At 42.8% G+C, this 140,387-nt stretch overlaps 1 protein-coding gene and 2 non-coding genes across 3 annotated transcripts; all 3 read right to left on the reverse strand.

The window, feature by feature from the left end:
- Positions 1–19,354: 19,354 nt before the first annotated feature.
- Positions 19,355–19,440, reverse strand: trnay-gua (transfer RNA tyrosine (anticodon GUA)). The gene is given in 2 exon segments: positions 19,355–19,390; positions 19,404–19,440. It is a non-coding gene; the product is annotated as a tRNA-Tyr (tRNA).
- A 4,123-nt stretch (positions 19,441–23,563) lies between these two features.
- Positions 23,564–23,636, reverse strand: trnaa-agc (transfer RNA alanine (anticodon AGC)). The gene has a single exon. It is a non-coding gene; the product is annotated as a tRNA-Ala (tRNA).
- Positions 23,637–61,038: 37,402 nt separating this feature from the next.
- LOC138752777 (uncharacterized) lies at positions 61,039–121,440 on the reverse strand. The gene is made up of 5 exons (XM_069915442.1): positions 121,222–121,440; positions 111,007–112,261; positions 96,974–97,162; positions 67,516–67,591; positions 61,039–61,572 (listed from the first exon to the last, which is right to left on the reverse strand). The coding sequence occupies exons 1-5, from the start codon at positions 121,400–121,402 to the stop codon at positions 61,417–61,419; spliced, it is 1,857 nt and encodes a 618-aa protein (XP_069771543.1). The 5' UTR covers positions 121,403–121,440; the 3' UTR covers positions 61,039–61,416.
- Between the last annotated feature and the right edge of the window lie 18,947 nt (positions 121,441–140,387).

Raw genomic sequence — 140,387 nt, forward strand, 5'->3', positions numbered from 1 at the left:
TCCTTGCATAACATAAACCACTCACCATCTTACTATCTGCTCCAACCCTGTTTCTCCTCCCACTGCAAATCTAGTTTAAACTCCCTGAAGCAACACTAGCAAAGCTACCCACAAGGATATTAGTCCCCCTCCAGTTCAGGTACAAAGCTTGCTGCCAGAATAGGTCCCACCTTTCCTGGACAAGAGCCCAATGACCCAGAAACCTGAAGCCCTCGCTCCGGCACCATCTCTTTAGCCATGTGTCAAGGTGGATTATCTTTGAGTTTCTTGCCTCACTAGCACGTGGCATGGATAACATTCCTGAGATTGCAACCCTGGAGGTCCTTTCCTTCAACTTTGCTCCTAACTCCCTGAATTTTCCTATCAAGACCTCTTCACCCTTCCAGCCCACATCATTAGTTCCTACATGGACTATGACATGAGGCTTCTTACCATCCCTTCTGAGGATCAGGAGCATGCGATCCAAGATATCATGGCACCAGGGAGGCAACAAACCATCCGGGATAATTGATCTCTCCCACAGAACCTCTTGTCTGTCCCCCTTACTATCAAATCCCCTATCACGACTGCATTTCTCTCTTCCCTTCTGAGAAGGGGGTTCAATCCCAGAGACTCGACCATTACAGCTTGTCCCTGGTAGGTCATCCCCGCCAACAGTATCCAAAATGGTATATCTATTGTTAATAGGAATGGCCACAGGGCTACCCTGCTCTCTCTGGTTCTTCCCCTTACCTCTCCCGACAATCACCCAACTGTCTTCCTCCCTATACTCAAGGATGACTGCCTCCCGAAGCTCCTATCTATCACAACCTCTGCTTCCCAAATGATGCCAAATATTCATCCAGCTCCAATTCCCTAATTCAGTATCCCAGGAGCTGCAGTAGGATGCACCTCTTGCAGGTGTAGACAGAGACATTTGTGCTGCCCCAGACTTCCCACATCCTGTAATCAGAATATTGGACTGCCATAACTTCTGGTTTCATTAACTAATTGTAATTATTGCAAGAATTAAGTTTAAGAACTTACCATCCTTACTTTAAGAGGACAATGCTCTTCCCAGTCACTGTAACTCAATTGTTTTCTAGCCCTAATCAATTATCTCAAATGAACACATCCCTCATCAACTAATCTCTCACTACCTCCTCACACACCAATTAAAGTAAGTGAAAAGGAACTTATCTTTTTAAGCCTGGCATCTGAACCCTGTTGATGTTACCTGCCCAGTTTGGCCTTCTCTTTTGACTTATTGCCTGACTTGTTTCATCAGCCACAGTTGCCATTTCCTAATATCTTTTCCTTGTCTCATTTCAAATCTTCTAATTAGCTACCAGTATGTTTTGTCCCCTGTCCTTCTACCCAAATCTCTGCACTCACATTCTGATTCCCACCCCACTGGCAAACTAGTTTAAACCCTCCTCAATAGCTCTAGCAAACCTGCCCACCACAATATTGGCTCCCCCTCCAGTTCAGGTGCAGCCTCTACTTTTTGTACAGGTCAGACCTTCCCCAGAAGAGATCCCAATGATCCAGAATTCTGAACCCTTGTCCCAGGCACCATCTCTTCAGCCATACATTCATCTGCCACAACTTCCTGTTCCGACCCTCTCTAGCACATGGCACAGGCAGCAATCTTGAGAGTACTACTTCTGAGGTCTTGCTTTTTAATTTATTTCCCAACTCCCTATACTCTTCCTTCACAACATACAGCTGCTTGCTCTCCCCCTCCAGAATGCAATGAACTCAATCAAAGACATCCCTGACCCTAGCACCTGGGAGGCAACATACCACCCAAGAGCCTCAATCTTGTCCACAGAATCTCCTATCCATTTGTCTCACCAACAAGTCCCCAATCACCATTGCTCTCCTCCTCCTTCCCTTCTGAGCTGGGAGCCAGCCTCTGTGCCAGAGATGTGACCACCTCAACTTGTCCCTGGTAGGTCATTCCCATCAATAGTACCAAAAAAGTATACCTCTTGAGGGAAACAGCCACAGAGATGCTTTGCTCTGTCTGTCTCTTCCCCTTCCTTCTCCTGACAGTCACTCAATTACCTGTCTCCTAACTTTTAGGGGTGAATGCCTCTCTGAAACTCCTGTCTATCACTACCTCTGCCTCCCTCAAGATTCACAGTACATCTAACTTCCACTCCAGGTCCTTAACTCAGTTTGTCAGGAGCTGCAACTGGATGCACCTTTTGCAGATGTAGTCATCAGAAACAAACATGCACATCCTACATCCATTCATGGATCCAAAGTTAATTAAATTTATGAAAGAAACTTACCAGCCTTGCATCTCTAGGAGTAAGCTCTTCCTCAGCTCTCCAAAGCCTACACTACACCACTCCTTTAGCTTCCCCTCCATTTATTCATCCTTGTCAATTATCTCAATTACCCACTCCCACAAATCAACACACTGCTTAACCCTTTGCCATCCACACCTTTTATTAAACTCTAACACTCACCAACAAGACATTCACCCCTCCTCCAATTCCAACTCTCCCTCGATATATGTTCAAACAATAACTTCACAAGGTCGGGGTTAGATTATTAGCATAATATTTACATGTTAGGTCTTTTTTCTTTTATGTATTTTTAATGTATCATAGGTTATTTGTAGCCATATGTAATAGTATATCTACTTTGTTGGATACTTATTCTTAATGCCTAAGAACAATTTACTTATAAACTCAATAAAAATATTGAAAAATGGAAACATAGGGGGCTGAAATGGAAGGGTAGAAGCAGAAGGGGTCAAAAATAGAAGGGTAGAAACAGAAGGGTTGAAACAGAGGGTCTAGGACATTTTGGCGCTGTAAATAATTATTTATCACTCTAGTAGCACTTAAACAGTAATGATTATGTGATAAATCACATGAGCCTTTGTGATTAATTGAATTATTTCTATGATTATTTCATGTAAAACAATAAATCCCAAAATGTTTGTCAGGGGATCAGTTTCCTGGGGGGAGGAAGTTTCTGAGATACCACAACCACTGTGGGGAGCCGAGCCAGCACCAAACTGGGTGCTAAAATGTCTGAATGGCTACACAAGTCCTTCTTTTTGCCAAAATGTGAGCACCAAGATGTCAGGCAAAAAAATGTGGGCGCCAAAATGTCTGATTCCGGGACTGGAGAATCCTGTTTTGTTGGGGTATACTTGTACAATCAAATGACAATAAACGTTTCTTGTTTAAGAAGTGGAGCAGACTAAAGTTTGTCTCAGGAAATTGATGACAGCCAAGTACAATAACATCTCTGATTGGCAGGGGGAGGGGAAGAGATGACTGCTAGCCTGATGCAAAATGCATTTATCTTCAAAAACTGCCTGCAAAAGCAAACTGCTGTTTTAATGTTTGTGTCCCCCTGCTGGAATGGAGATGCAACTGCTGAAAGTTCAGGGCCTTCCAGGGTGAAAATATGCTTTTTACACAGCCACTTCGTTCCAGGACATTTTCTCCTTTTTCCTGGAATGCCTGCTGTGTCAAAAGGAGATGGAATGGGGGAATCATTCCAGTCCTGTCTTTTTACTGCAAAGGGACCTAATAAAATTACCGGAATGGCTGCAGTGTAAATGGCACTTCTGGCATTCCAGGCCCAACTTGGGTAAGTAATATGATGTTCTGATGACGTATAATGTGTGCGGCATTTCAGCGCAAAATATGAAACCAACAGCCCACAGTCAATTCACAACATCCAATGACCATGATACCTGCCAAATGGAGTGATTTAGAGATCTGCGAACTCCTCCCCATTCACATGGAGAATGAAATAAACCACCACATAATGGGCGCAGTGAGGGACGGACCAATATTAGATTTGGTACCTCAAAAAATGAGAGACAGGTGCTTTACTTAGGTCATCCCAGGTCATTAGCAAGCTTAAATGCCTGCATAGGAAGGACCATAATGGCCAGAGTGGCCATATTTTGAACTGTGCTATGCCATCTGGGGCTCAAGCCACTCAGCACATCCAGTAGCTCAACAGACCAACATGGAGGATCCATCATCCCCTGATATGGTTCTAGCTGCATCTCCCTCCTCTAGTAGCAGTCCTGATGCCAGGGTCCCGATTGGCTTGGAAACAGCCCAGCAATATAGAACGTGCGCCTCAAGAGCCACCAAGAATAAAATAAAATAAAAAATAAAAACTTGTTTCTTCTCGTGATTGTGACAGAGTATATAGATATGTTTTTGTGAGATAAATTAGGAAAGGTTTATTAGTGTAGGTTACATACAAACACTTTAAAACAGATCCTATTTAAAAATACTGGAGCTCTAGACATATTGGGGCCTCAGAGTTTTTGCAAGAGCTCTGAAGAGTGCTTATGAGACTTCACTAATGGATTGTTGTTTACTAAAGGCAACAGATGAAAGAGCTTGTTGGAGCCTCATATTGTCTGGAGGAGAGCTTACTGTTGTAAGAGGGTCATGTGGTTTTGCAAGCAGAAAGAGTCAAACAGGCTTTTTCTCAGAGAGTGAGAGGCAGACAGACAGATCAGTTCTGCAGTGTTACAGCCAGCAGAAAGCAGCTAGGACTGGAACAGGACAAGCTCACAAACTTGTAGAATGCCCCATTTGGAAGACAGCCTGGTCAAATCCCTTGTGGTTCATGCAAGAGGAGAGGACTGGCTGTCTAATGTTTCACTTGGAATAAGAAAAACAAGAAAGAACTCTGTGGTGACCTGAAAGAAAGTGAGTGGGTAAAAAAAGTTTGAACATCACTGTTTTGATCGTACCTAATTGTCTCGTTATGTGCATGGTTTCATATCTCCAAAGGAAATAGGCCAATGACAATTTTCCTCAAGCAAAATATTTTCATAATCATTGGGTCTAGATCAAAGATTCTCAACCTTCGCTTCACACCCACATAACACCTTTAGCAATTCCTTACTAATTACAGAGCATTTATAGCATAGAGATTACTTAAGATGGAATTTAGGGGGGCAGTTTGAAAACTACTGCTTGACAGCATCAACCTCCCATTGCACTGCCAGAAACTCCTGTATGACAGTATCACATCAACCCCATAGCCAGTATTTCTATCAGATGCCACAGCAGAATGATATTATGCAACACTCAGGTGAGGCAAATTAGTTATTTGAATCACCCTTGTCCTCCTCCTTTCTCCAGCTACTGGAGCGATGTTAATTATAACTTAGGGCATGATCCTTACCAGTAGTTGTGGTCCACAACAGCCTGAAGAAGAATGAAGTGTCAGCCTTGCTGATTGTAGTAAGCTAGTGGGTCCTCATGGGGGGTTCTGATACGAATATGTGTGCCAACAATGGAACTAGCACACATTGGATACCCCCAATCTGCAAATTTGTCCATTGTCTCCTGGAGTCATGCACCATTCGGCAGGTCACTAAACATTTAAATAGGGCCCTCTTCAATGCTCCAGTAATTTGGCGTACAAACACATGCACAGAAGCCACACCGACACCAAAAATACAACTTACGGATTGATATTCACATGAGGTAGCACACAGCAATGGCGTGTCTAAGCCAAGGTTCGAGAGGTTATCGTCCGTTTGTTGTCTTACTCTTCAGATGTGGCTCAACAAGTTACAATACAAAGTCAAAAGTGTCCCGAGACATAAGGATATGAGCCCTCCACTCATTTAATCAAAATGGTTTAGAACATTAGACCAGAACACGGGCTCATATGGTTTCTCTCTCTCTTTTACATTTTTCTATCCAATAGCAGCATGAATTGACTCTCAGGAAGGAAACGTCTACGATATCTAAAATCTGGGCACATTTCTGCTCAATCTACTCCCCGCTTCTCTTCAAATTCTCCTCCAATGTATTTCTGATCGCACGAATACATTGCTCACATGGATTCTGCACCCATCTACACATCAAGAACTCACGTATGATGCACAGGAAAGTAGCCTGCACTCGAAGAGTGCTCTACATGTTCACGGCTAGTACCGTAAACACATCAAGATCAATTGTTATTTTGTTTTGTTTGAAGGATATATCCAACGTGTATGTTATACATCACAGTAGATGTCAACGCAGTGGATTTACACATCCCACCTCTTTTGCTCCCACAATGCCAGCTTGCTGTATAAAAAGCCACACTAACCCAGCAAATTGCAGGATTTGCTCATTTCAGTGTGAACGACCAAAGCTGGCATATAGGCGGGTCATCATAATAGAAATATCGTGGGATTTCTGTGTAAAAAAAATGTAAATGGCTGTAGGTCCCCGGCTTCTTAGCTTCTTGGACGTTTCTTTCGCAAACCTTTCTACTGTCCAAACAACTGACTACTAGGCAAGTATGTCTCTTCATCACATTGTTGTCTTTCACTCATCTCTTTGCAAATCCTGAGACCACTAAATGAATGCTGCTGCAAAACCTGACGGCAGCTGTTGACTCTCAGCAAGTCTACGTGTCCATCAAGAGAATGGTTGAAACAATGGCATCTGGATGGCACCCCTTTCAGATGTGCTTTTATAATAAAATGTTGAATGTGGACATCAGTCCCACTACCTCTCACATGCTGAGTGAATGCTCTACCATTTGAGCTCATTTCTCCACACACTTGACTTTCATTCTCTTTTTAACTCAGCACCACACCCCACCTACATGCCTGCAACCAACCTCATCAATATGCAGACATTAGCCCCACACTCCTCCCCTTCAATACATCAGACACATTCACCAATATAAACTCTCACCCTCCCTCCACAGATTTTCCTCAAATGCAGCACAGTGCAGTATCTCCACTTGATTTTACATCAAACCAGTAAATAATTTACCATTCAATCCTATTTCTCAACATCACGTTCCAGCAACATCTTCAGGATTTGCTTCGGTCATCTCCATTCACATCCAACTCTCACATTTCGCATTTCTGCCATGCAGAAAGAAATGGGACTGGCTACAAGATTGTCCAAAAAAAACCAGGTGACAGCCAAGTACCATCTCTGATCAGCAGGAGAGAGTGGAATCGATAACTGCTAGCCTGATGCAAAATGCATTTATCTTCAAAAACAGCCTGCAAATGCAACCTGATTTTGCACTCAACGTTGGAGTAGTAATGTTAAAAGTTCTGGGCCTTGCAGGGTGCGTACCTCGAAACACAGAGAGCTGCCCTGTGCTTTCCTCCTCACCAAATATATTGTCTACCTTCTACTGAAACAAGAATGCTGGTGCTCTGTTTTTACTGCTTCAACAGTGCTGATGCCAGGACAACTGTTCCAAGAACTTGGATGAGGACATTTCCCAGCTATGCATTCTGGAAAAGAGGCCAGCATTTGCCTACTCTGGGTATTCTTTCACCACATTCTTCTGCATTCCTTTTGATAACTGGCCCAGACCCCTGACATCAATTGCCCTTTTCCTCCTCCTTGCTGAGAATCAGGGCAAATTGTGCATCATCTAAAAAAAGAGCCACTCCTTCAAGTCAGAGACAAACCAGCAACCTAAGGATGATAATGTTTCCACTACCAGCTGATCTATCAACAGAAATGCACTGGCTCTATTCTGTGTGTTGCTTCTTGACTGTGAACAGTTTTGACCTCAACTGCCTGTTGTCTTTATAATTACCTCTGCTCAATAGCACTTACATCTGCTCATATCCCCTCAGTTCTGGGGCACAATGACTGTAGGCTCCACTCCCACCTAGCTTCTTAACTTCTTGAACCATTTTTTTTTTGCAAACCTTGACATCTGCTCCATCCTTTCTACCAGCCAAGCAACTGACTACTATGTAACTATGTCTCTCCATCACTCATCACTAGCTGTCTTTCACTTACCTCTTCTTTGCCAACTCTGAGAAGTTGACTCCTGCAGTAAAAAAGTGTTAGGTGTCGCTCCTCTTGAGAGCATTTCAGCAAGGGTACGTGTCTGTTAAGGGAATGATTGATACAATGGCATCCTGAATGGCCCCCTTTCATATCTTCTTTCCAAAACATAATGGAAAATGCAGCCATTGATCTCACTAACTCACACATGCTAAGCAAGCACTCTACCATTTGACCTAATTCCCCCACACACTTTTTCCTAATCCCCTTTTTTGCTCTGTACCACTGCCACACTCCATGCCTCAAGCAACCTTATCAATATGTAAATATTAGCTCCAAAACCCCCTAAATACTTCAGTCACATTCACAAATATAGTCTCACCCTCTCTCCATAGATTTTCCTTGAATACTGCACACTGCAGTATCTCTAATTGATATCACACCAGCCCAGCAAACCCGCGTCTCAATATCACATTCCAGCAACATGCTCTTGTCATCTCCATCCACATCCAACTTTCACATTTTATAATGCAGTTTGCAGGTCCCATGCAGAAAGAAGTTGGGCTGATTACAAGCTTGTCCAAGGAAACTGATGACAGCCGAGTAACATCTCTGATCAGCAGGAAGGAGTGGATGAGAGAACTGCTAGCCTGATGCAAAATGCATTTATCTTCAAACATGGCCTGCAAATGCAATTGATATTTTAAGATTATGCCCTCTGTTGAAATGCAACTATTCCATTTCAGGGAAAGTGCCAAGAAATAAAGAGAAATGCACTCTGCTTTCCTGGTCACCTGCTATATTGTCCACCTAGTACTTAGCCAAAAAATATTTGTACTCTCTACTTATTGCTTCAGCAAAGCTGATGCCAGAACAACTGTTCCAAAAGCTTGGAGGAGGAAATTTCCCAGAAATGCACTCTGGAAAATACACTGCATTTCCCTACTCTGGGTATTCTGTGACCTCATTCTCATGCATTTACTTCCTGAAGCCCTGATGCGAATGGCCCTTTTCCTTCTCATTGCTGAGCATCATGGCAAATGGTGCATCATCTCTAAAAAAGAGCCACTCCTTTGAGCTGCAGTCAATATAGCGAATGAAGGATGACAATGTTTCCACCATAACTGTGAATGTTGATTTTAGAATATAATGAAAATATAAGTTTTAAATGGAAAATATGACTTAAATTGGTAACTGGAAGTGGAAAGGGATGGGCTATGGCCTTAGAATTTCTTTCTGATAAGAAGCTCCTTGTTTGGATGTTTGTGATGTGAGATGAAATTACAAATTATAAGAGTCAGCCCCTTTGAATGTTCCAGAAAATAGAGATAAGAATTTATTAAAACAAATGATTTTGTGAGCCACAAGGCAGGCAGTAGTTTCCTATGGGTTAAGGTACATGCTTAAGTTCTTTGCTATGATGGAACACACTTTGCAAAATGAATAAAGTTGGTGTTTGTAATTGTATTCATGTTTACTTTGGAGCACCTTGTGATAGTCAGCCCGTGCTGTAACAGAACACACACAGCAGAACCACAGAGCATACAACCAACTGTATTATATTACACTAGCAAGAATAAGGGATGCGAAGAAGAAAAGATAGTGTCATTCGTTCCCTGCACTGAACCTTACTCAAAGTATACAGCATTTTGCACACCCTATTTGGTTCTTTTTGGCAGTGCATTTTTCATAAGTTTCTTACACAGATTGTTTTGAGATGGATTGTTCCTGTTTCTCATTAGCATCTGTCTTTGTGGTTTTTTTCTTAGGAATGTAAATTACTTATGTCCAACAGTTATTCATGTTAACAGTTAATCTCATTTAAGTTTCAGTCCTTACATATTTAAGGTGATGTCTCGAAGTTTTGTTTCTAAGATATATAAGGCCTTTGTGTTTATGTGGCTTTATTGCCAAATGCTAATTCTTATCTGCAAGGTTAATCAAATCTTTGTCACACATAAAGCAAAGGAAGCATTCCAGTGTGGAATTTCCGCATACTTTTATATTAATGGTAATTGTCTATCTGCAAGGCTAACAAATATTTTATCAGTCTGCACAGGCAGTGGATCTGTTCCTTAATGTTTGTGGTTCCTGTGTAACTTTTTCTAAATTCTTTACAACCTTAGGTCCACTTTAACATAGTCCTCAGCTATACTACCTGAGCTATTGAAGGAAATTCATCAGTCATGTTCATTGTGTTGATTCCACACAGTGAAGATTTTTGCCTTCCCGAACTGCGGCTGATCAATGACATTTCCAGCTGCTCATTGCCTTGAACAACTGGGGCCAGTGGCACAATGGACAAGGTGTCTGATTAAGGATCAGAAGACTGTAGATTTGATTCCAATCTGGCTTATTTTCTTCTGTGACATTTTCTTTTACAATCCTTCACAACCCTCCTTTCCTCTGGCCAAGCAGTTGACTTCTAAGAATATAATTCACCTGATCGCACAGTTGTCAGCTCAATCCACACACTTCATATCATGATTATATGTCAACTATACTTCACCTATCTCTATAAAAACTCTCAGACCTGGAGTTGAATACTGCTGCAAAACAGGATCGCATTTCCTGTCTCTTCTGCTTAACATGGTGCAGTATACACTTGTGTTCATCAATGGGCACATCAACACAATGTCATCCCTTAGAATCCTGCTTCCAAAATACAAATGGAGAATACAGGCTTCAAACCCTCTACCTCTGGCATGCTGAACAAGTGCTCTACCATTGAGCTAATTCCTTGCACATTAGCCCTTCTTGCTCTTCTTCACTATGGGCCATATTCCTGCCTGCAAACAACCTCATCAATATGAAGATCAACCTTATCCCCCACCAGCCACCACCTTCCCTACCCCACCCTGAACCTCAAAGCTTCAGGCACAAGCACAAAGATAAAATGCAACCTTCCTCTTCAGGTTTTCCTCAAATGCTGCAGAGTATAGTTTTGCCCTCTGATTTTCTTCCGAACCAGCTGATCAAATCACTTTCCCTTCATAACCGCTTCAACCCACATCCAAAGGTCAGATTTTGCAGCGCAATTTGCAGCTCTCGTGCAGAAACAAGGAGACCTGAACCAATTCCTGAGGAAATTGATAACACATGAGTTGCACCTTCGATAGCAGAGGGGAATGGATGAGAGAACTCCAACCCTGATTCAAAATATGTTTCTATTCAAACACGTCCTACAGATGTGTTCTAACATTTTGAGGTTTTTACACGCTCTGATGCTGTGAAAATGCACCTGCTGTAACTTCAGGACCCTGTGCAGCTTTGCTCACCTTCCCTGCTTAACTTCATTGCTGTCCATCAACTACTGAGGTAAAAAAGCTTCTGCTCTATTTTTACTGCTTCATAAAAGCACACATCAGCGCTACTATTCCAAAAGCACATTTTTAGAAATGTCACCCTGCAATAGAGCCCTATAACTGCCAGCCCTTCTATTTGTTTACCAGAGCCCTGATGCCAATCACTCTTTTCCTCCTCGTTGCTCACGAACAGGGAAAATTATGTTTCACCTCAAAATAAAGCACCACTCCTTCGAGCCGGAGCAAACCAGTAACCTAAGATTGACGATGTTTCCACTAGAATCCTCCACTCTACCAGCTGAGCCACTGAAGGAAATGCATCAGTCAAGTTCTCGATAGTAAATACTTTTGGTGCCCCTAGGTTCGACTCCTATCTGGCTTGCATTCTTCTTTGATACCTTTCACAAGCCTTTGATTCACCTCTTCTTTGCAAACCCTGAGACCAGCAAGTGAATCCTGCTGCAAAACCTGACAACAAATGTTGTCATCCTTCCTTACAGCATCTTAGCAAGACCACATGTCCATCAAGGGAATGGTTGACACAATGGGATCTGATGATCCTCTTTCATAGATGCTTGCAAAATACATTGGAGAATGCAGGTATCGATCCCACTACCTCTCGCATGCTTGCAAACCCTGAGACCAGCAAGTGAATCCTGCTGCAAAACCTGACAACAAATGTTGTCATCCTTCCTTACAGCATCTTAGCAAGACCACATGTCCATCAAGGGAATGGTTGACACAATGGGATCTGATGATCCTCCAAAATACATTGGAGAATGCAGGTATCGATCCCACTACCTCTCGCATGCTTGCAAACCCTGAGACCAGCAAGTGAATCCTGCTGCAAAACCTGACAACAAATGTTGTCATCCTTCCTTACAGCATCTTAGCAAGACCACATGTCCATCAAGGGAATGGTTGACACAATGGGATCTGATGATCCTCCAAAATACATTGGAGAATGCAGGTATCGATCCCACTACCTCTCGCATGCTTGCAAACCCTGAGACCAGCAAGTGAATCCTGCTGCAAAACCTGACAACAAATGTTGTCATCCTTCCTTACAGCATCTTAGCAAGACCACATGTCCATCAAGGGAATGGTTGACACAATGGGATCTGATGATCCTCCAAAATACATTGGAGAATGCAGGTATCGATCCCACTACCTCTCGCATGCTTGCAAACCCTGAGACCAGCAAGTGAATCCTGCTGCAAAACCTGACAACAAATGTTGTCATCCTTCCTTACAGCATCTTAGCAAGACCACATGTCCATCAAGGGAATGGTTGACACAATGGGATCTGATGATCCTCTTTCATAGATGCTTGCAAAATACATTGGAGAATGCAGGCATCGATCCCACTACCTCTCGCATGCTAAGCGAGCGCTCTACCATTTGAGCTAATTCCCCTTCACACTTTTCCTTCATGCTTCTTTTTCACTCTGCACAGTGCCAAGCTGCATACCTGCAAGCTATTACATCACACAACTCCTACCCCCCCCCCATACATCAGGCACATCCACAAATATAAACTCTTACCCTCCCTCTACAGATTTTCCACAAATGCTGCACAGTACAGTATATCTGCCTGATATTACACCAACCCAGCAAACCATTTACCACTCAAACCTGCTTGTCAACATCACGTTCCAGCAACATCTTCGAGCTTTGCTCTAGTCATCTCCATCGACATCCATCTCTCACATTGCAGTTTACAGCTCTCATGCAGAAAGAAGTGGGGCTGACTACAAGCATGTCCAAGGAAACTGATGATAGCTGAGTAAAATCTCTGATCACCAGGAGGGGGTGGATAAGAGAACTGCTAGCCTGATGCAAAATTATTTATCTTCAAAAACTGCCTGCAAAAGCAATCTGCTATTTTAATGTTTGTGCCCTCACTGCCGGTATGGAGATGCAACTGTTTAAAGCTCAGCACCGTGCAGGGTGCGTACTGTTAGGTCTGCTTTGTTCATGAATGAGTGAGACAAACACCAGACTGAGTCGAAATCAGGGTTCTTTGTTCTTTATTACCGGATTGTAACACTTGCGACTAACAATGTTAGTCGGAGAATGCATTCTGCCGTTATCAGCAAAATGGTGATTTTTTTATACCCTTGGATACGTGCTTAGAACATCATCATATCATTACTTGTCCAATGACTAAAACTGTTGCTATCCTTTCCCTGCTAGCTTCCTGCCTCTCAATCCATCAATGTCTCTCTTATCTTGTAAGTACAAGGATGCATTCACATCTTGTTACAGCCCTGTACAGGGTAACTCCTTACACATTCCCATCTCATGATGTTTTACCTTACAGTACCTAGAAATAAAGAGAGCTTCCTTGCACTGTCCTTTTCACCTTCCATCTTGTCCAATTTCTTGCTGAGGATCAGGGCTAATGGAGCAACCTAAGTAAAGATCTGGACTCACTGCAATTCGCCTATTGTCATGATCGCTCCACAGCAGATACAATATCACTGGCTCTCCACTCAGCTCTGGATCACCTCAAAAGCAGTGATTCATTGTCGACAGCTCAGCCTTCAATACCATTATTCCCTCAGTGCTAGTCAAGAAGCTACAAACTCTGGGCCTCTGTATCCTGTTCTGCAAATGGATCTTTCACTTTCTCATCAGAAGGTCACAGTCAGTACGAATTGCAAACCACTATAGATGACACTCTCTATTTTCTGTTATTTCCCAATTTCAAAACATCATCTTCTAAGAAACATAAGCTTCGATATTCTGAATTACAATCTTATCACTCCAATAAACCAAACTTTGTATTTTCAGCTTTATGGAGCCTTTACTTAGTGGATATAAACATTTTTCATAACTTTGCATCAAGACTTTCATAACTTGAGTAAATAAAGCATTCTCTACAATAATAATGATATTCTTCTTTAAACAGTTAAACAAAAATTAAGATGATTAAAATGATAAGATGATAATAAGATGAATTCAAAGAAAAGTATTTCGATGCTTACACCTCCTCCGTGGTTCTTCGAAGACTAAACACAAGCTCCCTGTTCACCCAGATATTACAACATATGATGTCATGGTAACACTACAAAAAGGGCAATTCGCATTAGGGCTCTGGGAAGTGAATGCATGGGAATGAGGTCACAGAATACCCAGAGTAGGCAAATACAGGAGTATTTTCCAGAGTACATTTCTGGGAAATTTCCTCCTCCAAGCTTTTGGAATAGTTGTGCTGGCATCAGCTCTGCTGAAGCAATAAGAAGAGAGTTTAAACATTCTTGGCTAAATACTCTAGGTGGACAGTAGTAGGTGAGCAAGAAAGCGTTGGGTCTTTGTTTCTTGGCACTTTCCCTGCAAGGCCCTGAACTTTCAACAGTTGTACCTCCACACCAGCAGAGTGCAAAACCCTAAAATATCCAGATTGGAATTGCAGGCAGTTTTTCAAGATAAATGCATTTTACATCAGGCGAGAAGTTCTCTCATCCACTCCCTGCTGCTGACCAGAAATATTACTCGACTGTCATCAATTTCCTTGGACGAGCTTGTAGTCAGCTCCATTTCTGTGCAATTAAGAGAAAAGGGGATCAGCTGAATACTGCTACAAAACAGGATCATATTTGCTGTTGTTTCAGCTTACCGCAGCGCAGTGTGCACTTGTGTCCATCAAGAGACACAGTGACATGATGTCACCCAGATGATACTCATTTGATACCTGCTTCCAATACACGAATGGAGAATATGGGCTTCAATCCCACTACCTCTCACATACTGAACAAGTGTTCCACCCATTTGATCTAATTCCACCACACCTTAACCCTTCTTCCCTATGGATCACATTCCCACTGCATGTCTGCAAGCAACCACATCAATATGAAGACAAATCTTGCCTTCCCCCTAGTTCGAACATCGATGCTTCAGACACAACCACAAAAATAAAATGCAACCCTTTCTGCACCGATTTTCCTAAAATCAAGTCAAGTTTATTGTCACCTGTTTGGACAAGTGCAGCTCAGTGAAACAGCATTCTCGCATGTTGTTCAGATGAAAGACGAACATTTGCTGAAATAAATCGTCTACTCCCATCTTAAAGAAGGCGAATGTAAAAGAGGCAGACAACAGAAAATATTTAAGGATGTCTTAAAAGCCATCATGAAGAAATATAATATCAACATCAACAATTGAGAAACCAATGCCAAGGACAGAAAATTCTGGCAAAAGAGAAGAAAATGGAAAGAAAGGCAGCAAACAACCAAATTCCGATCTGCCATCTGGAACTACCTGCCCTGAATGCAGAAGAACCTTCAAAGCCAAGATTGGACTCATAAGCCACACGAGAGCCCATAAATAGATCAACAGGACAAAGGCCATCATCCTTGACCAAGAGGGATAGCCCTAATGATGACAAGTACAACCCAACTAAACATCGTTCTCTGGTCCTTGGTGCAAAACATGCAGACACACAACCAGACATAACACACATACAGACAAACTATGGATATGCAGGACAAGTATTTCATCTAAGCACTTAAATAAATAAATAAATAAATGGATTTTGCTTCCTGATTACGAGTCTCAAATGGTTAGGTCTTATGGTCGTTCAGCATTTTCACTCCCAGTGGGAAGAAGCTGTTCCTCTTCTTACTTTTCTTCTTGTTTCTTGAGGGGAGGTGGGAGGGTTCCCCTTATTTTGTTCTTTCTCTCTTTTATCTTTTTTTCCCTTTGGCTCAACATGGAAAATGAATTTGCACTTTTGTAGTATTATTGTCATTTTTTTAATAATAATTGAATCACATAGCCATATAACCATTTACAGCACGGAAACAGGCCATGTCGGCCCTTCAAGTCTGTACCGGTTCATGCTGACTCTTTTATCTCACTTTCTTTAATATCGACGTGCAGATCGATATTCGTATTATTTTGTTAATATTATTGATTTGATGTTTTTCTTTTTGATTATTCCTTGTTTTGACTGCATGTTGATTGAAAATTCTCAAAATAAAATATTCAAAAAAGCAGCTGTTCCTCAGCCTGGGTCAGTTGGCCCCTAATGTTCCTGCATCTCTTCCCCATCAGGACAGCTGAAAGATGCTGTGTGCAGAGTGGAAGGGGCCTTAATGTTCCTGACCCCCCCTTTTCAGACAACAATTACATTAGATCATGTTGATGGGGTGGGGTGAGGTGGGGGGAGGGAGGGAGGAAGGGAGATTCCAGTGATCCACTCTGCCACTACAATGCTCCTGTGGATTGACCTCCAAATCATTTCTCTGCAGAAAATGTACAACACCATGATGCAGCCAGCCAGGACATCCTTGATAAAACTCTGTTTTGTTGAGAAAGTGTCAGGTTTGGTGGTTTCAAAGAGAGATGAGTCTAGATACAAAGGTTTGCAATCAAATGTAACTTTATTAACACAACAATTAATAAGAGAGAGAGTGGGAATATACGTACACAATTTATAATGAAGTGTGGGAAAAAAATTATAATGGAAACAAACAGTGAAGAACGTTAAACAGTGTACGACTATTAATTCACACAAGCGTTGCAGACTTTTACACACTATAAGCAGGGGTTATACACACCCTCCTGGACACCTGATTAAGAAGAGGTGGATCTGGTACCACTGTACCTGCAGGGGTGTACGCACGATCTTGGACCCCTGATCAGTTGAGAGTAGAAGCTCTACTGCCAGTATTAATCTATAGCAATACCACGGCTTAGCTTCAGTGCAATGTGCACCTTACCTGCAACCCTTCCAAGCAACGACTAGTAGCGATCTGACATGGAGTGGTGTCCGGGACTATCACCACAAGGAAGAGAGAAAGAATGTCCTCTGTGCTGGGATTAAATACAGGCCTCTGGCCAATAAGGATGCTAGATGATTTGAACTAGACAATGACAAGATGTGCACTGACCAGTGGCTGGAGCCCAATCTTAACTGACACTCCACCTGCAGACCATAACTTTGTCTACAACTTGTAACTTTAAGTGAAATAAAAAGAACACCACATACTGAAAGGTGATGTAATTTCTGAATGAGTTTCAGGCAAGGAGGTCATGCCTCCTCCACACACAATAAGCTCCTATAGAAGTTCACATGATAGTGGCCGGTAGCGTTGCCCACTTCAGTCTTCTCAGGAAATGCAGTCACTGTTGCCCCTTCCTGACAAGTGAGGAGATCTTGAGTGTCCATGATAGGCCACTAGTTAAGTGAACTCCAAGGAACTTGGTGTTCTCCACTCTCTTCCTACTACAGAGTTGTTGATGTGTGGTGGAGGGTGATCGTTCCTGGTCCTCCTGAAATCCACGATCGTATCCTTCATCTTGTCCACATTGAAACTCAGGTTGTTAATCTCACACTATTTCACAAGATTTTCCACCTCTTCTCTGTAGTGTGACTCATTGTTGTTGCTGATGAGGTCAATGACTGTTGTGTCATCTGCAAACTTGAGATAACACTGTGGGAGCTGAATCTCCCTAGTAGAGTACCTCTCCCTGATTTTCTACCAAACCAGCAAACTCAATCATTTCCCTTTCAAAACAGCCTCAATCCACATCCAAAGGTCACATGTTGCAGCAAAATTTGCAGCTCTCGTGCTGAAACAAGGAGAGCTGAATCAAATCCTGACTGAGGAAACTGATGACACAGGAGTTGCACCTTTATTACGCAGGGAGGAATAGTTGAGAGAGCTGCCACTCTGACGCAAAATGCATTTCTATTAAAACATGTTCTACCAAGGTGTTCTGACATTTTGAGGTTTTTACACTCTCTTTGAGAGTGTGGGACCTTTGAGCCCTGTGCAGGCTGGGTACTAAAAAACAGAGAGCAGCTCTGACCATTCCTTCTTAACTACAATGTTGTCCATCTGCTACTGTGGCAAGAATGACTTTGCTCTCTTTTCACTGCTTCAACAAAGCTGACGGCAGCCCAACTATTCCAAAAACATGGATGAGGAAATTCCATCCTGCAATAGTGCCCTATAAATTTCCGTCCTTTTATTTGTGTGCCAATTGGTCTTTTCCTCCTCTTCGCTCAGGAATAGGGGAAATGATGTTTCACCTCAAAATGAAGCACCTCTCCTTCCAGCTGGAGCCAAACCAGCGACCTAAGATTAACAATATATCCACTACAGTCCTCCGCTCTCCCAGCGGAGCTATTAAAGGAAGTGCACCAGTCATGTTCTCTGCATTGATTCTTCCCAGTGAAGACTTCTGACTTTCCTTGGTTCGACTCCTACCTTGGCTTGCATTCTTCTTTTGACCCTTTCTTTTACAAGCCTTTCATTCACATCTTTTTAAAACCTGAACCAGTAAGTGAAGTGAATCCTGCTGCAGACACTGACAGCAGTTGTTTCTCCTCCCACATCTAACTAAGCACACAAGGGGAATGGTCGACACACTGACATCCGGATGGCCTTTTTCATATTTGCTTTTAAAATCCAATGGAAAATGCAGGCATTGATCCTCTCACATGCTAAGCAAACACTCTACCATTTGAGCTAATTCATCTACACACTTTCCCTTCATGCTTTTTTTCAGTCTGCACCACTGCCCGACTCTATGCCTGCAAGCTACCTTATTACTATACAGACATTGGCCCCCAAAACCCCTTCGCAATACATCAGGCACATCCCCAAATATAAGCTCTCACCTCCCTTCACAGATCTTCGTTGAATGCTGCACAGTACAGTATATCCACCTGATATTACTCCAACCCAGCAAACCATTTACCATATAACCCACTTCTCACTATCGCGTTCCAGCCACATTTTCATGCTTTGCTCTTGTCATCTCTATCCACCTCTAACTCTCACATTTCACATTGCAGTTTGCAGCTCTCTTGCAGAAAGAAGTGGATCTGATTAATCCTGATGTAAAATGCATTTATCTTCAAAACCAGCCTGCAAATGCAACCTGATATTTGAAGGTTTTGCTCTCCCTACTGGTTTGCCAATGTAACTGTTGAAAGTTCATGGCCTTGCAGGGTGTATACCTAGAAACAAAGAGAGTTGCCTGCATTTTCCTATTCACAAAGTAAGTTGTCCACCTTCCACTAAGGCAATAATGCTTGTGTTCTCTTCTTACTGCTTCAACAGAGCTGATGTCTACATAACTGTTCCAAAAGCATGGATGAGGAAATTTCCCAGACGTGCACTCTGGAAAAGAGCCCTGTACTTGGCTACTCTGTGTATTCCTTCCGCTCATTCTCATTCATTCCTTTTGGTCACTTCCCAGAGCCCTGATGTAAAATCACCTATTTCCTCTTCCTTGTTGAGCATCGGGGAAAATATCGCATCATCTGAAAAAAAAAGCCACTCCTTCGAGCCAGAATTGAACCAGCGACCTAAGGATGACAATGTTTCCACTACAGTCCTCCGCTCTACCAGCTGAGCTATTGAAGGAAATGCAAAGGTCTTGATCTGTATATTGCTCCTTCACTACAACTAATTTTGGCTTTAACTACCTGTTGTTTTAATTATTGTCTCTGCTCGATGGCACTTAAATCTGCACACTCCTTCTCAGGAACTCACGGCACATTTGAAATTTCAACTGACAATTAACTTCTTTACTTCATGAACCATTTCTTTTGCAAACTTTGACAGATGCTCCATCTTTTTTGCTGGCCATGCAACTGACTACTGAGCGAACTAAGTCTCTTCATCTCTTCATCAATTAGAGGAACAACACCCCATCTTCCAACTGGGCAACCTCCAACCAGATGGCATTAATATCGTCTTCTCTGTCGTTAAATCCCTCTCCCCCCTTCCACTTGCTTCCCCCCGTCCCCCCTCTCTCTATTGCCTGCCTCATTTCACACAGACATGATAAATTACTCTTAGACCCTTATCACATCCAATTAATGCCTTTTATTGCTTTGGATTCCTCCCCCATTGTTTGAATTCTGAGACTTTTTGTCATATCCTGCTTCTACCTCTCTAATTTTTCCTTGAAGAAGGGGTCAGGCCTAAAACATCAGCATTATATGTTTCTCCAGCATTTCAGTGTTTTCACTATCTTCTTCACCTCACTGACTTTACTCATCTCTTCTTTGCATATCCTGAGAAGAGTAGTTGAATTCTGCTCCTCTTCTGAGCATCTCAGCAAGCTTATGTGTCTTGTCAATGGTCGATATAACCTTGCACTCAATGTCACCAAAACTAAGGAGCTGATTGATGACTTCAGGAAAGGAAAGCCAGAGGTATACAATGCAGTGATCATTAGGCAATCCGAGGTGGAGAAGATGAGCAAATTTAGGTTCTTGGGAGTCAATATCTCGGAGGATCTTTCCTGGACCCAATACACCAATGGCATTGTGAAGAAAGCACCTCAGCGCCACTACCTCCTCAGGAGTTTGCGGAGGTTTGGTGTGACATCAGAAACCTTGGCAAATTTCGACAGAGGTGTGGTAGAAAGTGGGCTGACCGGCTGCATCACGGTCTGGTATGGAGACACCAATACCCCTGAGCATAAAGCCCTCCAAAAGGTAGTGGACACAGCCCAGGACATCACAGGCAAAACCCTCCCCACTATTGAGCATCTACAGAGAGTGCTGCTACAGAGAACAGCAGCAATCTTTGCTCATCGTCTCTGTCCACTTCCAACCCTCACATTACACATTGCAGTTTGCAACTCTCCTGCAGAAAGAAGTGGAGCTTACTACAGTCCAGGAAACTGATGACAGCTGAGTATCATCTCTAACCACCCAGCACACGGTCTGTTCTCACTGCAGCCATCAGGAAAGAGGTATAGGTGCCACAAGACTCACACCATGAGAGCACTGCTGTGCAAAGAATTCAGACACAAAGTCCACAGACTAGAACAACAGGCTTTAATCAGCTTAAACTTGTACACACCAAGTCTCGGTGCCCTCCTGGCTCCATGTGCCCAACTGCTCCCAAAGGGGCCGGCTCGAGTCTTTATATGGGCCGGTGATTGACAGCAGGCAGGTGGGGCCAGCCTCCCAGGTTGCCTATCTGCAGATACAGTGATTTCCCCCTGCAGTAGGCTGGTAGGAGTGCGGCCAGTGTAGTGGTTGTATCACCACACACCACCAGGTTCAGGAACAGCTGCTATCCCTCCACCATCAGACTCCTCAAGGACAAACTCACTCAGAGACACATTTAAAGATTCTTACTTGTACACTTTATTGGTTTTCTTTTTGTTCTCTCTGTATTGCACAGTCTGTTTGTTTACAGTTCCTTGTTTGTTTATATGTTTTAGCTGAGTACAGTTTATTTTTTGCACCACCAAATGGTAGTAATTCTGCCGCGCCTGCAGGAAAATGAATCTCAGGGTTGAATGTGATGTCATGTACGTACTTTGACAATAAATCTGAAATCTAATGGCACCTGGAATGGCCCCTTTCCATGTCTGCTTGCAAAATACATCGGCATTGATCCTACTACCTCTCACATGCTAAGCAAGCACTCTACCATTTGAGATAATTCCCCCACACACTTTCTCTTCATGCTCTATTCATCATGCACCGCAGCCCAACCACGTGTCTGAAAATTACTTCATCAATATGCAGACATTATCCCCCGCATGCCTCCCCATCAATACATCAGGCACATCCACCCTCCTCTAATGCTGCACAGTACAGTGTTATACAATGGAAACTTAGGACTATTTTATGCTGGAGCAGGAGCACTGCAAGACTGCAAGAGCCACATCACACTTGAGTGGTGAACATGCTCAGTGCAACAATGTATTCATACATGACCGGTAGCCTGAGATATGAGTAAAATCTGTGCTGTAAACTTACAAGCTTCTCTGAGTGTTTATTAAAACCTTCGATGGTACAACCGAGGACATAACATACAGTATCTCCACCTGATATTACACCAGTTTTACAAATCATTTACCTCTCAAACTCACTTCTCAATATCATGTCCCAGCAACATCTTCATGTTTTGCTCATCTCTATCCACTTCCAACCCTCACTACAATCCAAAGAAACTGCAGACAGCCGAGTGACATCTCTGATCAGCAGGAGGGAGTGAATGAGAAAACTGCCACCCTGATGTAAAATGCATTTATCTTCAAAAACAGCCTGTAAATACAACCTGATATATTAAGATTTTATATTCCCTACTGGTGTGCCGATGTAACTGTTCATGGCCTTGCAGTGTGTGTACTTAGACAAAAAGAGAGTTTCCCTGTGCTTACTAGAATCTACTGCTACTAGAATCTTTGCAAAGGCTGAGGACCCTGAGATATCTGTCTCAGAAGATGACGTCAGAACTTCATTTAAGAGGGTGAACCCTCACAAGGTGTCAGGTACTGACGGCTACCTGGCAGCTTACTGAATATCTGCGCCAACCAACTAGATGGAGTGTTCACGGACATTTTCAACCTCTCTTTGCTACAGTCAGAGGTTCCCACCTGCTTCAAAATGGCATCAATCATCCCGGTGCTCAAGAAGAGTAGAGTGAGCTGTCTCAATTACTTCTAACTTCTACTGTGATGAAATGCTTTGAGAGGCTGGTCATGGCCTGAATTAACAAATACCTAAGCAAAGGTCTGGACCCACTGAAATTCACCTATCGTCATAATCACTCCACAGCAGATGCAATATCACTGGCTCTCTACTCAGCTCTGGATCACCTCAAATACAGCAACTCATACATATGACCTGCTCTTCATCGGATACAGCTCAGCCTTCAAGATCATCAGTGAAGAAGCTACAAACTCTGGGCTTCTGCATCCCCCTCTGGAACTGGATCCTTGACTTCTTCATTGGAAGACCACAGTCACTGCGAATTAGAAACAACATCTCCTCCTCACTGATTATCAATACAGGCACACATCAAGGATGCGTGCTTAGCCCACTGCTCAACTCATTATACACCCATGACTGTGTGGCCAGGCACAGTTCCAATGCTATCTACAAATTTGCCGAGGACACCACAGTTGTCGGCAGAATCACAAATGGCAATGAGGAAGCTTACAGGAGGGAGATAGATCAGATTGTTGAGAGGTGTCGCACCAACAATCTTGCTTCTTCACTGTGACCAATTTTGGCCTTAACTGCCTGTTGTTTCAGTAATTGTCTATGCTCAATCGCACTTACTGTACATCTGCTCACTCCTCCTTGGTTCTGCAACAAGTGGCACGTTTGTAGTTTTGGCTCCCACTGACAAAAGGCAAAGGAGGAAAAACCCAACACCCAACCCCAACCAACCAATTTTCCCCTGCAGCCGCTGCAACCGTGTCTGCCTGTCCCGCATCGGACTTGTCAGCCACAAACGAGCCTGCAGCTGACGTGGACTTTTTACCCCCTCCATAAATCTTCGTCCGCGAAGCCAAGCCAAAGAAGAAGAATGTCTTTGCAAACCTTGACAACTGCCCCATATTTTCTACTAATCTCATCATCACATAGTTGACTTTCACTCATCTTTTCTTTGCAAATCTTGCTGCAAAACATGACAGTGTCCACTCAACAAGTGTACTAGTCCATTGAGGGAATGATTGATACAGTGGCATCTGGATCAGCCCCCTTTCACGTCAGCTTGCAAAATACATTGGAGAATGTGGGCATCGATCCCACTACCTCTCGCATGCTAAGCGAGCGCTCTACCATTTGAGCTAATTCCCCTACATATTTTTCCTTCTTACTCTTTTTCATTTGGTACCACAGACGAACTGCAAGTAATCTCATCATTATGCAAATAATGGCGCCCACACAACCTTCATAATACATCAGGCACATCCACAAATATAAATTCTCACCCCCCTCCACAGATTTTCCTCAAATGCTCTATCTCAACCTGATATAACACCAACACAGCAAAACCATTTACCACTCAAACCCTCTTCTCAATAACACGTTCCAGCAACATCTTCATGTTTTTCTCATCTTCTCTATCCACTTCCAACCATCACATTTCACGTTGCAGTTAGTAGCTGTCATGCTGAAAGTTTTTTTTTTCTTCTTTGGCTTGGCTTCGCCAACGAAGATTTATGGAGGGGGTAAAAAGTCCACGTCAGCTGCAGGCTCGTTTGTGGCTGACAAGTCCGATGCGGGACAGGCAGACACGGTTGCAGCGGTTGCAGGGGAAAATTGGTTGGTTGGGGTTGACTACAAGTTTGTCCAAGGAAACTGATGACAGCCGATTAACATCTCTGATCTGATCAGCAGGAGGGAATGGATGAGAGAACTGCTAGCCTGATGCAAAATTAATTTATCTTCAACAATGGCCTGCAGATGCAATCTGATATTTTAAGGTTTTGCACTCTCTGCTGGTGTGGAGATGCAACTGTCAAAAGTTCAGTTTGCATACCTATCAACGGCAAGAGCTGCCCTGAACTTTCTTGAACACCTATTGCATTGTCCACCTAGTACTTAGGCAAGAGTGCTTGTACTCTCTGTTTGCTGCTTCAACAGACCTGATGCCAGCACAACCATTGGATGAGGTAACTGCATAGAAATGCACTCTGGAAAAGTGCCCTGCGGTTGCCTACTCTAGGTTTTCTGTGAGCTCATTCTCGTGTATTCACCTCCCAGATTCCTAATGTGAATCACCCTTTTCCTCCTCCTTGCTGAGCATCAGGGCTATTGGTGCATCATCTAAAAAAGAGCCTCTCTTTCAAGCTGCAGTCAGTCCAGCAAACTAAGGATGACAATGTTTCCATTACATTCCTCTGGACTATGATCTGAGCTATCAAGAGAAATGCATCAGTCATGTTCATTGTGTTGACTCTGTACATGAACACTTTCGTCTTGCTAATCAATGACATTTCCAGCTGCTCATTTCTTTCAACCGCTGGGGCCAGTGGTGCAATAGATACCACGTATGATTACAGATCAGAAGATCGTAGGTTTGACTCCTACCTGGCTTGCTTTCTTTACCATTTTCTTTCACAGCAGATCCTTCTTTTACTGGCCAAGCGATTGACACCTAAGCATACAAGCCATCTTTTTGTAGGGTTGTCATCTCAATTCACACACTTTATATCATGGATTTGTGACAATGATCCTTCACTTATCTCTACTTTGTAAAAACCCTCAGACCAGGAGATGAATCTTGCTGCAAAAGAGAATCATATTTGGAGTCGATTCTGCTTACCACACCACAGTACATGCTTGTGTCCATCAAGGGACACGTCGCTTTGATACCTGCTTCCAAAATAGAAATGGAAAATATGGGCTTCAACCCCACTACTTCTCGCATGCTGAGCAAGTGCTCTACCATTGGCATGTTAGCCCTTCTTGCTCTTTTTCACTGCATGACTGCAAGAAAACTCATCAATATCCAGACAAATCATATTACCCGACCACCGGCATCAATACTTCAGGCACAGCCACACAGATAATCTCTCACCCTTCCTCAAAAGATGGTCCTCAAGTGTCGCTTCGTACAGTATCTTCCACCTGATTTTCCACCAACCCCTGCAAACTCAATCATTTCCCCTTCAAATCCACTTCTCAATATCACATTCCAGCAAAATCTTCATGCATTCCTGCTGTTTTTAACACATTTAAAGGTTACATTTTGCAGTAAAATGAGCTGCTCTCATACAGAAAGAAGTAGAGCTGAATCAAATCCTGACTGAGGAAACTGATGATTCGCGAGTTGCACCTCTGATCAGCATTAGTTGGGGGGGTGGGGGTGGAATGAGACAAATGTCATTCTGATGAAAAATATGTTTTTATTCACTTACTTCCTCCAAATGTGTTCTGACATTTTGAGGTTTTTACACTCTAAGCTCCTGTGGAAATGTTGCAGTTGTAATGTTGGGCTCTGTGTAACCAGAAACAAAGACAACTATCCTACCATTTCCTTCTCAACTATGATGCTGTCCATCTGCTATGGAGACAAGAATGCTTCTACTCTCTTCTTACTGTTTCGACAATGCTGAAGTCAGTCAGCACTAGTGTTCCAAAAGCATGGATGTGGAAATGTCACCTTGCAATGGAGCCTTGTATTCTGTGGACCTTGCATTCATTTGCCAAGGCCTGATGCCAATCGCTCTTTTCTTCCTCGTTGATCATCAATAGAGGAAATATAGCTTCACCTCAAAAATAGGAATCACTCCTTCAGGGCGGAGCAAAACCAACGACCTAAGGATGACAATGTTTCGACTTCGACACTACTAGCTGAGCTTTCGAAGGAAATGCATGAGTTCACTCTTTATAGTGAACATTTTTGGCATCCTTAACTGCTGCTACTAAATGCCATCACTGGCTGCACACTTCTCAAAACCACCTGGCCAGTGGTGCAATGGATAATAAGGCTGACTATGGATCAAAAGATTGTAGGTTCGACGCCTACCTGGCTTGTTTTCTTCTTTGAACCTTTCTCTTACGAGCCTTGACATCAGCTCCTTCCTTTCAACTGGCCAAGCAATTGACATTGAAGCATCGGTGTCTCCTTATCACATGGTTGTCAGCTCAATCCTCAAAACACTTGATATCAGGATCACCTTCACTCATTTCATCTTTGAAAACCCAGTGATTCAATCCTGTTGAAAATCAAATTGTCATTTCTTCTTATCCCGCCTTAGAGCACAAGGGACTCATCGAGACAATGGCACGCAGATGACAACTCCTTTCTTATCTAATTCCAAATAAAAATTGGAGAATGTGGGCATTGACCTCTCGGATGCTGAGCGAGCTCTCTACCATTTGAACTAATTCCCTAACACCTTTGTCTTTCGTCTGCTGATCATTGTGTTGTTCTTCACCATAACCACTGTTCTTCACCATAACCACTGTTGTCTGCCTGTTGTCTCAGAAACAGCTGCTGTTCAGTAGCAGTTATATCTGCTCACTTATCCTTGACACTGGAGCCAGTGCCACAGCGGATAACCCGTCCAACTGCAGATCAGTAGATTGTAGGTTGAAATCCTACTTTTCTCCTTTGACATTTCTTTTGCAAACCTGACAAGTAACTGACTAAGCAATTAAGTCTCTTCATCACATCCTTGTCTTTCACTCACCTCTTCTTTCCAAACCTAACACCAGTAAATGAATCCTGCTGCAAAACCTGAATCTAGATGTTGTCACTCCTTACAACATCTCAGCAAGTGTACATGTCCATCAAGGAAATGATTGACACAATGGGATCTGGATGGCGTCATTTTCATATCTACTCACAAAATACACTGGAGAATGCAGGCGTCAATCCCATTACCTCTTGCATACAAAGTGAGAGCTCTAACATTTGAGTTAATTCCCCCACTCTTTTGCCCTTCATGCTCTTCTTCACTGAGCATGACAAGCTGAATGTATAACTTCAAACAACCTCATCCATACGCAGACATCTCACCCCCCCCTCCCCCCCCCCACCCTCCACCCCAGTACTTCAGGCACTTATCCACAAATACAAACTTTCACACTTCCACCTGATATTTCACCAAGTCAGCAAACCATCTACCATTCAAACCCATGACTCAATATCACATTCCAACCACATATTCGCGCTTTGCTCTTGTCATCTCCATCCACATCCAACTCCCACATTTCACATTGCAGTTTGCACCTCTCATGTGGAAAGTAGTGGAGCTGATGACTAGCTTGTCCAAGGAAACTGATCACAGCCGAATAACATCTCTAATCAGCAGGAGGGAGTGGATGAGAGAACTGCTCGCCTGATGAAAAATGCATTTATCTCGAAAAACTGCCTGCAAATCATATCTGATTTGCACTCCCTGCTGGTCTGGAGATGCAACTGTTGAAAGTTCATAGCCTTGCAGGATGCGTACCTAGAAACTAAAGGAGCTGCCCTGCGCTTTCCTGTTCACTTACTATGTCGACCACCTTCTACTGATGCAAGAATGCTTGTGTTCTCTTCTTGCTGCTTCAATGGACCTGATGCCAGTGCAAGTGTTCCAAAAGTTTGCAGGAGGAAATTTTGCAGAAATGCACTCTGGAAAAGAGTGCTGTATTTGCCTACTCTGGGATTTCTGTGGCCTCCCTTCCCAGAGCCATGATATGAATTGCTCTTTTCCTCCTTCCTGCCGAGTCAAGTTTATTGTCATCTGATTGTTCAAGTACAACCTAACAAAACAATGTTCTCTGATCCTCAGTGCAAAACATGCAGACACTGAATTCACAGCCTTTTCATTGTCAGAATAAACTAATATGCCTTAAAATTTAAAAAAAACAATTGTATAACAATATGCTGAGAGGAACCAATAGCTTTGAAATGAACTTTTCAAACATACTGTGATCTGAAAGGAAATCCTGAGGTTCTTCATACAAAGACAAATAAGAGGCTATTGGAATTAAAGCAAATACAGTATGTTCTTCTCTGAATTCCTGTCAACAATGACACATACTGGGGGGGTTGTAGGTTAATTGGGTATAATTGGGCAGCATGGGCTCGTGGGCCAAAATGGCCTGTTACTGTGCTGTATGTCTAAAACTAAAACACAACCACACACACACACACACACACACACACACACACACACACACACACACACACACACACACACACACACACACACACACACACACACACACACACACCCAGACATGCACCGACACATAGCACGCACAACAAGCATGCTCACACACACATGCACCAGGGCAAATGGTGTATCATCTAAAAAGAGAGCCAGTCCTTTGAGCTGGAGTCAAACCAGCAAACTAAAGGAGACAATGATTCCATTACAGACCTCCGCTCTACCCACTGATCTTTCGAAGGAAATGCATTGGTCCTCTTCTGTGTTTTGGTTCTTCACTGTGATCAGTTTTGGCCTCAGCTGCCTGTTGTCTCAGTAACTTTTGCTGCTCATTGGCATTTACATCTCCTCACTCCTCCTCATTTCTGGGGCTAGTGCCGCAATGGGCTATGTGTCCAAGTGCAGATCACAGGAGGCTGGTGCAATGGGGACACTTAAAAAACTCTCAGACAAGCACATGGATGAAAGAAAAATAGAGGGTTATGAGGTAGGGAAGGTTTGATTTTTTGAGTAAGTTTATATACTGTAGGTTGGCACAACATCATGGCCAAAGGGCCTCTACCTTGCTGTAATGTTCTATATTCTAAAGCTGACACCAGCACTACTGTTCCCTAAGCATGGATGAAGAAATGCTACCCTGGGATAGATCCCTGTAACTGGTAAAACTGGTTATTCTGTGACCACACTCTCATGCAGTTTTTGTGATAATTTGCCAGAGATCTGATGTCAATCCCTCTTTTATTCTTCATTGCTCAGCATTAGGGGAAATGGTGCTTCACCTCAAAAACTCCTTTGAGTTGCAATCACACTAGCAGTCTGTTGATGAAAATGTTTCCATAGAGTCCTCTGCTCTACCAGCTGAGCTATTGAAGGAAATGCCCCAGCCTTGTTCTCAGCGCTGACTCTTCACAGTAAACACTTTTGCTTTCTCTAACTACTGCTGATCATTGGGCATCTTTAGCTGCTCACTTTTCAAAACCACTGGGGCCATTGGATAACAAGGCTGACTATGGATCAGAAGATTGTAGCTTCAACTCCTACCTGGCTCATTTTCTTCTTTGTCCCTTTCTTTCACAAACCAATACAGCAGCTATTTCCTTTTGACTGGCCAAGCAATTGATTTCCAAGCATCCAAGTCTCCTTATCACATGGTTGTCGGCTCACGCTTGATATCAGGATCAGCGGACAGTTGTCCTTCAGTCATCTATTCTTTGCAAATCCTTGAACCAGTAGTTGAATCCCGCTGCAAGACAGGATCGTATTTGCTGTCACTTCTTATCCTACCTCAGTGCATGAAGATATCGTCAAGGGACTCGTTGAGACAATGGCACCTGGACGATGCCCTGTTCACATCTAATTCCAAAACACAAATTGGAGAAGGCAGGCATTGATCCTCCTACCTCATGCATGCGAAGCAAGTGCTCTACCACTTGAGCTAATTCCTCCTACATTTCTGTCCTTTCTGCCCTTCTTCACTGTGCAACCAAGTCCCACAGCATGCCTGTAATAACCTTCCTCAATATGGAGACAATGCCCATCCAATCCCACTACCCTTCCCACAAATGTTTCAGGCACTTATCCACAAATATAAACTCTCACCCTTTCACATAGATTGTTCTCAAATGCACAGTACAGTATTGCCACCTGATCGTACATCAAGCCAGCAGACCCAATCATTTGGAGTGAAACACAAAAGTCTGTAGATGTTATGATTTTAGAAAAAAACAGAAATGCTGGAGAAACTCAGCAGGTCTCATAGTGTCCCTTCATCAAAGTATGGCATAAACCATGCAGGGACTTCAATAAAAAAGCTGGAGGAGGAAGAGCACAGGCCAACAGACTAAAGGCGATAATTGGACATGGATAGGAGGACAGCAGAGGAAAAGTGAGAAGGGGTGTGGCTCTGTGAATACAGAGCTAGAAGAAAGAAGACAGAGGAAATATGAAAGAGAGAGAGAGTGAGAGTAAGAGAGAGAGAGAGCGAGCGCTAAAGGAAAGGAGACATAGGGATAGGAAATGAGTGAAACTGGTGGAGGGGGAGTTAATGGAAACCAGAGGTTGATATTAATGCCATCTGGTTGGAGGGAGCTCACATGGAATGTGCATTGTTCCTCCAATTTGCATGAGGACTCAGTCTGGCAGTGTATGAGACCAATGTTCCCTCTAATTCTTAGTCAGTGTGGGCAAAAATCTTATGAGGTGCAAAATATTTTCCTATGACAAAGGAATGTGCGCACTGAAAGCTTGTGCAAACGTAAGCTTGAAATTGTTTCAAGATAATTTGGCACAACCTATCTTTCATGGCTAATAAAACTATACTGGCATGTTTTAATATAATATAGTATGATTGTATTCTCCAAAGTAATGTATTTAGTTAAGATTTTATTTTATACTTAGTTCAGTTTGTTGTTCCATTAAATAAAACATCAATGAGCATTTCTTATTTTTATGTGATGCAATGTCCAAATAAATTAATAACAATAACACCCATCAATTATTAATTATTATTATTAAAGTTGCTGGAAATGGTTAAATCAAAACTCATTCAATTACAAAGATAGTTGACAAACTATCCAGAAGCATAATGTGAAAATCTTCACACATAGTTTTTGAAAAACCGGCTAACTAGTTAACAGAAACAGTTAGCTAAGAGATTATTTTCAATAAGTATAATTATTAATTACTATATTATTTTAGGTAACTAACCTTTTGTATGCACATTAATTTCCTTTGTGCGCTGGTTTCAAAATGTGTGTGTGCGTGCATACGCACGCAGCTTAAAAGGAACAGTGCATGTGACCATGGACAGAGATGGCAACAGGGGAATGAGGCCGACCAAGCAAAGGTGCTCAGCTAAGCAATCACAGCTTTGTCTGCATCCAGTTTCTCTAATGAAGAGACTACATCGATGCAGTAAATGACCCTTAAAATTCACAAGTGAAGTGTTGCTTCACTCGGAAAGACTGTTTAGGGCCCCAAATAGAGATGAAGGAGGAGGTGTGATGCATGTAGCATTTCTTGAGGAGACGGGGCTAGTGGCCAATGGGGCGATTTATGGGAAGAGAGGAGTGGATGAAGGAATCACGGAAGGAGCAGTCCCTGCAAAAGGCAGAGAAGAGAGGAGAGGGGAAGATGTGTCTACTATAGGATCACCTAGTAGGTGTTGGAAATGGCAGAGGATGATATGTTGGATGTGGAGGCTGGTGGGGTGCTTGGTGGTGATAAGAGGAACCCTGTCCTTGCTGCAGAGGGGGCTGGGACAGATGCACAGGTAATGGAGGACATCTGGGTAAGGGCTGATGGTAGTAGAGGGGGAAGCCACATTTTTTGAAGAAGGAGAACATCTCAGATAATCTCACATGAAAGACCTTGCCCTGGGAGCAGATACAATGGAGATGGAGGAATTGTGAGAAAGGAATGGAATCCTTACAGAGACAGGGCGTGGAGGTGTAGTTGAGGTGGCTGTGGGAGCTGATGGGCTTATAGAAAATGTCTGTCAATAATTTGTTTCTACAATGGAGACAGAGATCGAGAAAAGAGAGAGTGTTACGAGAGATGGATGAAATGAATTTGAAGTCAGGGTGGAAGTTGGCAGCAAAGTGGACAAATTCAAAGAGCTCATCAAAGGTGCATGAGACAATACCAATGTAGTCCTCAATGAAGAAGAGGAAGAGTTGAGGAGCTTTGCCTGATTAGGCTAGTAGCATGGATTGCTAGCATAGCCAGCAAAAGGCAGACATAGCTGGGGCCCATGGCTACCCCTTTGACTTAGAGAAAGTGGGATGCCAAAGGAGAAGTTATTGATGGCGAGGACAAATCTTGGCAGCCCGAGGAGGATGGTGGTGGAGGGGGACCGGTTGGGTCTATTGTCAAAGAAAAAACAAAGGGCTTTGAGGCCCTCAGAACAGGGGATGGAGGTGCATAGCGACTGCATGTCCATGATGAAGATGAATTGATCAAGTTCAGGGAACAGGAAGTTGTTGAAGTGATAGACAGACTGGACCAGGGGTACAAAATGGAATTGAGTAAGTAGATACCATTTCGGTGGTGCAGAAGCACACGGACACAATGGGTCTACCAGGACAATTGGGTTTTTGATCTTGGATACAAGGTAAACCAGGCAGTGCGAGGTGGGAAATAATTAAGATTGGAGGCCATGGAAGGCAGATGAGTAGAAGCCTTGAGTTCAGAAATAGTGCATGAGACATTGATTGGATGAGTTTTGATGGGGGCCTGTTGAAGGGAGAAGTAAGGAGAAGTGTCTGAGAGTTATCATTTGGCTTTGGCCAGATAGAAGTTAGAGCACCAGGCAACAACAGCACCACCCTTGCCCGCGGGTCTGATAGAAGTCAGAGCATTCTCATGGGGTGAGATTAGAATAAGTGAGGGAAGTAGTGAAATCAAGATGGTTAGTTTCTTGTCAGCAGTTGGTAAAGATCCAGAGTGGGCAGAAGGCCAGAGTGAAGAGTCCAGAAAGAGGAACAAGGTTTAAGGTGGGAGAAGAGGTGAGAGGGGTGGAGAATCCTGATGGAAAATATGGGCACAGAGACAGAGCCGATGGAAGAAGAGTTTGGCACCATGGAATGCGCAGAACTTAAGGTGTGGGTGAAGGGGACGAAAGTTTGATCTCTACTGAGGCCAGAAGATTCCATCTCTGGGAGGGGAAGGTTGGAAGGGATGGTAATGACTAGGCAGGGGGTTGGAGTGGGAGGCAGAGGGGTGGAGGGCGATGGGGAGGAGGATGGGAGGATCAGGAGGTGGCGGATCGGAGGGATCTAAGGGAGGAAAGGGAGGGTTGAGAAAGTCAGAGGATGGAGGAGAAGGGTGAAAGAGGCAAGGGTGCGAGTTCACAACAGAGGCTAGGCCCTGTAGGCTCCACAGCCAGTGAAAGTTCACGTTGGAAGCTCAGTCTTGTGGGCTGCTGGAACCAGGGTGAGAGTTTGCAAAGGAGGCTTGATCCTGTGCCAGGGTGAGAGTTGGAAATGAAGCCTTGGTCCTATAGGCCGCCGGGCCCGAGGTGGAGACTTGCGTTGGAGTTCACAGAGGCAGCATCTCTAGGAAAGCAAGATTCCGATCCTTGATAGACATCAGATGAGCTTAGAACCGTCAAATGAATGCGAGGATCTGGACAGAGGATGAGGTGCAGGAGAGGTACATGCAGGTCGTGGCGAATGAGGTACGGAGTGTCCACTAGTATCTATACATGGAGGTGCGGGTTGTCTGTAGGATACAGCGAGCGAACCAAAGAGAGTGACAGCCAATGTAGTGCAGATGCCTGAGATCTTTGTCAGGGCCAAATTGGGAGGTTTGAAAATAGAACTGGAATCCACAAGGTGGCAGCAGAGGCAAGTAGCTGGGAAGGACATGGCTGTGGAAGCAAGTCTGGGAGATAGAGCTTGAGACCTGAAGGGAGTACAGAGGAGAAGAAGTGAGAGAGGCTCTCACTGAACTTCCTTTGAAGAAAGGAGGAGAACTTCTTCAGGGAAGGCCTCATCCACTCCCTTCCCACAAATCGTCCCATTGGCACCTCCCCCTGTGACCGCAGAAATAATACAAGTACCCACACCTCCTCCCTCACCACCATTTGGGGTCCCAAACAGTACTTTCAAGTGAAGCAATATTGGTCTGGTGTTCTCCCATTGTGATCTCTGCTACATTGAACAGATTGGACACAGAATGGAAGATCACTTCGCTGAGCACCTTTGCTCAGTCCACCGAAATTGCAGGGATCTCCCAGTGGCAACCCATTTCGATGCCCGACCTCAATCCCATGTTGGCATCTCATACATGATCTCAAGCACTGCCAAACTGAGACCATACACAAATTGGAGGAACACCATCTCATATTCCATCTGGGCATTGTCCAACCAGATGGCATTAAAATTGAATTCTCCGGTTTCCATTTGTTCCCACCCCACCTCCCATATATTATCTTTCTCTCTCTCTCTCTCTCTCTCTCTCTCTCTCTCTCTCTCTCTCTCTCTCTCTCTCTCACACACACACACACACACACACACACACACACTCTGTCTCTCTCCCCACCCCCCCACCCCCACTCTATCTCCTTTCCTGACCTCCTATCTATCTCAATTATTGCCTTTTGCCTAATGGCCTGTGCTCCTCCTCCCCCAGCCTTTTTTTAAATCTTTATTTAAATGTAGACATGCAGCACAATAACTGGACCCATGACCTGCAACCTATATTTTGAAAGGTTGGAGGAAACAGGAGCACCCGGAAGAAGCCTACACAGACATGGGGAGAATGTACAAACGCCTTACAGTGTGGGATTCGAACCCTGGTTCCAACTATGCTGCCCATGGTTTATTCAGGTGCCTACCTGCTTATTGTCCATACCTTGACAAAGGGCTCAAGCCTGAAATGTTGGTTATATATCTCTACCCCTTCTGGAATCTTTGAGGCCTCCTCCACCAATCATTCCTCATTTAAGACAGCTTCTCAATCTCACTTCAGCATGGTTAACGCAACACTGTTACAGCACCTGCATCTGGATTTCGAATCAGGTGCTTGTCTGCAAGGAGCTTGTACGTCCTCCCCATGTCTGCTTGGGGTTCCTCTGGGTGCTCCAGTTTTCTCCCCATCCTTCTAACCGTACTGGATGTTGCAGATCAATTGGGCAGCACAGGATTGTGAGCCCGACTGGGCCCGTTACCGTGAGATAGGTCTAGGTTTAAATTTAAAAATCACATTCCAGCAACATCTTCAAGCTTTGCTCTTGTCACCTCCATCCACATCCATCTCCCACATTTCACATTTGTAGTTTGCTGCTCATTCAGAAAGAAGTAGAGCTGACTCCGAGCTTGTCCAAGGAAACTAATGGCAGATGAATTATACCTCAGATCAGCAGGAGGGACTAGCTGAGAGAACTGCCACCCTAATGCGAAATGTGTTAAATTTAAATGTGTTCTGACAGCTTGAGCTTTTGGCACTCCCTGCTCGTGTGGAGATGCACATTTCTATTCGTCCACAAACTTAAGAGAGCTATCCTGCGCTTTCTTGCTCAGTTACTACGCCGTCTACTTTCTACGGAGGCAAGAACACATGTGCTCTCTTCTCACTGCTTCAACAAAGCTGATGCCAAAAGAATGGAGGAAGAAACTTCACAGAAATTTACTCGAGAGAAGAACCCTGCACTTTGCTTTCTCTGACCACTTTCCAGACCCTTGATGGCAAGCGCACAGTTTCTCCTCATTGCTGAGCATCAGGACAAATGGTGCATCATCTAAAAAAAAGCCAGAATAAAACAAGTGACCTGAGAATGACAATGTTTCAATGACCACAGAGGTGGCCTGACTTTTTTAGTTGTGGGCCACATACAGAAAAATATAAGGAGTCACAGGCCAAACAATATTAAGCCCAGCAGTTACCCTGCAAGAAAAAACAATGATTTATGACCAGAAAAATCCTGTGCCATCAAAAAGTCATTTTCTAGCAAAATAACAGTTTAACTGTTGACATTACAGTAGTTTATTGATGTGCTCACATATTACAGTGGGCATTCCTGTGTCTGTTTAAATTTAATTTAAATAAATACAATAAAACTATTTAAAACTCGCATTCAAAAAGCAGTGGAAAATAAAAAGCTGGGTGGAAAATAAGGAGAAAAGATCAAACGACAAAGTTGTCTGCAACATTCCTCGCAACTCTTAGTGAATACAATTCATGGCCCACGTCCACCTTAATGATTATGATCCAATATGTAAATATGTAGATAGGCTATTAAAGTTAACAGTTTCCTTGCCAATCAAACAAACACACTTCCCCTTACCTTCTGTGGAAAAAGTATTAATTTTCCTACTGTGTTTGAAATTTTTGGCACTCCATTGTTATTTTCTGTCTTTTCAGTTCCACCATGTTTAATCAATTGAGGTCAATGGTTTTTTTTTTAACTGAGGTAAATGTTTTTATCTATGCAATGGTCAGTCTGGTAGTTGTTCAAAATGGCAGTGACATCTAGGGCTGAAACTAAGACGTGCAATGTACAGTGCAATTCATTGTTAAAGACTGTTCTAACAGGCCACAAAAATGGGCTACAGGCTACAGCTGGCCTGGGGGCCATAGTTTGGCAACCCCTGCACTAGTCTGCCACTCTACCAGCTGAGCTATATCACAGGAGATATGGCAGTCATGTTTTCAGTGTTGCTTCATCACCATGGCCTTAAGTGTCTGTGGTCTCAGTAACTTCTGCTACTCAATGGCATTAACACTGATTCACTTCTCCTTGGCACTGCAGATACCTTAATGAAGGACTCAAGCCTTAACCACTAGTTACATATCTTTATCTTTGCTATATAAAGTACATTGTTTCTCCAGCATTGTGTTTTACTTTAACCACATTGTCTGCAGACTTTTGTGTTTTACTTCTGCAGAGCACAAAATTGGGGATTCAGCTCCCACTTGGCTTCTACTGGCCAAGCAACTGACTTCCAAGCATCTAGTCTTCTCATCACATGATTGTCAGCTTAATTTTCACACTTGTTATTAGGATCAAAATTTGCCAACAATAACAATTTGCTATATAAAAAGTGGTGATGAATCAGCACACTGGAGGGAGATTGAAAACTTGGCTGCATGGTACAGTAACAACAACCTCACACTCAATGTCACTGACATTCAATGTCTCTGAAGAGTCCCTCTTTTGCTTCTCTTTTTCCTGTTGGTAGGGGAGCTGGCCAATGGTCATGGCAACCCTTAGTTTGCCTTATGGCAGACAAAAGTTGATATATATCATGTATAGTGCATGATGTCTACTGTATTATTATATGACATGAAAGGGAACCTTTGAACCAATAGTTGAATCCTGCTGCAAAATTTGACAGTATTTGCTGTCCCTCCTCCTTGCAGCACCTCAGCAAGTGTCCTTGTCCATCACCTGGATCATGCCCTTTTCATATCTGTTTCCAAAATACAAATGGAGAATGTGGGCATTGTTTTATTTTGTATTCGTATGTGTGAGTTCTTAGGCAACACATGAATGAAGGAAAAGGTTCTTTACTTTAAAATTGATGTAAACAGCACATGAGGCATGCCATGAGGCTACAAGCCTCCATTACAGATCAACCATACTGTGTGTCAGCCCCTTACTTGCAGCCAAGTCTAATCAAACGGTAACTATAATCAAGGACTTGCTAGTGGCCATGCAAATATGATCACTATCATTACAGGCATCAATCTCACTACCTCTCACATACTCAGCGAGAGCTTTACCACTTAAGCCAAATCCCCAGCACCCTTACACATCAGATTTTCCTCAAATGCTGCACATACAGTTTCACTCCCAGATTTTAAACATACTCAGCAAATCTACTAAATTCCCATTCAAATTTGCTTGTTAACACCACGCTCCAGCAACAACTTTGCTTCTGTCTTCTCAACCCACATTCATCTCTTACGTTTCACAGTAGAGTTTGCCATGAAAAAGAAAGTAGAGCTGATTCCAAGCTTGTCCTGGGAAACTGGAGACAGATGAATCGCAGCTCAGCTAAGCAGGAAGGAGTGGTGGAGAGAGCTGCTACGCTGATGCTAAATGTTTTTAACTTACAAATTGCCAACCCAGGCTGTAATGCAATCAGTCAGTGTTCATTCCATCATTCCCCTCTGGAAATAATTGATGACTCAGGAGATAACATTAACGATAATCTCATTTTATTTTATTTAGCACATAAAGGAAAAAAGGAATTAATACAGTCAACTCTGTGTGGAGCCACAGGAGATGGACAAGGTCCTCAGCAAGTACAGCTCCTCTGTTTTTCTATAGAGAGAGGCAGGAGTACTGGGGAACTTAGGACAGTCAATGGTTGTGTCTTGAGAACAGTCAGTCTTACAGATGAGGAGGTGTTGAAGGTCCTGATGTATATGAAAGTAGACAAATCTACTGGGCATGATTAGATATATTGAAGGACACCATGGGAAGCTAGAGAGAAGGTTACAGCTGCATTAGGTGAGAATTTTAAGTGATCATTAAGTACAGGTAAAATGCCAGAGGGCTGGAGGGTGGCAAATGTTGTACCTCTATTCAAGGCTCCAGGCAAATGCCTGGGAACTGCAGGCTAGTGAGCCTACATCTATGGTTGGTAAGTTACTAGAGTATTCTGAAGGAGAAGATATGCATGCATTTGGATGGACAATGGCTGATTGATGATAATCAGCACTGTTTTGCAATTGGAGGCTATGCCTCACAAATTGAATTGAGTTTTTTGAAGACATGACCAAAAACACTGATGAAGGAAGAGCTGTGAATGTTGAACATACAAATTTCAGCAAGGCATTAAATGTGGTTCTGCATAGTGGGCTACTCTGAAAGGTTAGCTTGCAAGGGATCCAATGTAAAACTGCTAATTAAAAGGAAAATTGGCTTCATGAAACAAAGCGGAGTGCAATGTTGGAAGCTTGTTTTTTAGACTGGAGACCTGTTACTTGTGATGACCCATGGTTTGGTGCAGGGCTGTAATGGAGGATTTAGACCATGCTTTTGCTTATGCAAGGCTGAGTATCAGTAACCTACTTTGAGAATAATGTGGGAATCTGTAGGCAGAAGCTAAATTCCACCATGGGGCCCAGAGATGCAGTTATCTGACAAAAAGACATCTCGTTCCAAGAACGTTTAATCTTCCTGCTTGTTAGCCGGTTGCTGTTTGAGATTGATGGGATTGTTGGTCGCAGACTGTCAGGCGAGACCTTGAAGCTAAGTAAATCATTGTATTCAAAGTGATAAGCTAGAAATTTATGGTATTTGATAGAAGCCTAGGCGTCCTCGGTTATCTTTTTTTTGCGCAGGGAATAGGTGCTTGGGTAAGCAATTTTTAGGTAATATAAGCTGTGGTCCCGCTGCTGAAGTTTCAGGTTCTCTGAGGGGTGGAAACGTCTCTCAGCAAGAAGTAGAACTTCTAGAGTCTAACCAACATCCTGGTCGGGAGAGATGGAGAAGCTGCAACCGGCGCCCCGACAACCTACTCCAAGTGTGCGGTCGTTGCCTCACTTCGGCAGTTGGGACCAGTCCAGGCATTGATAAGTATAATTGGGAAGGGCTTGCATATTGTAGTTTAAAATCAGCTTTAGATTTATTAATAAAGATTTATATAAACTGAAGTGCTCTTGGCATGTGTCTGTTTTCTTTCGGTAGCTCAAACACTGTGACCAATCTAAAACGAACAAAGTGAGAGGTACAAGTTTACCCAGGACATGGGCCCATTGCTGTTTATCATCAAAAAGTACATGGTATGATTAGCATCTTTGTTGCTGACTCTCAAGTGTCTGGTATTGCAGATAGTGAACATGGTTGCCAAAGGTTGCAGCAGGATTGATCTTGGTCGGTTGGGCAGGTGGACAGAGGAACGGTCGAAGGAATTTAAAACAGAGAAATGTGAGGTGTTGTATTTTGTGAGCTTTAACATGAGTAGGACCTACACAGTGATCTGGGGAGAATTATGGAGCAGAGGAATCCAGGAGTACAGGTACATGGTACCTTGAAAATGGTGTCACAGGGAGATATGGTAGTCTGCATTGGTCTTCATCAATTGGAGTATTGACCATAGAAGTTGGGAGGTGATGTTGATAATGATAATGAGTTTATTGTCATTGTACATATGCCCAAAATTCTTACTTTTGTAGTCGAAAAATTATGATAGCAAACTAATTGAATTAAATTAAAAGGGAAGCTAAATACGCGAGAGATAATAAATATTCACATTAATCCTTGTGCAAAAAAATGACTTGCAATAATGCAGACAGTCCATAATTAGTCAATCTCTTTCCCCTCGCACAGCATGGCATTATGAGAAATTCTACTGACCAAAAGAAAGGACAAACAATCCAATAGCCGAAGGATAAATTTACTTTCAACTTCAATTGTCCTCTCCAGCAGCTTCGGAAGTTAGGGGAACTTGATCCAGTCCTCATCGAGGGCTCAGTAGTGGAGAGGGTCACAAACTTCCTGGGTGAACTTAAAATCTCCAAGGATCTGTCCTGAAGCCTCCACATTGATGCAATCACAAAGAAGGCTCACTAGCAGCTATACTTTGTGAGGTGTGTCACACCTTGTATTATATTTTATATTGTTTGCTTTTGAAAGATAAATTATATGGAGTTTTTAGTTAGTTTACAAACACTTCAAAACAGATCTCATTTAAAATGCCAGAGCTCTGCTCAAGCCAGACAGTCCAGGCACCGGGTGCCTTTGCAAATACTTTGAAGAATGCCTATAGAAACTTCACAAGTAGGTATTAATTGGACATGATGCAGATTAATGGATTATTGTTTTGGAAAGCAACAGATGAATGAACTCAGAAGGTGGGGTTCAGTGCCGCAGACTGAGTGCAGTTTGCTATTCTAAGAGGGTCATGTGGTTTTCACCAAGAGAGAGAGAGATCAGTTCTTCAGTTCTACAGTTCAGCAGAAGCAGCTGGGACTGGAACATAACAAGCTGGCAAACTTGTAGAAAAAAACCATTTTGAATATGGGTTGTGAGTTCTTAGTTCAGCCTGGTCAAAGCCTATGGCTGTCTATATAATGTTTCACTTGAAATAAGGGAAACAAAAAGGAACCTGATGACCTGAAAGAAAGAGGGTATCATCTGGAACACCCTGATTGGCAAGTTTCTTCGGCAAGACACTGACGTGACTAATTGGAAAGAATCAGCGTGGGTGTTCAACAAGTTTTCTTTCTGAAAATTGACAAGAACCTTCCTGAGCAGTAACCATTTACCTTTCAAACACCAAAGCCTGGTGAAATTCATAAATGTTAAATTGCCTGATACCAATGAACTTGGAGGAGTGAGAAGTGAGATTGGACTGTGAATCAAAGAACTTTTCTGAACTTACACACACATTATGTACACATGCGTTTAGAATTAGAAGGGGGTTAAGTTAGTTTAAGTTAATAGTAATATAAAGTTTGATCCAGTTTTTATGTTTAAAGATAACTAAAAGTAACTTTTGTTTAAGTAACCATTTGTCTTGGTGAATTTCTATTGCTGCTGGATTTTGGGGTCCTCTGGGCCCATAACAAGTGTCTGAGGCAGTTTGGTATGTTACCGAAGACTCTTGTAAACTTCTGCAAGTGTACAATGGAGAGCATTCTGGCTGGTTGCATCACTGCCTGGTATGGAAGCACCAACTCTCAGGATAAGAATAAATTCCAGAGGGTTGTTAACTCAGCCTGCAACATCATGGGCACCAGACTTCACTCTATCAAGGACATCTACATGAGGTGGTGTCTTAAAAAAACAACCTCTATCCTCAAAGACCTCAACCACCCAGGCCACACCCTCTTCACTCTGCTACTATTAGGGAAAAGGTACAGGAGCCTAAAGACGAGCATTCAGTAGCACAAGGACAGTTTCTTCCCTGCTGATTCCTGAATAACACTGCCTTACTTTTCATGCTCTATTATTTTTATTTTTTTATAGTGATGTTGTAAGATGGTTGGAATATATATGTTTACACTATGATGAAACTGCTGCAAAACACCGAATTTCATGACTTGTTCATGACAATAAATCCTGGTTCTGATTCTGCCAAATTTTAGCAGGAAAAAAGCTTTCATTTGGTGACTTGACAAATTTTTCATCGACAGTTGAAGCCAACGTATATTGACAGTCCATGATCTGTGTCAGATCCTGAGTCGGAGGACCCTTGCCAGTTGGAGCATGGATCGCCTGACTTGCACTAATGTACGAGGTTGGGCCGAACTGTCAGCCCTCTGGACCATTACGTCATTACATAGCGGAACAGTTCCAATCAGTCACCTCCTTACATAGCTTGGAGGCTGCTGGGGTTGGGGGGTGCTTTCATGATTGCGCACTTACCTTTACCCAGAGAGGTGTTGGCCACCGTTGATGATGTAAGCAATGCGATGCATGAGAGTAATAGCACACATGCACACATGTGAGTATATGGGTGATGGAGAGGAGAATATCGGGATCACCTGTGTGGCAGTGAGCCAATGAGAAGGTCAGAGGAGTTTAGCAGGGTGGTGTTTGCTGTATGTCCAGTGCATAATAAAAAAATGGTGTGCTGAAAGAAACTAGTGAGTGTATTCTTTATTTGTTTGTAAGCTGTGATAAATCAGTGCTGTTACAAACTCTTTGCTGCGAACTTCTGGTGCTCCCAGACTGATGTATCAGCTCCTCTCATTACATTGAAAAGAACAGATGTTTTCCATTGATCGGAAAAGTGACACAATGGTTAATGTGTCTAACTAGGAGAGATAACAGGATCAATTCCTATCTGACCCTCCTTGTGCCCATGCATTTGAATCCACCAAGCTGCACTGTTTGCTAACGCAAGTTTTTACCATAGGAAGTGCAAAGTAGTCAATGCGTCTCTCTCATAATCTGAAGGCCCTGAGTTCAATTGTCAGAGAAGGCATTGCTGGTTCTTCCTGGCACAGGATGTGGCCTGAGACTTGAAGAGATGTGTTTCTGAGTATGATCAGTATCCTGCTGGATTCCATAAGGACATGAGAACCAAATAGAATCCCTTGCTGTATCAGGTCAAGATGAGTTTATCCCAAAGCTATCATCTCTAGTACAGAAGAGGTCTTGGAGAACTGGAGAGTAGCTAATGTTGTACCTTTGATCTAGAACAGTGGTTCTCAACCTTTTTCTTTCCACTCACATACCACTTTAAGTATTCCCTATGCCATAGGTGCTTCTGTGATTAGTAAGGGATTGCTTAAAGTGGTATGTGGGTGGAAAGAAAAAAGTTTGAAAACCACAGTTTTAATCATACCTAATCGACTCATTATGTGCATGGTTTCATAACTCCAAAGGAAATGGACCAATGACAATTTTTCTAAAGCAAAATATTTCAGTAACAATTGGGTCTAGAGGAGTGATTCTCAAACCTTCCCTTCCCATTCAAGTACCACCTTAAGCAATCTCTTACTAATCACAGAGCTTACTTAAAGTGGTATGTGAGTGGAAAGAAAAAGGATGAGAACTACTGTTCTCGAAGTTAAAAAGTAGAATCCCAGAAATTATAGCCTAGTAAGCCTCACATCAGAAACTATTAGAAAGGAAATTTAGGGGTAGGATTTATACACATTTGGAAAATTATGGTCAGACTAGGGTTAATCAAGATGAGGGGGCAGGTCATGTCTTATAAAATGATTGAGTTTTTTGAGGTGGTTGATGAAGGTAAGGCAGTGGGTGTTGTGTACATGGACTTTAATAAAGCATTTGACAAGATCCTTCGTAGTAGGCTGATTCAGAAATGCAGATGCATGGAATCCAGAAGATAGAGAGTAGTAGTGGAAGGCTGTTATTTACGCTGGAACCTACAACCAGTGGTGTCCCACAGGGATTAGGATTCGAATCCCTGTTGTTTGTGATGTACAGGAATGGCTTGGATGGAAAAGTCGGAAGGTGGGTTAGTAAGTTTGCAAATGACACAAAGATTGGTGGAGTGTGGGCAATGGAGAAGATTATCAAAGTTATATATATGGTAGAGATTTAGGCAGAGAAATGGCAGATGGAGTTCAAACTGGACAAGTGTGAGGTGTTCCACTTTGGGAGATTATATGCAAGGGGAATGTATACAGTTAATGTTAGGGCTCTTAAAAATATTAATGTGCAGAGAGATCTGGGGTCCAGGGTGGTAAAGAAGGTGTATGGTATGCTTGGTTTCACTGGGCAGAAAATAGAGTATAAGAGTAATGAGGTCATGTTGCAGCTACATAAAACATTAGTTAGGCTGTAGTTGGAATACTGAGTGCAATTCCAGTCACCTCGTTACAGGAAGGATGTGGAGGCTTTTGAAAGGGTACAGAAAAAGTTTAACAGGATGTTGCCTGGTTTAGAGGAAATGAGATATTGGGAGAGAATGAACAAATGTGGGTTGCTTTCTCTGGAGCATAGGAGATTGAGGCGAGCTGATAAAGATGTATGAAATCATGAGAAGCATGATAGGGTGGACAGTAAGAATCTTTTTCCCAGTTCAAAAGCATTACACGCAAGAGGAAATGCCCTTAAGATGATAGTGGTCAGTTTAAGGGCAATGTACAGGACAACTATTTTGGCAGGTGCCTGGAACAGGCTGCCAGGAGTAGTGATGGAAGCAGATGCAATAGTAGTGACAAGTGTCTTCACAAGAATAAAAAGGGGATGGAGAGATATCTACCAGGAGCAAGCAGCAGATTTTTAGTTTGATTTGGGCATCATGTTCAGCACAGACATGAGGGTCAAAGGATTTGTTCTTGAACTGAATTGTTCTATGTTCTATCGCAGCAATGTTTTGCGCACTCTAGATGATTCAGCAACACTTTTCTATTCGACTCAGTGCTCAGTCTTCATTGTTTATTATTAGTTGGAGGCCTATCCTGTCCTTGGCATCAGTTGACCAATTCCTCAGTAGTCAACCACTTTCCCTTCACTCGGCTTGGCATTATGGGAATTTCTGCCGACCGGAAGAAAGGACAAATAGCTCTTTTGTGCCAAAGTCAATCCAGTGATCCAAGGACCAATTTACATTTGAATTCATCATCAGGTGGTTCCCTTGACCACATTAATGTGCTTTATCAGCAGATTACTAGCAGTTTTTAGGCACAAAAGCCACATTATTGCCTGTTCAAGTTTTTTAAAAATGGTGAATTTACCACTTAGGCAGAGGACAGAAAAGGCGGATTGCAGAGTCCTTTCATGGAGCCCAGAGCAGCATGGGGCTTCTCAGGGGAAAAAGGGGTGGGATGTATAGCACAGCAGCAGCTGCCCTGTGATAGCTTCACTGCCTGACAGCCCCCCCCCCCACCCCCACCTTGCCGCTGCCTGACAGCCCTGTCAGGTCTGGGCAGAGTGAGAGAGCGTGGCGGGGAGAGACTTGAGGGAGTGAGGCCGCATGAGAGAGTGGGGTGGTGGAGCACCGTGAGGGAACGGGCAGCGTGAGAGAGCAGGTGGCGTGAAGAGTAGGCGGAGTGAGTGAGCATTCCAACGGCCGCCCTGTGTCAGTGCAGCAGGGCAACAAGGCTGTCAGCGTGACATCAATCATCTTACCTTCCTGTTTGTAGCAGCTTTCAGTAGCAATCTTTTGATGGAGGAGGTGAGCAAATTTACTCCACCTCTGAGTGTATCCTCTTGACGGATCACCTGCTGGATCCACCCTAAAACCTTTATGAAGGTAAGTGAAGTGATGTAAAGACAGAGAATATCCGCCTTTACATTTGCTATTTTTTTCACTGTAAAAAGGGCTACTGAAAGAAGAATTGAATACAAGCTTCTGCACAGGGAATTGAATGAGGGACATGGAACAGTTGTGCTCAGTGTGAAGAAGCAGAGGAGAGTCCTGTCTGATTGAACTACTACAACAGCAAGTGCCTTATTTGTACACTAGTCAGCATATCTGTCTCATGGCTGAAGTTCCAGAGTTAAATTCTCTGAGAACTTGATGCAGACTGCCCTTCAGCCCTTGATGTTGAGCCAGCCCATATATCCCTTCCAGACAAAAAGTTCTAAACCCTCCCTACCCCATAACCCTGTATTTTTATTTCATCCATGTGCCTGTCTTAAGAGTCTCTTAAATCCCCCTAATGTTTCAGCCTCAACCACCATCTCCAACAAGGCTTTCCAGACATCCACAAATCTCTGTGTTAAAAAACCTACCCCTGATGTCTCCCCAAAGCTTCCCTCCCTTAACTTTGTATATAGATCCTCTGGGTGTTTGCTGATCCTGCCCTGGGAAACAGGTGCTGGCTGTCCACTCTATCTAAGCCTCTCATAATCTTGAGGGCCTTTATCAAGTCTCCTCTCATCCTTCTACACTCCAAAGTGAAAAGCCCCAGCTCTGCTAATCTTGCATCATAAGACTTGTTTCCCAATCCAGGCAGCATCCTGGTAAATCTTCCCTGCACCCTCTCCATAGCTTCCACATCCTTCCTATAATGAGGTGACCAGAACTAAACACAATACTCTCAGTGTGGCCTTACCAAAGATTTGTAGAGTTGTAACATGACCTCTCTACTCCTGAATTCAATCCTCCTATTAATGAATCCCAGCATCCCATCGGCCTTCTTAGCTATCCTATTGATCTGTGCAGAAACCTTGAGGGATATATGGTCACCAAGGTCCTTCTGTTCATCCATAATCTTAACTGATCATTAACCCTGTACTCAGCCTTCTGTTTAGTCCTTCCAAAATGTATCACCTCACACTTATCCAGATTGAAATTCATCTGCCACTTTTCTGCCCATCTCTGCATCCTGTCTATATCCACTTGTAACTTTCAACAACTCTCATCTCCATCCATAACTCCTCCAACCTTTATGTAATCCACCAAATTACTGACCTATCCTTCCGCCTCTTCATCCAGCTCAAATAAAAATCAAAAAGAGCAGGGGTCCTAGAACAATTCCTTGCGGAAATCTACTAGTCACTGACCTCCATGCAGATTACTTTCCTTCCACTACTACTCTATACTTTCTTTCTACAAGCCAATTTTTTATCCATACAGCCATGGTTGACTCATGGCTTTCTGGATGAATCTCTAATGGGGGACCTTCTCAAATGCCTTACTAAAATCCATGTAGACCACATCTACCACTCTATTTTCATCATTTGCTTTTGTTACCTCCTCAAAAAACTCAATTAGGCTCATGAGGCATGAGGTTCCCCTCACAAAGCCATACTGACTATTCCTTGAGTAGACTGTACTTCTCTAAATGCTCAGAGATCCTATCCTTAAGAATCTTCTCCATTAGTTTGCACACCACTGACATAAGACTCAACAGTCTATAATTCCCAGGATTCTCCCTATTAGCTTTTTTTAAATAAGGGGTCTACATTTGCCATTCTCTAATCCTCTGGTACCTCCTTTTTGGCCAAAGAGAATTCAAAGATCATAGCTACTGCCCTAGCTTTCTCTTCTCTCACTTCCCACAGCAGCCTGCGGTGTATCGCTTCTGGATCCGGGGGCATCAATCTTGATCCTGTTTCTTAATCTCCACATTGTCCAGCACACAAGCCTGTTCAATTTTGACCTCACCATGATCAAGGTCCTTTTCTCTTGTGAATACTGAAGCAAAGTATTCATTTAGGACCTCCCAACCTCCTCTGCCTCCAGGCACATGTTGCCTCCTTTATCCTTTAGTGGTCCCACCTTCTTTCTGATCATCCTTCTGTTCTTCACATACACATAGAACACCTTGGGGTTCTCCTTAATCCTATAGGCCAAGTCCTTCTCATGCCCCCTTCAAGCTCTCCTAAGTCTTTTCTTAAGCTCCTTCCTGGCCACCATATACTTCTCATGAGACTTTCCTGTTTTCTGCTTCCAATATCTAATGTATGCTTCCTTCTTCCTCTTGACAAGTTTCCTGACCTCTTTTATCAGCCATGTGTAGTGAACTGGGATTCACTGCTAGTGTGTTGTGCTGATGGTTGGACCCGCCTCCCGGCTCCGCCCCCATCTGCTCACATATAACCCTGGTTTCCCGCCTAAACCCAGAACCCTTCTGAAGACTACTGTGAAACCCTACCCATAGTTATAGCTAATAAAAGCACTTGTTCTCCCTCCAGTCATCAGAGCTTTTATTCACGTGATAATTTTATTAGCTTATTCCCTAAATGATGGAAGCGCTACTCAAGCCAGGGGTGCTGCTGATAGACCCTCTGTCCCCCGACATGGCTGAAGAGTTGATGTACTGGCTAGACTGCTTCCAGGCCTACCTGGACATGACCAGAGACATCTTCCACACCGGTGAACTCAGGAGATCTGCACTCCTTTTGAGGGTAGGAACGAAAGGTTATGCAGTCATCAGGGACTGCTCGACATATGATGCTGCCATCAAGGCATTGAAAGCTAGGTACCTGAAGTTGCAGAATGAGATCCTAGTGAGGCACCGGCTCACTCTACGTCGCCAATGGCCAGGAAACCATTGATGACTACCTGCTGTATCTGTGGACACTTTCCAAGAAGTGCAGGTTCGAAGCGACTATGGGCCGCCTTCATGAAGAAGAACAGATCCAGGAGACTCTAGTCGTGGGGGTCCGCTCGAGGTACATGAGGCAGCGACTGCTAGAGTCAGGTAAGAAGGACCTGGCTAGCCACGTTGAACTGGCCAAATCGTTGGAACAAGCCAAGCTCAAAAACCACGACCTCAAAGCCAGCAAGCTCGCTCACCCAGGTGACCCTACAAAGGACCAGCTGCTCCCGCTACCCCTGCCCTAATGGCTGCCACTTCCCATATCAGAAAGTGCTTTTTTCTGTTGCAAGAGCCAATATCCCTGATCTTGTTGCCCAGCTAAAGACTCAATGTGTTGGGCAAAGGTTTGGCACACGAAGGGAAACCTGAGGAAGTCCACGGCATGCATCACTCCTGGATCTGATTCCAGCCCCAAGCCATCTGCCCTGAATTCACCCAAACCCACCTGCTGCACGACATGCCAATGAAGGGTGGCAGTGAGGAAATGGCATGAAAAGGCTCGGCAGCCATCTTACTGCAACCCAAATTCAAACTTGGCGTCATCATCAGAGGAGGAGTAAGGAGGGTGGCCATCTTGCCACACTACGAGGTCGATGCCATCTTACCCACGCAGGGCAACCCAGGACAGTGGAGGCCACTTGAGTGAGGAGTATGGTGTCTCTGGGGTCCTAGCCTCGATGGTCCTAGATCAAAACAGACCTCACCAGCTCAGCAACTCCATTGTGACTGTGAAGGTAAATGGACATTCCACTAAATGCCTAATCAACATGGGCTCTACTGAAAGCTTCATAGTCTCACGGACTGTGCAAAAAATACAATCTAAAGATGTATCCTTCCTAATACCACATATTCCTTGCATCTCATTCACACTCTACATGTGTTCAACAACATTGTATAGTACATCTGTCGTTTGAAGGGGGGGAATTCTGTAAATTTTGCTTGTATATACTTAGAATATCTGGAATCCACTTCTTAAAAAACTTAACCAGATCCAAACCTTCAATATCTTCTGGAAGTCCTACTATCTTCACTTTATTACGTCGACCTTGATTTTCCAAAGAATCAATCTTCTTCAACAATTCTTTTTTCTGAATTTCCCAACCCAGAAAAGAATCTTCCATTTTCTCCATTTTTCTCTCTATTTTGTTCCATTTGATCTCTACATTCAAGAAATGCCTCTTCAATTTTCTTAAAATTATCCTGCACTATGTAAACTGCCTTCAAACATTTATTAATATCAGTCTTCACAGTAGACATATCCTTTTTTACAGATGACTCTTCCTCACAGATATTATTCATTCTAGCCTTCATGTCCATAAATCCTTGATTCACCTGTGAAGTTATCTGAAAAGACATTCACCATCACTAAAACATTAAAAACAGCTTCAATTCCTGATTCTCCCACTCGGTGAGACATCTCAATTAAAGTACCGCCTAAGGCCTACCTTCCTTTACTGTGGCTGCCATAGTTAAAATTTCTTGTTCTTGTGTCCCCATGAGAGCAGGGCTTTCCTCCTCCTCTTCACCTGCAACTGCTGCTGGATGCGCTATCCGACTGCGGGTCTGGACCCCCGCCGATGTCAGGCCGATTTCCTCGGCACGACGCTGATCGGGTCCCCCCAGTCCAGACCAGCAGGTCGCGCACGTGCATATTTCCACGCATGCTCAGGAGACCCATTGACCACGTAGGTGCATCTTCTGATGCACCACTGCGGACCGCTGAGCCGCTGACCATGCTAGCGCGTTCATGCAGGCTAACAGAGGATGTCATTAGATGCCACTCGGCTGCCTCATCCGCGCACCTGGCAACATGGGCGTGCTACTCCAATTCAGCCAAGTGGGTAACAAAGCCGGTGCCATCTTGTGGCTGCAAGATGGGTGCCGGCGTTATACCCAGCCCATCAGGAGTTCATTGTGGCTTGGAAACAGGTTCAGTCGATTCTGTGACTTCTTTCTTGAAAGTAGGCCTCAATTCCTTTGCACTTTTAAAAGGTAATTTCTTTTGTAATTGAGTTTTAGCTTTCTTCACATTTGTAGCCATTATGTATCTTCTATCTTCAGATACCTTCAGAAACTTTTTTCCAATCTTTCCAAGCTTTTTAATTTGGGCATTAAATAGTTCAGCTGGGGAGAGGTGGTTTTGCACGTCTTCTTCTACACCATCTTGCCCCACCCCCCCCACCCTCCCCCCCTCAATTTCACTTGTATATACTTGATGAACTGTGTGCTCCAGTGTTGTTGGGTCTGGGCTTCCTGTGTCATTTTAAAAGTGTGACCTTGGAGTTTTCTGGTCCCCTTCCCCCATTACAGTTTGGAATGGAGGGCCCCTAAAATCAGAACCCATATGCAGCCTCTCCACACTGAATATCGACCCTCCTCCTCTCTTCCCGAATCTGTCCTCAGACTACTAATTTATTGCTATCAAGAGCAGAAGGTACAGTACAGCAGACCGAGATTTTATAAAGTCTGAGACACAACGTCTGCTTCATGAAGGTATCATCAAACCTAACACGAACCCGTGGAGAGTGCAAGTGGTAGTGATAAAAGGGGAAAATAAGTCCAGGCTATAATTGACTATAACCAAACTATTAATCGGTACACACTGTTGGATTCCCTCGAATTTTAGACATGGTGAATTATATTGCACAATATGGGATCTATTCGAACATCAACCTGAAAGCTGCCTATCACCAGCTGCCAATCCGTTCAGAGGACCATTCATATATGGCATTTGATGCTAACGGTAATTTCTATCAATTCCGGAGGGTCCCTTTTGATATCACTAACAGGGTTTCTATCTTCCAGAGGGAGATGGACAGAATGGTGGATGAGTATGGGTTGAAGGCTACCTTTCCCTACCTCAATAATGTCTCCATCTGTGGCCAAACCTTAGAAGACCATGACACCAACCTCCATAGTTTTCTCTAAGGAGCAAAAGCCCTGATCCTCACATAACTCTGACAAGTGCGTATTCAGGACTAAACGTCTGGGTATCCTTGGCAATGTGGTGGAGAATGGCATCATTGGCCTCAATCCCAATAGGATGCGCCCCCTGTTAGTGCTCCCCATTCCCAGGACCACAAAGGCTTTGAGGAGATGCCTAGGGTTTTTCTCATATTATGCCCAGTGGTTCCCTCAATACACTGATAAGGTTCGCCCTTTCTTAAAAGCCACTAAGTTCCCCCTCTCAGCTGAAGCCCAAATGGCTTTTAATTACCTCCAGAATCACATTGCAAAAGACACTATGCATGCAGTGGACAAGAATGTACCTTTCCAAGGTGAAAGCTATGCTTTGGATGTAGCCCTGACCACTACTCTCAACCAGGCAGGCAGGCCGATTGCATTTTTATCTCGGACATTACAAGGCCACAAGCTCTGAAACCCATTGGTGGAAAAGGAGGCTCGAGCCATTGTAAAAGCCGTGAAGCACTGGAGACACTACCTGGCTGGTAGGAAATATACCCCCCCCCGACTGAGCGCAGCTCAGTCGCATTCATGTTTGATAATGTCAAGAGGGGAAAAATCAAGAATGACAAAATTGCGAGATGGAGGATCGAACTCTCCACCTACAATTATGACATTGCCTATCGGCCAGGAGCTCTTAATGACTCTCCAGGTGTCTTATCCAGAGGAAGCTGTGCCGCTACACACAAGGCCAACTGTATAATGAGCCCTGCCATCCAGGGGTCACGTGCAGGGCTCATTTTGTCAAGGCGCACAATCTGCCCTTCTCCATGGAAGACGTTAGGGAATTGACCAGGTCTTGTCAGGTCTGCGTGGAGTGCAAACCGCACTTTTATCGCCCCACAAAGGCTCACCTTATCAAGTCATCCAGGCCCTTCAAACAGCTCAAAGTCGATTTTTAAGGGACCTCTCTCCTCCACGAACAGGAACACCTTCTTCCTCTCTGTCATTGATGAGTACTCCTGCTTCCCATTCACCATTTCATGTCCAGATACATCCACTTTGTCAGTCATGAAGGCCCTAAACTCCATTTTCACCCTGTTCAGGTATCCCAGCTAAATTTATACTGACCGAGTTCATCCTTTATAAGTGATGAGCTATGTCAGTACCTGCTGGCAAGGGGCTTTGCATCCAGCAGGACTACTAGCTACAACCTCAGGGGAAACGAGCAGGTGGAAAAGGAGAATACCACGGTGTGGAAGGCTGTCAAACTGGCCCTGAAGTCAAAAGGCCTTCCAGACTCACGCTGGCAGGTCCTCCCTATGGCGCTCTATTCCATCTGGTCGCTACTATGTACCGCGACCAACGCTACTCCTCACGAGCTCCTATTCACTTTCGAAAGAAGGTCGGGATCAGAAACTGCACGCTCCTAACCGGGCTCATCATTTCTGGTCCAGTCCTTCTCAGGAAGCACGTGGGGAGAAGCAAGACAGACCCCCTAGTGGAAAGGGTGAGACTGCTCCACACCAATCCCACGTATGCCTATGTGGAGTACCCAGATGGCAGAGAGGACACTGTCTCCATCAGAGACTTGGCATCCACTGGAACAGAGGGTCTGTTGCATCAAGAGCCCTGCAAGCCATGAAGCTCATTCTCATTGACCCCAGTCAGGGGCATGGGGGATCTGGTTCAGGTGGAAAGTGCACCCCCCTCCAACTGTTGAACTGGAGACTCAGCCCGCCTCTCCTCCCTCACAAGGGGACCAGGATATCCAAGGAGTCCAAGGCCCCCCGTTGCTAAGGGGTTCCACCAGGATCTCCAGAACACCGGATCGCTTAAACCTGTAAATTTGTAAATACTGTATATTTTTCAACCTTTTTTTCTGAACCCATGTTCTCTGTCTTCATTCACAGACCCTAAATTCTACAGGAAGGGGTGAATGCAGTGAACTGGGATTCACTGCTAGTGTGTTGTGCTGATGGCTGACCCTGACTCCTGACTCCGGCCCCATATGCTCACATATAATGCTGGTTTCCAGCCTAAACCTAGAACCCTTCTGAAGACTACTGTGAAACTCAACCTATAATTTAAAAGCTAATAAAAGTGTTTTTTCTCCCTCCAGTCGTGAGAGCTTTTATTCACACTATACCATGGTTCCCTTTTCCTATCTTCTTTTCCTTGTCCCATTGGGTCAAATCTATCTTGAACCCTGCCTTTGGTCCCTAAACTTCCTCCACATTACTTCTGCACTTTCACCCTTAAACATCTGTTTCCAATTTATTCTTGCTAGTTCCTGCATCATCCCTTCATAATTAGCCCTTCCCCAGTTAAGCACTGACCAATTTGACTGTTTATATCCTTTTCCATAGCTGTGTTGAAGTTAAGGGAGTTGTGGTCACTCTCACCAAAATGTTTCCCCACCGAGAGCCCCACCACCTGGCCTCTCCTCTAGTCAGCCAGTCCATATGCTGTGCTGTGTCAGGCATCCTACTTGTACACACCTGACAAATTCAGCCCTATCTATCCCTTTTGCAGTCAGTAGGTGCCAGTCAATATTATGGAAGTTGAAATCACCTTTAACTACAGCCCTGTATTTTCTACACCATTGCAAAATCTGCCCGTTTATCTGCTCCTCAGTGTCCCGAGAGCTACTTGGGGGCCTATAGACTACTCCCAGCACAGTGATAGCTCCTTTCCTATTTCTGACTTCCACCCACACCAGTAGACACTCCATCTGCAGCATCCTTCCTTTCAATAGCCATAATACTACAGTAAAATCTTGTTAGAACACAATAGTTGGGGTCCAAGATTTCATACCGCGTAACAGCCGAGCCACGGACAACAGGGCTGGAGTGGCTGGCGCGGGACTATGGGGGTCCAAAGTCCTGCGCTGGCCGCCCCAGCCCTGACATCTCACGCCGGGGTCTGTCAGGCAGCGGGGAGAGTGGCTGTCAGGCAGCAGGGAGAGTGGCTGTCAGTAGCGGGGAAGGTGGCTGTCGGTAGCGGGGAGGGGAGGCTGTCGGTAGTGGGGAGGGGAGACTGTCGGCAGCGGGGAGAGTGGCTGGTGGCAGCGGGGAGAGAGGCTGTCAGGCGGCTGTCCCTGCCCTGACTTAGGAGCCGATGTTTGCTCCGCAGCACCTCTCCCTGCTGCGGAGCTTTCAGGTGGCAGAACAGCACCTTCAGCGCTGCCACCTGAACATCCCTCGCAGACACCACAGCCAGCTTCAGAGCCGCATTCTCCAGGTGATTCCACCTGAAAGCAGCTTTTGGGGTCCACAGACACCCGCGCTATAAGCGATTCCACAGATTAACGAATCGTGTTCTAAAAAGGTTTCAGTGTATCTCTGAACAGTAATGCTACTTCCCCTGCTCCCAACTTTCTACCTCCCATCCTATCCTTTTTAAAACACCTAAAACCAGGTACCTGCATCAGCCAATTATATCGTTCTATTCTCTCATCTATGTATGTAATCACAATTCTTGCCTCCTTGACTGGTCCAGAAAAGTCTTTGCTGCACCTCTCCCTCCTCCCTGATTGCACCATCTCGAGCAAGAAATTGGGTGGCAAATATACTTAACTTTTTGAAGCCCCCGATACTGTCCTACATTTTGGGATAGCCTGGCTGATACAATTTAACTCATTTAGAAGAATTTTTCAGTATCATTGCTTCAAAATTGCCTACTGAAACATTGAAAAGTTATGACAATATGTTCAATGATAGCTACATTGACATACAGTAAAATTCTATTCACCATGCATTCTCAGATCTTTGGTGGTGCCAGATTGACAGATTTTATGAACTATTGGAAGGTTATTCCTGTAAATAACCCAATCCAATTTAATTCATATTTTTAGGTTACACAATAAAATATATTTCCAGTGAAACTTAAATATAAAGGAAATGAGAGAACATGAATCCCAGTAGTTTATAGGGAGAAGGGGACCAGGGGAATTTTAGTTTAATTGGTGTATGGGAATCATGGCACAGAGGGTTTGAAGGGAACACAGAACTGAAGCCCCAGAAAAAAAGTCCATTTGCAATATTCCAGTATGTGAACCCACATCATTTGTACATGTCCAAGAAATTCAAGCTGATAATAAAAATTGAAATAAATTCAGTGAGTGAATTTTTATTCTGTATCACAGATTTTTAGTAGTGGTTTGTGAATTCTCCAAGTACAAATTTCCATTACCAAACAGGGGTCATCTGCAGTCAAAAGTAGACTATTGTAGTTTTACTGTACCAGATCACATGGAAAATCGACATATTGCAAAGCCAGACTCGTCCCATGTTATACAAGGAGACAGGAATAAGAAGTAATTGCACAGGTTAGATAGATCAAAGTGATGTGATTGTAATACTGAGTTATAGATGATGAAAAATAACTATTATTCATCGGACTAGGAAGAAAACTCAAAGGCATTTAAAATTTAAACTTGGATTCATGACTATATATAATTAAATGTCAACAAAAATAATTTAGCAGCAACTGATCAACAATCTGTACTAAACATTTTCTGCAAGATGAAGGAAAATCTTGCAAGGATTGGATCAATGCTTGTGTAACCAAGGTAATCTTTTCATTGCCTTGGATACAAGAAGAAATCTTCAGATTTTTGGACGAAGTGTACAGAAAATTATATGTTAAACTGCATCAAAGCCAGAGAGAGTATCTACTGAGATGGTGTGGGTGGGAGTCAGAAATAGGACAGGAGCAATCACTGGTGTGTGCTTTGTACAGGGTCTCAGTGAGTCACTAATTGTGGCATCACCATGTCAACCAATCACCAACTATTTTCCATTTATTATTTGCAGTAATAATGAATTCTAATTGCTATTCTTCTGGAATTTACCATATATAAACTATTGTGATCTTCAGTCGTTCAGAATTGTTTCCTTTCCTCAACAATACCAAGCAAGGACTTGGTATCATTTCAATAACTGAGGAACAGAGAAGCAGGCAGATTTTGGAATGGGAGACTTATGGGAGACTTCAACTTCTCTAATATTGACTGGCATTTCCTGATTGCTAGAAGGATAGATGGGGCAGAATTTGTCAAGTGTGATCAAGAAGGATTCCTAATACAGTATGTGGACCAGTTGATGAGAGGAGAGGCCATATTGAATCTAAATCTGGTTAATGAGCCTAGTCAGGTGGTGGACCTCTTGGTAGGTGAGCATTTTGGAACAAGGAAAAAGCAGAAAAAAATGGGAAAGGGTTTAATTGGGGTCGGGCTAATTACGATGGGATGAGGCAGAAACTAGTGAGAGTTAATTGGAAACAAATATTCAAGGGTGAGAGCACAGAACTAATGTGGAGGTAGTTTAGAGACCATGGGCAGGGTTCAGGATAGGTTTATCCCACTAAGACAGGGAAAAGATGGTAGGAAAAGGGAACCATGGTTGAAGAAACAGGTGAGGCAGCTGGTCAAGAGGAAGAAGGAAACATACATTAGATATAGGAAGCAGGAAACAGGAAGGGCTCATGAGAAGTATATGGTAGCCAGGAAGGAGCTTAAGAAAGGATTTGGGAGAGCTTGAAGGGGGCATGAGAAGGCCTTGGCATGTAGGATTAAGGAGAACCCCAAGGCATTCTATGTGTATGTGAAGAACAGAAAAAATGATGGGAATGAAGGTGGGGCTGCTAAAGGATAAAGGAGGCAACATGTGCCTGGAGGCAGAGGAGGTTGGGGAGGTTCTAAATGAATACTTTGCTTCAGTATTCACGAAAGGACCTTGATCAGAGTGAAGTCGGAATAGAATAGACTTGTGCGCTGGACAATGTTGAGATTAAGGAAGTGTTGGATCTTCTTAAAAACATTAATATTGATAAGTTCCCAGGCCAGACACAATATACCCCAGGTAGCTGTGGGAAGTGAGGGAAGAGATAGCTGGGGCAATGGCTATGATCTTTGAGTTCTCTTTGGCCGCAGGGGAGACGCTGGAGTATTGGAAAATGTCCCTATGTTTAAAAAAAGGTAATAGGAGAATCCTGGATATTAGAGACTAGTAAGTCTTACGTCAGTGGTGTGCGAACTATTGGAGAGGATTCTTTAGGATAGGATCTATGAGCATTTGGAGAAGTACAGTTTACTCAAGGATAGTCAGCATGGCTTTGTGAAGGGAAGGTCATGCCTTATAAGCCTAATTGAGTTTTTTTGTGGAGGTAACAAAATAAATTGACGATGGTAGGGTGGTAGATGTGGTCTATATGGATTTTATCAAGGCATTTGATAATGTCCTCCATGAGAGACTCATTCAGAAAGTCATGGGGCATAGCATCCATGGAACATTGGCTGTGTGGATAAAAAAACAGCCTTGCGTGTAGAAAGCAGAGGGTAGTAGTGGAAGGAAAGTATTCTGCCAGGAGGTCAGTGATGAGTGGAGTTCAATAAGATCTGTTCTTGGACTCCTGCTTTCGTGATTTTTATAAATGACTAGATGAAGAGGCAGAAGGATGGTTCAGTAAGTTTGCGGATGATACGAAGGTTGGAGGAGTTGTGGATAGAGCTGAAAGTTTCCATAAGGATGCGAAGTTGGGCGGAAAAGAGGCAGATGGAGTTCAATCCAGATAAGTATGGGGTGATGCACTGTGAAAAGACAAACCAGAAGTCTGAGTACAAGGTTAATGGTCAGTTACTTAGCATTATGGATGAACAGAGGAACTTTGAGAACCAAATCTATACATCCATCAAGGTCGCCATGCAGTTTGATTGGATAGTTAAGAAGGCCTGTGAGATTATGGGTTTCATTACTAAGGGGATTGAGTTCAAGTGTCAAGAGGTCATGTTGCAACTCCATAAATCTCTTTTGAGACCACACTTAGGATATTGAGTTCTGTTCTGGTCATCTCATTATAGGAAGAATGTGGAAGCATGGAAAGGGAGCAGAGAAGATTTACCAGGATGTTGCCTGGATGGAAAACAAGCCTTATGAGGCAAGGTTAGCAAAGCTGAGACTTTTCATTTTGGAGCATAGAAGGATGAGAGGAGACTTGATAGAGGTCTAGAAGATAATAAGAGGCATGCTTACATGGGAAACATTTATTCAAAATGACTGGATGCAATCTATTCAATTTTTGTGGTGTAAAATATGACTGATATATAAAATTATATTGTACCATTCTATATCACACATTTATGGTATTGTTGATACTATCATAACATATTTGTAACAATTTCTATCAGTTATAACTTTACCCAAGTCTTTTTCCCATCTTTGTTTTGATTTATATAGATCCTTCCTCTTTACCACCCTCCCTTAAAAGTAATAAATACATCACAGATATAAGCTTCTTTATATTTGGATTTGATATTGTTATTTGTATTTCATCCTCTTATAGCAGTGAATAAGAAGCAGTTAATCTTTCCTGCAGATAGGCTTTTAACTGGTAGTATCCAAATATTGTATTATTGTGTATTTCATATTTAATTTTCAATTGATCAAATGTCATTAACTCTTTACCTTGATACAGTCTTTAATAGATTTTATTCCTTTCTTTGACCAATTAATAACATTTATATTATTTAACATAAATGGAAACAGACATAGGTACATTCTTACATTCTACATGGACACATCCCAGGCTGAATATTTTTTGGACTGGTTTAATAGATTTTCTTCAATAGGTAATAGGTGTTAGACTTCCGAGGAATCCTATGTTATTCCTTTTGGGGGATATCTCACAGATAAATCCAAATTTCATTCGCTGTGGCTAGAAAGTGATAGCTGTTTCATGGAAATTAGAAACTGATTTGGTATTAAATAGATGGCATGGAGAGATGCAAAGTCGTATACCACTGGAAAAGATTACATACAATTTAAGGAATCATTATGAAGTCTTTCTGAAAATTTGGTTTCTGTATATGCAAAAGATTGGTGTTATAACTTTATAATAACTTATTAAATTATAAACTGCCCTTTGTCACTCCCCGGCCTCAACTCACCTTACTTCACCTCCAATTTATTTTTAAACTTAAACTATTATTAGTTTATCTTATTTTATACATAATTTTGTTATGTTTATAGAATTAAACTTTGATCATGTATTTTAGGTAATGTAATTTTTTTCAGTTACTACATATTTTATATTTACTGGGCATAAGTATAGTTGTAGGAGATAATACTTCTAGAATATAATGTAGTTATAAGATATATGGGAATGGGAGGGGGAGGGGAAATTATAAAATTATGTAATGTTTTCTTTTGACATATAAATTATGGCTATTTATGTATTATTAATTACATGTACTAATAAAACAAAATTTGGGAACAAAAAGATTATGAGAGGCATAGATATGGTGGACAACCAGCACCTTTTTCCCAGGGCAGAAATAGTAAACACCAGAGGACCTATGTACAAAGTTAAGGGAGGGAAGTTTATGGGAGACACCAGGCATAAGTTTTTTTTTAAACACAGAGTTGTGGGTGCCTGGAATTCCTTCCAGTGATGGTGATGGAGGTTGAAACATTAGGGGCATTTAAGAGACTCTTGGACAGGCACATGGTTAGAAGAAGAAGAATAGAAGATTACAGGGTAGGGAGAGTTCAGTACTTTTTTTATAAAAAAGGAATATATGGGTCAGCACAACATGTAAATTGTTCTATAAATCAGACGTTAGAAAAATGTCTGATGTTAGATATCAAAGGGAGAGATGACCGAAGGCAAATGGTCATGTGGTGGACAGAAAAAGAGATTCAAAAACTCTCTTAGAATATTCCCGATGAGTTTCAATATTGACATTGAATACTGGGGAAAAACAAGCACTGGATCATCCTGTTTGGTGTTCCTCCGTAAAATGCAGCACTTGTTCATATGATGAAGCTGGAATTGAGGAAGGAAAACGGAATATCACGAACCATTAATACTACAGCATCCTTTTACCTCTGTCATCTGTATGAAAGGAAATTTTGAGCCAACATTGGTCCAATCAACCACCTTTGCAACATCACAACATGAAAGACTAGATGTCATGATCATACAAAGAGAACAAGTGACAAAAGAGGTTGCACTTCCGAAGCTCCAGAGTTAAGTCCTTAGTGAACACACTGGAACTTGCCAACTTTGTTCCTTTCCTCTTCTTTACAGTCTGGAAAATTAACAAAATGGCAAAAGATTTGCTGCCCCTTCTTCTTCTGCTCCTTAACACATGGTGATATTGATCTATGTGGTCCATTTCCCATGTACTGTAACTGTTATTATAATCACCCACTCATTCTGGAGGTCCAATGAGGGCTGCATATATAGGCGCACTACACTCAGGACCCTCCAGAGAAAATAGTGTTTCCAAAGATGAGATGGACTTATTTACCCCACTAAATGAGTGTGGGTGTCTACTGAGACTCGTATTGATGAGAGAGGGCCTAAGTGAATAGTGTTGGTTTTCTAGCCAAATGGCTATTCAAAAAAGGAGTAAACTTGTACACAGGAGATGCTTTCAGTGTAAAGGCCCTCCATTCACCACGCTTTTGGCTTTTTAAAGAAGTGTCCCACATACATGGCCTGGAATTTATTGTTGGAATCATGTTGTTCAGACTTTGCACGTACAAAAAAATAGAATGAGTAGTTCAATTTGTGAAAAATAAATTCCCAGAGAGTTTTCTGTTGACTTACTGAAGAGATGGAGCTGTCTTTGGCAATGGCTCTCTGTGTGCTTCCGCCAAACTCTTGAGGCCAATACGGCAGGAAGCCATGCTCCAGTTCCGGCTTACCCGCGCAACGAACACACCTGACCACATGTTCATGACAAGGACCAATAAATTTAAAAAGATTTATTTATTTCAATATTGATGTTTTTTTTAGTTTTCTGACTCATTTCAAACAATAAACGTGGGTGCAATAAAAGACATAGTCCGAGTGGCCCAGAATAAAAGCTCAGCAACAAATGTGCACATGTCATTAAACGGCAATACTTTCTCAATTAAACCTGGGGGGGAAATCACAATTCCATCAGGAGAGGGTTTCTTTTATTGTTTTATGTCTTTTTTGTCAAACGAATAACAAAGGGTTTCATGTAATTATCTCTCTTTACATATATATACTCATATAAAATACATCCAAGCATGCTAAGCGTTCCATAAGGCGGGGAAGAAACAGATGCAATATAAAAGCACCACACATTCAGTGCGATGGGTTCATATCATGTTGTTCTGCAATGAATTAACTTCTGCGCTTGCGCCGTTCTTGTTCTCGTGCTTCGGCGTCCAGTTGTTTTGCACGTTAAATGAGTCGTCATCTTTCGGGCAGGTTTTTAATGACTCGTGGATTTTATTTTGACCATTTACATCGTCCTGGAGATAGAATTGGTTCAAATGTTCATAAACCAAACATACAAGGATGATTTTTTAAAAATCAGAACGTTGTGAAACATTAAGATGTTCCTGGTCGCACAGCACAGTAACACCAATGCGTTATAGAAGGTTTAAAAATGAGGAAACTCTAATTTCATATATTTGGTGAATTACTATGTTAATCTAGTAGAGAAAGTAAGAATACGTGAGTCTAAATATTTTCTTTTCAAGCATCATTGTCAAGCACTGATAAAATATGTATATCTTTCAGTTTCTAATAGGCTCCTTATATTAGAAGGTAACAAAGGGAAGGGAATGTTTGCAACACTATTCCACATATCGAAGGTGTCAAATCAATTAGATTTCATGCAGAGTAAAAGGAGGGAGGCACAGCCATTCTCAACCTAGTTTTGACTACAGCCCTCTTTGGACTCTGCTCAAAGTTTATGGGCTCCTTCCTTGCGAAACAGCCAAGTTTTGGTTTCTTCTGCACTTCCACTGATTACATTTTTTTTAAATTACAAATATTTAGGTTAAGTGAGGTGAAAAGAAAATCTTTTACTTTAGTACTGAGGGCAGAGGCGGGCAATCTTTTCCCATGCGTGGGCCGGATGATGTGTCAGTGGTTGAACGGTGAGCAATACTGAGGCTGCCATAAATTAAATAAATAGATAAATAGATAGATAGATAAATGAGATAAATAAATGAAATGAATATGATGATCAGGGAAGGCATCTTCAAATCTGGAAATGCACCAAAAATCACATTAGTCATTAAAATGGAACAATTTTTAAAAAAAAAACAAGTCAAAAAGGAGAAAAATTAGTTACAATGAAAACAAAAATAACTAAACCCCAAAACAGACAGTGGAGAGGGGGAATGTCACAGTGGAGAGGGGGAATGTCACACAAATAGAGGGGGTTCTCAAGCAGAGAGGGGATGAGTCACACACAGAGAAAGGAATTGACAGAGAGAGTGAGAGAGAGGGGGATTTATGCACAGATAGGGGGAGATGGCAGGGGGAGGGGGTTCTCCAGTGCAGAGGGCGGGGGAGTGTATCCACAAAAGAGGGCGGGGATGTATCCACAACAGAGGGTGGGGGGATCTCCAATGCACAGAGAGCAGGTGAGCCACGCACCAAAGGGGGGAGCCTCACACTGGGGGGTGGAGCTTCGCACCAGAGTGGGGGAGCCTTGCACCAAGGGGGGGGGGCCTCACACCAACGAGGAGGGAACCTCACACCGAGGGGGTTGAGCCTTGCACCGGGCTGGATAAATTTGGATCTGGCTCACAGCCGTAGGTTGCCTACCCCTGGATTCTATAATCAGACAGAATAGATAGTTTGTTCCATAAGGATTCTACACAATGGTAAGTCATCAATTGCAACAGGATTATATACAGTGATGGAACACAAGATGAGAATTTGGTTGAGATGCATGTTTACCTGAACTAAGGCAGAAGATCATCCTTTAACATGACTACATGGGATATGAGCAAACAAATCTTATTACTTTTAGCCCTCTTTGATGCCTTTCCATTTTGATCAATTTTTAATTTTATCCAATTCTTGAAGTATTTAGCATTTAATGACCATTGTGTTCCATTAACAAAGGACAAGCATAGGTCTAAATAGATAGTTCATCAGGCTGGTGCATTCGATAGGTCAATACTAGTTGGCTTTAAGTTGTGTAGCTAAAACACAGAAAATATAAAAATATTGAAAAATCTTTAAAGGTTTAAAATGCAGGAGACTATTTGGGCCATCAAGAAAATTCTGTCAACCTGATCCTAAATACCAGAACCAAGTGAATAAACATTATTTTTCTATTTTCAAACATTTCCAAATAGTTCTTAAAATAGGTTTTAAATTTCTGCCACCAGCTCTCTTCCAGCAAATGAATTGCCAATCAACTACTACATGGTTTCTTTTGTCATACACCTGGTCTTTAAGCACACTGCGATGGAAATAGGTCCTTCATTTTATGCTATCTATAATCATATTGCACAGAAACAAGCTTTTTGGCCTAGCTTGCCCATGCCAATCATTTTGCTAATCAACACTAATTCCATTTGCATGCATTAGGCCATAACCCAACACTGTTCCTATCAAAGCACCTGTACAAATGCCTTTTAAACTATCACCAACTCCAGAAGCTCATTCCAAATAATCATTACCTCTTATGCAAAAAAAAATTACTCCTCGGATCTCCTTTAAATTTCTCTCCTCTCATTTAAACCTGTGCCCTCTAATTTTGGACTTTTCTGCCCTAAGAAAAAAAGACTCTGACTATGTATCCTATCTATGCCTCTCATAATTTTATAAACCTCAATAAGATTACCCTTCATCCTCCATTGTTGCAGTGAAAATAAACCCAGACTATCCAATCCCTCTTTAACTACAGTCCTCAATTCCAAGCAACATTCTGGTGAATCTCTTCTGCATTCTTCTATTGATTACACATTATTTCTGTTGTGTTGTGACCAGAACTGTACACAATTGAACCAATGTTTTCTACAACATGATGTTCCAACTCTTGTGCTCAATGTCTCGGTTTATTAAGGTAAGTATCACCACCTTCAGGGAACTATATACCTGTACTTGAACCTCAATCTCCCTCTGTACATCAACATTCTAACATTCCTGCCATTTACTCTTTACAGAATTTGATTTCCCAATGTGTGGTACTTCGCACTGTCTGAATGAAACTATATTATGTTTTAACCTGGAAACAATGGAGATGTTAATAGGATTGAAAGATGAAAAATCTTTAGAGCCTGATAATCTGCAACCCAGACAGTGGAGGATTAACTACCACCCAGGCCCCTAGGCTGAGCTTTAATAAGGCTCCCTCTGACCTTGACACCCCTCCCCCGCCCCACCCTTCGTTGAACAATATAAAGTGTTATTAAGTAACATTAAATAACTTGTATCGTTGTACTATATTTAATGTACTACATGAATGAGCAACAACCCTTTGCAGAAGTGCTTTCATGTAATCAGGTTCTGACTGGTATTGTCGAATAATCATTTGAAAACAGTTTGCAGTTAAAACAGATGCCTTACGTGTCCTTGGAGAACAACACAGCCACTTCTTCTGATTTTCTCGCCATTTGTAAGGGAGCAGCAAAACATGGACTTACTAAAGTAACAGTTCTGTTTACCGTCATATTTTATAGATTTCTCAATACTGGCATTCATGTTCCAACTGGCTTTGCTCCCTGTCTTTAACCAGTATGCACGCATGTTAATGCCAACCCGTGACGTAATAACGTCATCATGGTAAACACAATCTCGTGGCTGCAGTATAAAGTCCTAAAAGCATTACTTCTAAATGTTTATATGTTTGAAAAACAAAATAGTATTTGTAATAATCGAGATATGAAAAAAATATGCAAAAGTACTAAAATATCATCCAAAATACTCACGTGTACACTCAATTAAACCTCTTTTTTGCTCTCGGGCCCCCCTCCCTTCCAGGCCCCTAGGCTTAAGCCTACTCATCCTAATGGTTAATCCACATGGAACCCAAAGTGGTAAAAGTGGTATCCATGGACATATGAACGCACTATTAGTCATGTCCCGCAATTCTGTAGATTATCACGGGTCTCTGCAGAGTGGCAGTGTGATAGTACAGATTCTATCACCAATATGTACATTTGTACAGATGGTAGTGGAGGATGACTGTGATTGGCTGAGAGTGTCGCCACACCTACTGGCAGGTCTTAAAGGATTGCTCCTAGCCAGACCAGGTCATTCTGGACTGGTCAACCTACTTGTGATATGCTCCAGTCTTTTAGTTAATAAAAGCCTTGGTTTGGATCAACAAGCCTTTGGTTCTTTCGATGCGCTCTACAGGCAGTGACAAATGTTACTCCATTATTTAAAATAGAGAAAAGGAGAGCAAAAAAAAAGGACTACAACAAAGGAATGACAAACCTATCATAGGGCCCATTTATATCTTATGACTGTGTATCTCCCTATGTCTCCATAATTTTAATACCCATCCCCTTATTCGCAAATTGTCTCTAATCTGGACTCTAAAGAGGAAATATTTTCATGTATTTAGTCTGTCAAGTCCTCTTAGGATCTTGTAGGTTTTAGTGTCACACAGGATAGAAACAATTCCTTCAATCCATTAAATTGTATCTAAACTTCAAACTTTAAGACCTACTAGTAGGTGTACATTATTCTCATTTGTATTTTCACATTTCCATCAACTAGCAAAAAAATGTATTATGTCAACCTGGAAATTGGAAGATAATTTGAAAATACAACAATGGTATATAGAAATGAATAAATGTATTCCATTAGAAAAAATAACATATAGTTTAAGAAATAATATTGAAATATTCGAACAAGTATGGGAGCCTTACATTAAATACAATAGCGAAAACCTACCGGGGACAAACATTACCTAAGTTGATGGAAGGAGAAGGAAAGAAAAGAATGGACTCAGTAGAATTTCTGGTGTATTTTTGTTGAATGACAACATTGTCTGACTGGTTTAATGCAACCTAGATTGTATACCTAAAATGGATGAGAGGGGGGGTGGGGGGGTGGCTTGGGAGGAGGGAGGGGGGGGGAGAAAAAGTCACTGTATATGTGTGAAAAAGAAAAAGTGTATATCATGGCTAATGTGATTTATGGTGTGAAAAATAAAAAATTTTAAAAAAAACATGCCCAGATTCTATCATTATCTCCACATGATTATATAAACTGGAGTGGAAGGAGACCTGTAAGACCAAGTGGGCATTTCTGCAATATAACTTCTACACTTTCTCAGTTCTTCTGAAAATTGCCCATTGCACAGGAAATGGAAACCTGGGGCAACAGTGTTGGGTTATCACAAAATCCAAGCAAGTGAGCCAAAGATTTTTCAGGAAGAAAAACAGACATCCAGTATCTTAAAACTTCTTGTCCCCTCCCCTTTTATAGTTGCTATCTCATGTTCCCACTATAGTCTCAATAAGGGTCCAGACGGGAAACTTAACTGATTATTTCTCTCCATGGATGCTGCCCCTCCAGTTTCTTATTGTTTGCTCATTCATATCTGACCTGATTTATATTTCTCCAGACCAAAAGCAAAGATTTGCTTCTGAAATGGTTGATCAAGCCATGCAGTACAATATAAGAAGGCTCACCGGCACAATATTAGGGCAAGTAGAGATGAATAATAATGCTGACCTTGTTATCAATACCAATATTCTCAGAACAAAAATGAAATCTAGACATATCAGGAAGCTCCACATCCTCCTCAGTCTATTGCTAAATATAGATGGCTAGAACATCCCATTACAATAAGCTCATCTACACAGTACAATGCCCTTCAAATGATCCTACAATTTGATAACCATTTAAGAGAGAACGCTTTAATAAAGTCTTAAAGCATTGGAGTCACACACCACAGAAACAGTCCATTCAACCCAACTTGTCAATGTTGACCAGGCTTTCCAACTGAGCTAGTCCAATTTACCTGCATTTGGTCCATATGCATGTACTTGTCTAAAATTACTTGTAAACACGCATCATAATTATACCCAGCTCTACAGCTTTCTCTGGCAACTCATTCCATATATGAACCACCATCTGTGTGAAAATGTTGCCCCTTAGGACCCTTTTAAATCTTTCCCCTCTCACGTTAAGCCTTTGTTAAGTAGTTTTGTACTCCTCCACCCCAGGAAAAAAGTGACAGTTCATATTATTGATACCCCTCAAGATTTTATATACCTCTAAAGTCACCCTCAGCCTCCTACACTTTAGCAAGATTCTTTTTCCAAAATTCTCAAATTTCTGAACATGCTTAAAAGGTAAAAGGACTTTTTTTTTGCTATAGGAATCTCGATAACTCAAGTAGAGATTATCTAACATGTAATACGATCATAATGAGCCAACACACACCCATGAGGTAAAAGATTAGACAAAGTGGTGAATAATTCTCTTACATTTGCCTGGGAGCCTTCGGCAATGGTGGAGAGGGAAAAATTGTCATTGTGTTGTTCCAGCTGAGGCCTGTATTTGCTGAAAGACATAACATTTCATTTAATGTACGACAGCCACCCAATTTCACCTAAAATAAAAACAGGAAATGCCGTAAACACCCAGCAGGTCAAACAGCATTTGTGGAAAGAAAATATTGTTAGTGTTTCAGGTTGAAGAGTGTGTCAAAAATGGGAAAAGGAGAAAGAAAACATATCCATTCAAAGTTGCAGCAGGAGGAGGAATGAAAAGGACAAAAGGAATATCATTGATAAGGGAGCCACAATTGCTGCAGTGATAACTTTTTGATGAACCTGGTTGCTAAATTATGACTGTAGGGAGAAGTTTTTTTTTCTTGTTGGGTCCTGTTCAAGGGGTAAGTAAGAGAAGGTGTCTGATCTCTTTTTCTGGATGAGTCTTGCTATATTACTGAAAACACTTATAGAAAGAGACAAAGAGGAAACAAACAAACAAACAGACATATTAAAGTGCTGTGAGACAGTCTGAAAAACTGCATAGTGGTCAGGCAGATGTTGTTCTGCTCAAATTTATGCTGGGCTTCATTAGAAGATTGCAGGAGACAACAGACAGAGATCAGAGTGGATGAGGGAAAGAGAATTAAAGTGATTGGTTCTCCAAAAGGCAGTCACTCAGTCTGCATTTGGTTTCTCCAAATGGTTAAGGAGACCATATTGTGAATTCCAAATGAAGTACATCAGATTGGAAGAAATGCATGGCCTGGAAGAATTTTGGACACCAGGATGGTGGGTTGTGAAGAGGTGTTACATCTCCTGTGGTTACAAGGGAACTTTCTACTAAGCCCACCATAAACTAGAACAGCACCTCATCTTCCTTCTGTGTACATTGCAGCCTTCTGGAATCAGTCTGTGAAATCAAGTTAATTTGCTCTCACTGTTTGCTCTTTCACAGGGGTTTCTTTCTCCTTGAACTGCTATATGGAGGCCTTCTCCTGCAGCTTCAGCTTGTGACTTGGACATGTTCATTTGCTTGCCTTTTTTCTCAACTGCTCTAATTAATCTATCAAACAAGTGCCTTTATCAACTGTTTTTCACCATGGCAACCATGACCTCACCTCAACAGAGATGCTTCTTTTGATCTAACCCTCCTTTATTCACCCTAACTAGTTTTCTTTAGTTCTCATGATGAGTCTTTGACATGAAACATTACAGTAACCTGTTTCATTTTCAACAGATGCTTCCTGACTTGTTTATTTTTTACATTTTTAGCTCATTTTAGCTATCCTACATGTAAAGTTTTTGGACTTTCATAAAATTTCACTTGCAAGTTAGTGTTCTCCCCTACTTATTAAAGCATCTGTGTACACTGCAGGCACTTCATTGCCTTTCATTTCCATCTTTGAACTCTGGATTAAAAAGTAAAAACACATTGCTGAAGAAACTCAGCAGGTCAAACAGTGTCTTTTATATAACAAAGATAAAAATACATATCCGACGTTTCAGGCTTGTACCCTTCATCAATGGGTCGAGATAAGGAAAAATACTGGCAATCATCCGAATAAAAGGGTAAGGGGAGGCATGGTTGCAAAGGCAGGAGGTAATAGGTGGAAGAGGGAGGGAGGGGACAAGTAGCAAGCAAGGGGAGGAGGGATGGCTGGGTGAATAGAGAGGGAAGGGGGTGGAGAGCTAAGAGGGAGAAGAGAAGGGAGGGGCAAAGAGAGCAGTTCAGCAGAAACCAGAAAAGTCCATGTTAACGCCATCTAGCTGGAGAGTGCCAAGATGGAAAATCATATGTTGTTCCTTCAATTTACGGGTGGTCTTGGTGGGGTAGTACGAGGCCATGGACAAACAAGTGAGTATGGGAGTGTGATGAAGAACTGATATGGTTGGCTACTAGAAGGTCTCTGTCACTGATGTGGACAGATCGAAGGTGCTCAGCGAAGCGAACTCCTAGTCTGCGCCCAGTCTCTCCAATGTAGAGAAGGCCACAAAGGGAGCACTGGATGCAGTAAATCTGTTTGGAGTCCCGAACTGTGGTGAAGGAAGAGGTGTGGGTGCAAGTGTGGCATCTCCTGCGGCCACAGGGGAAGGTACCGGGGTGGGCGATTGGTGGAGAGGGATGATGCACGAGGGAGTCACGGAGCAAGCAGTCCCTACAGAAGGCAGAGAGGGGAAGATGTGTCTGATCGTGGAATCCTGTTGTGTGCCAGAAATTACAGAGGATAATGTTTTGGATGCAGAGGCTGGTGGGGTGGTAGGTGAGTACAAGGGGAATCCTGTGTTTGTTTCATCTGGGGGGCAGAGGGGGCCAGGGCAAATGAATGGGAAATGAAGGAGATGCAGGTGAGAGATGAGTTGATGGAGGTGGAGGGAAAGCCACATTTGTAGAAGGCGGCAGATATTTCAGAAGACTGGAAGACCTCAACTTGGGAACAGATATGCTGGAGATGGAGAAATTGAGGGAAGGGAATAGAATCCTAACAGGTGACAGGTAGTTGTGGGAGTTAATGGGTTTGTAATATATTTTGGTGGAAAGCTTGTCTCCCAAGATGGAGACAGAGATATCCAGAAGGGGAGAGTGTTGTCAGAGATTGACCAGGTGAGTTTGAGATCGGTGTGGAAGTTAGCTGCAAAGTGAATGAAGTTGATAAGCTCATCATGGGTGCATGAGGCAGTCCTGATGTAGTCATCAATGTAACAGAGGAAGAGTTGAGGGGCCTTGTGTCGGCTTGCAACATGGATTGCTCCACAGAGCCCACAAACAGGTGGGTCCCCATGGCTACTAATTTAATTTGAAGGAACTGAGATGAGTTAAAGGAAAGGTTGTTCAGAGTGAGGACAAGTTCTGAGAGCCAGAGGAGGGTGGTGGTAGAGGTTGATTGGTCGGATCTCTGATCTAGGAAGAAGTGGTGCTTTAAGATCTTCTCTTTGGGAGATGGAGGTATAAAGAGATTAGTCATCCATCGTAAATATGAAACAGTCTAGTTGGGGGAATCTGAAGTCATTGAAGAGATGGAGGGCATGTCAGGTATCAAGGATGTAGGTGGGGAGGGACTGGACCAGGGGAGAAAAGACAGAGTCATGGTCAAGGTAAGACAAAAAATAGTTCAGTGGGGAAAGGGCAAGTGGAAACAATGGGTCTACCCAGATGGTTGGGTTATGCATCTTGGGTAAAAGGTAAAAACAAGAAGTGGGGGGATGGGAGATAGTGAGAGTGACAGCCGTGGGAGGGAGGTGATGAGGTTGGAGATGGTGGGTTGATGTGCTGTGGTGGGGTCCTGTGGAAGGGGTAAGTTGGAGGAGATATCTGAGAGTTGTTGTTTAGCCTCAGCAAGATAAAAGTCAGTGCCGCAGACCACATCAACACCAGCCTTGTCTGCAGGTTTGATGATGAGGTTGGGATTAGAATAAGAGAGGGGAGTGGTGAAGTTGAGACAGTTGTTGTCTCAGCAGCAATTGGAAATAAAAATATCCAAAGCAAGCAGCTGGCCAGGACAAGATGTCCAAAGGAGGAATGCTTAAACCAGGAGAATGGGTCTTGGGTGGGGAGGGTGGAGAGCCACAGTCATGAAAGTATGCTGAGAGATGGAGGCAGCAGAAAAAGAGTTTGGCATTCACACGCAGACTTCATTAAGGTGTGGGCAGAGGGGGATGAAGGTAAAGCCTCTGCTTAGGACCGAGTGCTCTGTCTCAGAGAGGGGAGGGTTAGAGGGGTTAGAGGGGAGACCAAGCCGGGGCCAGAGTGGGAATCAGTGTGGTGGAGGGTGCTTGGAGGAAGTGGAAGCTTAGAGAGGTTCCATGGACAGAAATACAAGTATGGGAGTGGAGCGCAGAACTGAAATGGTTGGCACTCTCCGGCTGGATGGCATGAACATCGACTTTTCCAGTTTCTACTAACCTTCTCTTCTTTCCTCTCCCTTCCTTCATCAGCTCTCCATCCCCTTCCTTCTCTATTCACCCAGCCATCCCTTCTCCCCTTGCTTGCTGATGTGCCCTCCCTCCCTTCTCCAGCCATTACAGTAACTCCTGCCTTTGCGGCCACATCTGCCCCTTGCCCTTTTATTCCGACGCCTGCCAACATTTTTCCATACCTTGATAAAGGGCTCAAGCCCAAAATGTTGGTTATGTATTTTTCTCTTTGCTATATAAAGGATACTGTTTGACCTTCTGAGTTTCTCCAGCATTGTGTTTTTACTTTGCATCTGTGGTGCACCAAAACAACAAATTTCATGACATGTTCATTACAATAAATTCTGATTTTTCAAAGAGGAAATTTCCCCAAAACTGGTGATATCTTGGATAGATTCAACATGTGCTTGATAAATGAGCCTAATACTCCTGGTCTGGCAAAGAGATAAATCTGTCAGGATTCTTGCTATTGATGGAGGATAACTAATTTGCCTGAATTAAAGCTTAATCTTCTGGATACCATTATCTTGAGTAACAGACAAAGGACGGCTATTTGAAATTCAACACACCAGACAGGAGAGGACTCTGACATGAATCAATATGGTAGATTTTGACTTTGTGGAATCATGTTAAACATATTAATGGATGTCAATATAAGTAAGACTTGAAAAATGTGAAGCAATTCACTAAAGCCTGCTTTGAACAACCACACATTTGAAATGTAGTCCGAACCATACATAAGGGAAAAAGGAAGATCATGAAAGGAACAAATCCAACTTCTTTTCAATTTCAGATTTATTAAGATGCTGGATTGCAAGGCAAAACGCATTGCTAAACAGACAGCTACCACCTGTCTCTCGTGTGTGGGTGAGGTGGCCAATCACAGCAGATCTTTCAAAACGTCGCAGAATCTAGGGCAGCATCACTTAGTCATGACCTGCTCAGGAAGGCCTTTTCTCACTGAATCTGTAAATATGCAAATGAATCACAGAGTCAATCTGTTAGAGCTGTCTTGTTTCCATTACTGGGGGAGGGTGTTGGGCAAAGAGTTTCTAAAGCTGTTTCTTTCTGACTGATTGCTTGTTGCTGCGTCCCTTTTAATTTGTACAGATGGCCTTGCCGCCACTGCACTAAATGGCTTACTGGGGGTTTATTATTTATTTCTGGAACATAGCTATGAGTCTGTGGAGAAGGATGCAAGGCCCCTTGTCACTATTCAGCCCCAGCAGCTCTATGGAATCTATGGGTTAATGATATATAGATTTATGGGATGTTCTCCAGGAATGCACATAGAGTCAGATATCCAGAACTGCCGGAAGACCATCAACTCAGTGAAAAACGCATTTTGGTCTGCCCGAAACATGTTGGTCTTTCAACTCATGGATATGTCTGTCTGGGAATTCTGCCAATTTGCACATTCAAGGACACAGGAGTATGTGCTGAGGGACACACTCAGGCTTAGTTCAGCCAACGCCAGGGCACTGTGAGGATGGACCAAGTCTGAAGTCCTTTCATTACTGGGCATTGAGGAACTATGGAAAAGCCTCTCAAACAACATAGGGGGGAATAATGATAAGGTGCCACAGTTGGCAAAGCTGCTGAATAAAAATGAATGTAACAATGTACAGTGATGGAAATGTATGGACACAAAACTAGGGGTGTGCAGAGACTTTGAACAGTTTTCTTTCTGTCAATAATTTATTGTGAATAAAGTCTATTTTTAGAAAAACTTCTAACAAGAAATGATCTAACCACATAAATCAGAGACTAGGTACACTGCAGAAAAGGACACAATTCCTGATGCTCCAAAGTCATTTCTTCTCCTTTCACAATAGAATAGTCTCCACTGCTGCTCGGACAACACCATTCATAGTACATAAAACATTACTGCACGGTACAGGCCCTTCAGCCCATGATGTTGTGCTGCCCTCTATACACCTACTCAAAAAATGAAACGTTCCCTACCTCATAATCCCCTATTTTCTTTCATTCATGTACCTAAGTGAGCCTTTTGCTTCTCTCGCCCCTGGAAAAGGTGCTGGCTGTCCATTCCATCTATGCCTCTCATAATCTTGTAGACCTCTATGGTCACCTCTTGTCCTTCTTCACTCCAAAGAGAAAAGTCCTAGCTCCGTTAACCTTGCCTCAAGATATGTTCTCCAATTCAGGCAGCATCCTCATAAATCTCTTCTGCATTCCTCCAAATCTTCCAACCAGAACTGAACATAATATTCCAAATATGGTCTAACCATAGTTTTATAGAGCTGCAACATTATCTTTCAACTCTTGAACTTAATCCCCTAATTAATGAAGGCCCACATACCATAAGTCTTCTTATCTATCCTATCAACTTGTGCACAATTTTGCAAGATCTCTGGATTTGGACCCCCAGGTCCCTCTGTTCTTCCACACTGTTAAGAATCCTCCCATTACTCATTGACTCTGCCTTTATGTTTAACCATCCAAGACAAATCTGATCACTCAGCTGGCACCCATCTGTCATCCTAAAATTTTCCTTTCTCTGTCACCAATACAATGTTGCTTCAGTGTGAATCATCTACAAAATGATAATTTACCAGCCTCATCAGCAGAATATTTTCCATCAAGTAATGAACATGACAATCTGTAAATTCCATTTGAGACACACCCATACTGATTCAGTAAGACATAAGCACACAATCACTGTGACAACATTTTGGCCTGTACACACTACAGTTTCATTCATGCAATGTGCCTGACTGAGTGCTCCAGCATTTCTATTTTATATTTCAGGTTTCCAACATCTGCAATACTTTACTTTTGGTGGCAATTATGAGTGGACAATAAATATTTGCTTTGTCTTGTGACTCATTCATAAAAATCAGAGGCTGGATTTCAAAGATTAGGATAGGCTTGGTAAAACTCTTCCCTGCACGACTAAGAGCTTCTTCTCCCAGATCAACACCCCAAAGGATTAAGATAATTATTCCCACATGGCTACATTGAGCAGGCTGTATCATTTGCACACCTAACACCAGACTCCTAAAACAAATATTCTACTCTGAGTAATGTCATGAGAGAAACTAACCAGGCAGACAGAAAAAGAAACTAAAGGATGTACTTAAAGCTTCCTTGAAGAAGTGCAACATTTCCATTGAATCCTGGGAGCCTCCAGTCCATGACTAGTCAAAGTGGAGAAGGAGATTTTAGGGCATTTGCAAACCTCAAGGGCATGCTATGGGAGCACAGAAAAATTATGTGAAATTGGCAGAAGGAGCCCAACATCTCACAAACTCTTCTTTTTTTTTCTTTGGTTTGGCTTCGCGGATGAAGATTTATGGAGGGGTATGTCCACGTCTGCGGCAGGCTCGTTGGTGACTGACAAGTCCGATGCGGGACAGGCAGGCGCGGTTGCAGCGGTTGCAAGGGAAAATTGGTTGGTTGGGGTTGGGTGTTGGGTTTTTCCTCCTTTGTCTTTTGTCAGTGAGGTGGGCTACTAACCAATCTAACCATCGGCCAACTACTCCCATTTGTCTTATCGCTCTGCTCAAAATCCATACAACTGGCATGGAACAAGTCATCCTCGATCACAAGGGCAATACACAAAAGTCCTCAAATGTGCTGGAGAAACTCAGCAGGTTATGCAGCATCTATGGGAAATTAAAAATGACCTTTTACTTAAAATGGAGATTGCCTTTTTACTTCTTATGGATGCTGCATGACCTGCTGAATTTCACCAGAACTTTTGTGCACTGCACTCATCCCCAGCATCTGGAGATTTTCTTGTTTAACTCAATCACAAGCAATTGCCAATATTAAAGCCAATTATCTGATTGCTATCATGTGAGGGTTAACATCCAATAAAGCTTGCCCCATTGTACAGGGAACTGAGAGTACATGTTGAAGTCCCTGTATAGTTAGAGTGTGCTAGTTCCTGAATATTACTGCATGTGTGTGAGAGAGAGTGTGGCTACAGGTCTCGGAGATTGCTGTATCCGATGTGATTACTTACATTGTTTAAAGCACCTAGTGTTGCGGCCCCGGCCCCGGTCCGGGCGAAGGGTAGACGGCGGCGGCCCCGATACGGGCAGGAGCAAGGGGGAGACGGCGGCCCCGGCCTCGGTCGAGTGAGGCAGGCGGAGGCCCCGGTCCGGACAGGGAGTGGGAGGCGGCGGCCCCAGTCCGGGCACAGGGAGAGCAGCAGCGGCCCCGGCCCCGGTCCGGGTGAAGGGTAGATGGCGGCGGCCCCGATACGGGCAGGAGCAAGGGGGAGACGGCGGCCCCGGCCTCGGTCGAGTGAGGCAGACGGAGGCCCCGGTCCGGACAGGGAGTGGGAGGCGGCGGCCCCAGTCCGGGCACAGGGAGAGCAGCAGCGGCCCCGGCCCCGGTGAAGGGTAGACGGCGGCGGCCCCGATACGGGCAGGAGCAAGGGGGAGACGGCGGCCCCGGCCTCGGTCGAGCGAGGCAGGCAGAGGCCCCGGTCCGGGCAGGGAGTGGGAGGCGGTGGCCCCAGTCCAGGCACAGGGTGAACTGCGGCGGCCTCGGCCCCGGTCCGGGCAGTATGGACCGACCTAGGAGGGGAGGCAGGCCCCTCCAGCCCGGGTAAGAAACCTGCATAAGAGAAGGCCACTCCGATATAAAACCTACGACCCAAGGACCTCGCTGCCACGTCCCAGCTTGCTTGGCCACGGCACACGAACCATGGGTGTAAAGGGTGGGGCCAGTACTGCACACACTGCACTCCACCTAAAAGCTCCTTTGCGCAGGCCCGAGGACAGGTCCACGTCCTCCCCCTCCACGTCCTCCCCCTCCACGTCCTCCCCCTCCACGTCCTCCCCCTCCACGTCCTCCCCCTCCACGTCCTCCCCCTCCACGTCCTCCCCCTCCACGTCCTCCCCCTCCACGTCCTCCCCCTCCACGTCCTCCCCCTCCACGTCCTCCCCCTCCACGTCCTCCCCCTCCACGTCCTCCCCCTCCACGTCCTCCCCCTCCACGTCCTCCCCCTCAAAAGATGCTCACAAACTCAAGCTAGCATGCTGGAACATCAGAACCATGCTAGACAAGACTGACAGCCATCGACCTGAACGTCGGTCTGCCCTCATTGCACATGAACTCCTCAGACTTGACATCGACATAGCCGCTCTCAGTGAAGTCCGCCTGGCAGATGTAGGCAGCCTCCAAGAACGCGGCGCGGGCTACACACTCTACTGGTCTGGCAAGCCTTCGGATGAACGACGCCTATCTGGTGTAGGCTTCATGGTCAAGAGCTTCATTGCCTCCAAACTCGAAAACCTTCCGACAGGCCTCTCGGACCGAATCATGTCCATGCGACTTCCACTTCAAAACAAGCGTCACATCACCCTCATCAGTGTCTATGCTCCAACCCTCCAGGCGGAACCAGCAGAAAAGAACAAGTTCTACACCGACCTGCGCAACCTCATCCAACGTACCCCTACAGCCGACAAGGTTGTCATCCTGGGCGACTTCAACGCTCGTGTCGGCAAAGACTCAGAAACCTGGCCAGGAATCCTGGGCAAGCATGGCGTCGGCAAGTGCAACGACAATGGGCGCATCCTGTTGGAGCTCTGCGCAGAACAGCGGCTTGTCATTACAAACACCCTTTTTCAGCAGAGGGACAGCCTTAAGACCACCTGGATGCATCCCCGATCCAAACACTGGCACCTCCTGGACTACATCCTGGTGCGAGAAAGTGACAAACAAGATGTGCTCCACACCAGGGTCATGCCTAGCGCGGAATGCCACACTGACCACCGGCTGGTTCGCTGCAAGCTCAACCTTCACTTCAAGCCAAAGCCCAGGAACAATAAAGCCCCCAGAAAGAGGTTCAATGTTGGAAAACTGCAGTCAGACGAAGCGAGAGGAAACTTCCAGGCAAACCTCAAAGCAAAGCTCGACGTTGCAACCCGCCTCACGGACCCGTCCCCTGAAACCCTCTGGGATCAGTTGAAGACTACCATACTGCAATCCACTGAAGAGGTACTGGGCTTCTCCTCCAGGAAAAACAAGGACTGGTTTGACGAAAACAGCCAGGAAATCCAGGAGCTGCTGGCAAAGAAGCGAGCTGCCCACCAGGCTCACCTTACAAAGCCGTCCTGTCCAGAGAAGAAACAAGCCTTCCGTCGCGCATGCAGCCATCTTCAGCGCAAACTCCAGGAGATCCAAAATGAGTGGTGGACTAGCCTCGCCAAACGAACACAGCTCAGCGCGGACATTGGCGACTTCAGGGGTTTCTACGAGGCTCTAAAGGCTGTGTACGGCCCCTCACCCCAAGTCCAAAGCCCGCTGCGCAGCTCAGACGGCAAAGTCCTCCTCAGCGACAAGATCTCCATCCTCAACCGATGGTCAGAACACTTCCAATCTCTTTTCAGTACCAACCGCTCAGTCCAAGATTCCGCCCTGCTCCAGCTCCCTCAACAGCCCCTAAGGCTAGAGCTGGATGAGGTTCCCACCCTGGATGAGACATATAAGGCAATCGAACAACTGAAAAGTGGCAAAGCAGCAGGTATGGTTGGAATCCCCTCCAGAAGCCTGGAAGGCTGGCGGCAAAACTCTGCATGCCAAACTGCATGAGTTTTTCAAGCTTTGTTGGGACCAAGGTAAACTGCCTCAGGATCTTCGTGATGCCACCATCATCACCCTGTACAAAAACAAAGGCGAGAAATCAGACTGCTCAAACTACAGGGGAATCACGTTGCTCTCCATTGCAGGCAAAATCTTCGCTAGGATTCTACTAAATAGAATAATACCTAGTGTCGCTGAGAATATTCTCCCAGAATCACAGTGCGGCTTTCGCGCAAACAGAGGAACCACTGACATGGTCTTTGCCCTCAGACAGCTCCAAGAAAAGTGCAGAGAACAAAACAAAGGACTCTACATCACCTTTGTTGACCTCACCAAAGCCTTCGACACCATGAGCAGGAAAGGGCTTTGGCAAATACTAGAGCGCATCGGATGTCCCCCAAAGTTCCTCAACATGATTATCCAACTGCACGAAAACCAACAAGGTCGGGTCAGATACAGCAATGAGCTCTCTGAACCCTTCTCCATTAACAATGGCGTGAAGCAAGGCTGTGTTCTCGCACCAACCCTCTTTTCAATCTTCTTCAGCATGATGCTGAACCAAGCCATGAAAGACCCCAACAATGAAGACGCTGTTTACATCCGGTACCGCACGGATGGCAGTCTCTTCAATCTGAGGCGCCTGCAAGCTCACACCAAGACACAAGAGAAACTTGTCCGTGAACTACTCTTTGCAGATGATGCCGCTTTAGTTGCCCATTCAGAGCCAGCTCTTCAGCGCTTGACGTCCTGCTTTGCGGAAACTGCCAAAATGTTTGGCCTGGAAGTCAGCCTGAAGAAAACTGAGGTCCTCCATCAGCCAGCTCCCCACCATGACTACCAGCCCCCCCACATCTCCATCGGGCACACAAAACTCAAAACGGTCAACCAGTTTACCTATCTCGGCTGCACCATTTCATCAGATGCAAGGATCGACAATGAGATAGACAACAGACTCGCCAAGGCAAATAGCGCCTTTGGAAGACTACACAAAAGAGTCTGGAAAAACAACCAACTGAAAAACCTCACAAAGATAAGCGTATACAGAGCCGTTGTCATACCCACACTCCTGTTCGGCTCCGAATCATGGGTCCTCTACCGGCACCACCTACGGCTCCTAGAACGCTTCCACCAGCGTTGTCTCCGCTCCATCCTCAACATCCATTGGAGCGCTCACACCCCTAACGTCGAGGTACTCGAGATGGCAGAGGTCGACAGCATCGAGTCCACGCTGCTGAAGATCCAGCTGCGCTGGATGGGTCACGTCTCCAGAATGGAGGACCATCGCCTTCCCAAGATCGTATTATATGGCGAGCTCTCCACTGGCCACCGTGACAGAGGTGCACCAAAGAAAAGGTACAAGGACTGCCTAAAGAAATCTCTTGGTGCCTGCCACATTGACCACCGCCAGTGGGCTGATAACGCCTCAAACCGTGCATCTTGGCGCCTCACAGTTTGGCGGGCAGCAGCCTCCTTGGAAGAAGACCGCAGAGCCCACCTCACTGACAAAAGGCAAAGGAGGAAAAACCCAACACCCAACCCCAACCAACCAATTTTCCCTTGCAACCGTTGCAATCGTGTCTGCCTGTCCCGCATCGGACTGGTCAGCCACAAACGAGCCTGCAGCTGACGTGGACTTTTTACCCCCTCCATAAATCTTCGTCCGCGAAGCCAAGCCAAAGAAAGAAAAAAAAAATGAAAAGTGCCCTATTATTAAGAGCAGGTAGGAGGCAGAGACCATATGGTTTCTAGGGTGGGGTCCTCACCTTAGAAACCCAGCACCAGAAGGCAAGAAGAGCCTGCCACAGTATCCCAATGAGTACATCCACTGAATGTCTGACTGAAATGGAGCAAGGAGGTCCAAGATTGAAATCCCAGCTAGAATAAAGTTATATTAGTGAATCATTACCATGGTTAGTTGAATTACAGCTAATCTGTCCCATTGTAACCATGAGCCTGGTGATAACAACTGCTGCAGGCAACACTTAAATCTTGTGTGGAACTGAAAAGTGTTGCCCACCTCTGGAAAGAGAAAAGAGCGGATAATTTCTGTCTACCCTTGAACAGCTAGTCAATAACTCATCTCCATAGAAACCACAGGCTAAAAGCTGCATCACTCTTTCTCAATCCTCACAGCAATCTTTCAGTCACCATTTCCCAGCATTAATTAAAAATTTTGTATCTGACTGACAGATCTTTGAGTGACAAGATGTTGCTAAACATTTACTTTGAATGGTGTTTCTTTTCATAACATAAAGACATCAAGAAAGGTTGACAACAATGGGGCTCCTTAATTGGATTTTGCATAAACTGCTCTTTCATTATTGATGCCAGAGAGAGAGAGAGAGCTCTGACATTCTCCTAATGAGCATCCTACATAAATTCCATAAACAGCCAATGGAAGGGTCTTCTCTCAATCTGTGATGTCATTGGGATCCCGTTGTGCCAAATTCACTTGATTCAAACTCCTGGCATGCCTTACGACAGGTTGTGAGAATTTCCCTTGAAGCCAACTTATCAAAATGTTCTCTTGTCCATTCGTAAATTATTTATCATTGTGGTACATTAAACAGGGTGAATATTCACAGCCGAATGATACAAAGGATAGGTCACCACTGCTACAAAAAACACAGGAACCTAACTAGAAAGGTAAGTGCCCTGGGGAATGTTGTGAAGCAGAAAGACTGAGGGGCACAGGTACATAGTTCCCTGAAAGTGGGGACACAGATAAATAGGATGGCAAAAAAAGTGTTTGGCATCATCGATAAGGGCATTCAATACAAGAACTGAGATGCCATGTTGCATCTCTACAAAATATTGGCAAGGCCACAGTTGGAGTATTGTGTGCAGTTCTGGGCACCTAGTTAGAGGAAGGATATCATTAAGCTGGAAAGAGTGCAGAAAAGATTCACAAATCTGTTACTGGTGAGTTATAAAGAGAACTTGGATAGGATGGAAAATTTCTCCCTGTAGTGCAGAAGGCCAAAGGGTGATCTTATAGAGGTATATAAAGTCATGAGGGGCAAAGATAAGGAAAATGGTGAATAGTCTTTTTCCCAGGGTAGCACAGTATGAAACTAGAGAGTATAGATTTAAGTTGAGAGAGGAGTGACCTAAGGGGCACCTTTTCCAACACAGAGCTTGGTAGGTATGTTTAATGAGCAGCCAGAGTAAGGGGGGGGGGGGTACAATTGCAGTGTTTTATATTTAGATATATGGATAAGAAAAGTCTAGAGGGATGTGGACTGAATGCTGGCAAATCAGCCTAGCTTGGGTAGGCAACTTGGACAACATGGACCACTCAGGCTAAATGGATTTTTTTCCAATGTGAAAAACTTTCTGACCAATTCACATTAAATGTACAATTTTAACTTGCAATACACAAATGAGCTGGAGTAACTCAGCAGGTCATGCAGCATCCACAGGAAGTAAAGGGTAAGCAATGGTTTGGGCCTGAGCCCTTCATCAGGCATAAGAAAAAATAGGCAAATGCCTGAATAACAAAGTGGAGGGCAGAGAGAAGAGGATGGGGAAGAGCAGAGGCTAACAGATAAGACGTAACAGGTACACATAGGTGGGAGGGTGGAAGAGAAAAAAGCTGAAATGTGATAGAGGATCGGGAAGAGGGCTAAGAAGGGTAGCTCACTGATAGCAGATGAAAGAGAAAGGGTGGGAGCTGGAGGAAAGGAGACTGAGGGAGAAGGAAAGAGAGAGACAATTGGAGAAGTTGATGTTAATGCCAACTGACTGAGACAGCTAAACTGTAATATAACATGTGGTTCCTCCAAATTGGCCTTGGTTCAGCAGTGGACAATGCCATCGAGTCAGTGGTGGATTAACCATGAGGCTGAGTAGGTTTATGGGGAGAGGGGTCCAGCAGGAGCAGAGATTTCGGGCTCCCAGCAGGAGTGGGGACCGCAGCATCTACAATTCCTTTGACCCTGAAATTTCAATCCTTTGTGGCGTTTATCAACTCCCCCCCCCTCCCCTTTCGACCCCCTGGCATTTTTCACCCCCTTGGATAGTCCCATCCACCTCCAGAGGTCGATATCAACCATTTTGGAGAACCCTAATATGTTATTTAATGCAACTTAACTCACTTTATTCTACTTAACAAAGGGTGGGGTAGGGGGAAAGGTCAGGGGGAGCCCCACTAAAGCTTAGCCTAGGGGCCCAGGTTGTAGTTAATCTGCCCCTGCATAGAGTCAGAGATGTTGGTGTGGTAATGGTGTGTGGAATTTAACTGATGGGCCACTGGGAGGTCCTTGCTGATGCAGCAGAGGAAAGGTGCTCAAAGGAAAACAGTCTTCCATTCAGTCTCCTTGATGTAGGGGAGCTATGAAATTTTAACTTGGTGATCTGTTACAACGCTACAGAAGGTGGAATATAAAGTGAGAGTGGGAAATCTCCAGTGAAGTGAGTACATAGTCAGAGAGAAGCCCAATAATAAATTGAGGGAAGAGAAGTAATCTAATGGAAGAAACAGGAAAGAATAGTGAAATATTAATGTGAATAAGGATAAAGGGAAGAGTTATTAAAATATAGAGTGAGGTAATAAAAATGAGGAGATTAGAGAGCCCAAGTAATGCTAAACTGAATTTATGAGAAGGGGCTTTCATCCAATGGAAATTGATGTGATTGAAATAATTTATTCAGAAAAGGAGGGATTAGGCATTAGAGTAAACTTGCATGCAGCAGTTGTTTTAAAGGCCTAACTTTTTATTGTGTTGCAGACCTTTATATATTGACATCATAGGGTCATAGAACAAAAGCAAAGGGTATCAGACATCATGCTGAGATTAACCAGTAGATTAGTGAGGTATGTATTGAGCATGTATATACCACATGGTACGCCTTTTCAAACATTATACTTACCATGGCTGTGAGTTGAGTGTTATCTCCATAAAGGGTTCATGTTTAGAATATAGAACATAGAAATCTACAGCACAGTACAGGCCTTCGGCCCACAGTGTTGTGTTTACCAAACATCCCACTCAAATCACTGCCTAGAATTTTCCAACTCCATTTTTCTCAGTTCTATGTACATAGCAAATCATCTATCAAAAAGATCCTATTGTATTTGCCTCCACCATTGCTGCCAGCAGTCCATTCCATGCATCGGCCATGCTCCATGTGAAAAATCTATGTCTTAGATCCCCCTAAGTACTTTAAATTATGGCCCCTCATGTTAGCCATTTCAATCCTGGGGGAAAAGTCTCTGGCCTTCCACATGATCAATGCCTCTTATCATCTTATACATCCTCATCCTCCATCACTCCAAGGAGAAAAAGACCAAGTTCATTCAACCTATCCATCTCATAAGGCATGTCCTCCAATACAGGCAGTGTACTTGTAAATCTCCTATGCACCCTCCCCACAGCATCCACACCCTTCCTGCAGTGAAGCAACTAGACTGAACACAGTTTACCAAATAGGATCTAATTATGTCACATATAGCAGCAACATGACCTCACAGCTCTTAAACTCGATCCCACATCATACACCTTGTTAACAACACTATCAACCTGTTTGTGTCTGCTATTTTTGCTTAAGTGCATAGCAATACCAAAGAGCTGATGGACATTATAACCTGGGAATGGATTAACACAGTGGTTCTCAACTTTTGTCCTTCCACTCACATACCACTTTAAGTAATCTTTATGCCATCGGTGCTCTATGATTAGTAAGGGATTGCTTAAGGTGGTATGTGAGTGGAAAGGGAAGGTTGAGAATCACTGCTCTAGACCCAATTGTTACTGAAATATTTTGTTTGAGAGAAATTGTCTTTGGCCCATTTCCTTTGAAGTTATGAAACCATGCACATAACGGTTAGGTATGATTAAAACCGTGGTTTTCAAACTTTTTCTTTCCACCCACATATCACCTTACTAATCACAGAGCACCTATGGCATTCTTCTTTTCTTTGGCTTGGCTTCATGGACGAAGATTTATGGAGGGGTAATGTCCACGTCAGCTGCAGGCTCGTTGTGGCTGACAAGTCCGATACGGGACAGGCAGACATGGTTGCAGCGGTTGCAAGGGAAAATTGGTTGGTTGGGGTTAGGTGTTGGGTTTTTCCTCCTTTGTCTTTTGTCAGTGAGGTGGGCTCTGCGGTCTTCTTCAAAGGAGGTTGCTGCCCGCCGAACTGTGAGGCGCCAAGATGAACGGTTTGAGGCGATATCAGCCCACTGGCGGTGGTCAATGTGGCAGGCACAAGAGGTTTCTTTAGGCAGTCCTTGTACCTCTTCTTTGGTGCACCTCTGTCTCGGTGGCCAGTGGAGAGCTCGCCATATAACACGATCTTGGGTAGGCAATGGTCCTCCAGTCTGGAGACGTGACCAACCCAGCGCAGTTGGATCTTCAGCAGCGTGGATTCGATGCTGTCGGCCTCTGCCATCTCGAATACTTCGATGTTGGAGATGAAGTCGCTCCAATGAATGTTGAGGATGGAGCGGAGACAACGCTGGTGGAAGCGTTCTAGGAGCCGTAGGTGATGATGGTAGAGGACCCATGATTTGGAGCCGAACAGGAGTGTGGGTATGACAACGGCTCTGTATATGCTGATCTTTGTGTGTTTCTTCAGGTGGTTGTTTTTCCAGACTCTTTTGTGTAGTCTTCCAAAGGTGCTATTTGCCTTGGCGAGCCTGTTGTCTATCTTTTTGTCGATCCTTGCATCAGATGAAATGGTGCAGCCGAGGTAGGTAAACTGGTTGACCGTTTTGAGTTTTGTGTGCCCGATAGAGATGTGGGGGGGCTGGTAGTCATGGTGGGGAGCTGGCTGATGGAGGACCTCAGTTTTTTTCAGGCTGACTTCCAGGCCAAACATTTTGGCAGTTTCCGCAAAGCAGGACGTCAAGCGCTGAAGAGCTGGCTCTGAATGGGCAACTAAAGTGGTATCATCTGCAAAGAGTAGTTCACGGACAAGTTGCTCTTGTGTCTTGGTGTGAGCTTGCAGGCGCCTCAGATTGAAGAGACTGCCATCCGTGCAGTACCGGATGTAAACAGCGTCTTCATTGTTGAGGACTTTCATGGCTTGTTTCAGCATCATGCGCCTCGGATGCCCCCCAAAGTTCCTTAACATGGTTATCCAACTGCACGAAAACCAACAAGGTCGGGTCAGATACAGCAATGAGCTCTCTGAACCCTTCTCCATTAACAATGGCGTGAAGCAAGGCTGCGTTCTCGCACCAACCCTCTTTTCAATCTTCTTCAGCATGATGCTGAAACAAATAAACCTATGGCATAGGGAATACTTAAAATGGTAAATGTAAGTGGAAAGAAAAAGGTTGAGAATCACTGGATTAACATCAACCTAATAGAACCATTGAACATTACAGCACATATTTTCCACATATTGGATTGGATGGCTTGGACTTTGCGAAATGTATTCAGGAACGTTTTCTAAATCAATATATAGAAGTACCAACTAGAGAGAATGCAATACTAGATGTCCTTTTAAGGAATGAGTCAGAACAGGTTTCAGAAGTATGTGTAGGGGAACATTTTGGGTCCAGTGATCAAAATGCATTAGTCTCAAGTTAATTATGGAGAAAGATAGGACTGGACCTCAGGTTGATATCATAAATTAGAAAAAGATCAATTCGGAGCAAATGAGAAAGGATCTAGAATGTGTGGATTGGGATAAGATGTTTTCAGGCAAGGATGTACAAGGTAAGTGGAAGACCTTCAAAGTTGAAATTTTGAGAGTACAGAGTTTGAATGTTCCTGTCAGGATTAAAGGCAAGGTTATCAAGCATAGGAACCTTAGTTTTGAGGGATATTAGGGATCTGGTTTGGAAGAAGAGAGAGATGTATAGCAGGTATAGGCAGGAAGGATAAAAGGAGACATAAGGTTGTTTTGCAGACAATGTGAAGGAAAATCCTAAGGGTTTCTACAGTTATATTAAGAGCAAAAGGATAATAGGGGACAAAATTGGTCCCCTTAAAGATCAGAGTGGTTGGCTTAGTATGAGGCCAAAAGAGATGGGGAAGATCTTAAATGTTTTTTTTTTCATCAATATTCATTCAGGAAATGAGCAGAGTCATGGGAAGTAAGGAAAATAAGCAGTGAGGTCATGGAACCTATATAGATTAAAGAGGAGGAAGTGTTTGCTGTCTTAAAACCAATAAGGGTGGATAAATCCCCAGGGTTTGACAAGATATAACCTCGGGACCTGAGGACCTGTAGATGCAGGGGCTCTTGCAGAAATATTTAAAATGTCCTTAACCATGGGTGTAGGTCAATCACATTGTTCCATTGTTTAAAAAAGGCTCCAAAAGTAACCCTGGAAATTATAGGTTGATGAGCCTGATGTCAGTAGTATTTAATGTATTCGAAGGTGTTCTAAGAGATCGAAAATACAAGTATTTGAGTAGCAAGAAACTGATTAGGGATAATCAACATGCCTTTGTGCATGGTAGGTCATGATTAACCAACCTTATAGAGTCTTTTTGAGGATATTACCAGGAATGTTGACAAAGGAAATGTTGTGAATGTTGTCTACATGCACATCAGTAAGGCCTTTGACAAGGTCACACATGGAAGGTTATAACCATATAACCATATACAGCACAGAAGAGGCCAGTTTGGCCCTACTAGTCCATGCCAGAACAAATCCCCACCCTCCTAGACCCACTGACCAGCACCTGGTCCATACCCCTCCAATCCTCTCCCCTCCAAGTGATTATCCAGTCTTTTCTTAAATGTAAATAACGTCCTTGCTTCAACCATCTCTGCCGGAAGCTTATACCACATCCCAACCACTCTTTGCATGAAGAAATTTCCCCTCATGTTCCCCTTATAATTTTCCCCCTGCAATCTCAAACCATGGCCTCTGGTTTGAATATCCCCCATTCTTAATTGAAAAAGCCTATCCACGTTGACTCTCTCTGTCCCTTTTAAAATCTTGAACACCTCCATCAAATCCCCCCTCAATATTCTAAGCTCCAGAGAAAAAAGCCCCAGGCTGCTCAACCTTTCTCTGTAACTCAAACCCTGACATCCTGTCAACATTCTCGTGAACCTTCTCTGCACTCTCTCTATTTTGTTTATATCCTTCCTATAATTCGGTGACCAAAACTGCACACAGTATTCCAAACTTGGCCTCATCAATGCTTTGTACAATTTCATCTTAACATCCCAACTCTTGAATTCAATATTCTGATTTATGAAGGCCAACATTCCAAATGCCTTCTTCACCATTCTATCTACCCGAGTATCAACTTTGAGGGTACTATTTACCATAACTCCTAAATCCCTTTGTTGCTCTGCACTCCTCAATTGTCTACCATTCAATGTATATGACCTATTTAGATTTGCCTTTCCAAAATGCAACACTTCACACTTATCCGTATTAAAATCCATCAGCCATTTCTCAGCCCACTCCTCTAGCTTTCCTATATCTCTTTTTAAACTACGGTAATCTTCCTCACTGTCCACAATATCACCAATCTTTGTATCATCTGCAAACTTACTTATCCAATTCACCACCCCTTCTTCCAGATCATTAATATATATAACAAACAATAATGGACCCAGGACCGATCCCTGAGGAACTCCACTAGTCACCGGCCTCCAATTTGACAAACAATTTTCTACTAGTACTCTCTGACGCGTTCCATCCAATCATTGCTGAATCCATTTCACTACTTCCTTATTTATACCTAATGCCTCCACCTTTTTCCCTAATCTCCTGTGGGGAACTTTGTCAAAAGCTTTACTAAAGTCTAAATAGACAACAACCACAGCCTTCCCTTCATCATTCTTTTTTGTAACTCCCTCGAAAAACTCTATAAGGTTAGTCAGGAAGGTTCAGACGTTAGGTGAAGTAGTGAACTGGATTTGACAATGGCTGGATGGGAGAAGCAAGAGAGTAGTTGGGATTGATTGCTTCTCAGACTGGAGGCCTGTGATTAGTGATGTGACTCAGGGATCAGTGCTGGGACCATTGTTGTTTGTCATCTATCTCAATGATCTGGAGGATAATATGGTAAATTAGATCACTAAGTGTTGTGGACAGCAAAGGTTTTCAAAGCTTGCAGAGGGATCTAGACCAGCTGGAAAATGGGATGACAAATGGAATTTAATTCAGACAATTGTGAAGTGCTATAGTTTTGGAAGGAAAAACCAAGAAAGGACATACACTGAGGAGTGCGGTAGAACAATGGGATTTGGGAATACAGATACATAATTCCTTAAAAGTGGCGTCATAGGTGGATAGGGCTGTAAAGAAGATTTTTTGGAATATTGGCCATCATAAATCAAAGTATCGAGTATAAGAGGTGGGATGTTATGGCAAAGTTGTATAAGACATTGGTGAGGCCAAATTTGGAGTATTGTGTGCAGTTTGAGTCACCTAACTGCAGGAAAAATATCAATAAGATAGAAAGAGTGCAGAGAGGATTTACTAGGATGTTGCCTGGACTTCAGGAACTGGTTAAACAGGGAAAGGTAAAACAGATTTGGACTTTATTCCCTGGAGCGTAGAAGAATGAGGGGAGATTTGATAGAGGTAGTTAAAATAATGAGGACAGACTGAGTAAATGGAGTTAGGCTTTTTCCACAGAGAGTAGGTGAAATACAAACCAGAAGATGGGTTAAGAGTGAAAGGGGAAAGATTTAGGGGGAATATGAGGGGAACTTCTTCACAAAGAGAGCAGTGGGAGTGTGGAATGAGCTGCCAGGTGAAGTGGTGAATGTGGGTTTATTTTTAACATTTAAGAAGAATTTGGACAGGTGCATGGATGGGAGAGGTATGGAGGGCTGTGGACTGGGTGCAAATCAGTGGGATGAGAGAAAAAAATGTTTGGCACAGACTAGAAAGCCCAAAGAGGCCTGTTTCTGTGCTGTGGTGTTCTATGGTTCTATCAGCCCTTCTAATCTGTGGTCATACCTTTGCTGTTCCTCAGCTCCACTCATATAGCCTCAGTAGACAACCTCTTTGGTCTGTCCTGCTGGTGAACTGCTGTGATATTTTCCCTAACGAGCAATGCCACTTCTCCACCTTTCATCCATCCCATTCTATCGCATCTGAAGCTACAGAAGCCCAGAACACTGAGTGCCAGTCCTGCTCCTCTGCAACTAATTTCACTCATGGCCACATTGTCATAATTCCATGTGTCAATCCACACTCCAAGCTCATCTCCCTTTCCTACAATACTCCTTGCATTGAAATAGATGCACATGAGAACATTTCCACCACATACAACCCGTTGACTTCTAACAGTACATGCAATTTTCACATCATCTTTTCCCTCCTCCACTCCCCTATCTTCTCTGTTACACATCCCCCTGCAAATCTAGTTTAAACCCCCACAAAGCAGCACTAGCAAACTTTCTCACAAAGATGTTAGCCATCCACCCCCCTCCCCCACCCAGTTCAGATGCAAACTCTCCCATCAGAAAAGGTCCCATCTTCCCTGGAAGAGAGCCCAATGATCCAGAAACCTGAAGCCCACCCTCCTGCACCATGTCTAACCATGTGCTAAGCTGCATTATCCTCTAATTTCTAATCACACTAGCATGTGGCATGCATGAGTAGCAATTCTGAGATCACAATCCTGGAGATCCTGAATTTTAATCTAGCTCCCTAACTCCTTGAACTATCCTTGAAGGACCTCCTCAACCTTCTTACCTACATCATTAGTCCCTACATGGACCACAACATCTGGCTGCTCACCTTCCCTCCTGAGAATGCCATGAACTCGGTCTGAGATATCTTGGACCCTAGAACCAGGGAGGCAACATAATCAATCTCTTCCACAGAACCTCTTATCTATCCTCCTAACTATGGACTCCCCTATCACTACAGCTCACCTCTTCTCCTCCCTTCCCTTCTTAGCCACAGGACCAGACTCCATGCCAGAGACCTGATCACCATAGCTTGTGCCTGGTAGGTCTTCCACCCTGCACTGCCTGTCTGTTTTTTTTCCCCTCTCCTGACTGTCACCCATCTACCCTCCTCCTGCCTCCTAGGTGTGATAGTGTCCGTGTAACAGTGAATATTCACAAGTGAATAAGTTAACATCATGCATCTGAGAAGATTAGAAATATGTATGAATGCATCAGGATTTGCAAGCAGACTCTGGGACAATGTTAATATTGACAAGGTCTTTCTGGCAGTGTGCTAATAGAACACTGCACCTTTTAAAAGTATCTTGAACTAAACAGGGTCTCTTTGCAGGAGTGTTAATTTTAACAGTATGTGATAATGCGATAACTGGCATTTGTTTATACCACCATAGAGACCCTAGTTGTATGGACATACTCACTGGAACTCTGGAAATGTTCTAATATTATGAAGTGTTTCTGGGAATATGTTAATAATGAAAGTCTCTGAGTGAATGTTAATATTATGAAGTTAATATTGACATGAAATCTCTTGGTGTGTGTTATTATGATAAAGTGTTTCTAGGAGCATGTTAATATTGACAGAAACTCAGGGCATGTGTTATTATAATGAAGTGTTTTTGGGAAAATGTTCACATTAATAATCTGTCTCTAGGAGAGAGTCGATTTTGAAAGGTAGACAAGAAAAGTAAATTCAATGGGCAATGGACCCTTGAGTGATTTCCTGAGACCTGGTCTCAGTGACCAAACTGATTAATGTGATCAAGATTAATGGAGATTATCATAAATCCCATCTGCTGTCTCAAGCTCTGCTCACACACTTACCACAAGTTTGGCATTTTCACATACTGTTCACATTATAAAGGCATATTCAACTCTGGCAATCTTTCACATGTACACTCCACTCTTTTACTTTCTATATTCTCTCTTGCCTGCAAGTATTGCTCCAGCAAACTGGAGTGAATTCCATTCAGGCACAGAGGTGATGGAAGAGAAGATCAAGCTGATCTTAGTTTTGCCACGACAAGAGCTGGTTAATGGATTAAAGGTAATTGAGACTGACAATCTACTACATCTCACTATCTCCTTCACCTGTTAAATTCTTCCTAGACTGCCTCACCATTCCTTCCACCCCCACCACCCTTCTCCCCCAGAACAAGTAGAGACTGAGATGGTGATGCAGGTGTTGAGGTAAGGACAACCCTGTTGAGGAATAAAAGGATTTAGCAAGGAGCAACAGGTAAGGACAGGTTTTTCTAACTTTTTTTTCAGACAGGATAGAGACATGTTCTTCTTGCAGAATATGGTAGTCATGGAAATCAACCGTATCCTTGACAATTTCATCTGTGAGAAGTACATCCAGCTGCAGCTCTATATAATTAAAGATGGAGTTGGATGAACTCTGGATCATTCAGGATGCTGAGAAAGTTGGGGGGGGGGTAAGTGTGGTGATAGACAGGAATTAAAGGGATGCAATCACATCTCAGAGGCAGAAGAAACATATCTGGGTGACAGTCTGGAGGGGGAAGGAAATAGGCAGGAAGTGCAGAGTACTCCTATGGCCATTCCCCACAGATAGTGTTGAGGAGAATAACCTAGCAGGGACAACCCATGGCAGTTAGTCGCTGTCACAGAGTCTGGCCCTATGGAAAAGAAAGGAAGGGATGAAAAGAGTCAAGCTGTAGTAAGAGGGGATTCAGTAGTGAGGGGAACAGATAAGAGGTTCTGTGAAAGAGATTGAGAATCCCAGATGGCTAGTTGCCTCCTAGGTACCAAGGACCAGGATATCTCAGATGAGTTCATGGCATTTACAAAAGGGAGGATGAGCAGCCAGATGTTGTGGTCCATGTCAGGACCAATGTCTTGGAATAAGAAGGGTGATGAAGTCTTGTAAAGAGTTCAGGGAGTTAGGTATGAAGTTGAAGGACAGAATCTCCAGGGTTGTGATCTCAGGATTGCTACCTGTGGTCATGTGGTAGTGAGGTTAGAAGTAGGATCATAATGCAGCTTAACACATGGCTAAAGACATAGTGTAGGAGGGAGAACTTAAGGTTTCTGGATCATTGGGCTCTCTCTGCCAGGCAAGGTGGGACTTGTACCAGATGAATGGTTCGCATCTGAACTGGAGGGGGACAATGAGCTTGAGAGAAGGTTTGCTAGTGCTGTTCTGGGGGGTGGGGGAGGGTAATCTAGATTTGCAGTGGAATGGGAACCAGAATGCAGAGCAGATAGTGGAATTGAGGGGGGAAAAAGATAATGTTAATAATTCAAATAAAGACAGAAATCAAAGAGTAGAGTGTGGTGGAAATAATGTTCTCAGGTGTATCTATTTCTATGCAAGGAATATTGACAGAAAGGCAGACATTGTGACTTTATGGCTATTAGTGAAACTTGGTTACAGCGGGGACACCTCAATCTTTCAGAGTTCCGTTGTTTCAGACGTTATAGAAATTGGGGTGGGGTGGGAAGGGATGAAAGGTGGAAGAGTGGCATTGCTCGTCAGGAAAAATATCACAGCTGTGCTCAGACAGGACAAACCAGAGAGAGCTGGTTTACTGAGGCTATGTGGGTGGAGCTGAGTAATGGGAAAGGTATGACCACATTAATGGGGTTGAATTATAAACCACCCAATAGTCACAGAGAATTGGAGAAGCAAATCTGCAGGGAGATAGCAGACAGCTGCAGGAAACAAAGCTTTGATAGTGAGTGATTTTAACTTTACACATATTATCTTGGACTCACATACTGTGGATTGCTTAGAGTTTGTCAAATATGTTCAGGAAAGCTTTCAAACCAATATATCCTGGTACCAACTAGAGACAATGCAATACTGGATCTCCTATTACAGAAAGAGATAGGACAAGTGACAGAAGTATGTGTACGGAAACATTTTGTGTCCTGTGATCATAATGCCATAAATATGTTTAAGGGTAGGTCTGGTCCTCTGGTTGATAATCTAAATTGGAGAAAGGTCATTTTGAGGGAATGTCAAAGGATCTAGAAAGCCTGGATTGAGCTAGGTTGTTTTCTGGCAAGGATGTACTTGGAAAATGGGAGATCTTCAAAAGTGAAATTTTGAGACTACAGAGTTTGTATATTCCTGTAAGAATTAAAGGCAAAGTTACAGGCATAAGGAATGTTGGTTTTCAAGGGGATATTGGGGATCTGGTGAAGAAGAGGAGGGAGATATAGCAGATGAGTTCTTGAAGAGTATATATATATATATATATATACATATATATAAAAAAGGAAAAAAATGAGAGGAAAATCAGAATGGCAAAAAGACGAGTTGCTTTGGCATACAAGGAATATCCTTATGGCTTCTACATGTATCGAGAGCAAAAGCATAGTGAGGGACCAAAATGGTCCTCTTGTAGATCAGAGTGGTAGGCTATGATTGAAGCCAGAAGAGATGTAGAAGATCTTAAATGTGTTTTTTACATCAGCATTCACTCAGGAAACTGGCACGAAGTCTAGGGAAGTGAGGCAAACAAGCAGCAAATTCATACTGATTGAAGAGGAGGAGGTGCTTGCTGTCTTAAAGCGAATAAATGTGGATAAATATTTTCTAAATTAAACATGACCTAACTTGAGAGAACCGTTACATCAAAGTAGATGAATTAGGATCTATCCATTTAACTAAAATTGCTCTTCTGACCAACAGTGAGGTAAAGGCAACAACCCAATGTGCAGAAGTGGGAGCTCGACCCACCATTGGAAATATGTTTCCAAAACTAGCAGTCGATGGATTAGGTTGCAATCTAATACCCAGTATAAATGACAAAGTCTGTCCAATACAGAGCAAGACCAACACATATGTGTTAGTGTAGCCACTTGTGATTTACATCTATCACACATAGGACTAACATTAGGAAAGATACAGGCCAATTTATCTTTCAACATATGAACCTGATGTACCACTTTAAATTGAATCAATGCATGTCAAGCACATAATGAAGAGGTATTAACCATTCCAAAAATCTTTTCCCAAAGTTCCTCTAAGAGAAGTGACTGAAGTTCCAATTCCCAAACTCCTCTAATTTTATCATTAGAGATTGAATGCAATTTTAATAAAATATTGTAAATATTATCTATTAAACCCTTATGGGAAAGATTCAAATGAAAAAGAGTATCAACCCAATCAGGTTGATATGATGTAGGAAAGTTCGGTAATAACTTATTCAAAAAACTTCTAAATTGGAAATGTCTTAAAAAATGTGACTTAGGTATATTATATTTGTTATATGTTATATCAAAAGACATTAAATATCCATCTATATAAACAGATCCAAAAAATAGACAATTTTTTTGTTTTTCCAAAAAGAAAAGGCTTGATCCATTATAGATGATGAAAAAAAAAATTGAGATCAATAATACTAGTTAAACTTTAAAAAATTTGAATATTTTATTTTAAAAGACTCAAGCAAATGGATACAAACAATACAAGACATGTTCTTATCACACAATATAATGTGCGTGTGTGTATACACATATAAAAGGCAAAGGAAAAAAATTAAACTAAAAATTAAAATAGAAACTAAAAATTAAAGCACATCATCTATACCACCACCTTAATTCAGTCTCTATTTATCTGTCAGAATGGTTTGTATTTTAATTTTTTTCCTGTGGGGATATAGATCATATCTGTATGAATGCCACACTTCAATGTACGTGTCATACTTCTTCCTCAAATTACAATTAATCTTCTCCATGGGAATGAAACTTTGTATTTCCATACTCCATCATGTAATACTCAGTTGAAAGATGGATTTCCATGCAATTGCTATACGCTTCCTGGTTACTGACAAAGCAATCTTCACAATTTGAATTTGGGATAATTTAAACTGTACTTCACTAAAATCTCCCAGAAGGATTAATTCTGGGTCTTGTGGAAACTCCGATTTTGTAATGTTTTTTAAGATGACCCCAGTTCAACCCAGAAGGGTCTCACCTTCGTACATAGCCAGGTGAAGTAGATACACCACTACACCTTTAAATCAAAAAATTTGCAAAATTGAAACCAAATCTGTAATGTATGCTTACGTATTGGATTATAGGTATATCTACTAATCTTAGATTCTAGAAGCCGTAGGTGGTGCCGGTAGAGGACCCATGATTCGGAGCCGAACAGGAGTGTGGGTATGACAACGGCTCTGTATACGCTTATCTTTGTGAGGTTTTTCAGTTGGTTGTTTTTCCAGACTCTTTTGTGTAGTCTTCCAAAGGCGCTATTTGCCTTGGCGAGTCTGTTGTCTATCTCATTGTCGATCCTTGCATCTGATGAAATGGTGCAGCCGAGATAGGTAAACTGGTTGACCGTTTTGAGTTTTGTGTGCCCGATGGAGATGTGGGGGGGCTGGTAATCATGGTGGGGAGCTGGCTGATGGAGGACCTCAGTTTTCTTCAGGCTGACTTCCAGGCCAAACATTTTGGCAGTTTCCGCAAAGCAGGACGTCAAGCGCTGAAGAGCTGGCTCTGAATGGGCAACTAAAGCGGCATCGTCTGCAAAGAGTAGTTCACGCACAAGTTTCTCTTGTGTCTTGGTGTGAGCTTGCAGGCGCCTCAGATTGAAGAGACTGCCATCCGTGCGGTACCGGATGTAAACAGCGTCTTCATTGTTGGGGTCTTTCATGGCTTGGTTCAGCATCATGCTGAAGAAGATACAGCAATGAGCTCTCTGAACCCTTCTCCATTAACAATGGCGTGAAGCAAGGCTGTGTTCTGGCACCAACCCTCTTTTCAATCTCTTATTTTGCACATTATTTATTACTGAACAATTTTTTTTGTACTGCAGTTTATTTACATTTCTTTATTTGTTTTCATTTCTCTCTTTTGTACACGCATCTTTTCTTGAGTATATATAGCATTAATGATAAGTAGAAATTCTGCCTAACCCGCAGGAAGAAAATTTTCAGGGTTGTATATGATATCATGTATGGACTCTGACAATAAATTTGAACTTGAACCTGAAAGTTGTGTTCTCGGATCTAATATTTTCCAAGCCTTCAATCAAATTGCAGACATCATTTTGTAAAACTCACTGACTGCAATAAAACAAACTTTGCTTCTGCCACTGTTTCCTGGCCTAAACATGATTTCAGGCTGTTATTCCTGGTTAATGGATTAATGGGACTGGTGACTGTGTCAGTGCTACACAATTACTCAGCAAAAAGAGGTATAAGGCAATCCTTCTGTCTGATAGCCTACAGGTCACCAATGGGTAAGGTGTGGTACCTGTTTAGCCTCCCAATCAGAGTCACGTGAAGCCATGGATTGCAGATTGTTTTTACAAGTAGATGCTACAAATTGGAATTAATGGTTGTAAAACTAAAAAAGCTGGGCTGGCGAATCTGCTGATCAATGGCCAGGGTTACACGTCCAGTATGGAGACTTCGACTGAAGAAGGCAACGGGAAACCACTTGAGTATTTTTCCCTTGTATAATCATGAACTCAACATCAACTACGGTTTCAGTTCAAAGATGGAGCCTTCACCAAAGGAGGACAGAAGAGGCAATAACTACAATTTGGAGGGTCAGAGATCGTGACAGATGGAGAGACATGATCACCCACACTGAACAGCAAGTCACCTGAATGTCAGAAGAGCCATTTTAGTTAAATGGATAGATCCTAATTCATCTACTTTGATGTAATGGTTCTCTCAAGTTATGTCATGTTTAATTTAGAAAATATTTATCCACATTTATTCGCTTTAAGACCGCAAGTATCTCCTCCTCTTCAGATATGGTCAACAACACATCATCTCTGGCATTATCATGCAGTCTCAAAGTCAGTGACAAATGATTATGCCCTATACATGCTCAATTGATCTTTAATTTTTCTGCATCCCATAGCCTTACTACAGCCTCAGTTCTCACCCTCAGTTAGGGAGAAGAGGTGCAAGGAAAGAAAGAGGACATGAGTATAAACAGTAAAACCACTTTAGAAAGGTATAGAATTGAGAAGAGAAAGAAAGTGGGCACTGGCAGGAGCTACAGCGAGAAAGGTAGAGAGAAAAATTAGAAGAGAACAGAACACAATCAGTTAATCAGGTTATGTGTTTGGGTTCTGCTTCAATATAAACTGCTTTTCTCTTGGTACTTGCTCTGAAGGGGCAATGTTGCAATACTCACCTCCTTTTCCGAAGCTTTTTATTTTCAGCTTTTAAAGAGTAAACCTTCTTTGCAAAGAAGACTGTGAGCATGAAGAGGAGTAGGACCACCACTGCTGAGGAACCAATTGCTATACACATCACCTGGAACTCTGTGACGATAAATTCACACCGAATCCCTTTGTGCCAGATGTAATCCTGCGCATTGCATCTGTAGGAAGAACAAATCACCATTAAATATTAAACTGATTTCTGGTCCTGGGCCTTTTACAGATTTGGTACAAATTACCAATCTCCTAAGTTAAATGTTTTGTGGCTTTCTGTGCAACACCTGTGCTTGATAAAGGAGATGATATATCAGAGCTTCCCCCAAGGTACAACATGATGATGACAGCGCCCTAGTTTATTAAAGAGTAATGCTGTGATTGGTGCTCCATCCTCTGTATCCAAGCAAGAGAAGATTCTCCCAAAGATTAAGAATGGAAGCGTACAGAGAAGAGGAACAGGTCATAGATTCAGAAGCACAGAATATTAAAAATTTTGAGTCACAAATTTGATTTGATTTTTTTTTCATCTGATGACGAAAAGGATTGATGAGGGCAGGGTGGTAGACGTTGTCCACATGGATTTTGTCGACATGGTAGGTCCCTGAAGTGCATTGTAGAATGGACATACCAAGGGTTAGAGGCACAAATTTCCCTGAAGGGGTCAACACAAGTGGACTTGGTAGTGAAGAAGGCATTTGACAGACTTGCCTTCATTGGTCAAGGCATTAAGATGTCATGTTAGAGGTGCACAAAAGGTTAGTGAGGCCATATTGTGTACAGTTTGGGTCATCCTGCTATAGGAGGGATGTTATTAAGCTGGAAAGGGGGCAGAAAAAAAAAATCAACAGCGTCTTTACCATGACTTGAGAGCTCAAGTTGCAAGGAGGGACTGGATAGGCAGTATCTTTTTTATTCTGGAGCCTCAGAGGCTGAGGAGTGACCTGTTAGAGGCATATAAAATTAAAGGGGGCAAAGATAAGGTGATTGGTCACAGTCTTTCTCCCAGTATCCCAAAACCAGGGGGTACAGGTTTAAAGCGAAAGGAGAAAGGTGGTGGTTATATAGAATGAGAGCCAGAGAAAGCTATAGAGGTGCGTACATTTGTGATATTTAGAGGGGTAAATGGATAGAAAAGGTGATAGAGTTTTACAGCACTTTTGACCTCATGTCCACACTAACCAAGCTATTCCCATTTGCTGCATTCAGCACATGTCTCTGTGAACCTTTTCTATCTATAAAGTTTGAAGGGACATGGTCTAAACACAGATAAATGGAACTAGCTCAGATAACCTGATCAGCATGAACGAGTTGGACCATAGAGGCTGTTTCTGAACTGTATACTTCTATGACTTCTAATAAAAGCAATTTTATTAACTGTAAGAAACATAACAACAAAAAGCATTCAGGAGTAGATCTCAAATTTTGACATTTATTATTCTCTCATTTTTGTTGTTGTTGGTAAAATAATAAAACAGAAAAGATTCCATCCCAGGTAATGACTGGAAGAAGGAATGTGAGAGAACCCTGCACTCTACTGTTGAATACTCCAGTATTCACCTCCAACAAGCTTCCTGCCGGAATGTAATTAGTCCAAAGGACAAATGAGAAACTGTTTCAACCTGGTTGCCTCCACTCTTGAGCCAAAATCACCATAATATCAGTCTTAAAGCAACAATGCCAGTTAACATTTGTAAATACACTGTTCAAAGGCTAGCCAAATCATTGCGAACTCAAAACACCAGTGAGAGCAGCTCTTTCACTTAACACATGCAAAATCTGGCCCCTCTACCAAAATGCCCCCACTGTTCACATCATTCTCTGGCATTAAAGTCCATGATAAGACCTTGGAATCTTTGGACCACTTCCCCATATCAAGCAACAAATCAACAGTAAATAAAATTCACTGTCGTCTCCAGTTTTCCAGCACAACTTTCAGTCACCTGAGAAAAGAACCTAGGACCGTTCATAGTTTACGGCACAACTTTTATTGCTACCCATCCTGTACACTTTGATGCAGGAACCAATCCACTGTGACCCATTTCTGGGCTTTCATCTCCAACACTATGGTTACATTCGGTCAGCTCTGACAAGTAGTACATGTTGTTTACATGGCCAGGTTCCTGTAACAATAACTCTTTTCCGAGCTAATATGGAAAGACAATACCAGGAGAAGAGAGGAAAATACTCAAGGATGTTCTCAATGGAAAAGTATAACATTCTGGCTTGGCCCATAACTACTTCAAATGAAGAAGGACAATTCAGGATAACATTGAGAACCTCTTGTCCATGTATTGGGAGCATACAGAAACCCTGTATAAAGAGTGGAAAGAGTGAACCAATTACTCACCCTCCTTTTAAGCACTTCCTGTGCTCACTCACCTCCTCCAGTGGTAGAGTCTGTGGATTCAACATCGACCTCAGCAGACATCACAGGACCAACAGACCTGGAGTCGAAGCAGGTTATCCTCAACCCGATGAAAAGACAATGTGTGTCCAATTCCAAGGCTATGATTGGAAATAAGTTATACAAATTCCCCACCGCACTGGCCCCAATTTTTCAAATATAAATCCAGAGTTAAGGTGCAATCTGGAGGATTTTACATTATTTATAAATTCATTCAACACATATTATGTGGTGTTTGAAATTTAAACTGAAGCTACAAATCTCAGTACAACATCTGAACTGCAGTAACTTGCAGCCAGGTTACAAATTTTGTGACACATGCTAGACAAATAAAGAATTTTGGTACTGCTTTCTTTCCCCAGATATATTTTCATAAGATTTTATTCTGGAATGCCCAAAGGTGTTGGCCTCTTTCACCTTGTACTTTTCCAAACTCTCAGATGGAAGTTAGGTTACCACAGGCAAGTAACCCTTTATATTGCACAAAATTAACATGCGAATATTGGTAGATTATTCAACCATGTTTTCATACTATAAATGGCTTCGAAAAAAAATACACAAAAGAGCTCAAGTAACCAGCCGATCACACAGTGACCATAGGAGGCAAACATCTTTCAGGACCAAGGCTTTCATCAAGGTATGAGCAAAAAGCAGACAGGTGCCTGAAAAAACAGCAGGGGATAGGAGGGAAGAAAGGGCAGGGGGAGGAGCACAGATCAATAAGATAGTGGTCATGGAAAGGAGGGCAGGAGAGAAAAGCTGCGAATTGATTGGGGGAGGGGTGTCGCTCTGTGAATGCAGAGCTGGAGGAAAGGAAACAGAGGGACAGGGAAAGAGAGAGAGAGAGAGAGAGAGAGAGAGAGTGAGTGAGAGTGAGAAAACACGCAAGCTGGACTTCTACACTGCTGACTCCACTAATTTAGGTGACAACAGTAAGTAGAGCAGAAAATTGCAACAGGACATTCTCAGATAAAATTTGCATTCAAATAGCAGTGGATGGATTTCAATGTAGGAAACTAAGCCAAAGAAAGACAAACAACAGTTCATTCAAAATGGTAAGCTGGAATCAAGGGAATAGAAGTCTGCTCAGGTATAGCACTAAAACCCGATTTGACCAGGGCCAATCCTAACCCAACTCGAGCCAAAAAGGATTTATCATTTTTTTAATACCATAAACAAGCCCAACACATATCATTTCAGCTTAGGTCAAGAAGGAAGAGCAGTGTAATTTATAGGTAAGATTAGGCGGGGGGGGGGGGTGGGGGTGGGGGTGTGGGAAACATTGAATTACAGGACAAGCATAAATTAACTTGGCAAAAGCTGGTGAACAAAAGGTTTTTAATCACGAGGATGAGAATATAAATCAAACAAAACTCTACATGCTGGAAATCTGAAATAAAAACAGGATTTGATGCAAACACTAATCCAGTCAGACAGCATCTGCGGAAAGAGAAACAGTTAACATTTCACATCTGGGACCCTTAATAAGAACAAGGGAGAAAACAGTATTGACTCGTACAGAACAGAACAGAACAGGTGCTTTCGCCCAACTCATCCATACTGCCAGGTTGCCATTCTGGGCTGTATTTGGTCCATAACCTTCTACCAATCCTATCCATATATCTGTCCAAATGTCTTTTGAATGTTATAATTGTACCTCCTTCTGCAGTTTTTTTCTAGATTCTCATTGCAGATATGGTTTACCTCTGTGTGAAAACATTGTCCCTTGGGTTCCTCTTAAATCTCTTCCCTCTCTCCTAAAAATTTATTGCCCCCTAGACTAATTTCCCTTGGGAGAAAGCTTGTCGGTATTGATTTTATCCACTTGTTGGGTCCTCTGGTGTTGATTCTTTGGAATGTTACCTGTGCTTTGGATAAGTTTTGGGAACTTAACACAAAATTAAATAGTGTGGGAAGAATAATTCCATAAAATGGAATTCCAGCACCAGTAATGGAAGACTGCATCAATTTCTGTCGAAACAACGTTCGAAGGATCAACAGGATTTTAGATAAGTTATTGACAGGGAATAAATTTGGGGATAAACATAATATTAATGATAATTCTAAATCAAATATAAAAGATAGAAGGCAGTTGGAAGTCCACGTCTCAGAGGATCTCTCCTAGTCCCAGCAGGTTGAGACAACAGTGAAGAGGGCACGCCAACATCTCTACTTTCTAAGAAGTCTGAGGAGATTTGGCACATCGTCGAATACTCTATTGAACTTCAAAAGGTGTACTGTGGAAAGTATACTGATTGGTTGTATCATGGTCTGGCTTGGAAACTCAGGTGCTCAAGAATGAAGAAGGCTGCATCAAATGGCAAACATAGCCAAGTCCATTACAAGCACTGGCCTCCCATCTACTTAAGACATCTATGTGAGGTGTTGTCTCAAGATAGCCAACATCATAAAGTATCCATATCACCCTGGTCACAAACTCTTCTTTGGATAGAAGGCAAAGAAGCCTGAAGACCAGCACCTCTGGGTCCAAGAACAGATTTTTTCCAACAGCCATCTGGCTCTTGCATCTCCCTTGCCCATAAACCATTCAGGAACCATTGAAAAATCTTTGACAACTTTTTAAACATACATTTTTTTTTGCACTGTCTGCAACTGTGAATGTTTATTTATCTATCTATCCTTTTATATTTATTAACTCTTTTACTGTTTCATGGAAGAAAAGGGTCATTTAATTTATACTATTCAGTTGATGCATCTTAAGTGTACCTGTGTGGCTGCACAATTAAGATTTTTGTACAGGTACACATTGTACTTAGGTTTATGACAACAAACTCTGATACTCAAAATATTAATAAAAATTGGAAGGTGATACATTAATTTAATCCACATTTAATATGTGAATTAATTTAAAACATTGATATTCATTAAATAAAACTATGCTCACTTAACTGAAGCTGAATGACCAGGGCTGTGCTGGCTGCAATGGTAATGATTGGAGTAATGCTAAGGGGACTGGATTCTAGGTATATCAGGCCCTTCAACTCAGTTGAAAACTGCTACTTGATCCAACTTCTGAGTGCAGCAGGGTAGGGGCTCAGATGCACCGCTTTCTGTCATAAAGGACTAAATTAAATAAATTATGTGCAAATTCAACTTGGAGGTGGTGAAACAGAAGCTGTTATTTAGCTTTTCATGATCTAAATCCAGATATTGTATATAAGGTCCACAAGAAAGATGAGGAAAATGAAGGATGGATCTATTTCAATGAAGAGAATCTCTGAGTGCAATGATATGATCCTAGGTACTAGTTGGCCCGCCCTCCGGGTGTCTTTCTACCTTGGCTCCTCCCTTAGTCCTGCCCATGTGACTCCGGGCCATAAAGGTTGAGTCCCCTCTCCTTCCTAGACTTGGACCCGGACCAGCAGTCTCTAGTACAATAAAGCCTATCGTTCTCCTTAGTCTTTTTCTGTGTCATTATTGGGGCTATTGATAGCGCCCAACAATTTATTGTACTAGATTTTGTAGGTCTCCCGTAATGGAGAAATTGCTGTGCCCCGAACGGCTAGAAGTCGACCTCCAAGTCCCAGGTGCTTCAGTGCTCTTTGAGCAATGGATGAACGGCTTCAACAACTTCCTCGACGCTGCTGCTGAGGTGATCGACTCTGACGAGAAGAAGTTAAAGATCCTTCAGGCCCAAGTCAGCCAGAGGGCCTTCCTGATCATCCAAAGCAGTGCGACCTATAATGAGGTGATGGCTGAGCTGAGGGCACTGTAAAAGCCTAAAGTGAATGTGGTATACTCCCGTTACCTGCTGGCATCCAGAAAACAACAGCCTGGAGAATCCACTGAAGAGTTCATTCAGTCACTGGTCACACTGGGAAAAGACTGCTTGGGGGAACCCATGGGCATTATATCCCTAACCCAGTGCGTGGAAGAACTGATTCGAGATGCATGTCAGGTCTGAGGTTGGATTATATCCGGCAACGACTCCTCGAGGAGGACCCACTCCCACTCAAAAGGGCTATCGACTTGATCAGGACTTTAGACTCGGCCCAGCGCCACGCGGTGTCGATCACAGGCAGAAGCGGGCCATCTCCGTATGTTCCACCACAAGGGCCTGCGGCCTGGGACTTAGCATCGAGCGTTACCAACCCGACTGCAGCTGCAATTACGCTGACGGCATCGTCGAGATGCAACTTCTGTGGGCAATCCAAGCATTTGCAATGCCTTTGCCCTGCAAGTGGGGCTACGTGTTTGGGCTGCGGGAAGAGGGGCCATTACCAGAAAGTCTGCAGTTCCCAACCACAGTCTGGGAGCAGCGTGGTGTGTGTTCCAGAGGAGCTTCCAGCGCTGACCACGTGCGTGGTAAGGGGAGCACCATCTCGTCAGCCATCGCTCCCAAACTCAGCACCTCGGCCTACCTCCCCGATGACGTCATTTCTGACCGCCATGACTCCACTTCCACCTTCTTCCTCATCGAACACTGCATGGTCAACATGGAGGTCACCACCTTGGGAAGGCCTCCCCACCGACGACAACGATGAAGGGATGCCTATCCTGGCATTGGTGACTCTGAATCAAGCCAGCCCTCATCCGATCTTGAACTCCGTAATGCAGATCGAGGAGATCGGTGAATAGTTCTTCCATCCTTCCCTGGCTGACAACCCCAGTGCCGGTTCTGCTTCGGAAGCACGTCAGGGGCTATAAGACGGACCCACTGATTGAAGCTGTGCACCTCATACATGCAAACCTTCGATAAGCATTTGTGAGGTACCCAGATGGCCACAAGGACACTGTGCCAATATGAGACCTGGCAAGGGCTGGAGACTCTGAGACTGCCTTGTTGGCCACTGACCATGTCGCAGACCCGATCGTGGAGCCTGAGCTGCCTGCCTTGCAGCCAGTCGTCCAGGCATCTATCCCCCCCCCCATGCATCAGCGGAGGACCCCTCCAGCACTCCGGGAGTCCACTGCTAGCACCCCATCTCAGACAGTCCCTACAGTGGACGCTCCCCCATTGGTCCCCGCTCCGGAGGAGCGCTGTACAGATACGCTGGTTCCACGGCGGTCTGGCAGACAGAGGAGGCTGCCCTTACGGCTCAACCTCTAGCCGGTGGGGGCATCTGGTTCTCCCACCCCTTGTAATAAGCGTTAATACTGCGGCTGTTGTGCTTACCGTATTGTTATTGTTATAGTTGTTGCTGTTATCCTCCCGGTTTTGTTGTCTGTTTTCCGGTGGGTTCCATTTTTTAAAAGAAGGGGTGAATGTAGTGATATGATTATATGTACTGGCTGGCCCACCCTCCAGGTGTCCTCCTACCTTGGCTCCTCCCTTAGTCTTGCCCATTTGACCCCGGGCCATAAAGGTCGAGTCCCCTCTCCTTCCTGCTCATTCCTAGCCTTGAACCCAGGCCAGCAGTCTCTAGTACCATAAAGCCTATCGTTCCCCTCAGTCTTTGTTTGTATCATTATTGGGGCTACTGAAAGCGCCCAACAAACATAAAGGCCCATCTGATTGTAGCAGGAAAGTAACAAGAAGCACAAATGCAACAATTGGATAAACGCAGAGCAAAGAGGGAGGTGTAGAAATTCCACTGCATGGCAAGATTCTTTTAAATCAAAAATGCAATTATTTTGTTTTTAAGGTTACTTCAACAAAAAAAAGCACAAAACTGCTTCCAAGTTCTCTATAAATATGGCACATTAATGCATGATGACACTTAAGCATGCACATCAGCATCCAATGACAGCCAACACAACTTTCAACAGAACATCTGCCAAACTTACACGCACATGAGAAACCAGTGAATAGTTCAGGCCACTCAGAGAACCAGCCGTCAATAATTAAAAGATGAAAATAAATAAAATCGCAGAGGAAATAAATATAAATATCCAAAAACTCTCAAAACTTTCAGCACATTGGGAGGCATCTATGAAAAGAACATGAGAAAACAAGTACGAGTAGGGCCCCTGGTCCACCCTTCAATATGATGATGGCTGATCATACAATGGTCTTCGATCTGAAACATTAATTCTATTTCTCTTTCCACAAATGTGGCCTGATTTGCTGAGCGTTTCCAACATTTCCTGTTTATCTTTACCACAATTAAAATGCACCTGCTTGCCTAGGTCCAAACCCAAGGAGTTCAGCTTGGAGGTTAAGTATTCGCTCCTTACGCTGAAATTACTTCAGAACACCTCCCCTGGCCCATTAAACACCCGACTACCACTGTCCTGTTCCCTTCTTCCCCTATTTCTATCAAGAGTGTTACAACATTCCTCAAGATCTGAACCAAAGGCAAGAATTTGCAACTAATTAGTATTCAAGTCCTCAACTACTTGACACAGTGCTTGAGTTGACATCTGATCTGAACATACTATAATTCCTCTGTCAGAAGAACTGCTCATTGGCACATGGCCTTCCAAGCATGCACGTGAAAAATGGATGGTGATCCAAGTTGGTTTCTGGAGATGTGGATTCCTTCATTGTCACAATACCTGTCAGAAGTAATTCAATAGCTGATACTTATTAATACAGCTAAAGGTAATTAATTCCACAAGAATGAAAATCAATAAAGAACTGTCCCAAAAAATATGGATAAAATCAGGATAATGTCTGTTGGACTGTGTAATGGATCATTACAGAAAATAAGAGTCTCCATCAACAATGTACACTGAGATATCAGTCAACTTGAAATTAAATAAGGCTCTCCTATCAATGTTAGTTGGTAGGCCACACCAATATAAAGACTCCATGTCACAATAATACAAAAGTAGAACATTCTCTTATGTATTTAGATGTTTTTCTCATTTCTATTTTTCAGGATTTTCCTGTGCACACATCAGCTGTCACATTTCCCAACATTTCAGGATGATTACATTTCAAATTTTGCATTATAGGAAAGCTACCAGTCAAGGGATCATTTTGCATACTTGTTCCTTTTCCCATACCATCTTCCAGCCCCATTACCTAATTTCACCCCCTCACCCTCTGGGTTCTCTCTGCCTACCACCCACACACCACTGAATCCTCTACCCCTGTGGTTTTCAAACATTTTCTTTCCACTCCCATACCACCTTAAGTAATCCCTATGCCATCGGTGCTCTGTGATTAGTAAGGCTTTACTTAAGGATGGTGGGAGGAAAGAAAAAGTTTAAAAACCACTGCCTTAATCGCACCTAATTGACTCATTATGTGCATGGTTTCATAACTCCAAAGGAGCTGGGCCAATGACAATTTTTCTCAAGCAAAATATTTCAGTAACAATTGGGTCTAGAGCAGTGGTTTTCAAACATTTTCTTTCCACTCACATACCACCTTAAATAATGCCTTGCATATCTTGTAGAATAAATGGTGGAAACCAGTTTATGAAATGTCTTGAGATTGTCAGAAGGTCTTTGATAAAGGTCCCATATGGGTGTTTAGTCAATAAAGCTAGAGCACATACTAATATGAAAGGAGTGCTCATTAATAGATAGAAGTCAAAGAGTTAAAATAAGTAGTATGGGAAAACTGTGACTAATGATGTGCCGGGGTTTGGTACTGGGGCAAAGAGAGAAGTGTCACACACAAGAGTTCACACGTTTAAGGTGAGGGGAAAGGCATTTAATGGAGGTGTGGGAATTTTTTTAGACAAGAGTGGTCGGGGCTAGGGAAGTGGTGGAAGGAGATGCAATTATAGCATTTAAGATACTTCTAGACAGAGGGATGAATATGAAGGGGGTGGAGGGATAACTATCAGGTGCAAGCAGCAGTTTAATTTAGACATCATGTTCAGCACAAATACATGATCCAAAGGGCCTGCTCCTGGGCTGTACTCTTCTATGTTCTCTTAATGTCATGGCTCAGGGGCAAATGTGTTTTTTTTTCTAAAACTATTAATGATATAAAATTAAATGACAACATAATGTGATGAAGATGCAAAGAGTCCAAGAAGATGCAGAAAACTTAAGCGAATGAGCATCAATACAGCAAATGGAGTATATAAAGGAAATATCCAATTCGGTAGAAGAGAAATGCTGAGTAAACTTTTGAACAGATATTGCGAAATGTTAATGTTCAAATGGTCCTGAGTGTCCTTGTGAAAAAAACATTAATGAAAGCTACCATGCAGGTGGAGCAGACAATGAGGAAGGTGAAGAATAGGTTGGCATTTATTGCTAGAGATCATGAATACAAAAGTGCCTCACCCAAAGCAGCAAAAATTGTGTACAGTACTGGTCTTCTGACCGAAAGACAGATGAACTTGTATGAGAAAGAGTCTGGTTTCACCAGACTGCTTCCTGGGAAGCTGAGTCTATGGGATGAAGAGAATTTATGTGGGTTAGACCTCAATACTGTTGTATTTAGAAGAATTAGTGAGACCTCACTGAAACATACAAATAGGAGTCAAGGTTTCCCCAGGCTAAGGGTGTGAATCCACATCTATCTGTAAGAGGTTTGTATATACTCCCGATGTCCGTGTGGGTTTCCTCTGGGTGCTCCAGTTTCCTCTCATATTCCAAAGATGTACAAGGTTAGTAGGTCACATGGTGCAGGCTCGTGGGCCAGAATGGCCTGTTACCATGCTGAATTTCTTAAATTAAAAAAATAAAATTAAAGTCTTCAACCAGAGATCACTGCCTCATAATAAAGATGAAGCCATTTAAGACTGAAATGAAGAAAATTTCTGCATCTCAAGGTGAAGAATCTTTGGAATCCCCTACTCCAGTAGAAGCTGATTTCTGAATACTAAAATAATCAAGGATATAGTATGGAAATAGGATAAGAAATTAGATAGAAGATCAGTCACAGAAGGTAGAGCAGACTCAAAGGGCTGAATGACTTACTCCAGCTTCAGTTTTTTTTAAATATTAGGATCTTGATTATTAGAGAACTCTAAGAATTAAAGTCACCATGACCATTTTCCATTATGCCCCCTATACACACCTAATGTACTTTGCTACTCAAAGGGGATGTGTGCTCCTGATGAATTCTCATCTGACAAAAATGGCCTTGTCCAACTCAGCTCCTGCCCTGGTTTATCTGTTAAACCCCTCATTCATGCCCTCATTGCCCTGTACATCTGACTTTCCCAAAATCCATCTGTACATCCTCCCTCGTGTATGTGTGAGATGCAGAACCCTGGTCTTCGGGGCCTAACTCAAACCAAGTTCTCTCACTTTATTGCAAATCATATGCTGCCATTGGTTTTCATGGGTAACCTTTAAAATCCTCCTCCTGTTTCCAGATTTTTCCTTACTCACTCCTTCTCTGTCATCTCCTTCGGCACTTTTCCCAACTCTGGTCTTTGCTCATCCTGTATGTTAATGGATCCATCACTGTCAGAAAAGTGTTTCTCTTTCTTCCTTTAAACCTACCACTTTGACAAAGCTTTTCATTCTCTCCCCTCATGTGGTCTGATGCCAGGTTCCATTGTTCACGCTTCTGTGCAGGATCCTGGACATGTTTCCACGTACAAATGTAAATGGAGATGGGAACAAGGCTCACATTTAACCAGACCCAAATCAGAATAATTCACTGAATGCAATCTACTGATCAACCACAATATATCTCCTGCAATCCTATTAGATCTCATTTTTCCTTTTAATTTCCACAAAACACTTTAATGAAGAGTCAGCACTTACATTAAATTAATTACATGTGATGAACAAATGCTCCCCATGACAATACTGGCTTCTCCCAATCAGTGAACGCTGAATACTGAATTATTATATGTCACTTCCTGCACATTGATGTCTTCCACAGAACCAAAGGCAAGCTAATGTTCTGCCTGTGTCATTCCTCAGATGTTACCAAAAGGTAAGGTGGATTACCTTAATTAGATACTTATGATTTTCTGATTAATGTTATATCTTTTCAAATAAATAACTCTCCACTGCTCTGTCAAACATGCACAAAGCAGATCAACATGGGCTAGTTACATTATAATACACTTTCTACTGTCTTGCAGCCAATGTCCACGTTACAGCTGCAGAACAAGTTAAGAGCAGATTACATTTCACCTTGCTCTCTTTTCTGAACATATCTAGGCCAAGTGCTGAGTAAAACTCCCCCAGTACTATCTCAACAAATATCTAAACTCCCACTGAGATTTTATTTGGGCCTGTACCAGCAGAAAATCTTGCTGCTTCAGTCTTCCTCCCGACATCTCTGGATGAAATTGCAAATAATTGGTACTTTTTGAATAACTGAAAACTGCATTAAGATGAACCCAAACTGTTGAGGTAACACCAACTAGGAAGAAGCAACTTATGTCTCATTGTTATCAACTGGATTTACTTCCAATGACTGACCAAAGATGTGAAGTGCTTCTAATTGTTAATTGCTATTACTTCTGAATTAAAAATCGTGATTTTTTTCACTTATTTTCTGAAATCCACTCACATTTTCTTTTCTTTCTGTTTTTTGGTGTCATCTGTCCAATAGACCCTTTTCAGATTTCTAAGTAATTAACCTAAACTTTCAAGAAGTTTGTGCCGGCACTGACTACTGTAATTGGAGCTGTGGTGAAGGTACCATGAAGACTAGAGAGAGATTGACAAAACTGTTAGATTTTTAGTTTGATAGGTGGTGAGGGAATTTACAATAGATGGCACAGGGTGGAAGTCCATATGAGAATAATTTACTGAATCATCAAATTTGTCCAAGCTACACTAAAAGCATTGTTTTATGTGCTCTCTAGGCAAGTCAACCCATAGGAGACTGTGGAGCCAACTATGAATTTTCCTATGATCCAGCAGTGCTGTGGAGCCAACATAAGCTGCAGAGCAGTGGTTCTCAACCTTTTTCTTTCCATTTAAGTATTCCCTATGCCATCAGTGGTCTGTGATTAGTAAGGGGTTGCTTAAGGTGGTACATGGGTGGGAAGGGGAGGTTGAGAATCACTGCTCTAGACCCAATTATTACTGAAATATTTTGCTTGAGAAAAATTGTCATTGGCCCATTTCCTTTGGAGTTATGAAACCGTGCACATTAGGTACCATTAAAACAATGGTTTTCAAACTTCTTATTTTCACCCACATACCATCTTAAGCAATCCCTTACTAATCACAGAGCCACCTATTGCATAAGGATTACTTAATATGAGTGGAAAGAAAAAGGTTGAGAACCAATGCTGTAGAGCCAACTATGAATTTTCCTACAATCCAGACTGATCCAGAGAAAGGGTCCAATTCAACAGCCAGAAGAGCAGGAACTGCACATCAAACAAGGAAAATTTTAGAAAGAACTGGACAATCTGAAAAAAAATGCTTACAATTTCATTATTTTATCTTCCTTTACCCACTTGACAAACAAAAAAAATTAACAGTTCTATCAATCTCCCCCTAATATTCAATTTATCTTGATAATTTGGTGGCACTTTTTTTTAGCAATTGCCAAAAAAAAAAAGAAAAAGAATCTACCATCTTTTTTCCACCAGTATTCATTTCCAAGCCTAGTCACTGGTTCAGCATAAGCATGTGTTCAGGGAATATGCAAATTGAGGAACATCCCCTTCAGCTCAGACACTAACCTAAGGGCCATTGTGCAGATGTTATGACAAAAGAGGGTGTACAACCATGTGATAGGAGTCATGCAAAACATGTGTTATGGTGGGAGCTACATTCTAAACCCTATCTCAGAAACAAGTTCCCACTAACCTGCAAATAGCTCCAACATTTTCCATGATGAAGCATTGTCCGCCATTGTAGCAGTAATTTGGGGCCATGTCACAGATGGATTTGCAGGATTTATTGTGCTTCAGATATCCTAGTTTGCATTCTCTCCTGCCTTCTCCAAGGACAAGGGGTGACAGACTAATGTCTTGTCTGGTCTCCAAGTCAGAAGTGTCAGTGAAGACAGTAAGGTAAGATTCTGATATGAAGTCTGGGTTGGACACCGGCTGACTAGTGATGTCTTCTTCCTCCAGTAACATGGTTTGTAACTTAGGAGAGGCTGTGGTCAGTCGGAGTTCATTTTCACTTCCCACCTCACTGGCCACTTCATCCCAATAATATAATGTGGCCATTTGAACACCAGAAACACTTCCATCGGGGGGAGGAGAAAAGGCAGGAAGGTCAGGCAAGAAATCTTTTGTGGATTCTAAGTTGGATGATGTTATGGGAAAATCTGGAGCTTCAACAATGGGGAATTTGTCAGAAGAATCAACATTTGCATTATTTTCAGAGTCATAAATATAGTCTGTGTGTAGTTCAGAGGGTTCACTGGTTGTCAAGGGGTGATGGGCAGGGATGGTGCTCACTTCAGACCACAGTTGTAGATCCAGGTCCACCCATGTATGGTCAGTGCTTCCTTCTGTTCCCTGGGATGGGAGCTTGGTGGCCTCTTCAATTCTGATCAACTTGGCATCCTTTTTTTCTTTTAATGTAGTGGCCCCTCGCGTCAGACCCAAGGACCCGCCACTTCCCTCCACCCCTTTTACCAAGTCCAAGCTGTTGGAAGGGCTAGCCATGGTGAATGGCTCCTCTTCCAATATTGCCTCCTCTCTCTGGCAGCCTGGACAGCCTATAAGCTCACGAACCAGGTCATTGATGAGAGGAGGGGAGGTTAATCCTGGGCTTCCCAGTGCCTCTGATGCAAAGTGACTACTGTTTGTTCCTGGCTCCCACTCCACCCTTCCATTCCGAGCACCAGAATCCTGTTCCTCACTGTGATTTTGTATTTCCAGGGATCTCAGATGCAATGTACCTGTTGGAGTCTGTGGCTCATCTCGAGTTGGCCAAACAGAGGTGCTGGGGACAGTAGAAACATTCAGGAAATCTTTACGGTGGGGAATATGTGAAGCTGTCTGGGTCTCAGGAGTCTGAGAACTAGTGAAGAATGAGGGACTCTTGGTGGTCAGTACAGCAGAAGTGGTATCCTCAGCTGGGGAGGGCAACACAGGGGCATCTGATCCTGCAATGAAGAATGATAAGAATGAGGTGGGAAAGGAAATAATTAAGTAGAACTTCTGTAGAAATTTAACATATTGCATTGTCTGTATACTCATGTACATTGTATGTACGAGAAATGTAATCTCAAGCCTCAAGCCAAGTTTATTATCATCCGATTGCAAAAGTACAACCCGACAAAACAGCATTCTCCAGTCCTCAGGACGAAACATGCAGACACACAATACATACACAGAACAAGTATTCAGAAAAACAAATAAATAAATAATATCCCATCTTCAGACAATGATTCCAGTAGATCATGTTGATGGATGGTGGTGGGGGGGGGGGGAGGGGGTAGGGGGAGGACCCAAGTGATCTCTGCCACTCTTATGGTCATATGGATTAACCTCCTGTTTATTTCTCTGCAGCAATATTACCACACAGTGATGCAGCCAGCCAGGACACTCTCAATAGAGCTCCTGTGGAAGGTTAACATAATGGTGGCCAGTAGCCTTGCCCGCTTCAGTCTTATTAGGAAGTGAAATTGCTTCCAATTATTGGGAAAGTATCTTCCATACCTTGTCTTTAATTCTTAATATTAATTTGGCTCCTAATCCTTTTTTCCCCTATTTGGAATAAGTAAGTCAGCTGATTTGAATGTGTCTTGGCTACAATCCCATGTAGTTGCCTTTGCTCTTCTTATTGCCAGAAGAGCTATACTTATGAGATGGAAGGATGCTGTCCCTCCTACACAGACTCAATGGCTATCTGATGTCAATGGCATGCTTGACTCTGGAAAAAATTAGATGCTCCACTAATGTAATGAATCTTAATTTTCTAAATTTATGCAGTCTTTTCCTTAATTATTTTCAAAATTTATAAGATTGTTGGGCCCCATTTCACAGTTTAGTTGTCCTTTCTCTCATGCATTAATGGAACATACATATTTAATCATAACTTCACAAGGGAAGGGTAAGGGAATAGTTTTTTTTTAAATATATATCTTTTGGGGTTTTTTTTGTTTCTTTTATAGGTTATTTGCAGCTATTTGTTAATACATGTTTACTTTGTTGGATACATATTCTTGTTATTACCTATGTATGAGCATACAGACAGATAAAAAATCTCAATAAAAATATTGGAAAGAGGAAGTGAAGTCACTGTTGCACCTTCCTGACATGAGGAGATGTTGTGTATCCATGATAGGTCACTGGTTAAGTGGATTCCAAGGAACTTAGTACTCTACTCTCTCCACCTCAGAGTTCCTGGGATCTCCTGAACCCCACAATCACATTGTGACTCAGGTTGTTACTCTTGAATCATATCACGAGATCTTTCACCTCTTCTCGAAAGTGTGTTATGAGCCCAGAGGACCCCAAAACCAAGCAGCAATAGAAATTCACCAAGATAAAGGGTTACTTAAATAAAGGTTACTTTTAATTAACTTTAAACATGAAAACAGGATCAAATTTTAACGTATTACTTAACTTAATCCCCTTCTAATTCTAAGTGCTCAAGTATGTAATGTGTGCATGAGTTCAGAAAAATTCCCTGATTCACAATCCAATCTCACTTTTCACACCTCCAAGTTCACTGGTTGCAGGAAATTTTTAAACCATGCATAGAATTTTACATTTATGAATTTCATCAGGCTTTGATCCTTGAAAGATAAATGGTTACTGCTCAGGAAGGTTCTTGTCGGTTTTCAGAGAGATTTTTTTTCTCGTTGGACACAATCTGATTCCTTCTGTTCAACCACGTCAGTGACTTGCCGAAGAAACTTGCCCCATCAGGGTTTTCCAGATGATAACCTCTTTCTTTCAGGTCACCACAGAGTTCCTTTCTGTTTCCCTTATTTCAAGTGAAATATTATGCAACCATCCATCTCTTCTTGTATGGACACAAGGGCTTTGACCAGGCTGAATTAAGAATACACAACCTGTCTTCAAAATTGGGGTTTTCCACAAGCTTGTCAGCTTGTCCTGTTCCAGTCCCAGCTGCTGCTGCTGAACTGTAAAACTGAATTCTCTCTCTCTCTTTTTCACTCAGAGAAAACCATATGACCCTCTTGGAACAGCAAACTTCACTCAGACTGTGGCACTGGACCTAATCTTCTGAGTTTGTTCATCTGTTGCTTTCCAAAACAATAATCTATTACTCCACAGCATGTCCAATTAACACCTACTTGTAAAGTCTCTCGAGGGATTCTTCAAAGTTTTTGCAAAGGCACCTGGGCTGTCTGGCTTGAGCAGAGCTCTGGCATTTTAAATGAGATTTGTTTTAAAGTGTTTGTATGTGACCTACACTAAAAACCTGCCACAATTTATCTCCTTTAAAACATATCTATATACAATATAAAATTATCTGTCACAAGTGCACTTATCGTTGTTGCTGATAAGACCATATACTGTGTATATGCAAAAGTGTTAATCTGTGCATAATAATACATTTGTGTATGAAATGCATACATACATAGGATAATTCAGTTGGATATGATGGGTACACTCTGCTTAACATACATATCTAGTTGACTTCACGTGGTTTTTGTGTTTTTAACATCTGTACTTAATTGAGATGTAATATGACAATAGCAAAGCTGTAGATACAAGAAATCTAAAAAATAACAAAAAATAGTTGGAAATACTCAGCAGGTCAGATAGCATCTGCAGAGAATAAGAGAGAATTACATACTTCACATAGGCTTTAATTAATTAATGTATTTTCTATATAATTCAAGTCTGAAAATCCTGAAATGCTCAGCAGGTCAATAAGCAAGATAATGAGCTTTTAACATTACATACTTTCTCAGCAATTTTAGAAATTTATGATAAAGAATAAGGCCCTTCAGCCCAATGTGTTCATGCTGGTCAAAATAAGGGTTTTATATTCCTCATAAAGTGCAGAAACAAGACCTCCAGTCCATCATGTCCACTTGAACACTCTATATTCCCTATTTTCCAATCCATGACCTATTGAAAATATAACTCTTCAAATGACCATTCAGACGCTTTTAAATGTTCTGAGAGGGTCTAGTCAAGTTTATTATCATCTGATTGCAAAAGTTCAACTCGATGAAACAGCGTTCTCCAGTCCTCAGTGCAAAACATGCAGACACACAACCAGACTTATCACACATACAGACATAAATGCATATGCAGGACAAGTATTCATAGGTACAAATAAATAAATATTGTTTCATGAATATGAGAGTCTTGGATGGGGAGTGTGAGCAGTTCCTCCGGTCATTCAGCATTCTCATTGTCTGTAGGAAGGGATTTCCAGGACCCTACTACACATTGTGGAAAAAAAGGTTTCCCCAAATTCCCTCTTATCCTACCAATTGACCTAAATATGTGTATATTATTATTAATCTCTCTTCCAAGGGAAATAAGCCCTTCCTGTTCATCCTCGCAGATCTCTCATCACTTTATAAACCATAATCATATTTTTAATTCTCCATTTCAAAACCAAATAGCCACATAGATTCTCTATATTTCTTGCTATCCTTCTTTGACTAATCTTTGACTATTTATCCTCACCAAGTTCCTGTGGATTAATGCCCAGGGTTGTTCACAGTGCTCTAGGTTGGGTCTCACAAGACCTTTTCATGGCTCTTGATGAACTCCCATTCTCTGGTATTATATTCCTTAAGTGTTTTATTTTCATTATTACTTTTGGAATCAGTCCATTGCAATGATTTTTGCTTCGTTCACCAGGTTTGCACTGACCATCAAGAACATTAACCTGAAACCAATCCCATTTTGCTTTCTCCACATTTCTATTGCCTACACATATGCCAATTTGCCTACCAACTTATACATCTTTGCAACATGGGAGGAAAGCAGAACACCCAGGGAAAATCACAGAGTGTGCAAATTCCACCCAATCAATACTGGGGAGTTAGGATCAAACTGCGATCATTACAGGTGGAAAAGAGCTGCACTTTATTAGTCTCTGAGGGAATTCATTGCCTTAATTTTGCCATTTCTCCCGAATATATGAATTTTTTTTTTCTTTAGTACTTCCACCACACTGTTTAGATACCGTCTTTCGTTTTCAGAAAACCTAAATCATATCCCTCTTGTGAGGTGAGTTGTGAGTAATGAATGGTTAAAAATCCCCTTGAGACTCAAAAGCCACATTCTGCCAATTGTTTCCTGCACATCAGCTAACTTTTCAGCCCAGGTCCATCTGGCAACATCCATTTACAATCCTCATACAAGTATTATATCTGTATCTGGCTGCACACTGAATAATATATCTGAATGTAGGATGCACATAATTTACAACATTGTTTAACAACCATGAAGAAGCAACACCATCACCTCTACTTTCTGAGGAGTCTGTGGAGATTTGACACGTTGTTGAATACGCTATCAAATCTGTCCAGGTACACTGTGGAAAGTATACTGACTGGTTGCATCACAGCCTGGTTTGGTGATTCAAATGCCCGGGACCACAAAAGGTTGCAGACAGTAGCAAATGTGGTCAAATCTATCACATTGTCTGATCTCCCATTCTTTGCAGGCACCTTTATGTGCTGCTGCCTCAAGAAGGCAAACCAACATAACAAAGATCTCAATCACCCTGGTCACAACCACTTGTCACTATTACCTTCAGGCAGAAGGAACAGGAGCCGAAAAGCCAGCATCTCTACATTCAAGAACATTTTTTTCCCTATCACCTATCAGTCTCTTGAACTGTCTGCGCTATTTCAAGTCACTTTTTTTTTTAAGCACTCAGGTTACTGTGAATATTTAGATTTATCTTGTGTATTTATTGTCTCTTTTAATTTAACTCAATTAACTTAATGGTACGTATATAGTATTTCTTTACAAGTACCTATTCAATTGAAGCAAGTAATAATTTTGGTGCATTCAGTAGGTACATAGTGCAATATGTGTGACAATGTCTGAAAATGATCTGTGAATTTTGTGTTCACTGTGGACTACCACTAATAATACAAAGCAAAGACTGAATATTCTCTCCACATACAATCATCGCACCCACATACAGTCAGTAGCACATGCCATCTGGAAGACCTGTCCTTGCCATTCCCAAAGCACATTGAGGTTCACTCCTCCTCCATCAGGCCACTCACCACACTAATTGCCAGTTATTGGGAATCTGGTTCAATGCTGAGATGAGGTGCTCATTTTCCTTTGAAAATAAAATAACAGCAGTGTTTGCAAGATATTTGGACAGTAAATGGAGAGAAAAGGGTTAGATGGACATGTGCCAAAGGCAAGCAAATAGGACATGCTCAGGTAGGCACCTTGAATGGCATGGATATTGGGTCAAAGGGCCTGTTCCCATGCTGTAAAACTCAATAACTATCATTGTAATAATTCTATCTCCTCAACTCTGCCACAGGCAAGGATCTAAATAAACATCTTTCCTTGACTTTCAATGGAATAACCCTCCTCAAGCTATTTCTTGATCTCCCTTCCATTCTCCTCCCTCTCCCTCATCATCATCGATATCCTGGAAGTCAACATTAAAGAATTGCATTGGCTACTTAACTAACAAGTCAGAGGTTGGATTTCCTGACTCACCTCCTGATACGCTGTTGTGGCAAGGCAGTTAGTGGTGCATCAAGAGGCAGTAAGAGGAGCAGTGAGGAGACAGCAGTAGCAAGGAGGCAACGAGGAGAGCAGTGAAGGCTGCAGTGAGAAAACAGCAAGAGGAGCAGTGAAGATTGAGGAGACAGCAAAGAGATAGAGAAGGGAGAAGCAAAGGAACTAGAAAGGAGGCAAGAAGGGAAGTAGTGAGGGGAACAATAAGGAGACAGTGAGGAAAACTGAGAAGGCAGCTAGGAGAGGAATGAGATGACAGCAAGTGGAAAACAGTGCAGCAGCAAAGGAAGATGCAAGGAGACATTGAGCAAACCTGTGAGGAGTCTGTGGGCAGAGCAGCTGGAACATAAAAAGGTGAAATACTTGGCCTCTCACACCAGGTCTGCTATTCAATAAAATCACTACTGATCTTCTCACTTATAACTGCTTTCCTTCACTAATCCCATGCCTCTTTATATATATATATAGAGAGAGAGAGAGAGAGAGAGAGAGAGAGAGAGAGAGAGAGAGAGAGAGAGAGAGAGAGAGAGAGAGAGAGAGAGAGAGAGAGAGAGAGAGAGAGAACATTACAGCACAGTTCAGGCTCTTTGGCCCATGATGTTGTGTCAACCTATATAAACTACTCAACAACCTAAACTTTCCCTAACTCACACCTATAGCATCTTATTCTTGCATCCATGTACCTGTCTCAGAGTCTTTTAAATGTCCCTGTTGCACGAGCCTCCACCACCAACCCTGGCAATGCATTTCAGGCACCTACTATTCTCTGGGTAAAAATAACTTACCCCTGACTTTCTTTCTTAAACTTTCTTTCCCTCACCTTAAACAGATGTCCTCTGGTATTTTCTACTGCCACCCTGGAAAAAATGTGCCACCTTTCATTATCTTCTGGACTTTTATAAAGTCACCTCCAAAGGGAAAAGCCCTTGCCTCATAAGACATGTTCTCCAATCCAGGCAATATCCTGGTAAATCTCCTCTGCACCCTCTCCAAAGCTTTGACATCCTTCCTGAAATGAGGCCACCAAAACGGAACACAATATTCCAAGGGTGGTCGAACCAGAGTTTGGTAGATTGGCAAAATTACCTCATGACTCTTAAACTCAATCCTGCGACTAATGAAGACCAGCATATCATTAGCCTTGTGAGCCATTTTGGGCTCCTCATTTAAGAATGATGTGCTGATGTTGGAGAGGGTTCAGATGAGGTTCACAAGGATGATTCTGGGAATGAAAGGCTTATCACCTGAGGAGTATTTGACGGCTCTGGGCCTGTACCTGTTGGAATTTAGGAGAATGAAAGGGGGATCTCATTGAACATTTTGAGTGTTGAAAGGCATGAACAGAGTAGATATAGAACAGTTGTTTCCCATGGTAGGAGAGTCTAGGACATGAGGGCACAACTTCAGGATTGAAGGGTGTCCACTTTGAACAGAGATGCAAAGGAATTTCTTTAGCCATAGATTGGCAAATCTGTGGAGTTTGTTGCTGCAGACAGTTGCGGAAGCAACTTTGGGTGTAGTTAAGGAAGAGGTTAATAGGTTGTTAACTAGCTGAAGCATAAAAGGTTATGGGAAGAAGGCTGGGCAGTGGGGCTGAGTGGGAAAACAGGTCAGCTCATGATTAAATATCAGGGCAGATTCAATAGGTTAAATAACCTATTTCTGCTCCTATGTCTTATGGTCTATGCTATCAACTTGTGGGCCACATTGCGAGATTATTCTAATAGCTAAAAAGAATCCATTGAATATAGTCAGAGAATGACCCTCCTCAGCACTCTCTCAACCAGAATTCCAAAGGTTCACTATCCTCTGAGTGAAGATGTTTCTTCCCACCTCTCTCCTGACAGACCTATAGCTGAGATTATGCTCATCCCCACACAGGGAAATATCAGCACTGTCCACTCTGTCAAAGCCACTTCAAACTTTGTGGAAGGAAGCAGCAGAGAGGCAAGGGCAGCGCAGCAAGGAAACTGTGGCATTGCATCTTTCTCCACACCTGAAATAGCAGTGTCCCAAAAATTTCTCCGAGTGATTTGGATTGTAAATATGGCCCTCCACGTAATGGTTCACCACTGACCAAAAATGTTCAAATATCCAAAAAAAACGAATGCATTACCAAAGTAATCGAGGAGATACTGTACATTTTGAATCTCGGTAATATATATAGGTCCACCGGATGAGGCAATTGTTTGTCATCGGTGCACAAGTAGAGATGGTTAGGTTACAAGTATAATCTGCGCGGGCACGACCCACCTCAGAGCAAGCCAGAGCTGCTTGACGATGTTAGGAATAGCAATTTGAACGATATATCGGCGGGTGACTGCGGGCTTCTCACGACAAGGTCCTCTGAGCGCAAGTTCGTGGCCGGCACCGGCCACCTCTGGTGCCCAGCCCAGAGCAGACATTTTATCCAAGAGGATTCCAGCGCAGCAACGAGAATGAACAAAAAGACAGGAGGACGCGCGTCGCCTTCCCCGCTGATGGTGGGGGTTTGGACAAGATCTGCAGCATCAGACTTTTACCGTTTTATTCAGCCCCCTCCCGGTTTTTAACACCCTCTCTCCAGACAGACTTCGTGGCTCTATCAATACGCCATGAACTTTCAATGAGCCCGATCTATGTCCAGCATTAAACTGCCAACGATGTCTCAATAGCATCTACCGTGTACTTGACCTCATCGATCATTAGATTCCACTCATTACTTCCAATCGCCCACACTCAAATCAGTTTGGCCTCTCCACCCATATCAAATGACCCGATTGCCTAATCTTACCGACTTTAACACGAATTAAATTGTTCAACGCATCCCTTGTCATCCACTCAATAGAATCATAGATGAACTTGGTCACATATTTGGTCAATTATGTGCCACGATGGAGATGCAATGGCGGGGCCATTCCATTTAATCTACCGTATTGAACTGAGCCAAAATACAACTAATCTGCAGCTAATGTGACCCAATAGAAATATGGACCACATTATCAACCGACGTGATCCGATTAATCCCCAAACAAATTCTATTTTCCCAATATTCCCTTCTAATATTCCTGCCGAATGTGTGAAAGCCGCGTGTATTTTCCAGTGAGGAGAGTTTGATGGGTCTCAATGGTTTGAAATCCATCCTCTCCACGACCTGTTGTTGCTTTTCCTTCTCTTCCAAGCAGCTGCTCCCCGTGGGAGCCTCTGTAAATCATTCCTCCGCACTGTCATGCAATCCCAGCGAAACAGCCACCCGTTCCCTCCTTCCAGTGGGGAGGGACGTCGAGGCCTTTAAAGACGATGGGAATCGGCGAACGGATCAGACAAAGGCTCCCGCTCAGCTGCTCTGGGAGAGTCTGGTGGGGGTCGAGACTGGCGAACAGGCTTCGCGCTCGCTGGGATCGCTCTCGAATTGACTGTTACTCACCGCCAACAACCGCTGCCAGCAATTGGAGGGAGAAAGCGCCAGCGAGTAGAGGCAGCGTCCAGGCCACGCCGGAGCCCAGCCGAGGCTCGTTGCCTCTTGCCATGCTTCTTCCACAAAGAGCCGAACTTCCAGTCTCTGTCCGCCGAGTGTGTGTGTGTCTGTTACCGCCGCCCTTCGTCATTTTAAATCCGTTTGGATTTGGGGGGGGAGGGGGAGGGAATGACGAGGGGCTGGGTTCACACTGTTGGGGAAGATGAGAATCCAATGAATCCGTGGGCTTCTCGCCCGGTCCCAGGGACGAGCTGCTGCAGACGTCGCGATGACGCGCCCCTGCCGCCGGGAGCCGAACCCCACATCAAGCATTCACACACAGTCGATTCCCCCTGGGCTTTCGTAGGGGTGATGGCGTGGCGTGGCCAGACGAGAGGGACAGCAACATTGGAGTAATCGGTTTAACCTGGATTATCAGCGGGGATCCAATTCAGACAGAAGCAAGCCAGTATTCGCATCGTTGCTCGTGGTGTGTTGGGGACGAATGAATGGGAGGACGTGGATCCATGCACATGTTCTCTCGCACACTCGTTCGGGCTCCCGCACACGCAGGGCTCTCCACTCACCCTCATCCACCGAATCAAACCTCACACTCTCAGCAGCTGCTGGGTTTGCCACGGGCTGGAGCCGGGAGCCAGACGGGGAAACCATCCACCACTTGTCCTTTGATGGTTCTGCGGTGCCGGTCGGAGACCGGGAGGCGATTGCGGGACGAGTTTTCAATGCGCCACCTTCCCCGGTTGAGAGCGAGAAGCGGCTGGGGGCAGAGGAAAGAGCACAGGACGTGACCGTGGTGTTAATGAACCACAGGGAGCGAGCGATTGGGTCAAATAGGAGTGAATGGGGGGGGGGGGGGCGAATGGGAGTGGAGAGAGAGAAATAGAACGAGCGGTAAAAAGAAACGAGTGGGGGGGGGGGAAGCAAGAGACTAAAAAAACTGAATAGAGAGAGGACGCAGAAAAAGGGGGCAAAGAGAGAATGGGAACTACGCGAAGGGGAAGGATATCGGGAGACAGCGATGGAAAGATGAATAGAACTGAATAATGATTAAGAGAAACAGTGGTCAAAGGCACAGATGGATGAAGAAGAGGGGGGCTGGCTGTCTGTGTCTTGTCCCGGAGAAACGGGGCAGTGTGGTCATATTTGGCTCACGCGACCGGAGGAGATCCAACGTCCAGGTGGCAAGAGCAGGGAAGCCACAGCCCTGATTTTTATTTTTCCTCAAGTTGGCGATAGCATCAGTCCAGTACATCAACCACACCATGTCTGCAAGGGGAGGATTTCCCAAAGTCTGAGCTGTAATAACATTTCTGTCTGCACTCTATATTTCTATTATATTGCTCTTTCCTTTTCCAGTTTACTTATTAGCTACTTTATATACAAACCTCATCATTTCATAAACTCAGACCCTGTATATACACCAATAATACTAAGAAAGCAATTCTATCATTCTCCTTTGAGCCCCCATCGCCTGAAACTTGCTGAGCTTTTTCAAAAAGTGAGGGGGGGGGAGTAATTGAAGCAAAAGGGGGACGTCAAAAAAATACCAGAAGAGATGATTTAAGATTGCATGATGTCTGAAGGCGAGTGGAAAAAAACAAGAGGTTTTCAGCAAAGAACGGGACAGATGTTGTGAAGGTGGGTGTAAGCAGACCTGGCATTGAACAGAAGGCAGAGCATGAAAGAAAGAATCTGCATTTATTTAGCACATGACAATTTCCAGAGCATTTTACCGCCAATTATTTTAAGTGTGAATCTATTCGTGTTGGTGCTGGAGCCTTCTGGCTGGAGATCAAGAGAAATCAGAAGATCATTAAAGCATTAGAAATGGGAGAGGAGCACACCCTGCACCGCATCAAATAAAATCGCGGCTTATCTGATCATTGATCACTTTAGGGCTGAACTCAGTAACTAAACAAAAAATCAGTCGATTTCAGACATGAATATAATTAAACCGTTCAATTCTCAACGCTCTCTTGGATAGACAGTGACCAAGATTCCCCATCTTTGGGGAGAAGAAATCTCAATTCCATTTTATGAGGGTCAAGTTTAATTCTGAGGCTGCAATTCTCATTCACCCCCCCCCCCCCCCCCCACCACAGGGAAATCTCCCAGCTATTCGTCCCCCTTGGAATATTTGTATTTTAAGAACTCAACTTAATTCTAAATCTTCTTCTTCAGAAGGAGTTGTAGCTTCAGCTAAAAGTTCCAGTCTAAAACATTGGTATCTACAACATGGTGATGTCACAAAACCAGGACAAGTCCAAGTCCAACAATCAGCAAAATGATGGAAGCGGACATTAACAATACCATGACTTACTCATTGCTGTTCTGGTGTTGTCACGGCTTCATCATTCCAAATTCCACAATAGCCTTAATCTAAGCTTTGACCAGAGGTAAATTCTAGAGGTGAGATGCAAGTGCTTGCATCAAGGCTGTAATAGACAAAGTGTGGGATCAAGGTGCCTGAGTAATATACATCTCTGGGCATCAAAGGTTATAAATAACTTTGATGGTTGGAGTCTTAACATGTACAAAGGATAATGGTTTCAAGGAGGACACTCATGTCCTTTTATCTCCAACAATGTTCATCAGTTCCATTTGTAATTCAGGCACAAGTTTGACAATGGCATATGCCAGGCAATAATCATCTTCAACAAGAAAGAAAGTCATCTCCCAACACTTGACATTCAAAGGTAGAATATGCTGATGTAAATGGTGTACCTCCTGATTCAAGAATTTTTTTTTTTCTAACAGCTATTAGGCTCTTGCATCTTCTTGGGTTACATGGACTGCTCCAACAGCTCACAATTGCAGTCATTTTTCTTTCCATGTGGATCTGTACATATTTATTAAAATAAAAAACAAAGATAATGTCTTTGATTAAATACTATTGTAGTTTTTTTTAAAACTAAGTATCTATCCAGTTGCAGCAAGTAAACATATTGATGTATGTACATTATATAATGTATATGACAATAAACTCATTATCAACCACCCCAAAAATTCATTTCCTCCATCATCAGTATTCAGTGGCTGCAGTGTGCATCATTTATAAAATGCACTACTTTCACCAGGCCAAGCCACTCAAACAATTCCTCCCAAATCCACCCCATCAACTATCAAGATGAACAATGTTAGTCAGAGCAGAAGTAAACCATCCCCTGCAGTTTCCCATCCAAATCACTCACCATACTTCACTGTTGCTGTGTCCAAATCCTGGAACTCTGTTCACAGCAACAATGTAGGAATGTTTCCCAGAAAGAGTTTGGCTTCTCCCAGACTCCAAAACCCTGAATAAAATTGAAGACAACTCCCTCCTCCAAGGGATAATATTATGCACAACAAAAGAACACCTAATTTACTTTTGTTTTCTGTACTCCAATTTTTTTTAAAAATTGTTTCTTATATGAGGACTCCAGGAAATATCCAAATGTCAGTTTTAAAGTTTTCACACCATTTAACTTATTTATTTTTCTTTCCTCACATAGTGCTCTATTTGGCAACTTTTTGCTCGGTCATTTCACCCATGTCTATCCCCTTGCAAATACTTTGCCATTTCCTTCCACATTACTTACCCACTTAGTAAGTAATGAACACTTGGAGACATTGCAGCCAACCTTTTATCCATCCCATTACATTGATAGTAAATAGCTGAGATCCTGGCACAAATCCTTGAGGCACCTTACTTGGCAACTTGTAAATAACCCATTTGTTTTCTTGTTAAGCAATCCTCTTAAAATGCTAATACATTATCGTCAAATTCATGAGCTTGGTATCTTGTAAATTAACCTTCAGAGTCTGGGGGGACCACACTCCACTGACCATCGATGGCTCCATCGTCGAGGTAGTCAAAGAGCACCAAATCTCTTGGTATGCACTTGGCGGAGGATCTTTCCTGGTCCCTGAATGTCAGATCCATTGCCAAAAGGCCCAACAATGCCTGTACTTCCTGGAGAGGTTGAGAAAAGTTCAGCTTCCACCCTCCACCCTCACTACATTCTACAGGGGATGAGAGCTTCCTATGTAACTGCATCACTGCCTGGTTCAGGAACTGAACCATCTGTTATGCTTCCCAGCATCAATTGAGAGACACAAACAAACGGGTTGTTTAATACAAAATTTATTAGCAAACTAACACCGGAACACCAGCCTAAATGGCATCTCTATATAAACAACAGATGTTTATACAGCATATGTCGGGGGGAAAACCCAGACCATTACAGTCCAAGCTGAAATGTCCTGAAAAACTACCAAAATTCCAAAACAAACTACCATGTCAGTCACATCAAGTATGTCAGTCAAGAAAGAACAGCTCACGGATCTAGTCTCCAGGCTTGGGATTATTTGTTTCCTTTCCCACTGATCTTTTAGTTTGAGGTTGTATCCAGATGACTGTGGTCCCTATAGACTTTCAACCCTGTCAGGGGAACACGAGTCTTGCTTGACTGGCAGCAACCACTTTGACTTTCTTCATCTGGGAATTTTCAGTGACCTCCTGGTCACCACACAAGGTTCATTCCTCCAAAGCCCTCTTTAAGGTTAACAAGTGACCAGTCACACAAGTCCTCTCCTTTGGATACCGTGGCTTGAGTTGTCCCGTGACACCTGTCACACAAAGTCTTCCTCCTGAAGGGGACGGGAGAGGCACTGGTCAGTCCCACACAAACTCTGGGTATCAGAATTTCCCAAACTGGTGTCAGGACAACAGTGCTGACATCTGTGGACAAAGTAGCTCAGTCTTCCTTTTCCCATTTAAACTACTGAGTGAGCAGAGACGGCAGACAGCTCCAGACGGCAGTGCTAGCACCCGTGAACAAAGCACCTTAGTGGGTGGCTTACTGAAGCTACCGGGTGAGCATGCACAGTCAGACTGACTGACTGCCTGCAGTCCAATCCACTGACTAACCTCCTCAAAACCAGCACACTGGGCTTTGTAAATTGCCCAGTGCATGCCTCCAGCTCTCCCCATTGGTAGAGGGAACTTAACAGTTGCAGACTTGATTTCCTGTGAGCCCACAGACTTCCAGCGTGCTTTGACAGTCCTGTCCTCTGTCAAAAATAAAATTGTCCAAGGTCCATAACACCTCACACCAACAAAGAAAATTTTGGTCTGCAGAACACAATTTTAACCATTAGCGAGAGTGCAAAGCTATAATACAAGGTAAGTACAATTTTCCATTATAAGCACACACAAGAATTTCTTCATTTACAAAGTTTAACAATGTGAGAGACAATCAGCCATTACATTATCCCTCCCCTTAATATGGGTTATCATTAGGTCATATTCCTATAAAATCAAACTCCAATTCAATAACCATTTATTCTTATTCTTCATTCTACAAAGAAAAACTAAAAGATTATGATCCGAATATACAATAATTGGTCGTTGTACTGTACAAATGTAGACATTGAAATGTTGTAGTAGTTCTTATGGTGTTCATTGAACTTCTTTGAAAAGCATGTCACATGATGGTCAATCTTGTCACCTTCCTTCTTCTGCAACAACAAGGCACCCATGGCTTTGTTTCTGGTATCCACAGCTAGAGAAAAAGGGTCTTAAGTACAGGTTGGTGGCATAAGATGGCTTTTAATTTTATGAATGCCTCTTGGTAATCCTCAGGCCAAATAAATTTCTTTCTCTTCTTTAACAATTTTGTGAGAGTGAGTGCAAAATGTTTACAAAATTTTCAATAATAGACAATCATTCCTAAAAAATCTTCATAGGCTTTCCCTATTAATTTGGGCAGGGAACGTAGAAATGGTTGCAATTTTTGCCTCCACCGGCACTAATTGTCCCTGTCCTACAATATAACCCAGGTACATGACAGTCACATGCCTAAACTTGATCTTGCTCAAATTAACAATGAGATTAGCTCATTGTAAATAATTCTTTCATTTCCACTATATGTTCCATCCAGATGCGAATTTGTATAATCAAATCATCCAGGTAAGCACCCATGTACCTCAATCCCTGGATTACCAAATTCATCCTTCCCTGGAAAGTCCCTGGAGCATTTTTCACCCCAAAGGGCATCACATTATACTCTTACAGCCCAGATGGGGTTACAAATGCCAAAACTTTTTTGGCTCTTTCTGTTAACGGCACACACCAATACCCCTTTAGCAAATCTATCCTAGTCCTCCCACTTTGTCAATACAATCATCATTTCTAGGAATCAGATAGGCATCTGTTTTTGTCATTGCATTAACCTTCTGTAATTGGTACAAAATCTAACTTTGCTAGCTGCCTTGGGTACCAACATGCACAGTGAACTCCAATCTGAAGTTGAATTACAGATGATTTCATTCTTTAGCATATAATCAAGTTCATGATTCATCAACCTACTCTTTTCCAGGTTCATTCAGTAAGGATGTTGCTTAATAGCCTTAGCATCATCTATGTCCACATAATGGTACACTATGGAAGTTGATTGGGGCACATCTGGAAACAAATTCTTGAATTCGAGAAGCAATTGTTTCATTACTTCCCTTTCCATAATTTCACGATGAGCCAATTTCATTTCCAGGTCCTTTTAAACTATAGAATTCTCCATTCTCGGACTTATCATGTTCTATGTCCCATGGCCTTCTTTGAAACTAGGACTATCTGTTCCTTCCTGATTAATCACCATCACCTCTGGTGAGGGTTTCACCTCATTAGCAGGTACCAGCTCAAAATATGGCTTGAACATATTTACATGGAAGAGTTGACTCTCCGGTCTGGGGTCAGGTGTTTTAATTACATATGTAACCTTACTAATTTTAGAGACAGCTCTTCAGCGCTTGACGTCCTGCTTTGCGGAAACTGCCAAAATGTTTGGCCTGGAAGTCAGCCTGAAGAAAACTGAGGTCCTCCATCAGCCAGCTCCCCACCATGACTACCAGCCCCCCCACATCTCCATCGGGCACACAAAACTCAAAACGGTCAACCAGTTTACCTATCTCGGCTGCACCATTTCATCAGATGCAAGGATCGACAATGAGATAGACAACAGACTCGCCAAGGCAAATAGCGCCTTTGGAAGACTACACAAAAGAGTCTGTAAAAACAACCAACTGAAAAACCTCACAAAGATAAGCGTATACAGAGCCGTTGTCATACCCACACTCCTGTTCGGCTCCGAATCATGGGTCATCTACCGGCACCACCTACGGCTCCTAGAACACTTCCACCAGCGTTGTCTCCGCTCCATCCTCAACATCCATTGGAGCGCTCACACCCCTAACGTCGAGGTACTCGAGATGGCAGAGGTCGACAGCATCGAGTCCACGCTGCTGAAGATCCAGCTGCGCTGGATGGGTCACGTCTCCAGAATGGAGGACCATCGCCTTCCCAAGATCGTGTTATATGGCGAGCTCTCCACTGGCCACCGTGACAGAGGTGCACCAAAGAAAAGGTACAAGGACTGCCTAAAGAAATCTCTTGGTGCCTGCCACATTGACCACCGCCAGTGGGCTGATAACGCCTCAAACCGTGCATCTTGGCGCCTCACAGTTTGGCGGGCAGCAACCTCCTTTGAAGAAGACCGCAGAGCCCACCTCACTGACAAAAGGCAAAGGAGGAAAAACCCAACACCCAACCCCAACCAACCAATTTTCCCTTGCAACCGCTGCAATCGTGTCTGCCTGTCCCGCATCGGACTTGTCAGCCACAAACGAGCCTGCAGCTGACGTGGACTTTTTACCCCCTCCATAAATCTTCGTCCGCGAAGCCAAGCCAAAGAACCTTACTAATTTTAGACTGAATGTCATATGGTCCAAAAAACCTAGCCATAATGGGATTTGACTGGGTATGAAACAGTACTAAACAGGCTTTAAACTCCTTACCTTTGCCTTACAATTGTACCAGACTTTCATTCTCTGTTGAGTGGCTTCCAGATTTTCTTTTGCCATTTCACAGACTTTCTGTAATCATTTTTTAAATTTAGAGACATGATCCAATAAGTTCAACTGTATATCCTGATTAGTCCATAGCATTTTTTAGTAACATTAGAGAACCTCTCACCTCATGTCCAAAACCTAGCTCAAATGGACTGAAACCAAATGATTCCTGGTCTGATTATGGCAAATAGAAGTGAACTCCTTCATCCCAATCTTTATCATGTCCAAAGCAATAAGTTCTCATCATGTTCTTTAAGGTTGAATGGAACCTTTCTAAAGCTCCCTGACTCTCTGGGTTGTAGGCAAACGACATGATCTGTTTAACCCTCAACTCTTAAATTACTTGCTGAAATAGGTCTGACATGAAATTGCTTCCCTGGTCTGATTGCATCTCCTTGGGCAGGCCCACTAGACAAAGCCTTTGCCACTGTCTTGGCTTTAATATTCCTTAGAGGCACTTGTCAGCAAGTATTGATTTCCAGCCTTTGTTCTAGGTAATGGGCCCAGACAGTCCACAATTACCTTGGAAAATGGTTCACTAAAAGGTGGGATTGGCTGTAAGATCACAAGACAAAGGAACAGAAGGTGGCCACTAGGCCCATCAAGTCTGTTCCGTAAAACTACACTGAACTACACTACACTAGTTCCAATTTCTGGCCTTTTCCCCATATCCGTTGATGCCCTTACTAATGAGATACTTGTCTATTTCTTGTTTAAATACTCCTAGTGATCTCGCTTCCACTGCTGTATGCGGCAGAGCCACAGATTCACGACCCTCTGGTTAAAGACGTTCTTCCTAATCTCTGTTTTATATGGTTAACCTCTAATTTTCAGATGATGACCCTTGTCCTCGATTCACCCACCAAGGGAAACATCTTACCTGCATCCACCCTATCTAAACATTTCAAAATACGAAAAGCATCTATGAGATCTCCTCTCATTCTCCAATGTCTACAACCCAAGAGCTGCCAAACGCTCCTCGTACGTTAGCCCTTGCACTCTGAGAATCATCCTAGTAAATTTCCTCTGCACCCTCTCCAACAACATCACATCCTTTCTAAGATAGGGGGCCCAAAACTGCACACAATACTCTAAATGAGGCCTCACCAGTGCCCCATAGAGCCTCATCAACACCTCTTTACTCTTGTACACTATTCCTCTTGAAATGAATGGCAACAGAGCATTCACTTTCTTCACTACCAATTTCACCTGGTCATTAACTTTTAGGTTTCCTTGCACGAGGACACCCAGATCTCTTTGCACATCCGAGGTCTGAATTTTCACCCCATCCAAACAGTATTCTGCCTGTTTGTTTCCACAAAGTGTACAAATGTACATTTCTCTATGTTGAATCTCATCTGCCATAATTTTGCCCAATCTCCTATAATGCAGGTTCGCATGGAGCAGAGTCACTCCGTCCACCAAGGGGTCGTTGTTTGAGTACCGGACGAGGCGTCGCAGGAGGACCGGCCCGGGAACTGTGAGCCACTCCAGTATGGTTGTTCCTGATTCGGATTTCCTCAGGAAAGAGAACATCCTTTCATGGGGGGTGGCATTGGTCGCGGTGCATAGGAGGGAGCAGATGGAGTGTAGGGCACTAGTGAGCACATCCTGCCAGCGAGAGGTGGGGAGACCTTTGGACCAGAGGGCAAGCGTAACCGTTTTCCAGACAGTGGCATTCTCTCTTTCAACCTGCCCATTACTGCATGGGTTATAGCTGGTGGTCCTGCTTGAAGCAATACCATGCTCCAGAAAGTTCTGCCACAGCTCTGCGCTCATAAATGAAGACCCCCTGTCACTGTGAATGTAACTGGGGTACCTGAAGATGCTGTGCAGGACCTCTTTGACTGAGGAGGCAGTCATGTCCAAGCAGGGCACAGCGAACAGGAAATGGGAGTACTCGTCGATGGCTGTAAGGATGTAGGTATTACAGTTGGTCGACGGTAGGGGCCCCTTGAAGTCCACACTGAGACGCTGAAAGGGGTGGGTAGCTTTGATGACATGAGTTTACCAGGCCGATACAGTATGTCATAATTAAGGGTGGAGAGTTTGATTCTCCACCTGGCGATTTTGTCATTCTTGATCTTACCTCGCTGGGTATTGCTAAACATGAAGGAGACCGCGCATTGGTCAGTCAGCAGTGTAAAGCGCCTGCCAGTGAGGTAGTGTCTCCAACGACGTACTGCTTCGTCTATGACCTGGACCTCCTTCTCAACAGAGGAGTGTCAGCTCTCAGGACCCTGGAGGGTTCTGGAGAAGAAGGCCACTGGCCATCCGGCCTGGTTCAAAGTGGCAGCCAGTGCAAAGTCGGACACATCGCTCTCGACTTGGAACAGGATGGATTTGTCGATGGCGAGCAGCATTGCAGCGGCGATGTCCGATTTGATGCAGTCGAAGGCCGCTCTGGTTTTGGTTGACAGGGGGAAGGAGGTGGTCTTGATGAGTGGCCGTGCCTTGTCGGCATAGTGTGGAACCCATTGGGCATAGTAAGAGAAAAAACCCAGGCAGCGTCTGAGTGCCTCCTGGGTGTGGAGGGGGGGGGGGATTCCTTGAGGGGAAGCATGTGGTCAGGGTCTGGGATTACCACCCCGTTCTCCACCATGCAACCTAGAATTGCGAGCCGAGTGGTCCGGAAGACACACTTGTCGAAATTGTAGGTCAAGTTCAGCCAAATTGCAGTCTGAAAAAATTTCTCAAGGTTGGCATCATGATCCTCCGTGTCATGGCCGCAGATGGTGACATTGTGCAGATATGGGAAAGTAGCAGTCAGCCCGTTCTGGTCCACCATCTGGTCCATTTCCTGCTGGAGGACCGCGACGCCATTTGTGACACCAAAGGGTACCCGGAGGAATTGATACAGCTGCCCATTCACTTCGAAGCCTGTGAAAGGTCAGTCTTCTCGACGGATCAGGAGCTGATGATAGGCCGAACATAAGTCAATGGTGGAAAATACAGGATATTGGATGATCTGATTCACCACATCCATGATCCGTGGAAGTGGGTACGCATCCAGAAGCATGAAGCAGTTGATTGTCTGGCTGTAGTCAACCACCATCCGCGGCTTCTCCCCATTTTTAACAACCACCACCTGGACCCTCTATAGACTCGAGCTAGGTTTGATAATTGGTTCGAAACTGGCACTGAAAGTCCAGTCCCAGCAGTACAGGGGGGCACAGTTTGGGAAGGACTAATAGTTTGAAGTCTGTGAGCGTGATGCCTTGGACTTTCAGGGTCACCATGCAATTCCCCTTTACCCCGGTCGAGTGCGATCTGGTCGCCAATGAAATCCTCTGGGCAGTGGGGAGAATAGCCAGTCCGCAACGGTGGGCCAGGTCTGGGCGGATAAAACTGTCAGTTGACCCAGAGTCAAATAAGCAATTGGTACAGTGTGCATGCACTTTAATCAGTTCTATTGCTTTTGTGAGGGGATGGGGGCAGTCCTGGTCTAGGGTTACTTACAAGTGACCTGTAATAGGACAGTGGAGTCCTATGCGATAACATCATGCAACGTGTGCGTGGTGACGTCACAGAAACAGTCAGGCCGGAGCAGTCAGAGTCGAGGAATTGGTGCTGCTGCCTGCAGCCTGCTGGGGGTGTTGGCCAGCCAACAGTAAGTGCTGGGGGTCACTGCTTGCTGTCGGCAGTGGGGCAGTCATTCAGGCGGTTATCAGTGGTCGTGGCGGTGGGTACCGGGTCGATAGCATCAGTCACGGCGGCACGTCCCTGGTCGGCAGCATCAGTAGCGGCGCGGGTGTGGTGTGTCCTTGGTTGGCAGTGGCAGCGGCCTCAGTGGCGATAGCAGCGGCGGGCTCAGCTGTGATGGTGGCAGCGGATCCCTGGTTGGCAGCATCAGTAGTGGCGGCGGTGGGCTCAGTGGTGATGGCGGCAGTGGATCCCTGGTCGGCACCAGTGGCGGCCATTGAAGTCGGGGCTAGGGCTTGGTCGGACGTTGCTTCATGAGGGAGGTTGAAGCAGGCCAATGTCATTGTGGTGAGGGTGGGTTGTACCTTCCACATTCAGCGTCTGCCCCGTGATGTCAGGCACTGCCGCGCGGTGGAGTCCTCACTCTCTTTGGACGAGAGCTCTGAGGAAGAAGTGTTTGAATGGGAGGGTGGCGGTTGGGCTTCAAACGAGGCACTGTGTTTGATGGTGGCCATTTTGAAGTGGCAGACTACAGCAAAGTGGCCATTTATAAGGCACTTCTGGCACCTGGCTTTTCTCGCTGGACACTGGGACCTGCTGTGCTTGTCTCTCCCACAGAAATAACACTTCGTTGGTGTGCCAGGGTGCGGGGGGGGGGGGGAATTAGTAGGGTTGAGGGAGGGCATCCTATTCACATCAGACCATGGGGTCCAGCTCGGAGAGTACACATCCATACTTAAGACCGCATCCTCCATTGTCTCTGCGATCTGGATCATGTTCTCTAGGTTTTGTCCCCCGTGCTCTAGCAGGTGCTGCCTCACCGCATTCAATCAGACCCTGGCCACATAAGCATCCTGAATGAGATCGTCTGTGGTCTCCATAGCAGTTCTGTTTGTGCAGGCACAGTCCCTGCCCATTGCTCTTAGTGCTTGAATATAAGCACTAAGTCCCTACAGGACTCACCAGGCTGTTGCCTCCTTTTTGCTAGTTTGTACCGAGCATCGACCCTGTTCACCAGTCGCTCGTAGAGCCCTTTCAGCACCTTCATGGCTGCAGCGTAAGTGGTCGCATCCTGGATGCTCTAGTAGACTCTCGGGGACACCATAATCATCAGTATTAGTAGTCGATGGCTGTGCTCTATCACGGGAGGGTCGGAGAGTTGTAAGTATGTTTTGAAGCACTTCACCCAGTGCTTAAAGTCATTTGAGGCTGTAGCCTACTGTGGGTCAATGTTGAGGCGTTCCAACCAGAGCATACGCCCCATCCCTTCAAAACTTTCTAGTTAATATAATTGTAGAGCGTGTCAAAAGAATCAAAGGCTTGTTGATCCAAACCAAGGCTTTTATTAACTAAAAGACTGGAGCATATCACATGTAGGTCAACCAGTCCAGAATGACTTGGTCTGGCTAGGAGCAATCCTTTAAGACCTACTGAGGCATGGCTGTGCTCTCAGCCAATCACAGTCATCCTACACTACAATCTCTACATATACACATTGGTGATAGAATCTGTACTATCACAATTGTGAAGGGATACCACACACCCCTCCCACAATCTGCTTTCCCTCCTGCCATCCGGGAAGAGGTACCAAAGTTTTCGGGTCCTAACAACCAGATTACGAGAAAACTTTCCCCCCCCCCCCCAAGCCGTGAGGTTTCTGAACTCCAGGGACACAGGGCTAGCATATGTAACATGATATTTATAAATGATATGTTATTTATAAAAAGTTTCTGAGGTAATTTATCCATGTAAATAACCAGCTCCACTATCTGGAGAAATCCTGTGTCGTTTTCACTGTACACTGCAAGATTTATGGTATGAACAACAAATAAACATGACTTGAGATGGCACATTATTAGGACTTGTTAGTAAATCAAAATATATTACCTTTACTGGTTTCCCTATATCTAGTGTTAATTATTTCATTAAATAATTTTAAACAAATTTGTCAATGTAAAGTTTATTTTCATAAAATCTTTTTGACTCTACTCATTCATGTTTTGCCATTTTAATTACTCAATAATGAATAATTGTAACCATAAATCTGTTTTATTTCTTGGTTCTTGAATGAAAACGTTACATTTAATGTCTACCAATGCACAAGGATTTTCCCAGAATCTGTGGAATTTTGGAAGTCAAAAGTTAATGGGATGTTTAAAGATTTAAGGTAACTATAATATCATCATCACAGGAAAAGCTTTAGGCCATTTGGACCTTTAGTCATTTAATTACTGTTTTCTCGATTTTACTTGCTACATTTCACATTCCTTAATTCTAGGAAAACTAAGACGTTAATTCAAGTTTTGAACTTTTCAATTGGCCTAATCTTATGGTTTAGAGAATTTCAGATTTGTTTCAATATCTCTTCTGCAGAAACTCTTATGGTTTAGAGAATTTCAGATTTGTTTCAATGTCTCTTCTACAGAAACTCTTATGGTTTAGAGAATTTCAGATTTGTTTCAATGTCTCTTCTACAGAAATTCATGATTTAGAGAATTTCAGATTTGTTTCAATGTCTCTTCTACAGAAACTCATGATTTAGAGAATTTCAGATTTGTTTCAATGTCTCTTCTACAGAAACTCATGGTTTAGAGAATTTCAGATTTGTTTCAATGTCTCTTCTACAGAAACTCATGATTTAGAGAATTTCAGATTTGTTTCAATGTCTCTTCTACAGAAACTCATGATTTAGAGAATTTCAGATTTGTTTCAATGTCTCTTCTACAGAAACTCATGGTTTAGAGAATTTCAGATTTGTTTCAATGTCTCTTCTACAGAAACTCATGGTTTAGAGAATTTCAGATTTGTTTCAATGTCTCTTCTACAGAAACTCATGATTTAGAGAATTTCAGATTTGTTTCAATGTCTCTTCTACAGAAACTCATGATTTAGAGAATTTCAGATTTGTTTCAATGTCTCTTCTACAGAAACTCATGATTTAGAGAATTTCAGATTTGTTTCAATGTCTCTTCTACAGAAACTCATGATTTAGAGAATTTCAGATTTGTTTCAATGTCTCTTCTACAGAAACTCATGGTTTAGAGAATTTCAGATTTGTTTCAATGTCTATTCTGCAGAAACTCATGATTTAGAGAATTTCAGATTTGTTTCAATGTCTCTTCTACAGAAACTCATGATTTAGAGAATTTCAGATTTGTTTCAATGTCTCTTCTACAGAAACTCATGATTTAGAGAATTTCAGATTTGTTTCAATGTCTCTTCTACAGAAACTCATGGTTTAGAGAATTTCAGATTTGTTTCAATGTCTATTCTGCAGAAACTCATGATTTAGAGAATTTCAGATTTGTTTCAATGTCTCTTCTACAGAAACTCATGATTTAGAGAATTTCAGATTTGTTTCAATGTCTCTTCTACAGAAACTCATGATTTAGAGAATTTCAGATTTGTTTCAATGTCTCTTCTACAGAAACTCATGGTTTAGAGAATTTCAGATTTGTTTCAATGTCTCTTCTACAGAAACTCATGGTTTAGAGAATTTCAGATTTGTTTCAATGTCTCTTCTACAGAAACTCATGATTTAGAGAATTTCAGATTTGTTTCAATGTCTCTTCTACAGAAACTCATGATTTAGAGAATTTCAGATTTGTTTCAATGTCTCTTCTACAGAAACTCATGATTTAGAGAATTTCAGATTTGTTTCAATGTCTCTTCTACAGAAACTCATGGTTTAGAGAATTTCAGATTTGTTTCAATGTCTCTTCTACAGAAACTCATGATTTAGAGAATTTCAGATTTGTTTCAATGTCTCTTCTACAGAAACTCATGGTTTAGAGAATTTCAGATTTGTTTCAATGTCTCTTCTACAGAAACTCATGGTTTAGAGAATTTCAGATTTGTTTCAATGTCTCTTCTACAGAAACTCATGATTTAGAGAATTTCAGATTTGTTTCTATGTCTCTTCTACAGAAACTCATGATTTAGAGAATTTCAGATTTGTTTCAATGTCTCTTCTACAGAAACTCATGATTTAGAGAATTTCAGATTTGTTTCAATGTCTCTTCTACAGAAACTCATGGTTTAGAGAATTTCAGATTTGTTTCAATGTCTATTCTGCAGAAACTCATGATTTAGAGAATTTCAGATTTGTTTCAATGTCTCTTCTACAGAAACTCATGATTTAGAGAATTTCAGATTTGTTTCAATGTCTCTTCTACAGAAACTCATGGTTTAGAGAATTTCAGATTTGTTTCAATGTCTATTCTGCAGAAACTCTACAGAAGAGGACAGACCACCAATGCATTCCAAAAGTGTGACATTTGATTGGCAAAAGTTTTATACAAAAAAAATTGAAAATTTTTTCATGAGAGTTAAATCAAATTGAAGATTTTAGTTGGGTTCTAAATTAGTTGTCTAATAATATTTTAAACAAAGTCTAAGATTGCTGTGAATCTAGAAGAGATTGATGGTGTTACCAATCTTATGAGATAATTTCAAGGAGGTAAACAAAAAAAATTCTGCAGACTTTTGCAAAGCACAAAAGTGCTGGAGAAATTCAACAACCATGCAATATCCATAGAAAGCAAAAGGCAATCGACATTCGAACCCGAGCCCTTCAGGGATGATAAGTTCAAGGTCTGTGATACAAAATCTCATTGAATCTTGTTAGAATTTGTTAAGCTAAATTAAACTTTTCAACCTACATCACAGATATTCAGTAGTTGCACTTAGTCCCTGCAACAACATGTCCAAACCTTCCCAACTATAAATGTTTATTTTCTCCATTGATGGAATTGACATCATAGAATCTTCATTTTGTCCTGAGAGCCTGTTTGGTTTCAACTTTGTCTTTAATTGAATTTTTTAATTAAAAATGTTTATTATCACACGTACTAAGATCAGTGAAAAGCTTTGAGCGTTTTTGGCCTGATATCCAGGCAAATCAACCCAGTGCAATAATTTTAAAAATGTGCTGGGGATTGTGTTACACCAAGTTGAAGAGTGCGAGATATACTGATGCAAAGACAAAGTGAGGATTATAGAGAGAGGTACAGTTAAAATAGTGCAGAGGCATCACCATTTACTACTGAGAGGTCTGTTTAAGTCTGATAACAGAAGCAATTGTCCTGAGTCTGGAGATTCATATTTTCAAGCTTATGTTGCTTCTGCTCAATGGAAGTGGAGGGGAAGGAGAGAGAATGCAACTGGGGTGGGATAGGTCCTTTAATATATTGGCAGCTTTGCTGAGATACCAGGAAGTGTAGAAGGAGTCAAGAGAGGGGAGGTTGTTTTCTGTGAGGGCCTGAGCTGCATTCACAAATCTATGCAGATCATTTCAGTCTCAGGCAGAGCAGCTCAGATACCAATGTTATGAGCCCAGAGGACTACAAAACTCAGCAGCAATAGAAATTCACCAAGACAATGGTTACTAAAACAAAAGTTGCTTTTAATCTTCTTTAAACATAAAAACAGGATCAAACTTTAACTTATAACTATGAACTTAACTCCCTTCTAATTCTAAGCACACATGTATGTAATGTGTATATGTTCTGGAAAGTTCTTTGCTTCACAGTCCAATCATTCACTTTTCATTTCTCTAAGTTCACCCGTATCAGGAAATTCTCATACTGTGCACAGAATTTAACATTTCTGAATTTTCATCAGGATCTGGTGCTTAAAGTTAAATGGTTACTGCTCAGGAAGGTTCTTGTTGGTTTCAGAGAGAGATTTGTTGCTCATTGGACACACACAAATTGATTTCATGCAATCAGTCACTTCAGTGACTTGCCGAAGAAACTTGACAGATCATGGTTTTCCAAATGATAACCTCTTCTTCCAGGTCACCACAGAGTTCCTCTTGTTTCTCTTATTTCAGGAGAAACACTCTTGTCAGCCATTTCCTCTTGTAAGGGCTTCAAGGGTTTTGAACAGGCTAAACTCTGAATTCACAAAAGTCTTCAAAATGGGGTTTTCAACAAGCTGCCAGCTTGAAATTTTGCAACCTCAACTGCTGCTGTAGAACTGACTTTTCTCTCTCTCTGAGAATTCTGTTTTTTCTCTTTCTCTGCTTGTTAAAATCAAAAACCTCTCCCAAGGTTCCAAACCCAATCTTATCAGCATCTTTGAGCCTGGACTTCATTGCCCAATTTGCACTTCCTTTTGAAGTTCTTTCCGAAGCAGTTCCATTGTCTCTGCAAAATCACTCAAAGCCTCAACGTCTAGCTTCAGCAAAGCTCTTGAATTTTAAATGAGATGTTGTTTGTGAAGTGACCTACACTAAACCCCCACAGTCTATCTCTTTTAAAGGCATATTTATCCATAACCATAATTATTTAACCTGTAACACCAAGCTGTGATGCATCCAAACTGGAAGCTTTCCTTGTTGCATCTATAAGAATTGGTAAGGAGGGACCTCAAGTTGAAATCACCATCCTTTGCATTCCAGGCTGGAACATGAACTGAGATTATGTGCGAGTCCCTAGGGTGGTAGAGGTTAAATATACAGATCAACCAAGAGCTTATTGTTGAGAGAGAAAAAAACATCTTTACTGAGTAGCTTTAATGGCTCAAGGTGAGAAAGAATTAGAATTTTGTTTGTTAAATTTGCTTGATTTCAATATTCTGCATGTAAAATTAATAATGATCTAAACTTCTTCCTCCACCCACTCCTAAGTGATGCTAACAGCAACTGCATTTGACCCAGATAAAGCATTACTGTCTCAATGGATTCACAACAGATCTAATGGATATAGTCAGCTATTTGTGGGAAATATTACAAAAGATTTGTATTGGATCTTTGTTAATGTCCAATTAACCCTCATAAGGAAATAAATAAAATATCATTGCTTTATTTACAGTTTTCTAAAATTAACGCCAATCCCCTGTTTAAGTTTCACAATGACCAGACATCTACTATTGCTAGGTTATAGAATCAAATGCTTGGAAAGAGGAAAGTATTTTCTCTGCAGAGGGTTGATGGAAATGGTCTATCCTTTGTTCTTTATCTCTGTATCTCTTCCTTCCGGTACACTCTCATTCAATGTTCTCTCATCTTAATTCCCTCCCTCTGTTCTGACAATAAGAATTGAATCTATCAACTGAAGGATTTCCCCATTCCTATTAACATAGGCAAATAATCACAAAACATGACTGGGTGATCTGACCCTGTCTGTTCATCTGCCATTTGTTGTTTCAGCTCCCCAATTCATCCAAATCCTTCATCCTATCTCAGTGATCTCTAATTTGGTTTTGCCTGCAAGTCTGGAGCACTTTGCAACTCTTCCATCTTGCTAGCTGTTAGTAATTTTAATTCAACTGAAATTGTATTGAAGCCAAAAATAATTCCTCTCATATGTTTAGGCTTTGCAAGGAGGGACAGAAGAGCTCAAAGAGCAACATATTGTGTTCAAAACTGGATGCAATTGTTCAATAATGCCTCATGTAACTTTGTAATCTACCTCATGGAATTATTTAATATATCCAAATGAGTCTAGATGACTCTTAAACACTTGTTTAAAGTGTTCTCCCATGGCATCCTTCTGGACAGCCTACCATAAGCCCCTTCTTGCTCCAAGCCACCCACTTGGCCATGTTTCCAGCAATGTTCCTATTCAATGCTGCCTTTGTAAAAC

Source organism: Narcine bancroftii, chromosome 2, assembly GCF_036971445.1.
Source record: "Narcine bancroftii isolate sNarBan1 chromosome 2, sNarBan1.hap1, whole genome shotgun sequence".
NCBI lineage: Eukaryota > Metazoa > Chordata > Chondrichthyes > Torpediniformes > Narcinidae > Narcine > Narcine bancroftii.

Excerpts from the sequence above, each read along its gene's own strand:
- LOC138752777 (XM_069915442.1), bottom strand. The coding sequence starts at position 121,402 with ATGACGAAGGGCGGCGGTAACAGACACACACACACTCGGCGGACAGAG. Across the intron at positions 112,262-121,221 it reads GCTGGCAGCGGTTGTTGGCG|GATCAGATGCCCCTGTGTTG; the intron begins GTGAGTAACAGT and ends TCTTCATTGCAG. Across the intron at positions 97,163-111,006 it reads AATGTTGGAGCTATTTGCAG|ATGCAATGCGCAGGATTACA; the intron begins GTTAGTGGGAAC and ends TTCTTCCTACAG.